The 118,150-nt window shown below is 37.4% G+C and overlaps 4 protein-coding genes and 1 long non-coding RNA gene across 8 annotated transcripts; 3 read left to right on the top strand and 2 right to left on the bottom strand.

Annotated features, from left to right (window-relative positions):
- Window positions 1-5,103: 5,103 nt before the first annotated feature.
- On the top strand, window positions 5,104-16,348 carry LOC119793710. The gene is made up of 4 exons (XR_005282127.1): window positions 5,104-5,182; window positions 12,364-12,555; window positions 12,629-12,810; window positions 14,463-16,348. It is a non-coding gene; the product is annotated as an uncharacterized LOC119793710 (long non-coding RNA).
- A 6,755-nt stretch (window positions 16,349-23,103) lies between these two features.
- On the top strand, window positions 23,104-32,935 carry lrrc4bb (leucine rich repeat containing 4Bb). Its single transcript, XM_038300938.1, has 3 exons — window positions 23,104-23,594; window positions 28,175-28,690; window positions 28,794-32,935. The coding sequence occupies exons 2-3, from the start codon at window positions 28,448-28,450 to the stop codon at window positions 30,768-30,770; spliced, it is 2,220 nt and encodes a 739-aa protein (XP_038156866.1). The 5' UTR covers window positions 23,104-23,594; window positions 28,175-28,447; the 3' UTR covers window positions 30,771-32,935.
- Window positions 32,936-55,072: 22,137 nt separating this feature from the next.
- On the bottom strand, window positions 55,073-56,989 carry LOC119793815 (the record flags this gene model as incomplete). Its single annotated transcript, XM_038301090.1, has 1 exon — window positions 55,073-56,989. A coding segment is annotated over exon 1 (1,917 nt), but the record flags the coding sequence as incomplete, so codon positions are not given.
- A 1,319-nt stretch (window positions 56,990-58,308) lies between these two features.
- On the top strand, window positions 58,309-72,764 carry LOC119793726 (testicular acid phosphatase homolog). Its single transcript, XM_038300960.1, has 11 exons — window positions 58,309-58,734; window positions 62,054-62,149; window positions 64,309-64,395; window positions 65,391-65,546; window positions 65,802-65,900; window positions 68,342-68,437; window positions 69,810-69,942; window positions 70,228-70,310; window positions 70,392-70,498; window positions 70,819-71,000; window positions 72,540-72,764. The coding sequence occupies exons 1-11, from the start codon at window positions 58,642-58,644 to the stop codon at window positions 72,647-72,649; spliced, it is 1,242 nt and encodes a 413-aa protein (XP_038156888.1). The 5' UTR covers window positions 58,309-58,641; the 3' UTR covers window positions 72,650-72,764.
- Window positions 72,765-72,955: 191 nt separating this feature from the next.
- On the bottom strand, window positions 72,956-111,192 carry mybpc2b (myosin binding protein Cb). 4 transcript variants are annotated; one of them, XM_038300959.1, is made up of 31 exons: window positions 110,917-111,192; window positions 104,217-104,231; window positions 101,966-101,986; window positions 101,230-101,250; window positions 96,124-96,147; window positions 93,001-93,069; window positions 92,746-92,894; window positions 84,107-84,224; window positions 83,946-83,994; window positions 83,690-83,749; window positions 83,435-83,601; window positions 83,163-83,295; window positions 81,635-81,759; window positions 81,433-81,538; window positions 81,101-81,270; window positions 80,021-80,186; window positions 79,822-79,928; window positions 79,698-79,727; window positions 79,448-79,590; window positions 78,523-78,682; window positions 78,309-78,413; window positions 78,032-78,220; window positions 77,771-77,905; window positions 77,497-77,664; window positions 76,505-76,593; window positions 75,952-76,147; window positions 75,691-75,830; window positions 75,405-75,564; window positions 75,122-75,258; window positions 74,002-74,188; window positions 72,956-72,995 (listed from the first exon to the last, which is right to left on the bottom strand). In XM_038300959.1, exons 1-31 carry the CDS (start codon window positions 110,936-110,938, stop codon window positions 72,970-72,972), a joined length of 3,387 nt encoding a protein of 1,128 aa, XP_038156887.1. In that variant the 5' UTR covers window positions 110,939-111,192; the 3' UTR covers window positions 72,956-72,969. The 4 variants fall into 4 exon arrangements, with proteins under 4 accessions (XP_038156887.1, XP_038156883.1, XP_038156885.1 ...); XM_038300955.1 differs by lacking the exon at window positions 101,230-101,250 and having other exon boundaries at window positions 110,917-111,130; XM_038300957.1 differs by lacking the exon at window positions 96,124-96,147 and having other exon boundaries at window positions 110,917-111,130.
- Between the last annotated feature and the right edge of the window lie 6,958 nt (window positions 111,193-118,150).

The following is a 118,150-nucleotide window of genomic DNA, read 5'->3' on the forward strand; positions in this document are numbered from 1 at the left end:
ATTGAACATTATAGTGGCCTTTAACTTAATTTAAATGGTTTAATGTCCCTTATCTTCCAGTAACAATACTTTCTTGGTGTTTAGGCGAGTTTGCTGGTCAGTCAAAACTAGTATTTACACTTTAATCAGCAGGTGTCACATACTACTGGAAAATAAGACCTTAGAGGATCAACAGCAGCAGGTGACATAACTAAGCAGAATAGAATATTATTCAACTTTATTGTCACTACAATGCCACAAGTAGAAAGCAACAAAATTCACTATCTGCATTTAACCCATCCCCTTGCCTTGGGCTGCCATTGTGCGGCGCCTGGGGAGCAGTGTGATGTTCAGGGTCTTGCTCAGGGACCCAGGCTGCAGGCTGTGGTTATCAAACCGGGTACTTGCAACCTTCTCAGAGCACAGGCGCACTGCTCTAACCACTAGGCCAACACTCCCCATTAGTGGAAACCTTAGGACTATGGAAGACTGGATTCTGTGGCTCTCCACTTTTTCTCCAGAAGTAAATACTGTACTCTCATATAAAACGGGAATTTGGACCAACTGTCATGAAACAGGCTAGATGGATCCAGTATTCAAACCGAGACCGTCAGTAGGAAAGTTCAAAGTGTTTATTAAAACAAAACAGCACTGAAACAGAACAGAAACGGGCTGCGGATCTGTGGATCTGCAGCAATGGTGGGGAAAGCGGGGCAGGGCACCGCCCAATCTCTGGAGGGAGAAACACAGGTAAGTGACCCAATCATCTGACAGGAGATGATTATAAAAGTGAGTTACTTACCTGGTTTAACAGTTCAGTCCATTCTCTGTGTGGAAAGCAGGCTCCATCTGATGGACTCCAAAAGGGGATCCAGCACAGAGCTGCCCAGGGTGTCCCCGATCAATGCAACAACCACAGAGAGCTGACAGGAGACCGATCAAGGTCAGAACCGGACAGTTCTGAGATCCAGGAGTCCTCAGCTCGATTAGAAGTTCTGATCCACACAGGAACAGACAGAAACGGAATCCACAGTGCGCTCAGGCTGGTTCAGAGTTCCAGAGAGTCCAGAAGCGTGCCCAGACTGACACTCACAGACGCATACAGGCAGGCTCTGGGGTTGAGGGAACAGAGACAAAACCTGGTACCAAGATTTTTGCAAGACTTCAAACTGGTCTCCTTCTAGGAACTCAACCTTCCTTCCATGCGTGCAGAAGGGCCAGAACAGGATCAGAAGAAGAGACAAACACAAAACCTCTCAACCCACTGGCACCCAGGAACAAAGACATGAACTTTAGAAATAAACCAAAAAACAAACAGAAAACAAACAATGATCTGGCGTCAATAGCTGGGCTGGACCAAATATAAAGGAACAGAAACGGGTGGATAAGATGAGTGATAATTAGAGACTGGGCAGAGTTAGACAGATGAGTGAAATTGACAATTAAGGCCAAATATCAGGGCAGATCAGTCTTAAGCCTCTGATGCTGTCTCTGTGTCAGGAGTGACGTAACCCAATTGTTTAAGATTGTAAACAGTTGTCCTGATTCTTGAAGCTCTGTGTTATATTCTTTGTTAAAAGATATATCAGAAGAAGAGAGAAAAGATAAAATATCAAAACACTTTATGATTCGGTTTTACTTTGGCAATGATTTTAGTTAGATTCTGTTTTTTATACTTATGTTTCCTCTTGGCTGTTTTTTGTTTCTGCCTTTAGTGGAGTTATTTTCCCCTGGTCCTGCTGGTGCTTTTCACAAGCCAAAAACATTACGGAAGACATCAGCCAAAGGGGCACATTAACTTATGACTTATATACAGAAGATATACATAGTGGGTTATCTGGGGGACAACTAAAAAAAATAAAAACTACATTATGTTAGCTCACACAACATCAGCTCATAGGCAGATTTTACCATACATAGTAGCACACAACATTCAGTAGAGTTAAGTTCTGTGAAGCTCCAAAACAGCCACATTAAAGGATTATGTGGTGAGAATTAATTCATCACACTAAATGTTTTGTTTTTGGGAGTTTTCCTTTTTTAAACTTCAGTTTATTACTCTTTGTAGCTAATTAAATTGGCAGCATTTGGTGCATACTTGCTAATTGGACTATTTTGGGCAGAACTGGCAAACCCTCTTGCAGATATAAAGCTGCTTATGACAGACAGCCTTTTATAGTCAAATTGCATGGCAGATTTAGGTGATGATTGTTTCACCTTTAATTCAACATTATCATTTCATAGATAACCATAAATGATCATCTGGAAAATTTGATAATTACAAACATGAAGATTTCATAATATTTGGACAAATATCCTACAGAAAATTGCAAGGAATGTCCTCACTTTGACATGAAAAATAACAATTTGGGATAATTCTTTTTAGATGTTGATTAGTAATGGTAAATTATACATTTTGTTAGATTTTCTGGTATGGTCCAGAATTGTTCAGCAGAACAATGTTATACTTAAACACATTTTTATGTCATTTTGTGTGCACAGAGTGTATACTAGAAAAAAATTCTGTTGCATACAACTTACAACAGTGTACTGAGTAGCTCACAACAGTAAAACAGTGAAATGAACATTCCCAGTTATAAAGTTCAGCAGAAATCAGAATGTAAACAGGAGTGTAGGAGAAAAGAAACCAGTCTAAAAATAATGGTGCAAAAAGGAATTAATGTGAAAAGGTTTAGTGCATTGCAAAGTACATATGGTGCAAAATGTATTAGAACACTGAGTTGTGTCCTATTTAAAAGGACTATAAAAGTTCAGCACATAGTAAAATAATGTTGCAACTGTGATGCAGAATCCCCTTTAGAGTTCAGCAGTCCTACAGTCTGATTGCATCAGGGAAAAAGCTGTTGCAGAACCTGTTGGACCTGATGAGAAGCCTCTTTCCAGAGGGCAGCAGGGAGAACAGTCCATGGTGGGGGTGTGAGGGGTCATTGATGATGTTATGGGATTGGGACACACAGCGCTGGGATTAAATGTCTTTAATGGAGGGAAGAGGAGCCCTGGTGATCCTCTCTGCTGTCCTCACTGCTCTTCTCTCTTTCTTTCAGTCTGAGGCGCTGCAGCCTCTACACCACACAATGAGACAGCTGGTCAGAATCCTCTCTATGATGCTTAAGAAAATCTGACAAAGATCAAGTTTCAACCATATCTGACGTTTTGATCAGGAGTTCAATATGTGAGGAGCTATCAATCTTCACTTAGTGCAAAATACCGAAAGAAACCCTCAGCACTTTGCTTGGTACGGTAATCTTTGGTTTGAAAGCGTTAATGACTTCTGAAAACATCTGTTATGCCAGACCTGGTACAGTGATCCTATCCCCTCACATAATAGCATCTCCAACAATACTTTCTGTTTCTTTTGCCAGATAATCTGATGTTTGTCTCATCATCATTCATCATCAAACTATTTTCTTCCCCACCAAGCGCAAATTGGATTTGCATATATTTTTCAAATGCAACTTATTTCTTTTACATAAAGTTAATGTGGATAGTGACACTTAACTTCCTTTCTTAACTTCCAGTCTAAGATAGACTTGGGTTAGAGGGAAGGTTCTGGTTGGATAGATAAAGGTGTTATACATTCCAAGAAAATGAAGACCCCAAACTGGTTTCAATATAATTTGCAATAAATTAAAGCTTTTGCACTAATTTGCTGTATTTCTAAAATCATTAAACATATATAATGTATCAGGATTGTTCAAATAAACTATTAATAGCTGAAAATCATTGTAAGACACACACATAAGGTGGCTGCACTTTTTTTTTAAACTGTAAAGTTTAACTCAGTAGTCATGAACAAATTACAATATATATATATATTTTTTTGTAGACCAACCCATCATTATCCAAATACATCCTGTTACAGTATAAGACCACAACTTTTAGACCCCCTTGAAATATTCTTATCCAGGAGAGTTTTTTATCTGAACTGATCTCTGCTGGCACAACTTGCCTTGTAGCAGAGAAAGTTGGAGGACTGGTGTGTGGTCATCTTTCTTAGTTTTTTTCTGATGACTGGTAGAAATCCAGACAAGGCCCAAGGTGGGGAAACAGTGAAGGGTAAAAACTCTCAGGACTGCAAAGACACATGGGGAGGAGTTGAGATGTCACAGTGGCGCTCCCGCTGGTGTCTGCGCCCAATCTCACAGGCCTCTGATTAAAGAATGATTTATAGAGGCTAGTCAGAGGGAGCTGCTTGGCAATCCGTCTAGTGAATGAGATTTTTCCTCAGGAAGAGGGCGGGTAAATCAAACCTCGAGGCGAGAAGCTTGCGAAGCTCAGCGATAGGGCCCTGTGATTAAATGTTATAATCGTACTTCTCTGCTGAGACCACAGCTTGGGTTTTCAGTGTTGCCACCAAAAATAATAAAATCAGTTTACCCTTTGTCTCATTCCCTGAGCATAAGTCTTATTTTAACTTATTACATAGAAGCATAACCTTTTCGACCTCGATAAACCATAACCCAACCGCAGTACGTAACTCTTAGTTTAGCACCATCAGCACAAAAACCCCCACAATAAACACAATGTATTACATTTGGAGTAAACACATTTAAAAGCTAATTTGTTCAAAGGTGATAAAGACACACTAGCTCCCAACATAGCTTGGAGAACCCAATATTTTTCACGATGCTGACTCTGTTTTGGGGCTCTCTAAATATAGGTTATTTACCCACCAATCCATCAGACACGCTGCCCATTTGTCAAAGTAGGAAGACACTGCCTGTCCTGGACCTGATCAGACACTGAGGGCAGATATGGATGATCCAGACAGCTTAACATTAAAGATGGATGAAGAATCACTCCTGTGGATTTAGTTCACAGCACTGATAGAAAGAAAGCATACATGTAAAAGTTAAATGCTTAGGGACAAAACATGGTAGCAGCTTCTATGTTATAAAGGAATTAGATTTTTTGACATTCATCCTTTCAAGATCAATAAAGGATTTTTGCATTGAAATAAAGAGAATTTTTGAAATATATCAAAAATGCTTTGAACATACATTAAGAAAATTAAGGTCTGGAAGTTACCTTATAGGAGTTATTTGAGTAATGAGAGAGAAAATAACGATGCAGCACCGCCACCTGCTGGTTGGTAGATGGTATCACACTCATTCTGTGTCTAAATGAAAGCGAAAGTTTTCAGTCTAAAGACGGAAAAGGACAACAGTCGGATAGTTAGACGGTGAGTTAACTTTATTTTCATGCGAAATATATATATTTTTAAAGACATATAAAAACTCTTTAATGAATGGGATATGTCAAGTTAAACAGCAGGTTTTAAAAATGGCAGGTAAACACGTTCTAGTTTTATTTTGTTAGGAACTTTTATAAAGCGATATCACCGCCTTTCTGAAGTGTATTTTGAGGATTGTTGAAACATTTTGACGTTTTTAATTACTGTTTTTGTGATAAGGTGAAGCAAAAAAAGTTATTTAAAGAAGCATCTTCTTTAATTAATCAATTAATCATTAGGTTAAAATCAAGGTCTTTCTGTACAGTGGTAAGATAAGTGGTAGAGATAACCTGGTAAACTCAAGAAACTATTGAAAAAAATACAGTTATTCATTCTTACAAACAAACAAACAAAAGTATTAAGTATTTCAATCAAAAATTGTAATTTAGAGTATTGAATTTTTTTATCCTAAGCTGTAAATTTCTAACTAATATGCATAATTTTTGACCGAGGTTGAATAATCTGGTGATTTAAACAATTTTTTCCCCTTATGCTAACTCAAACTTTAAACACTAATTCCATTTTCTGATGGGTATTTATTTTAGCAAATCATTGAGGTACAAAATTCTTCACTCTGGATTTTTAAGTTTGGAAAATTGACATATTATCCATTTTCCAGACCCAGGGAAGTACTGAAGAGAACCCCCCCCTCCCATTTGATTGATTCAAAGTTATCTATATAAGGAAAACCAGTTGTTTGCATCAGCTCATTGACCTTAAAGGAATAGTACACCCAAAACATGATTAGCCTTCATTTTCTACTCACCCCCATGCTGAACAACACTCTGGAGTACTTTTTTGATATCTCAAATGCATCTGGAGATCTGGGAGGCTTCTTGCTGTCTGCTGACATTCAAATAATAGAGGTGCCCAGCGCCCGAGACAGAAAGGTCCATAAAAGTCCACAAAAAACGTTTCAATATTCCTCCATACTGCTCGTCCAATGTATTCCAAGTGTCCTGAGTGGGTAGCATCCAGAATTTACTCGAAACGAAGTCATTTAGAATGTTTTTAGAGCATAAACAGTAGTGTATAGGATTTCCTGAAAGCGCGCACATGCGCGCTCCCGACGCTACGGAAGCCGGCAGACCAAACCAGCGCATTCAGATCGGCAAAGAACTCATGCTCTTCCTCAACACTGAAGTCCTCAGACATTTTTCTTTCGTTGTTTCTTTCTTTGCACAGGTAAACAGCACATTTCTTCTTCTACGCTTGCATATTTGGCAGAGCAGACGCTGAATGCGCACTTTCATCTGGCTTGGTCTGCCGGCTTCCGTAGCGTCATGAACGCGCCGGCGCGCGCTTTCAGGAAATCCTATACACTACTGTTTATGCTCTAAAAACATTCTAAATGACTTCGTTTCGAGTAAATTCTGGATGCTACCCACTCAGGACACTTGGAATACATTGGACGAGCAGTATGGAGGAATATTGACACGTTTTTTGTGGACTTTTATGGACCTTTCTGTCTCGGTCACCATAGACCTCCATTATTTGAATGTCAGCAGACAGCAAGAAGCCTCCCAGATCTCCAGATGCATTTGAGATATCAAAAAAGTACTCCAGAGTGTTGTTCAGCATGGGGGTGAGTAGAAAATGAAGGCTAATCATGTTTTGGGTGTACTATTCCTTTAATGCAATCCCTAAGCATGCTTGTAGCAACAGTAGAGAGGAAGAACTCCCTTTTAACAAGAAGAAACCTCCAGCAGAGCCAGGCTTAGCCTGAGCGGCCATCTGCTGAGGCCGACTGGGGTTCAAAGACAAAAGCAGAGATACAAATTCAACTGTAAAAGGAGGCCCTGTCCAGGAAACACACAGCCAGGCAGACGAGCTCTAAGCCAGCTCCCATGTCAGAGGATGAAAAGAGCACATCCAGCCAGTCACAGTCAGAGAAACAGGACTACACTGGAAAACAGGCCGATCTCCAACATCTATAAACACAGGTGTTGATGGCAGCAGCACAGCTGATAGGAACAGACAGGAACAGACGAGGCAAAGCTACTATGAGGAAAAAGCAGAGAGAGCATAACGTTAGAGACTGAACTAACAAATTTATACTTCAAACCTCATGCCTCAGCATGTCCTTTGTCAAGTGTCTTTCTGGCTTTTTCTGTAGGCCACCTACGTCCCTCTTCCCCTTTTCACTTTGTTTCTGATTTGTTTTACCTCCCACTTCTTCTTTTTTCTTTTTCATGTCCATTAATATATATACTTAAATCTTCCTTCCCTTTGTTCTTTCCTTTTCGTTTATCCATCTTTGCTTACCTCCCTTTTTCTTTGTCTGCATATTGTTCTGCATATTGTGCTTCTCAGTGTCTATCATTCTGTCTTTCCTTATCTCCTTCCTGCCTCTTTCTTTTTAATGTCTGCTTCCTGAAGAAAGCGATCTGACTTTAATTTCAACAGAGGTGAAATGTGCAAAAAGCTCTTAAATATAAGCCTGGTGGTGATAAATAGTTTGTAATGATATTTAACAAATGATACAGGTTCTGCATATTGTTTTCAATCCTTTACAAAAAGGGAGATGTAATACTGTAAGTAGGATGAAAGAAATCTAAAGGATTTCATTACTAAGGAAACATGGAGCCATTGAAGAGAAAAATTCTGTCTGTTTAAATATTCCTCATTCAAGATGTGCTTTTTTTGGGCACAGAAAATATAAACTAGCTTATCCTGATTTGGTTTAATGTGTCCATAGGATACATGATCAACAAGCTATGCGGGAGACCCAATCGTCCCTGTTGCTCAACAGAAAGTTCAGGAAAGGAAGGGCAAAGACCACTATTTGAGTCCATAAGTAGAATGTCACAGTTGTACTTATTTCTTAAAAGCTTTCCATAAAAAAAGAAAATTTAAAGAGACTATAACTCATTTTTAGAATGGAATAGAATAGAATTCAACTTTATTGTCATTACACTGTCATAAGTACAAGCAATGAAATGTGGTTTGCTTCTATTTAGAAGTGCAATACAGGATATAAATATTTATTTAATTGCTCACACAGACTATGTATGCATTGATTATACATGGTATACATAAGCAGAACATAATTGTGAAAGGCTATAAAATAAATAAATATGAAAACAATTTACAGATTTAAAAGGAAAGCTAGGATGTGGATTTTATATCACAAAGATACGTTTTTTAGAAACATTAAGCATAATTTAGTGAAGAGCGGTATAAGTTCTGTTTAAATTTTAAAGTGGTGGATTGTCTTTCCTTTGGAGCCCCGTCACAGTTTGTGGGGTACTAGGCATTTGCATACTCCAAATATATCTACGAGCGGCACTTGTTCCTTAGGGTTTCTAGGCTATTAATAGAAGTTAGTGAGAACTGCTCTCAGTGTAAGTTTGTCATGAAATAACTAGTCAGAAATGCATCAATCGGATTTTAATACCGGCATTGATCCTAAATTTGCAGGAATTTTAAAATTGGGTATTGGTGAAAATAGGAGCAGATGTATTATGAATATTTATTTAATACAAGAAAAGTAGAAATGTTAACACTTTATGCTCATCTAGATTTTATAAATACAGTCAATTTGAACCCTTATACCCAGGGTCCGAAATTAATTTTTTGACACACAGGCCAAGTGGACCGGAAGACAAAATTATTTACCGATTAAGCATTATTTTTACTGGCCAGAAAAAATATTTATAATTCTTCTAATCATATATTTGTAAGAAAGATATTACTTCTCTTAGGCATTATGTTAAATGCAAACAAAGTTACAGTAAAAGGGAATGTAGTTTAATTAAATGAAGTTGTAATTTAGAATTCCGTTAAATTTCATTGAGAAAAGTGCAAAATACTTTTATCTGATAGAGAGACCAAAATTAAAACCATTCAAAAAACAGCAAACTATTTTCCTTAAAGGTACACTATGCAACCGGTGTTGATTTTCCAGTGAGGCTCCCTCCAGAGGGCGAAAGTAAAAGTGCACTGTCGTAAATATGCACAGCTGTTCTCCTGGTTTCTCCGTCAAGCCAGGCGCGGTTGTTTTGAGCTTAGCAGCGAATGACTAACGCTGCGTTCACACTGGATGTAGCTGGCGCGACAGAAGCAGCGAGTTTAAATGCAAAGTCAATGGTTGACGCGCGTCAAGGCGCGTTTTGAGATGCAGGCGCAGCACGTCTGAGCGGCTGCAGCAGCGCGTCGGGTGCGTTTAACGCAGGGAGAGAGACACAGCGCTGATGATCACTCCTCTTAAACAGTTTATTGACGCCTAAATTAACTTAAAATGCAGAAATCTGCCGGCAGAATATGCAGTTTGGATTATTTAGATGAAAAACACCTACCAGCTGCCGCGGTGAACCGCTGCTGATGAAGGGATCCATACTGTCGGCGCATCCCTGGTATGTGGGGGTCTGAGCGGCTCCGACAGAAAAAATATTGAAGGCAGGATGGTAATCTGGATGAACTGACGGCACTGATTACGTTTTCAGGTGCATTTTCTCACTTAAAAACATATAAAAACTACTTTATTCCCACTGATCACAGCAAATATAGCTGCAAGGCAGAGAAAGGATAGTGAAGCTCCGCCCAACGCGCCTCAGACACACTTTTGCAGCCAGAGCAGCAAAGCTGCTTCAGCCGCGCGTCAGAACTAACTGGTACAAGCAGCAAAAGTGAAGCAGCAGACACGATTTTGCTGCTTTTGCTGCGTGAACGTAGCATAACTGCACAAAGATTGCCACTGTGCTAGCAACGAGAATGCTTTTTACTGGGGGCGTGTAGCAGTTCTTGCCGTAAAGCAAGACTGACTCTCACGAGACTTCTGAGCCTGTGGGTGCGGGTCGGTGCTCCTGCAATTGCAAGTGCAGTATTTCCCCCACAGACCACCAGGGCGGCCGAGAATACCTTTGTTCAACCTGAAATGACTCATTTAGTCATCCATAACGTTATGGAACACATTAATTAACTGAAAAATGTTGCATAGGGTCCCTTTAATTATATATTTTTATATAAAAAAGCGTAGCCTTTTTTCCTTTGGCATGAGCAGTGCATAACAATATTTTCATCTTTGTGTGTTTGTGCTGATATAGCCATCAGCGCACTCACAGTTGCTGTGGCATGGGTAGTTTTGATTAAGCCTGAGACATGAACATCCAATGAATGTGTTCACGGATTCTCTCCAGTTTCATTGACTGACTCTCCTCCTTATCGGCATGTTTTCTTTTAGAAGGCTTGGTTGCTCCGAGTATAAACCGCCTAGCGGTGGAGTTGTTGTTAAATGACGGAATGTTAGTTGTGTGCTCTCTGCGCGCATCTGTCTATTTGGGAGCAAAGGGACAGAGCGGAGACTTACCAAAATAAAAGAAGAAAGGACATGACTAAAGCAAAATTTGGTTGCCATGGCTTCCTTCTATGTTACTCTCCATTGTTTACTTTCCTGATTTCTGTTGCACTTGCGACATCCTCAATGCTAACTCAGCGTGATGGCGTCACACTGGAAAAACGATCTAGAAATAAGTTTAAATTTCTTAAATTAAGTGTATTTATCCTTAATTTGAGTAGGTAAATTAGATAGTTTGCCATTGGAATGAGTATTTTTACTCTTAAAATAAGATATTTAAATGAAATGCACTTGAAATAAGACAATGCAATTGTGTTTTCTTATTTTAAATGTAAATTGTCTTGCTTCATTGGCAAAATGTCTCTTTTACCTTCTCAATTCACAAATTAACTTCTTTTAAGAAAAAATGACTTATTTAGATGTAGATTTTTTTCCTAGTGCACCAGACACACAGAGGCAGGGGGACAGAGGCCATGCAGATTGCAAGCAGGAGATCAGACTTAGCTTTTTTTGTCAACGGGAAGGGAACCAAATGCCAGTTGTTAGCGGGCCGACCCATGTTTAAAAAACATGCGTTAACCTGCTAATTTCAGTGTCTAATATCCCGCAACAAGGAATCATGGACAAGCAAGCTTTCAAAGTGAGGAAAAAAACTGAAACTCTGGAGTGAACATCTACATGTTAGGAAAATTGGAAAAAAAATCGCAAATTTGGTTAGTAATAATAATTTTGATTTTTGACTAAATTATTCAGCCCTACAGTTTGCACAGTTTATACAGTTTGATAGCCTTCTTTTTTGACCTTTTACTAACCCTAAGTTGCCTTTTGGAAAAATTGTGTATACATGCATATGTACTGTATATACTCCCGTTTAGAAAGGATTTAATAACAGCCTCTTAAAAAAAATCTAAATTAATAATGATAACACGAACGCAAACAGAGCTCTGGTATGAAAAAAAGTTTTTGGATCTGCAGTTATTCAGATTGAAAGAGAACAAATGGTGATTGGTGCATACTAGAGATTTAAATTTTTTCGGGAATCCCACTGGTCACGAGATACCCGTGGGATGGGAGTCAGTATTAGTAACGATCACGTGATTGGGACGGTACAGGATTAAACATTAACGGGAGCAGACGTGAGCGGGAGCAAACCAATAGTAACTAAAAAAAACTAGGATCGATGCCAAAAAAATAAAATAAAATAGAAAGAAAAAAAAATCCAGTACTTGCGCCGCCATTTTGTAGTTTTTTTTCTTGAAGCCTACACTATAATGCGAGTCAAAAAAACTACATGACCCAAAAACCATTTATAATTATTATTCCTTTTACTTTAACTGACCTTTACTACAGTTAGAAACAGGAACTTACAGTAACTGACCCTTCATAGAAATTCAGATTCAATGTATTGGCAGAAATCTTATTGAGGACAACAAGAATGGGAGTGGTGCAGGAGCGGGAGTCATTCTGAATGGGAGCGGGATGGGAGTGGGAGTAATTTCACCAGGAGTGGGACGGGACAGGATTTAGATTTCTACTCTGGCCCGGGATCGGGACGGGACACAATTTTTTTCTGTGGGAGTGGGACGGGACAGGAGTGAAAATCCACTCCTGTGTCAGTCTCTAGTGCATACCTAGAAACAGCATCATTCAGCCTAAGGTTTTTTTTAAAAAAGGTTCCTGGTCCTAAACCGTGATTTGGCCTTCAAAATACATTTTCAAATGTTAAAATTTGGCAACAGATAAAAATATTTTTACTAAATGTTTCTTTGCAAAACTGCAATTTGCAAAGCTCGGATTGAGTAAAATCTATTTTATTGTTTTCTCTTTTTTTTAGGAAAAATGGTTAAGATTTTTTCACATGTTTCTGGGAACACCTTTGATTCTCATAACAAAATAATAAAAAGACTCAAGAAACGTGGCGCAAAAGAAGTATCTGACCCAGGAGAGAGTGATTACACAATTGTCTTCTGCCCTATCGTTAGTCGTTTCGAGACAGACATTCGGTCAGCCTTATCTGCTGTGCAAGGTAAATATACATCAGTATTATGTTTATACATGTATTTTTACTGCATGACTCACACTCTGGCTCTATGTCAAAGGCAATGGCAGTGTGATTCTGGTTGCAATGCATCATACCTACGACCCAGACTACATTTTACCAGACAAAAGGAACTTGGACAACGGAGCCATTCAACTCCTGGTAGAGTGTCTGTTTTTTGAGAACAAAGGACTTTTGAAATGTTCTCGAAATTCAAAGGCTAAGAAATCTATCTACAGAAAGGTAATCTATTTAAATCATTGTGCTATTGTATGGATAATAACTGTTATTGCAAATTGTAGTGACATCAGGCAACAGAAATAGCTCCTTTTTGGCCTGTCCATAGAGTCCAGGGTTCTGTAATGACAGTCCTGGAGGTGTCCTGCATCTTTGCTTCCACACCTGAATCTAATGGCTGAATGAATTCCTCAGTATTGTTACGGTTCTACCCTTTTGGGACAATTCGTTTTTAGTTAGTTTAGTTTCCTCGCGCAAAGGGAAATGCGTTTTGACAGGTTGAGACAAACCTTTTCTGTAAGCCTCCTCCTGATTGGGCTTTGCAGACACGATCACATGAGAAGTAGTGTCAAAAAGCCTTTGATTGACAGCTCATCATCCACAAATGAAGATGACGGATAGAGGCAGAACAGTGGTGGAGGCTTCTCCAATGTTTGCGGTACATGGGATAAGTGATAAGTGTCAGTCAAAGGCTTCCTGACACTACTTCCCGTGTGATCGTGTCTGCAAGACCCAAACAAGAGGAGGCTTACAGAAGAGGCTTGTGTCCACCCAACCAGACAAAATGCATTTTCGTTTGTGTGACGAGAAAATCAATCCGAGGACAGAGAGGCTTTCGAGAGCGCAGCCGTCCTCGAGTTTGGCAGATGTATAGAAAATTGTGCACACAATGAGATCCTGAGCATGATCCCGGGTGTGCGTGGCAGTAGCTAGCGTGCACAGATTGTCTCCTCTTGAAGCGGCAGTTTCTCACGCATGTGTAATTTTGTTGTGCGGTGGTAGATAAACCATGCACAGAAATAGTTTAACATACCGGCGAGTATGTTTATTTTGCTTGTGGGCGTTTTGAAATACATGTGACGCCATACTACCAGAGATGGTGACTGTGCGTCTATCACAGGTGTCATGTCACTGTAATTGCCATATTTGTGCCTGTCGTTTCGCTAGTAGTATATGAACAATTATTAGGAAGCATCCTGCTGCCTCTTCCTACTCCTTCCTTATTGCCAGCACTATTTGGACAGCACTTACTATGGCAACTTTTTATGAGCTTCCTCTTTGTCTTACATGTCCTAATATGCTTATTCCGATTGAGCCAATTTCTCCAGAATTCTGCTATTGACCTCTTATCAGACCCAGGACTCCAGACCTCGAGGAGTAGAGTTGAAGATCCCTAATCTAGATTGTTAATTATTGGTCGTCTTTTAAAGGAGCGCCCCTGCAGGCAGGAAAAAGTCTAAGCAACTTCTGATTGGAATGACAATAAGGAACAATGGTTTTTGGAAAACAAAAATCAGAGCGTTTATTTATCTGATCAGCCAGTGTTATCTGTTTCTTTCACAAAGATCAGCTGTGGTGCAGCCAACATAGACATATGTAACAAAACCACATTTTGCACATATTTTAGATTATTTGAATGTTTTTTTGTACCATTGAAGAAAAGGATTTTTTTCACAGAATAATTATTTTTTGTAATGTTTTGCTGTGTTTTTTTTGCATAAACTGTGGTTGACAGTTTTCGTTTACGTCTTAATCAAAGACTATTTCAGTTTGTGATATCTGAAACACTGGGGTGTAAATATTATGATCTAAATTATTCATAATAGATCTTTCATTGCTTTTTAAAAATATCTTGTTTCTGATTTTTTGTTTTTCAGCTGGGGCTTCCAACTAAGAAGATGATGCCAATGAAAATGTAGCACTATTCAAACAGGGATGCATGATTACTGGATTGCAAGTGTTTGGTGCACAGCAATAGCTTTTTTCTAGATATAAGGTACTTTAAAGGATACCTTTGTATTCTTTTGTGAAGGAAATTAAATAAGCTGGTTAACACATGTAAATATTTGGGATTTTGGTATTTTGAATTGATGATGCCCTCAATTTAAAAACCTATTTTGAAACTTTATTTGAAGCTGTGTTTTTCATTTTCTAAACAAGTTGTTTTTCTTTAAGCTGCTACAAAGTAGCTTGTTGGTGCAACTTGTTTGTCTATGTTGGAGTATTTTCTTTTATATATGAATGCCACTTCAAAATGTCTTAGGAGGCTTACCGTATTTTCTGGACTATAGAGTGCCGCTCACTATAAGCAGTGCCCACAAAATTCTTTTTAAAAACTGGAAATGTACATATATAATCCATACCTAGCTTTAAGCCTCTGATATCTACTGAACTGTCTCCCACCAAACCTATAGGGGGAGCTCTACATATAGCCTCTGGAGTCGGGAGAAAAAAGAATGCTAGCTCCTGTTAGCTCGCAGCTGTAAGAGCTTATATTGAAAGATGGGGCTTCGTCGGATCTTTATTTTAGCTCTGCAGGACTAGTGTCTCTTCATTGGTTTGGCAGCTTTAATGAGGCCAATAAATGTTAAAATTTCTGAATTTCAGTAGCCTGATAAACCACATTAAATGTGAGATTAAATGTGTAATTTAGTCTTGCCCCTATGAATGAGACATCGGAAGATTGTTGATGAGAACAACTGGTTGTCTTTTAAACCATGTCTGTGCCTATTGAACAATGAGCGCAACTGAGTGTGACGTAGTAAGTGCGACAGAAAGATGGTGGGGGAATGTAAACAAACAGCCTATCGATAAAACAGCAAATAAGTCCCTCTAAAAAATTAATGAATGTAGAGCCTCTTCCTGCTCACGTTTCAACAAAACCCCCAGATTTTTGTTGTAACGTGAGCCAAAACCTTGCCTCAAATGATCTAAAAACGTACTTTTATTGAACAACAGCAACAGAAAAGAGAACTTTTAACTTTCAATGGAGCGCTCCATTGAAAGCTGCTGCATGCTACTGTTCAATAGTTGTTGCCATCTTCCTTCTTGTTTTTTCTCCAGCGTCGTGCAGCTTTGTCGTCACGCCCTAAAAACCCCGCCCACATTGCATCCAGACATTCAGAACACATCTCTGCATTGTGATTGGCCTGCCAGTTCTAGGGCGTGGCGCATTGATCGAGGCTAGACCACTCGCAGGCAAAAATGATTTTGGCCGCTAGCATGTGGGGCTAGTTTACTAGGCTATGAATTTGGGACATTTTTTCTCTGTCTTGCCTGCTGCTAGCATATTCTGGTGCTAAATGAAAGTTAGCCCCTTATTCTTTCATTTCCAACTCTGACTTCCCCCTCTGGCAGTTAGGAAAAATCCACAGAAAAGGCCCACGTTCTTATAAGCCACATGGTTCAAAGCGTGGGAAAAAAGTAGCTGCTTATAGTCCAGAAAATATGGTAATTCTGTCAATGTCTCTTTTCTGAGGTTCATTACAAACGGCAAAATGCCAACTCAGCATTTATATTTATCGGTGCATGGTATGGTTTGGCTGCTCGAAAGCATTCCCATTGGTTAACCTTTATCTACAGGGCATTACTTGGACTGCTTCTGGCCTATGTATAATATGTAATCCTACTGAGAATGATCAATTTGTATACCTTTTGCTTGCACAATATGCTGCTTCTTTCTGTCCATTGTACATAATTGGACAAGAAAACTTTTGTTCACTCCGTGAAAAACTTTTGCATTAAACAAACCTTTTAAACTAAATCATTGAGTGCTTTTACTTTCCAACTAAAAGTTCTCGATTCTTTAACATATACCTGTTTTAACTTGTTTTGTTTTTTTTTACTTTCAACTTTATAAGTCTGTGCTTTATTTACTGCCGCTTCTTGGCTATAACACCCTTGAAAAAAAGTTTTTTTTTTAATCTCGATAATATTATCCTGGTTAAACAAAGGCTATGTTTAAAACAAAAGATGAACATTGGAAAAGCAGCACATATCCACTATTAAAGTAGTATAGGATCTGAAATGCTGAGGGTCCTTTATTGTTTTCAAGATACCTTCTTTAAGGCATGCCTTCATAAAGTGAACAAATTACCAGGAAATTATAAATTGAAATATAACAGAATGTGCCAGCAAACTGAAAGTGTTCTTGCTGGGTCTTTCAGCAGGATATTGATCCGGTAATGATCAATATTTTATTTTGCTGCCACACAGTGAGCCAGATGACAAAAGGTATGAAATTGCCCAAAGCACAATAATAGAAATCTGCAGCAATTTATTTTCTGTGTGAAAAGAAATTGCTGCTTTACAGGTTGAAACAATTTGAGATCCCTAGGAGACAAGTCCTGCTTATCCAATTATTAGTGATTATATGACTTATGGTAAACTGAAGCAAAAAAGCAGAGTAGATTACCATTTGTTTTTTCTATTAACAAAGAATACAAAACTGATTTTTTTTTTAACATTACACTGAATTGAACATAAGGTAATAAATATAATTTTGTTGCTAAAATATGCAGTAATATGACACCAAATTAGCTTTTTGCCATAAATGTTTGATTAACAAATGTTTTATTCATTAAATTTGTTTTGGTCTCAGAAGTAAAAACAGATTACCGGTACCTTTGTTTAATATTAGAAACAAAGACTTTATTACCTTTTAGTATGAGTGAAGTCAAACAGACATTTTTCTTTATTTTTTTTTTGCATTCACCCACATTTGTTGCATTTAAATACAATAATTACAATAGCAGTTTGACGAGTTTATAAAACTGAAAAAGTTTGTTGCAGTACACCTTGTTGCTTACAAGATGGCAGTCAAGGCTCCGTTTAGGGTCAAATTGACAGCCAGTGTGGTGCCCCAACTTGATAGGGAAAATTGACAATAAATGAATAAACTTTGTGGATTATTTGTTAAAAGGGCACCAATGCTACAAATATTGTAATAAATCATCTTTGTTTTCTTTTAAAAATACCTCAAAACAAAATAAAGGAAAAGCAATCAATCAAATACAAGTTAAGAATTTAATTCCTAAAACAGATTTTACAGAGCTTTGGGTTACAGTAAACTAAGCTACCACCTCAATCCACCTCACCCTACAACCTCATCACTACCATAAAAAATGGTGGTGGCTGTGTCATGGTTTGGATGGATTTTTTTTCTAGCTGAGACAAAAAGAACAGTCCTAAAATGCATCACACTAATATAGTGTAGTTTTAGCATTTATTCAAATGTGTGTCTCCTGAGGCAAAACTTAGAAGGGTGTCCGGTTAAAAAGAAAGGGAGGCATAGGTGCAGTTACCCTTGTTGCTCACAAGATGGTGGTTAGAGCTTGCCTTGAGTTGAAACACAGCAGCTTGAGTAATGGCTGACCTGAGCATAAACAAAAAACCCTAAGAAATGGTCAAACTCTTTAGACCATTTATCATGAGAGAGAAAATGCAAAACAATAATTAAAAAAAAAAACTCTTAATTCCTGGAAAATACATCCCAGACTTAGCAAATATGGGAACTTTTTTGTATACCTAACCCCACAAGTGTACTTTATCTTAAACTTCTTAGAGCTCTGGTTTTCCATCTCTGTACAAATAAGGCCACACATCTGCATATTTACTTGAAAACCCTGCCACACATACAAACACCCACACATCCAAGCATATACAACCATGTGCACAAACACAACGTGTGCAAACTAAAAGTGAGTTCTCGCAGACAGGAAATGATGTCAGTTCTTGTCTCCAAGGAGATGGAGGCAGTTGCTAAGATACTGTGACACTCGGATTTTTCACTCTATTTTCTCTCCTCTCTCTCTGTCACACACACATACACACACACACGGATGTCACCATGAATAAGTTGAATCTCTCTCTTGTATCTTTTTTATTCTCTTGGACATAAGTCAACCTAATGTTTTCAACTCTATAAATAGTCACAAAATAATAAAGAAAAAAATCACTTGGTTCATGATCCCAATTAGGGGGTTAGGGACATCAAATACAGCTTAAACTTTTTGCTTCTATGAGCATCTCTTACGAGAATTAGGCACAGATGTAGTCTTTGAAGTGCATGCAGTAATTTGGTCGCCCAGATTTAGATTGGGGGTGTAGCTGAGAGACTGATTGACTGATGGGTACCAGCTCCGTTCCAAAGCTTTTCCTCAGTGTGAGCAGCACCTCTCTGGTGCTATCAGCATGCCACATATGTCTTGTTTCTAGCATGTTGCTGCCAAATCCACATCAGCCTCCTCTTCTCCTCCCCTGTGGCTTCTTAACACAGCATTAAGAGTTTATAGGGTTTGGGTTGTAGTTGGAAAGCGTGCATCCATCCTATGGATTGTGGGATTAGCTACCTTCCCTATGTTTTCACTCCAAGACCCTTGCTGTACTGATGACACAGGCAATACAGCAATGAGTGTTTGTCCATTTAATGTGCACAAATGCATGCCCTTCTCCATTGCTCTTATCCACTGCTCCTATACACACACACACACACACAAGCATGCCATACATCCATAAGAGGGATATCAGATTCAATGTGCAATGACACAGAGAGGACACACAGTGGAAAGAGGGGAAGGAAGGGGAGCAGAGGCGCAGGGTGGGTTTGGCATGGAATCGTTTTAAATGGTGCGGAAGGCAAAAAGATATAGAGAAAAAGAAAACAAGTGACAGAAAAAGCGCTGATAGGCAGTTTGGACCAGAGGACTGGATGTAGGTGAAGATTTTTAACATGGCTGAGGGAAGAACGAGAAAAGAGGAGGGGGGGTAGGAGAAGAGGGAAAGGAGGAATATCCTCTGCACCACTGTGTGACTGGAAATTTAATAGAGGGGGAGAGATAGAGGGAGAACGAGAGAGAAAAGGAGTGAGAGGTAGATGGGAGAGAGAAAGAAGGAGCCAGCCAAGGGGGGAGGGGAGAGGAAGAGAGAGGCAAAAAGGCACAGAGACCTCATTGCTGTGCAGCTTTCAGCAAAAGCTAGTGGATGGAGGACAATGGTCGCTACCGCATTCACAGAGAGGGAGGGGGGGGGCATATAAAGGAGAGAGGGATGGAGAGGAGGAGAGAAAGTATATATCTGGGGGGTCTTTCTGAAGCATCAGTGGCCTTTTTGGTTCTTTGACCTTTAGTGCGTGCTAAGAAAGACCAAAAATGGGCACAAATTTATTTTTACTCACCAAGTTTTATGAAAAGCTATAAAAGGAAGCTTCTCTGCCTTTGAACTAAGACCTAAACCAAAGGCTGTCCACACATGTAGACACAAGCATGGCAAAGATCAACAGAGGGAGGCCACTAACTGTAGGAGTGGTATCTTGTTGATGGTCCTACTAATTAAAACATGCAGCGCACTGTTGGTGGCATCTGATAGATGCTCACAAAATGCTTACTATAGGAACATTTTCAAGACTGAACGTTGGGTTTTTTAGTCATGTACAAAGCTCAAAGCTGACCGACTTTTTCGCTTCTCAAGTCTGGATGCTGACAACAACTAAACGCATAGGCAGCTTTGTTTATTTACAGCATTAAATCTACTGTTGAAGCTTAGGGGCAAAAGTAGACATATGCAAAGTCTGCAGAAAACAGACAACATTAGTTAGCAAGATTTAATCTTAGCTGGCCATTACTAAATGCATGCCCTAGCACTGGGCATTCTTTATGAACATACACATATACACATACATACAACACAAACTTTTATATATTTTACTTTATTTTTTACTTTATTTTAGAGCAAGAGGAAGAAGTACAAAATCAACAAATGGTTTTAAAGTTAAAAAAATATGTTTTGAATACCTCAGTATTTAGCCTTTCTTAGCCAACACGTATATATTATCCTGTTGTGACAGCTGCAGTATTTCTCTGATAGCTTTGGGTATTTAAATAATTTAAATTTAAACCTTTGTTGCATAATAGTTTAAACTTATAATGGATGAATAGTTTGTTTGTGAACACATTGTTTTAAATTTTGCCACATATTCCCACTTCATTTTAGGTCCAATTGTAGTTGTGGCAATAATTTTGAGTGCTGGGGTCAAGATGGAGGATAAAGGGTTTGCTGTCTCCACTGTTTTGCAGCCTTAAACCCTAACCACCAGCTCTCTCTTTTCTGAAAAAAAGAATCCAAGTAACAAAGTACAAATACTTTGTTACCTTACTTAAGTAGAAATTCAGGCTATCTATACTTTACTGAAATAATTACTTTTTACACAACTTTTTACTTCTACTCCCTAAACTTTTTTGAAATAATCTCGTCTTTCTACTTCTTACATTTTAAAAAGTAGAGTCATTAGTCTTGTTTCATTTGATCTCCATTTTTGTGGCCTGTTTGTACTTAAAAAAAACAACAACAACAAAAAAACAAACAAAAATAATTTGTTTTATCTAGACAATTCATTTCTTTGTGGTTGGACCTGGTGAGGCACCAGCTTGCCGTTAGCCATGTACCAAAAAAAAAAAAAAAAAAAAAAAAAAAAGTTTTTAAGATGATGCAAAGTTAAATTTGATACTGTTGCCATTAGTACAAAGCTAAGAAAATTAAGCCTGAGGAAATTATTACCCAAAATTGTAGAAAATTATTCATTTACTTGAGTAAAAAGTTCATACTCTAATGTCTACAAATTTGTTTTTTAACAATAGGATTTCTACTTCTACTTGAGTAATAACCATTAATACTTTTGACAGCTCTGATTATATCCCTTTATTTATAAAGCACTCTTAAAATAACCAAGGTCATCAAATTGCTGTACATACAACTGAAAACAACAGCGAAATTGAAATATACAAGCGAAACACAGATAAGCTAAAACAGTAAAAAAAAAGTCAAATCAGTTAAAATGAAAAGTAATTGAAACAGAATATTTAAAAAAATATTCAGAAAGATGAATAGTTTTCCACCACACGCAGTAGCCCTAACCCTAACCCTAAGATATAAAACAGCAAGCAACGTAGTTAGAGACATGAATAAGTGATGATTTAACTGTTTTTCCTAGTTTTACGTCCATCCGCGGATCTGCTTTTTTTTTCTGTCTGCCAGCGCATGTTTTCCCTTTTTTGAGGAAAAACGTCCAAAGTGTACGAAATAGTGTGCATAACTTTTCGTACGATTTCATACGCACTGATAATGAGAATGTGTGGACGGTGGCTTAAAGTTTTGTTTTGGTCTTGGCTAATCAGAGCACTTTCTTCCATTTGTTTTCATTTCCTCTGAATGACTTGTGTCAAAATCTCAACATGAATCTTTGTGATTTTTTTGTCAACCACTAATTTCTTCATGCCATGTTTCCAAAAAGCTTGATTTCCACATGAAATCTGGCTTTTTGGAAGTTCTCTCTTTATAACTTAGAAAGAGACTGACCTGTCTGCTGTGTTCATTAGTTTTCATGATGCTACTTGTTCATTAATATTTCCTTAAGAACCCCTGAGGCCATCATAGAATAGCTAAATGTATACAGAGATTTAAAAAAATACATGTGATACCAGTAAACTCTGTACTGTCAGACTTTAAAAAGAAAATACAATTAAATTTCTCAAATTGCTAACAATTGAATCAAATTGATCTAACTTAATTAATTAAGTTTATAAGTTAAATCTTAAATGAATTGGACAAACTTAATCCAATTACTTGTTTCCAATCGAAGCATTAATTTAAGTTGCAGCAGCAATATCTTTCTAGAATGCAGAAGGAATTTATTTATTGTTTTTTTAAATTTTTTTATCAAGACTATCCGAGTAACGTTACTTCCTGGACTGCTGTCGTCCAATCAATTCTTTCTATTATTAACACCAAACAGCTTAAGCATTGCCACAGCATAATGCTGCCTCTCCCATGTTTCACTATTGTGATGGGAAGTTCAGGTTATATATTCTCATCACACATACATTCTGCATTATAGGCCTTCACAGAATTGCTTTATTTAGACTGAAATAAAGTACACAGTATTATGCAAACAATTTTTAGTCTCAAGTTAAGTTAGGTTGCACTGGATCTGTTATACAATGTTCGCAGTAAAGAGGAAGTAAAGAAATACGGGACTTTCAGGAAAAAAAATCCCAAACCAACAAGAAAAAACTTGTTTCCTTTCTTCTTTCCATCATAGTTTGAATAACATTGTGTAGATTTTTCACATTATTGAAATAAATACATTTTATTTTGTGGGGACAACTGGAACCAGAATCAAATTAAATCTGGTGATTTGCATATAATAAAAAAACTGAAAAAAAAAGAAAATCTTAAATTTAAATTTAATCTGCAGAAAAACACACTGACTCACATTGTCCAACTGATATTTCAGTGCTGCTGAGTCATATTGATAAATATGACTATACAGCTGCTCAGTATCCAGAGAGCTTATGTTGCAGCAGGGATGCGAGACAAAACCTGCATAGTTAAATAAAAATCTCATCATTCTAGCTGTATTACGCTTTGATTTATTCTCCAAGCTTCAGACGATCGCAGCTTCATTTCCCCACTCCAATTATGCCTTAGTGGGATTCACTCGGAAACATACGGAAAGTGCGTAAAGACCCGCGCGCTGGACGCAAACCGCTCTGCCCAGCGGCCAACGTCGCGTTCGCTGCGCTCCTCTCCAAGGATAAGACGCATCGATGCGCTCGTCCCCGACCTCGTTCCCCAAATGTGACAATTATAACATCATTTTCTTCATCGGCACGTAATCTGATCTTTTTTCCCTCTCTCTCTCTCCTTATTTTTTTTTATTTATTTATTTTTTTTACATCGCTCCCTCCCGCCTGTTCTACGCGTGTGTGTGGATTGTGTTCATCTTTAACCTGCCAGCACTGTAGCCCCCCTGCGTTGCGTTGGCGCTGCGGATCTGGCTTACAAGAACAAGAGCCAGCTCACAGCCGTGGAAACAAGCGAATCAATTTAGGGGAGAGACAAGGAGAGACAGATAGCGAGGTTGTGGAGGGGGGGAAAGGCACGATCGCAGAGGGGGCACGAAAGGGAGAGAGGGACGCAGACATTACGCCGCATGCAGACGCCGAATATTAAAGGTATGTACTGTTTTAAGATTTATTAATTTTTTTGGACACAGGTAGAAAAAAGACACTGATGCTCTGCGTAATTGTGCAGTTTTCTTGTTTATCTGTAACTATGCTTAAATTAGTCATCAGATTTGATAAATATCCGAAAGGTTAAAGATGCAATACATGTCTGGTAAATGATTAATAGCTTATGATTTTATCATATAATATAGCAACTCCATTTTAACATACCCTTATATAAGCCTAAAAACACGCGCACTGGGCCTGTTTTTCCTAAGAAAATAAAAGGAAAAACTAAACATACAAACAAACAAACAAAAAATAACAATGAATATGTATATAGTGGGTGCAGTCGTGTTGTCATTACGCGATGAGAGAATGGATGCAAGCCATTTTGTAATGCAGCATGTGCAGAATTAGGCCTATTCAGAATTTCAATTGCGTTCCCAGAGAAGGTGCGCCGTGTGGCGAGCGCAGCTGCATAGATGAATAAGGCCATTCTGTGCTATTGTAAGGAGATATCAAGCTGGCGGCTATAAGATGATGTGAAATTGCAGATTTGGATGGGAGCTGCAGGTAAAAACGGTTGAACTGATTCATTTTTGTTATTATTTTTGGTGATTATCTTTAAAATCTAAAAAAAAAAAACCCAACTTTCATAGTAGTCAGAAGACGACAGAAAAGGACATGTTGTTATTTAGATCTGGTTTTATAAGATGCTGGTGGAAATGCGCCCTTTCCTACCTCGATTCCCACGTCCTGAATCAATCTAGCGTTGTCATAGTTACAGTAGATGATGTTGGCCCTGCTGCACCTGTGCAGCTTTGTGCTCTTCCTCGTCATTAGTAAATACATGATGTATAAATACAGGTCTCAGGCTTTTTTGTTCTTGCCTTATAATGACAAAACATTTTCTTTCTTTGCAGACCCATAATGTGATTGGTTTTGTAGTAGTTGGTCAGCAGCTTGCAGCTAATTTGTCTTTCACGACCCTGTGCTTGTGCTCGGATCAAATCAAATAATCAATATTTACACGGTTGCAATCTGCTCTTGACGTTAAAAAACAGCTAAATCCAAGGAGGGGAATATATCTGGAGAAATAAGAAAGACGATTTCAATATGTCACAGTGAAGTAAGAGATTTAGAGAAGTTGGAGTGGTTTTCTAGATTGTTAAAAACAAATCAAACAAACAGCATCAATATATTGACTGTTCCTCTTAGGTTCTAAGAGGAAAATTTGAGGATGGTAGGTAAAATTAACAGGTATCCATATACAGTATCATTCTTTGTTGAAATATAATGTGTTCTTAAAAACACCCAAATGAATGGCCCTTTATAAGTATCAAGATTTTTTTTCTTATATATAAGAGGGTATAAAGCAGAGTTGGGTATTGTACCAGAATATTTAGTGGTGTACTTTAATAATTTTTTTACTCCAGTAAAAGTAGAAAGTAGTCATCCACCATCTTAGTGGGTAAAATGGCTACTAAAATACTGAGTAATTATTGGCTCTTAAAAAAGGATTTAATGTTTAAAATAATTTAATTAGACAGTATTATGTTCAAAATCAGGTATTTTAAAATTAATACAAATAGATAACACAATTACAAAGTTACAACTGCAGGCAGAATGAAAACGTTTCCAAACATAAACATCTAAAACTATTCTTAACACTAGGTATTCCATATATATAAGGAAAGCGTATAGAAGATAGGCTACAATATCTGCACTGTTTATTGTATTTTCACCTGATCTCAAATAAGTTAAGTTACTCTCATAAGAATATTCCTTAGATAAAAGTAAAAAGTATTGTAAAGTAGAAGTAGATTATTACAAAATTACATTATTTTCTAAAACTTAGTGTAAATGTTACCAGTTACTACACACTTTTGGTACAGAAAATGGATGAATGGATAGAATTACGCATAATTGCTTGGTTAGCCTCAAATTCCAAGTAAAACTAATCTATTTTCAGAATTACCTTTGTGTTCTCAGTTTCTATACAGTTTCTTAGAAACATTGCATCATTTCTAAAAATGTTGTCAATGACAATAACAATGCTAGGCCTGTAGGTAGCAATGTAACAAGGACACTATAAATACAACCAAAAGATGGGCTTAGATTTTGTGACTGAAGCTTGCACAATAGCTGACGGTTTAAGGATTTTAGTTGGTTGTGGGGTGAAGACAATAATTATTTACGAGAAAGTCAGACAGTTAAAACCCCTCACATGATATGCCATTTTTGGAAATGTGTAATATGCAGTTTCTACACCTTACCTATTAATAAAAAATAAATACATGCCCAAAACCTTATGGCTCAATAGCCAGCTACCTCCTTAATCTGTTTTTCAGCCCATTCACTGTTGGAAAAAGCACATTTTGTCTGCTGATAGAGCTGGTGTTCTGTTATTGGTTGAATGTAAAAAACACTTTATTATTTCACAATTCAATGTAATGCTACATCCATTCTCTGCATATGTTATTTGGTCAAAAAAGACGAGAATAACACTAAAATAAAAACAATTTAAGAGAGCTTTTTCCAATGATATTTTAAATGTAAATAGAAACGGAGGGGGTTACCAATGTGTTTGTCAAACAGAAGATGTGGGATGTGCTCACCATCTAAAAAAGGCCTATTTTTGTCACATTTTTTAGTGTTAGCTTTTAGAAAAACTGCTTTATCACTTCTTCGAATGATAATTTCAGTAATGACTCATCTTGACTTCAACCTCAGATTTCACAGAGATGCCAGATCTGCTTCCGCTTCTCTTATTGAAGGCCAAGGTTCAGACTGATCAGATTCAGAAGCACTCTTTGTCTTTATCCGTAGCTTTTGACCAGAATTGCTAGGAATCACAGATTAAAGCAGATATCTGGTCATTTAGACTAAACAGGTGCTGCTGGTTTGTTTTGCAAGCACACATCAAGCTTAGCTAAATGCAGTGGCGTCGAATAAGGCGACTGGACAGTAAAAACACAAGATGGTGAGTGAGCAGGTTGCCACAGCAACCATGTTCCTAGGGGTGAATGCATCGCTGCTGCACAGGAAAACAGATGCTGAGAACTGGCTATGTATGATACTGATGAAAGAACCCCAGTTTGATAAAGAAATTGGGAAAAAAAACTACACAAAGAGGTTGCTCTCAAACAGAATAGTGATGATCAAAATGAATGTCTGTTAAACACAGATGCCTTCTTGATTCTTTTTATTTTCCCCCGAGACGTTAAAGCCATGTGACCATTAAAGTTAAAGTGTCAAGCATGAGGTGTTTGAATAAACAATAAGCACTTTATCAATTCAATCATTGTGCCTCATGCAGCCCAGGGATGTCTAAACTTAGAGTTTATTGATTTCTGCATAAGTTTCTGTTTGAAAATATTTTTTTCATTCGTCTAACCACAAACGACAAGAGTACAAAGCACTTTTATAAACGCTTCTCTTTGAAATATTAAAAATTTTTTAAAGGTTGTTAACATAAATCTTTGTAGGACTTAAATATGGAATGCTGTACACAGCATGTGCATTGATATAAAATGGCAAGTATAAGTCATTATTACCCAATACCACTAATTAAAATCTGATACACAAACATGTGGTTTCTAGTTTTTCATACTATGCTAGGGCTCTATGATTGTCAGCCGCAGCACCCAGAAGAAGGAATAAAGGTGGTAACAACCACCATATTAATTTAGTGACCCACCTTGTATTGTATTCTATAAATTAAAATGACCATGTTTAATGAGTTATAGCTTTAATTTATAAGCTTTTTAAAAATAATACAAAATAACCTTTTCTTTCCTCTAATCATCAATCCTAAATTTTGCAACAGCTAAAAAAAACATTTTTAAACACAGGGGTCCCCATGTCCACTCCTTGAAATCGTGTAAGCTGCAACTTTGTGGTGCATCTTTTCTCCAACACATCTAAATAAATGGCTGAACTCTCGCATCATCGGCAGCAAATAACTGTGCATATTCCTGGTTGCAGGCCAGTCATCTGATTCAGGCGTGTTGGAAAAGTGATGCATCTAACAGTTGTAGGATAGTAGATCTCAAGGGCTGGAGATGTGCATCACTGTTCTGACATTACGAACCAACTGGTTTTTAGCAACATGGCAATAGGGCCTTGTTTACTTATTTGTTTTTGTTTGAGTAAGTCCAAAGGATCAAATAAAAATATATAAATATATTAGACCCAAATCTTTAGTTAGCCCTATCAATATGGTGAAATAAAACTTCTGAAATTCTCTGCCACACTTTTTTCCTTTGTTTAAGTATAACATATTTTTGGCAGAAGGATACAACATTTCAGGGTTTTGCTCATCTGTAGTTTATAATTACACCTGGTAATTCAATGACTAAACAATCACAAACCATGACCCCGGTGTTTGGCTCAACATCGAACAAGAACAAATCATTTGCCCTGTTAGCTACACTTGCATCAGGGACAATTCTTAATCAGACAAACCATATGACATAATCTGTATGGATTTAAGAAAAAAACTTGCATCTAGACAAATGTTAAATTGCTTGATCTGTGCATTCACTTCTTCTCTTTTTTGTCTGTGTGTTTCCTTCTTCCCACAGTGAAAAGCAAGAATTTCCACAGGGACGGGGCTTTCCCTTAGCTTTATAACTACTTTGGTAGCAAAATGCAGGACATATTTCAGTGAGACAATTAAAATACAAGTCTGATTCCTGAGAAAATATGAGCAAAGTGAACATCTCGAGTTTTTGAAGTGACTCCTCAACAGACAAACTCCGATAAGACCATGAATGTAAAGACAAGCACTTAATTGACACTTTTGGAGGTGACTAATCAATATTATAGTACTAGGGGTGGGTCATGACTCAGTTGCCATGCGTCTTGTCATGGTGACCAACCCCTGCACCCCTTCCCCCCTCCTCTGGTTGGTCCAGCTCCTGTTGTGGTTTCACCACCATGGACCCCAGCTGACAGAGGCTGCGCCACCATGTCCCAACCCCTGCTCGTGCTCCAATCAAGCGAGCCGGGTCATCTGTACAAGGAAGAGTTTGGACCAAATTCCAGACAACATTTCAGAAAACACAAGATACCTCAATCTACAAGAGAACTCAATTCAGGTAAAGATGGTTTGGGCTTCTAATGTTCTATTAAAAGGTGTTTTGATTATAATAATTCTGATGTTGCTACAATATGTCTTTTTTTCTTCTTTGTTTATACAAGGTGATCAAGTCTGACACATTCAAGCATCTGCGGCATCTGGAAATTCTCCAGCTTTCCAAGAACCACATTCGACAGATTGAGGTTGGAGCTTTCAATGGCCTCCCCAACCTGAACACATTGGAGCTTTTTGACAACCGTCTCACAGTGGTACCAACTCAAGCTTTTGAGTACCTTAGCAAACTAAGAGAACTATGGCTACGAAACAATCCCATTGAGACGCTGCCAGCCTTTGCTTTTAATAGAGTTCCCTCATTAAGGCGTCTGGATCTGGGGGAACTCAGGAAGTTGGATTTCATCTCAGAGGCTGCCTTCGAAGGTCTGGTTAATCTGCGCTTTTTGAATCTTGGCATGTGTGGCTTAAAGGACATCCCCAACCTTACCCCACTTGTACGTCTTGAGGAGTTGGAGCTATCAGGAAATCAGCTGGGAATTGTTCGTCCTGGGTCATTTCAGGGACTTGTGTCACTTCGAAAGCTTTGGTTAATGCACTCCAGATTATCTGTAATTGAACGCAATGCTTTTGACGACCTAAAGAACTTGGAGGAGCTCAACCTCTCCCACAATTCCCTGCATTCTTTGCCCCATGATCTCTTCACCCCTTTACACCAGTTGGAGAGAGTACATCTCAACCATAATCCTTGGGTTTGCAACTGTGATGTCCTGTGGCTCAGCTGGTGGCTAAAAGAAACAGTTCCAAGCAACACCACATGTTGTGCTCGTTGCCATGCCCCTCCAGGCTTGAAAGGAAAGTACATTGGAGAGCTGGATCAGACCCACTTTGTCTGCTATGCTCCAGTAATTGTGGAACCACCTACTGATCTGAATGTAACCGAGGGCATGGCTGCAGAGCTGAAATGTCGTACTGGAACCTCAATGACATCTGTGAACTGGTTCACCCCCAATGGTACTCTGATGACACATGGATCATATCGAGTTAGGATTTCAGTGCTTCATGATGGAACCTTAAACTTCACAAATGTGACCGTGCAGGACACTGGGCAGTACACCTGCATGGTAACCAACTCTGCTGGAAATACCACGGCAACTGCTGTACTCAATGTATCTGCTTCTGACCCTACTAATGGCTACAGTTATTTCACCACTGTCACAGTTGAATCAGTGGAGCCAAGAGAAGATGAGAACTCAGCAAGACAGTATGTAAACGAGACCTTTGTTGGCTCCCCTAAGCCTACTGGTCAACGAGGGGTAGACGGTCAGTCTGGCTTTACTATATCACCATCTCTGTCTTCACTGTCCTCACTGTCACCCAGATCTACTGAAAATGCGGTGACCGTGTCTCTAATGGATGTAACCAACATTCCAGGCCTGGATGATGTAATGAAAACAACCAAGATCATCATTGGTTGCTTTGTGGCCATTACTTTTATGGCAGCTGTAATGCTGGTGGTCTTCTACAAACTTCGCAAGCAGCACCAACTACACAAACATCATGGTCCAGCAAGAGCAATTGAGATTGTCAATGTAGAGGATGAAATTGGAGCTGGGCCTGGAAGTGGAATCTCTGGGGGTTCAACAATAAATTCTGGCACGAGTGCAGAAGGAACCTTAAGAATACATCACCCAGAAGTAGTCAACCTTCCAAATATTGGTCGCACAGATACCCTCAACCATTACTACAAAACACACCATTTCAACAACAACGTGATGGGTCTCAGTATCACAGACGGTATGGGACCAGGTGGAATCCTCAACAGTAAGAACCAGCATGGCCTAGACAACCCTATTTCCTGTACATCAGTCCCAATCTCTACATCAAATTTGCTCTCTACATCAGGCAATGGCACCAACACAATTCCCAGTTCTATGTCCCCACCACTGCCCATGTCTCTACCCATGCCGACTATGGGCTTACATGGATCAATCAAGGGTTTCATGGGCCAAAACCAGAATCCCCAAATGGAACCACTACTCTTCAAGGGGAGCTCCAAGGAAAATGTCCAAGAAACCCAGATCTAAAAAAAAAACAAGTGTGTGAAGAAAGGGTGAGCAAGCAGAACTCAAAAACAGGGAAGGAATTGATGTTGGGTTTACGTGTGGAATAATAAGACACTAGAGTGCATTGACCTTACACCAGGAGAAAGGATGGATTGACACGGCAATACACAAACACATAGACTTAACCCTAACAGTGTACTGAGCCAAGGATTACCACTATGGCCCAAGTGTGTTTGTAGAACCGATCATGGCCATGGAGATCAAGGAGTGACCATTGCTACAATGTAAATCTGTGCCAAAGCAAATGTTTTTTGCAGTTTCTACAAGCTGTATTCTCATAGGAAAAAAAAGAGACAAACTAGTCTGTCAGAGTAATTCGCTCCTCAAATTGTTGTTGGCCAGCAGAGATGAAAGTTACGCACAGCACTTACCACATCGCAGGATGGAGATGTTACAGAGTAAAATTCAAGAGACCTTTTCTTCCTCAAAAAAAAAAAGAAAAAGAAAATACATGAGCCACACTCTTAAGTGACTCAACAGACTCCCTAAAGATGAAAATTATGTAGGCATAATAGATGGACAAAAAGGTACAGTGCAGTACAAACTACTGTGAAAAATCCACAAATAATATAAATATATTTTCATCTAAATATGTATCATTGCAGACTCCAATGCACACATATTTTGGGATGGATGTATAAGCTGGTATAGTTTGTTTCTTCTTTGTGAATAATCAGGGGCGGTGACAGGTGGAGGTATGTTATGTTTTAAATTTGGCTACTTCTCAGAAACATAAGGGCTCAATTGCAACACTCATTGTGAATCTCTCAATTGGCTTTTGTGACCATTTAGGTTGTAGAACAGCAAATGCAGATCTCTGTTTGACAAACTTTCATATGTTGGTTCAGTAATAATCATCATTGCAAACCTTTTGTGTTTTGAGAGTGTATTATGTATTTTGTAAAAGCCGACTTCATGGTATTTAAAACGATACATTCTGATACGTAAATGCCAGTGTCAAATGTTGGCAAAATACTGTTTCACCAGTATAACAAATTTATCCAATGCAATTGCCTGTACTGGTAAAAATAAAGTATTGACATTGTGTTATTTGAATCTGATCATAGCTGGATAATTGCTTTCAGGCTGGAATTTAATACAACCTGTGTTCTCCTGCAGCAGAATGCTGCCAAAATGATGATTATACATCTTCAGCAGCATTTAAGAAAAGAGATTAAGCATTCATTTGAGGATGATTGGAGTGAGTGAAAATGTACAGTATATTAATAAATAATGTCTGGTTGTATGACTATTGTAAGATTCACATTTTTACAGTGTAACTTTCATATGTTAAATGGCATTTACCCTTCCTGCGTTTCAATAATGTATTCCTTTATTTTTGTTAGTTTGATATAATGTGTACAGTTGTCTAGCCATGTGTCATTAAGTGTGAAATAAATCAATCATATATTGGGTTGTGGCGGGTCAATATGGCAACCACGCGAGTAAGAAGCAGACATTATGCAGTCTCTCCTGTGCTAAACCTGGATTGAATGTATGGTTTTGTGGTTTAGCCATTAGTCACTCTGGTAATGATAGGGGCCATCTGTTTTGTAATGCTGTTCAAACAGGCTTTTACTCACTCTCCCATACATTGCTCACAGTCACCGCCGGTTCTGAAAAATACATGTTTTTATATAGGCAGTTAAGTCTGAAATTAGTCAGCTTGCTTCTCCCATGATTATTTTTTTTAGAGAAGTTGATCATTATGAATGAATGCAAGATTGAAGAAAAATATACTAATACAATAAATACTTACATTTTTAAACAGGAACTAAATGTCTGTTGCAATTGAGCTCAAACTGAACTGGTGACCATTCAATCCAGAGCTCCCTCATTAATTTTGTGGCTTTTTTGCACCCCTTTCTCAGATTTAGTGTTTTTAGCTAACAATGCCATTTCAGAAGCATAAGCTTACATTCTTTGTGTTATCTGGAAAAGAAACTTTACTAACTGTAACAGGAGTCGAAAGGTCACAGTAATGATGATGATGATTATGATGATGATATGCTAAAAATGGGACATTTGTATGTCTAGTATAAGTGATGGATTTCCTGCCATAGAAGTTATGGAAGCAACATCTTCAATGCCAATGTACTCTTTGCTCTAAAATATGTTTAAAATTCTGTGAATTCCCATGTGCTTCTGTGAAATAACTAATTGCTTATGTTAGACATTTATATTTTTGGCCTTACTTGTGGATATATAGGTGCAAAATCTGGACAAAAGCCTCTTTTTCCATACAGTTTAAAATGTTAAATTCATATGCGTTAAAAATAATATATTTAGTGTTTATTTCTGTTTCTTTTGATGATTATTACTAACAGTAAAATGAAAAAAAATTCTTAAAAAAGGTTAGAAATTGTTTATTAACAGTAACAAAGGATTTGGATGCTTAAACATTACATTCTGACAACCTTGTGACCTACAAATTCTTTGGAAAGACAACGTTTTTTTTTACACTTGTCCAGCAGATATTCACTGACAATTAGCATAAAGAGGGTATGCCAGACAAGATCATTGCTAAAGAAACCAGCTGCTTACACAGAACTGCATCCAAGGATATTAATGGAAAGTTGAGCGGAAGAGAAAAATAGAGCAGAATATGGTGTTCAAGCCTAATTAAAAACTGCAGCCTAGTCAGGATTGTGAAATAAGGTTTATTTAGGAGTTTGGAGTTTTGGCTTACAGTAAAGCATCATAGACACTTATCCAGGACATGGGTAACAGGGGTTGCATTTCTAGTGTTAAACATCCCTAAATCATTTTTTAAGAACATCTTAAGTAGATTTATCTGTTTTAATAACCGTGGTATTAGTAGCTATGTTTACATGGACAAAAATAATTGGATTGCCGGCCTGATGAGATCAGAAATGTTTCATTTTAACATGTTTGACTGATAATTGGAATCCAATTTGGTCTGTTTGAAAGAGAATTCATTTCGAAAGAGAGAAGGGGGTTTTTCCAGTCGCCATTCGATTGGCGTTGATGTACACACCTGTATGGATTTTTGGAGGAAAATAATCTCCACTGCGCATATCTGCAACATTAACGTTATGTTTTCTTTTTACTCCTAATCTTCACCACTGGCTCCTGGTCCTTGGTGGAGGAGATGGCACTAAATGTAATGAGGGGATGAACATGCCATCCTGCCCTCTAAACCTATAGCGAAGAGGTGTTAGGATAAGGTACCAATGAACCCCTAACTAAAATGACAACCAAAAACGAAAGAATGGAAAACAATAAGACAAAGGTCCATGATGGAAAAAAAACTACATAATCAGATATGACTGAAGAACCAAATAAACAAAGAGTTGCTAAAGTTGAGGATGAGCAGACAAGTGTAGGTTTGTTTACAAAACAGGCAGTCTCTATTTCTATTACTAAAGCATTTCTGGAAAAATTGGCCATTTCCCCAGAACCTTAAAAGGTCTAATTCGATCAAACGCTTCATGCATGTCATGATTTATTTATTTATTTACTGTCCATATAAACCAAGAGTTTCTGGTCAACCGACGATCATATTGGGAAAAGTTTATCCATTTAAACATAGCTATTTTGTTTGTTTGGGTGATAAACAAACACAATAGCTATCAATCCTATGAAGAATCTAGATTATTTTCTATATTGTCTAGATATAAGGATAGGAGACAATAGAGCCAATGGGCTGAAAGCCATTATTAAAGCAACCAGGGTCTCTTAAGACACTTTCCTACTGAAATGAGTGGGTTAACACTGGTTTTTCAAACACGGGTTGACCCATTAAACATTCCGCATATGGCCTCTTACTACTGGCAAACACTTACTTACTACTGGAAAGCAACATGCAAGGGAGCTATGGATTTGTTTTGCCTTATTTTGTTGGCTCTTTAGTCTATCCTAATTCACCTTTACAATGGTGTGAAATGTTTATCGAATGCAAGCAGAGTTTTTTTGTCTTGTTTTGTCAGACACGACTGGCGCGATGATGTGACATAAATTTGTTGCGCTCAATTTTATCACGTAAATTAGTGAGTTGCCCCAGGTCCGATGTTTGGGTCAGTGAGCTGTTCCCACCGCCACTAAAACCTGTTTGTTTGCAGGTTTAAACAGATTTTTCAGCCAGTGGTAAATAGATATTAGACACATGCTGATCTCAATGCCATGCTGCATTGATGCAGAAATGTATACCAAAGGAGCCCCAACAAAGTCCCTAAGTACAGATAGAGCAAATGTGTCGACATATTTTTTAACAGGCAGTTGAAATTTCTTTGTTTAACATCTAGTCTTCAACCTTATATCCCAATTTGTAAAAAGAAAAACACACACACACACACACACACAAAAAAAAACACTTTGTGGTTTTCACTAGCTCAAAGCTATAATACTAAACGTAACAGAGATAAATACTTAAAACATATCAAAATGAGTGCAACCCTGAATTTTACTTTAAAATCGATCACTGAAGTAAAGAAACTTTTCAGTGATATTCAAATTTATTGATAATCATCAATAATCGTGTAACTGTTATTAGGTGGGTAGAGTTCAAGTGTTCACCCAAAAAGACATAAAGATAATATAAAGGAAAGCCTGGACTCAACATATAGGGAGTCCATTTATGTGCTACATTTCATGATCCTATTGTTGGATTTAAGCGGGCATACCAAAGGCCTTCTTTTCGATTCTAATTTTTCTGGGTTACATTTTTCAATTAGATATTTAATTTAAATCCCTGAAACATCTGATAATAATATTGGTGAAGACTCTTAGTCATCTAGGTCATAGTTATTCCAAAAAAAGTAAAAAAAAAAAACAATCCAATGGACTTTGTTTCCTTTGTTTGTTTCCCATTGGTTCTAAAGAACCCAAAAACTGCCCATTCCCAAGGGGGAGAACCCGTTTGTCGGGTTAAATTTCTAGGCCAAAACAAGGCTTTGTTTTTCGAACTCAACACTTTTTATGACATAATGAATTGAAAAAGCTTCCTGGATGGGAAACTTTTTTCATCTGACAATAATGGTTCTCATTTTTCTTAACATTGGAAGAACTGCAGAACAACCTTCTTGTGCTGTATAAAGGAAGACCATTTATTCATATACTTGATATAGAGAAGAAGGGAGTTTGAACTATGTTAACAAAATACTGTATGACCCCATTCAATCAAGGACAAAGATCAAAAACCATGTAGACATGGATTTATTTTTTAGTTCTCCTGGATGTCCAAATGTCCTTAGGATAGACAAATATCTATTGAAGTATTAAGTACAAAAGGTATTATTGAAGTACAAAATGCCACTAGGTTTATATATATATATATATATATATATATATATATATATATATATATATATATATATATATATATATATATATATATATATATATATATATATATATATTTATTGCTATGTTATGGTACCCGTGATGATTGGGGCCCTCGGGGCAGTGACCCCCAAACTGGAGAAGTGGTTACAGCAGATGGAAATACAGACATCTCGGTCCAGAAGAGTGCAGTTCTAGGGACAGCAAAGATTCATTCCCTTGACTCAATGAATATATTCTACTTAAATATGACCAGGGATGTAAACTAATTCTAAATTCTGACCCCGATTGTCTGGTCATAGTTGATATATTGACACCATCATTGTCATCTATCTCCTATAATGGATGCTTTAGTTAGGATATTTTTTGGTCTGGTGAGAACAAAAACTTACTGAAATGGATTATTGTGCCTGAAACACCAAATTCCTGGAAAAGAAAATGCTCCAACCATTAGTGCATTTAAAGGTAAGCTGTTTTGTTTCATAAAATAATAAATTTATTGTGTTTTTTTATACATATCATAAAATGGGGCAGTGTTCTAACAAACACATGTAGAAACAGTTTCAGGTATTCAATTGCTTTGAAACTCTCAGCTGTTGCCTCTTCTCTTGTAGTAGCATCAGTTTGGGTCTTCATGGATTGTCATTAAATGTTTTCTGAAATCCCAGACTCATCCAGGTAAAAACATGTGTCTCACCTGTGTAAATCCTCCAGTCGGTCAAAATACAGAAATATTTTATCTATCACCTTGGCGACTGTCACACCTGCGACTGGCAGGCTAATTTTCTAGCTATTGCCTTGATTTTTTCTCCTAGCAAAATACGAAACCAGCTCACAAGGTCAAAAAGAAAATTAGTGTTCACATAAGTGACTGCTAAAATCGGTATAATGCAAAGTAATCATTTTAATGCCTTGTTTTATTTACATTTCATCACTGTATTACATTTTTGGAGAACCTATCCTTAGAAACACCCCTGCTCTATAAAGTAATGAGTATTAAAAACATGGTTAGAGAGAATTAAAAAAGCCACATGACATTATCAGGCTCTCAATCTGAAAATAAAACTCTAAAAGGGTGTCCTGATTATAAACATCTATATTAAAGTCATTTTATCAAATATCTTGAAAACATTGCTTTTTGGTTGGAATAGACATCATTCTATTAATCTTTGTTACCAGGACACAAATTAGCAGGGTGAGTCTTTAAGAGGGGTCAGAGTACACCCCTCCTCCTCATGTTGTTTTAACAAAATCAGAAAAAAACATCAATACATCCTGCACACAGTACGGTGTGACAGCTGCTTTAATGGATCAAATGGTCCGTCATGTTACATTAGCATAATTGCACAATAACCTGCACAGCTATTTTTATTAATCGTCTATGTTGTTATGTTGCAAATGTGCCAAATAGGTGATATACAGTGCAATCAGACAAACACACTCCCTCCTGCAGACACATATTTTCCATGGAAGACAGTGTAAAAGCAATCAAGCAATGGGACCGGCTTTCTCTGGCAAGCCATTACTTCTTCTTTTCTCTTAAAAGGTCGAAAGCTCATGTGATTTGCCTCACTGTGTCGCTCTCCTATATTCTATCATGCTCCATATTTTAACATATTTTAAAAAAACAGAAGGTGAGGACAAACTGCATGATCACTTTACAGGCTGCATTAAAAAACAACTTTAATGGATTTATGCAATAAGAATTGTATAGACCCTGGACCATACCCATGAATTTAATATGTTTGGTTAAAATATTCAGGGCCAACAGCTGGTAGATTGTTTTTTTCTTTTTCTTTTTAAATACCTGAGGGGAGTATGTGCAAAGACATTTTCTTAAATACAATAGTCTATGGCTTGTACTCTGGTCTCCGGACACCTGTAACAGTACCTATGAGATAGCTTGAGTATATTACGGTTACTTTGTCTTATACTGTACATGTAACCTAAAGGAAATAGATCCAATCGAAGGTATTTCAAAACTTATTTTTAAGGTCTCCTTAGCTTTTTTTAATAGAACAGGGCAAATAATTTAAGCTAAATATAATATAAGAAGATATTTTTTAAAGCAAGGTTCTGTGAATAGTTCCCTAGTAACAGTTCCCCAACTTCTTATACTATAGCTATTAGTGATATAACCTCCTCATACATTTCATATCACACCAGTGGCAGTTTTTTATTTAAATTTATGGATTTATACATTATTTATACACTCAATAAAAGCATTAAGACAATCTTAGATTGAAACAAGCATTGTAAATAAGAAAATGTAGTGAGGTCATTGATTGATTTTTTTTTTTTTTTTATAAAGTGCAAGACTAGCATAAAAGAATGCTTTTTTATTTGTATAATTCTGATAAGCTCCATAATAATCTTACCTTTTTTTGCATAATAGGTAGGTCAGCACTGCTGCAGTGTAGGAGGAGTTACCACTCAGCATCTGCTGATACTATGACCCTGTTTTGGCTAAAGTACACTCACAGTCAGCACCCAGCTGATAGGGAGTGTACTGGGATAAGTTCTTAATATTTTAGAGATGTGTTAAATTTTAAAAACAAATTATTACATATACCGTACACAGATGAAAGGAACAGACCAGTCTGACCAGTTACAGCTGATCAGGCAGGTCAAGACTGGAATAACCTATATCGTATACACAGTGCATCAGTCTGGAAAACAACTGGAAGAGCCCAGCTTTATATGCGGAATCAGGGTGGGACTGGTAGAGTCAGCAGAAACAGGTTGGAACAATCATATAAGTATGGATATGATGCAAAAGTATCTTTTGGTTCTTAGTTAAGTTTTTATTGGCTCTTACAGCAGCCAGTTGTTGACATTTTAAAGCTATGTCCAACTCATTTCAGACATAATAACATAATTAAAACATCCCTCTGTTTTAGCTGTAATCTTGGCTGTTATGGTTACAGTAATGTGCTATTGCATTATGGTTCATTTTGGCATAAATGTAAACTCCAACCTAGCGAGGTATGATGTACCTGATCTGTTTTAGACTTGAGAGTTTAAGTCTTACCGGACTGACTTACAGCCCATGTAAGTATTTAGTGGAGGCAGAACCAGCTCAACGTTGCAGGAGCCCCTAAGCAGAATTACCACCTTTATTAAAGCTACTGTGTATAGATATCTCTACTGTACATACTGGATTAAGTGACTACACTGAAGTCAGACATTCTCTGACTTATGGACTGAGACGATGGATTTTCCAACTATTTGATAGGAAATATAGAAAAATAATTCATAAACATGCCTATGCAAAGCCTCAGTCATCCCGGTCATGCCAACCACAAATCACAGGCAACCTGATTTTTGCTTAGTTTTTCAGAAAAACAAAAAACACTTATCTAAAGGTCTTCTTCAATTCTGGTGTATTCCATTAAAGCAACCTGATATTGGGGCAGTGATGTTTTAAGGTCCTGGAAGACTTCTCCAAAGCACATTTAAAGTCCAATGCAAATCCATGACCCACCCATCTTCTCCTGGGTTTTTGCAGTTAAATGTTTTATATGAGTTTTATGTTGAGTCATTTGAATCATGAGACCACTTCTGACCTTTCTTTGGAAAGAGTTCCAAAAGAAACTTGTTCATGCTTGGGAGATTAAACCACTATTTTCCTCCTCTGTTTAATGATGGCTTAAAAAAAACAAAAACAAAGATTACTTCCTCCACACCCTATGAAAACTTCTGTCCTCTTTGTACATCTTTGCACATTTTGGTCATCAAACTTGCCCAGAGCTGCTGGTTTTCTGCGTTCATGTAGTTGTTGATTGGTTTATCCAAAAAAAACATAACTACATAAACACGTCTCCTCTTGGTGATTAAGAGCACCGCAGCTACAAATGCGGGTTGCTCTAGTGCAGGGATGCCCATAGTCGGTCCTGCAGGCCCAGTGTCCTGCACAGCTGACATTCATTGATAGCTGATTAAGGGAGACCTCTAAAAGCTGCAGGACAGCGGCCCTTGAGGACCGACTCTGGGCCTGCCTGCTCTAGTGTGAGCCTAGATAAAGAGATAGTTGTTGAAATGTTTTCAGGAAAACTGAACAAAAGTCTTAGATTTAAATCTGTTTTGGGGTTGAATACTCTTTAAATTTTGATTCTTGTCAGATGTTCCCAAGTAGCTCAGATTCCAGTATTCAATAAGACTGCTGTACATGGGAAGGCACTGAAAGCTCCAGGTATATATTATTTATTCGTCTTTCTGAGTTTGTAGCTCATAGCGCAAATAGTTTCTGTAAACATTTTGGTTTGCATTTCAAATGCAGTCTTATTGGCTTACATTGCTTAAAGCAGTTAATAACAATAATAAACAAAACCCTCTGCTTCTCCAGCTTGCAATGAAATGAGCTTAACCCACAAAAATATCATTTCCAGATCCAAAATGAAATTTTTACAAACATAAAATGATTTATAGCGAATAAGTAGACTGTAATCTTCCTCCTTGAAGGAAGAGCCAAGTTTTGGTGTTCAAATGCGATTTTTGAAAATATAAAACGTTGATATTACCTGATGATAGTAGCCTATTGTTTTAGCTAAATCCCCTAAAACCAAAATCAAAGTTCTTGTTAGCCTATTGCTCAGTTTTCTGCAACCTACTGAGGTAGAATATTTTTCTTTTATGGGGGAAGGGAAAAAAACAAAACCCTTCAAATTTATGCTTTTCTAACTAAGTATGAAAAGGCTGTTGAAATATAAAGTCCTGGTGAGTAAGTAAACAATGTGTGTGCAGCAATTTGTGTGCAGCAGAATGAGATATAAAAGCTAAAAGCAAATATATTGAATGTATACACGTTATTTACTTGAAGCAAATTCGAAGCAGTCGGTTGATTTTAAAGCAGAGAGGGAATACTAAAAATCCAGTTTCCTTCCTTGCAGCAGGGCACACATTTAATCCACTGGAGGTGGATATATTGACAAAAACCTCCCCAAGGTGTGTCAAAACCCTCTGTTACATAGAAGACAGGAGAAGAGCTTGATCTGTATTCTTCGAATTTAGCATCCTCCCTGAAGATCCTCAGCTCCCTTCGTTCGGCGGTACAGTCATTCTCCACAGCTTCACGGCGCCTGAACAATCGTCTCCTCTTTCCAGCGCTGTCTTTTCCTTCAGATTCAATAAACCTCCCAGCTGTGTGTTTCTCCGGGGAATCCCACAGCTTCTCTGGCCCAAGACAGACTGCAGAGTCTGTTGGCAACCTGACACAACATAAACTCTGCTGTGAAGCAGAGGTACGTCTCACTGTCTGGGGGTCGTATTAAGGAACCGGGAATAATACGAAAGCTTTTTTGTTTTTTCCACACTGTAAAGGTTACTTTGATAAACACCAACAAGAGAATTTGGTGTTTAATGCTGCTGCAAAGACTGAAATAAAGGGAGAAAACAAATCAAAGATGCTGTGGCATTGTTGATATGATGAGAGACAAAATGAAAGCTAAACTCCCAGAAGTCAATCACTAGCATTAAGATTTCAGAAAAATACAGCAGAATTCCCTGGATTTTGTTTCTGGAAGACAATATGCATAAAATCCTTTTAAGACGTTCTTACTATGTTGGTAAGTTTTTTATATTTTGTAGACTCTGTGCCTTCCATTGAAAAGATTTCATGAAATTTTAAACATTTTCTTTCATTAAAGTCATAAAAATCAGAATTATTTATTTGGATGCTTTGTGAAAGACCAACACTAAACAGCATAGTTGGGCATTTGAAAGGAACCCAGATGGCTAAGAGTGCAAGCCCACTTTTTACCTGGTGAGAAAGTAGGTTAATCATGATTCTTTTTTCCCCATAATCACTTGAAGGAAGAAGCTTTATTCTTCTCTTTTAATATAAAGTCCTTTAATTGTTTCTTTTTTTATTATTATTATTATTGGTTGTACGTCCCTTTAAACACAGAAGATGGGGAAAAAAACAGAAAACAAAAAGAAAACGCAGAAGATGCAATTTAAGGGTCTATAAAACATGCTGGACTCTTTAAAAAAAATGCTTCATTGCACACGTATTTATTGTTACTCTTTCCCTCATGGCTCGTATCCTTGGAAACAAGAGTCATACTCTCCTGTCTTTTGCAGCCTCTAACTTTATTTCTTCCAGGACTGTCCTATTTATCTTTGCAATAAATCAGAATCCCTGTTCCCAACAGCCAGCAGAAATTTCAAAACATGATGCTGCCACCATCATGTTCTAGCATCATCATGTTGTGTTCTGGATAAAGGGCAATGACACCAAACCCTAGCATTTTAGACATAAATTAAAAGATTAATAATTAGTCTAATCTGACCAGATCATTTTCTTACATGTTTGCTTTGTTCCCTACATGTCTTAAGGCAGAACACCAATAGGACTTCCTCAGAGTTTCTCTTGTTATTGGCAACTGTATAAAATATATGTTTAAGCCCCATAATGATCTTGGCTGACGGTGGTTAGAGAGCTTCATTATCTACAGTCAAGCAAGTCCTGTGCAAACATTGGCTGAAAGGCCACTCTTGGAGGAAGAATCCATCTCTTCAAAAGCATTATAATTAGACAAAAATCCAGTTTGAAAATTCACTCAGACATAAACTGGTGAAGTTGTAGAGGTATTTCCTGATGAAACAAAATTTAAAGTGTTTGTATTACCTGTCTTCCATTGACTCATGGAAGCCTGGGAAGACAATCCCAAATGAGAGGTATTTTGGGATCCTTTTACTGCAAAAGGCTTTAGTGCACACCACCAAGTAATTGGTTTCAGTGATAAAAATAGTACATTATGTGGAAATGTTGAAGCCCTACCTCCTTATATACTTCAGAAAGGTAAAGACAGTATTTGTCCCAGTAACATAAATAAATAAGCAAAGTTTAAATAATCAAACCCGGTCCAATGGTTTTGAAGGATTACTTTTTTCGTTGTTATCAGCAAAAAAATAATTGTATTCTTGCTCATCAGAAATAACAAAAATGGTGTTTTGCCATGAGCATGTCCCAATTCATCTGTTCTCCATAACACTGACAGCCCAGAGTATAGACCCGGAAGCAGTCATCATTCAACACACCTCTCACACACTTCAGCTTCTCCGCGGTTCCCCACCCATTACCCCATCCAGACACTGTTCTGCCCACGGCCCAAACCAAATAAATGAATGACAAAAAAAATCCTAAAGGAGTAAGTCAAAATACTCTAGTTTAAGTTAAATTAGTCTAATTTATAAAAAAAAAAAGTCAAAACTAATTATTGTGGTTTATTTATCATAAGATACAATACAAAGATTTATTACAGCTGCTACGATATGATTATTTTAGCATAAATGAGACCACTGCCTCAAGCTAACCTGGATCTGGGATCTTGCCTGGTAGGGTAGTTCTGGACCTTTATTGCTCTAGTGCTCATGGTCTGCTCCTGTGCTGCCATGATTCTGTGCTATCCTTCAGCCTGGGTCATCTCTAGCCATTGGTAGGATTTTGTCGTGTCAGCCACTTCAGCTATTTGTCGGTGACACATTCCATGCAGTGGTTTTTTCTGCCATGATGGGTTCTCCAGTTCCTTCATTTCCACCTTCAACTGTGTGAGGCATTCACTAAGTGCTTTATTCCTTGGGGCCATCTTCCTGATGTATTTTTGGAGCTTGGATGTTTCATCTTCTATGGTGGCTCTGATGCTCGCTAAGTCTCTGTTTTTCTCTTTGCGTTTAGTGTATCATCTGTTGATACTGGATTTGAGGTTGAATCCACCATGCATGGTTGGTAGCTTCCTTGTTTTAACATCAGTGGCCTGAATTTACTTTGGCCAATTTATTATCCCAGCAGACTATCTGATTACTCGCGTAGGCATAGCTGTTGATTCTCTGGACCTTTTTCTTACCACTGAGCTGACTTTTTAGAACCGGCCTTACTTGTTGCAGGTATTTGGCTTTTGCTGCTTTCCTTGTGGCCTCTTCATGGTTTTCATTTTCCTGTGGTATTCCAAGGTACTTGTAACTCTTTTCTTCATCTGCTATTCTGACTTCTGGGAGTGTGATCCCCTTTGTCTGGATTACCTTCTTCCTCCTTGTCACCATCTGGCCAAATATCTCCTGCCCAAATGACATTCCAATGTCCCTGCTATAGATCCTGGTGGTGTGGATCAGTAAAACAATGTCCCCATTACTCTTAGCATACTGTTGGAATTATGATTTCTGTTGTTTTTATCATTTTATTCATCATTTTATATGTTTCATATTGCTCTAAATCATTTATATGTTCTATATGTTACTCTCATCATTGGAAATAGTGTATGAAGGTCATGAGACGGTCAAATGTTTTGCAAGAATGCTTTCCTGTTTTTCATTTGACAAGCAGAGAAGTGAAAAGTCATAACCCCGACACCTTGTGTAAGGCGTATACTGAAACCAGGCAAGTTCCCTATCTTAAAAGTTCATGCTAAGTCTAAGAGACTGCGTAATCGAAACTAACGCCTGCTGTTTTAATGTGTTGAGTGCTCAATAAAAAGCCTGGCAAGTGTTGAGCCAAGTGGAGATGCAGAGATTGATAGTTTAACTCTGTCTCCCCTTTGCAAAGCATTTCAGGAAAACTCTTACACTGTCTTTGTTTCATTTTTTATAGGTTCAAGTTGGGGAAACTTAACAACCCTAACACATACAGCTTGCCCCATTTCTGAGTTGGTATCCATAGCCAGTCTTGTTGATTATTTGGCTAAGGGGGTTCAGGGCTATGCAGAACAGAAGAAGGGGGCAGAGCATTGTATATTCCTCATTTGATGGAATTTTGCAAGTGGCTTGAAGTTGGCCTCAAGTGTGGTTTTCCACAGCTCCAAGTAGTTGGTGATGAAGGCTCTTAGTGTGCTGTTGATCTTGTACAGCTCCAGGCATTCCAGGATCCATGTTTTGACAGTGAGTCCTAGGCTTTCTTGTCATCATCCCAGGCTGTGCACTGGACTTTGTTAAAGGTCTACCATTTAGTTCACTCTTAAAGAAAAAGTCAGGTCATATTCAGCATTCAAACTTCTGAAAGTACTTTAATATGATTATTACATACTATTAAATAAACGATAAGTGTTTTTAATTATTAGTTATTTAATTTGAATGTGCTTTACTGGAGAAATCCCTGTTTGTCAAAGTACACTACTGCCACCTATGGGTTTGTGACGTCACTGCACGGTATTGGCTGTTGATCAAGTCCCAATGCTTCATCTGGTGTTTCTCACAACGCCCTATAATCCAAGTCATCTTGAAAACATTCTTCTTCGAAATGTTGGCTACATATTATGTGTTTTTTCTCTGGCCAGAAGTTCGATGGCAAATCCACCCTCTTCAAGTTGGCAATCTAACGATGAACCCGTCCATGGTGGATTATGAATCGGAAAGGTGAATTAACATTTTTTTTCAATTTTACCCGATGTGTTGCAACATCCGGCTGACATGCATATGTGCATTGTCATTTTAACTACAGCTCTGGTGGATTTCAATAATGAAGTCCTCTCGAAATTTAAACAATTGTTGTTGATTGCAGATGTGTCTCGTAATTCCCATTGATTTTGCTTGTAAAGCGGGGAGAATGGCGCTGGGCTTACAGCACCGTGACGTCACTGCCGGAAGATGTCAGGATTGAGGTGTAACTATATATGGGCAAAATGGCCGTTCCCAGATTCAGCGATTGTGACAAAAATTATTGTTTTTAGTTTTTTACTGATTAATGCTAAATTCATTAAATCACCATGAACATATTAGTTTTAGGTATAGATAATGATCCATTGATCATTCCTTGCTGAACTGACTTTTCCTTTAAGGCTAGTCTAGGCTTAAAACTGTCATTTTGATAAAACTTTTAGTGAGAGTGGCTAAAGATATCCAGAGCTATATCTACATTTATGCTGATTTTGGCTTAGGCTGCGAAAGGACAAAGGGTTCTGCTTCCTTCTATTTCTATTCTTTCATTCTGCAGTATTTACTACTTAAACTCCTAACTATATTCTCTCTACTTTTTCTCATTATAGTAGCTTAATCTGGTCTGTCCCTGTTTGGCTGTGACACCATCCTGGAGAGAAGTATAAACGGGGCTATTGCCATCAAGAAAAAAAAAAAATGAATTCAAAGCAAGGAAGCCATTGTTAGCTGCTTTAGATTCCTCACAAACACTCATGATCCAAAGTTTGCTCATGGTCTCTTTACCCTGTACCAGTTATTTTTGGTTTGCTGCTTGTTATCTATATGTTTCTGGACGATTTACAAAGACAATGGCAAACAGAATGTTAAATTCATTTTGAAATAATTTGGGGGCTTATGTGGTTTGTGGAATCTGTGAATATTTTCTGAGGTTATCTAATGAATTTGCTTTCAGTATCAACATGAAAGCCTTACCTTGAAAGCAAGATGAGGCTTCACAAGACTTGAAAATTCCCAAACTCCCTAAAATTCATCTTGCCAGGAGCCATCAGATGCCTTTGTCTCCATCAGAAATGTTTCGGACCAATGAAATGCAGAGAAGTGTATGATGGCAACATGTCAACTAAAGGTGGAAGGTGGAAGACAAAGGCAGAATAACCATTGCTGTGCAGGTTGAAGCTGGAATACCCTCCATGTATTTTTGAAAACTAGCAAAAGGACAATATTTTTACCTTTGGGAATGGGAATATACTTTTTTGTCCTTACCAAGCGGATTTGGTAAGATTTTGATTCATCCAGTAACTCTGTGAAACAAATCAAGAATGTGATATATTTCAGCTACTACCGCTGCTGTGATTGTCTAAAAATTCAACGACAGGTCACTAATGAACTCGAGAAATTTTAATTAATTTCTCTCCCTTTTGCAAACACTTTCTACAGGAGAATTTCCAGATTGATAAAGTGTAAAATTCAGAATGCATTACAACTCTCTCTGGTGCTTGTCTAGTTAAAGAAAGACTCCAGTTACCGTACTCTAAAAGTTTAAACACTATAAAGAGGTGACTTATTTTAACAAAAGTGACCTGACTATCTTCTTATAAAAGGAATAAAAACACCTTCCTTGATACTGAATTCAAATGAAAACCTTAAATAGCCTGTCTGAGAAAAAAAGAAAAAAACGATAAGTGGGAGTGGCTATATAGTTTAAGAATATGCGTACCACAAGAAGTATGGCTCACAGATATGAAAAAGTATGTGTTTGGCCTAAAGTACCCAATCTTATTTAGGGTAATTACTTTCCTATTAATATTTCCTCTCCAGCCTACATTACAAAGACACTTCCCATGTATTTACTGGAAGGAGGTATGCAGCAAATTGTTCCCGAGTGCATACCCTCCTACACACGATGCACTCTTCAGGTTCTGTGCTCATGTTTTTTATTAGATTATTACACTTACTTGAGTATCGATCTAACATAACTGCAAAATGGGAGGTAATGTTTTTACCTTTGCCTGGTAAATGTTGTGTCACTTTTTGCTTTTAATGGCACCATGAATTATGCAGAGACTTTTACCCCACTTATATTCTCAATGCTTCACTGGCAATCATAGTTTCAGCTCAGGCACGAGTCATTACAGGGGGGAAATATGAAGCTGCACTTTGTTTGACGACTTGCTCCAAAAAGAAAAATTTATATTTGGGGTGTGCAGAGGTGAAAAAAATCTGAAAACATGGGTCTCAAACATCAGAAAGGAATAGTTTATAATTATTTGAATTAATATCAACATAAGGATATAAAAACAAGTCTGTAATCTCTGCCTGTTTTAGTTTAGTGGCGCTTTCCTGGGGAATTACTAATCAGGTCTGAAGAAATTACATTTTACATTGAGTTTACATGGCCTTTTTACCTTTGAATGTTATTACTATTTAAACTAACAAACTGGTTAATTGAACACACTTTGTTTTTTTCTCATTTTGATTTTAAAGAGATAAACAATAGATTTGTTTTCCTTTGTAAATCCATCATTCTGCATGTTCATAATCTAATCAACAGGACAAAAAAGAATCATAATAGAAAAAGATTGCTTCGATTTTGTGGGATCCACCTGGTTTAACCCTTTTGGAGCTGCGCAACTGAGATAACGTATAGTAGCATATCATGATTTTACAACTCAAAGTCTGATTCTAAATGGAGTACTGTAAAAACGTTTTGCCTCTGAACAGATTAATTTTGTTTTTACTTTATTTGTTAAACTGTCAAATGTTTTAATGCAATCTAAATAAATATAATATGCAGTTTTCAAACTAGTTCTTTTTTTCAACGATTCAGCCAAGATTCTCAGCCAAGTGTGAAAATAAACTCATTCTAGTCCATGGTTCTCAGCCAGAAAAAGGTGCCTTGTTCCCTTCAGGTTCAAGGCGAGTTTCTGCCCCATTTGGAGAACTTCAAGCATCCTATGGTCCTGTTCACTAGTGAGGGGAGAATGGAATGGGATATTGATAGACGGATCAGTGCGGCGGCTGGCAAACTCCAGCAGCTGAGTGAAAATACAAAGCTCTCAATTTATAGGTCGGTCCACATTTCTACCCTCACCTATGGTTATGAAATCTGGATCATGACAAAAGGTAAAAATTCCAGATACAAATGGCTAAAATGAGTTTTATCTGCAGGGTTGCTGTGGTCTCCCTTAGACATAGGATGAAGAGCTTGGACATCCGGGTGAGGCAGTCGCTTCTTCTTTACATTGAGAAAAGCCAGCTGAGGTGGCTCGGAAATCTTTGTTTGAGGTTCACTGGACCACGTCCCCCAAACCCAGTCTCAGATGATGAGTATGAGAAGCATTATCAATAAAATGATTCATTTATACCACAGGTCAGGCATAGATCTTATGTTTGAGAACCAAAGTTAATATTGATGAATTTGGAATCAGGCCAAGTTAGCTTTTAAACTAATTTAAAGCAATTGAAATGTGTTAAAACCTTTTCACAATTCAAATCCTACAGACAAAAAAAAATTATTTGGTTAAAAAAGTATTTCATTATGTGATTTGTCTTAATCAGAAATCAATAACAGTTTAGGTAATTGATTCTTGGTAATCTGGGAGTATGTCCGGAGAAAGTATTCTATGGTGAGGACCATTTAGCTTCTTTAGTTACACTGCATTTCTGTTGTGTTTACACAACAGCAAACACATTAAATAATCACAATTAATCAAAAACCCAAACCGTATAGCTGGAGTGCTTTTCCTTGCTTTGCCAGATCAATAACCTCTGATAATCTCCATTTTTGAAACCTGAGGCATCTCCAAAGGTCAGGAAAGCTTAGCCTAGACTGTGTTCTTAGTGGGTCTTTGTTTAGATGGCTTAGCCGGGAGGCTAGGTTTGTCCTTTGTTGGTCTCTGGTTCATCATTATGGGACCTCTGGCTCCAATTATTCCTGTAACTCAGTGAAGAAATTGCAGACAGTCTGTTTTGCAGAAATCTGGTTTCGTGTGTGGCATCAGAACTACATAACTTGAGAAGAGGTTGAGAAATGAAGTCCATTTAACCTGTTGTCTCTGTTTTCCCCAATGTAGTCCCTCTCCTGGATCCTTATGCAAAAAGGAAGAAGGTAGCAGTGTCAAGGCCTTTATACAAGCACAGCAGGAGGATCACATGTCTCTGTAATGTGACTCTGTCAGTGTTTTGCATAGAGGATGCAATTTGTATTGAAGAGCAGAGAAAAGCAACAAAAATTTTCAAATTGAATTTTATTACACAAAACTGAAACAGGTGGGTCAAGAATTTATTAGTAACATCTTTTGTTTGTATTTACATTATTTTTGTCCAAAATTAAACATCTTGAAGGCGTAAAAAACAAACAGGACTAATCTGTCAGAAGGAACACTGTCATGATCTTGGCGCTGGTGGCTGACTTAATTGCACATTCTATTCATATGTCTAATTCTGTCCAGTTGCTCATTACCGTCATCTGATCCACCTGTTTCCTGCTCCTATTTGTGCTGCCATCGACGCCAGATTATTAGAGCCTTGTGTGACAAATATCTGGCGTATCCTGTATTATTGTTTGACTAACTGATCCTGACCCGTTTTTGCCCCTAGATTCCAGAGTCTTGCTCTGCCCCTGTTTCGGTCTGTTTCTGCTTGACTACTGTTTGTTCTCTGCCTGCTAACAACCTTGGATGTGTCCCCTGACCCCGGCTTGGAGTATCCCATGGGTACCTCTGCATCTCTCTGATCTTCTCGTCTGGACCCCAGCTTGTCCCCTGCTCTGGATTCTGCCTCTTGACCCATCTGCTCTTCAGCGTCTGCTGGCTTCCTCTATACAGGCTGCTCTGCTCCTGGAACTCTCTGGGCGGCTCCTGCCTCATGTTGTGGAAAAATCACCCGACTGGCTTCCACTCCTTCCTCTGGACACGGACTGAACTTATAACCAGGTTAGTGATTCACATGCTCGTTATAGTTCTCCATCTGAGCCTAGTGATCACTAACCAGAGTGCCTGTCTCTACAGAGAATCCAGCATAATGGTCCCAGCTGACCCCTGTTTCCCTTTAAACTATCCTGTTCTTTCTGCCTGAATTCTGGGTCGAATTGTATGAGCCTTGACAAACCCACGTTTTCACTTTACTATACATACTTTCTAAGGGTTTATAGGTGCACTTCAGTCATTTACTTAAGCCAAGAAGGGAGCTTTTGGTTTTCATCATGCATAAAACTTTTTTCATAAAGGATGATATTTTAATAAAGAGGGCATTTTGCCAATTGGCATGCAGGAGAATGCCCCCCTTGTAGAATTTAAAGAGGGTAAAACTTGTCTTCTTCATCTGCAATATGATGATAAAACATTTCATTTTAGTGTATGCCCAAATCAATCAGAATTTTGCACAGCTTGTTAAGCACAACAATGTGTGGAAACTAGGAAAGAATAGGACATAGGGGGCTTCTTGCAGAGCACATGAGTTTTATGGCCTGCTTTACATCTTTCTATGTTGCGGGAAACAGCTTTATTCTAATAGGTTATGATGTATATGAGGGGATAATGAGATTGTGTTCAGTCCTGACAGAAGGGGATGATGACATCAATATGAAATAGCTTTGGTCTTTGGAATGATCTTTTGTGCATTCTGCACTGATTTATCTTCATCCTGTTGGCCATTGGACTCATTGCACTGGCTAAGGTTTATTGAATTACTGCAAAAATAAGAAGGTCCCCATTCAGCTAGGGACTGCCCATCTTTATAGAGATGCACAAGGAAGGAGGAGTTCTGTCTGTGTCCTTTTCACTTACAGATGACGTTCAGGAAATGACTGAAATTGTCTGTTCTGTAGAGAGGGAACAAATACATTCTACACTGGCAAGTTTTGCAAGAAGGACATGTGTTACATGTGAGTTTGCACTCAATTTGATGCAACAGGAAAGGAGGGGAATTCAGCAACACTTGGCTGCTGCTCCCGCTGCTACCATTAGCCTTAGCATTGTTCACACATCTCGCAGCTTAGGCTGCCTCGAAACCCTCAACCCCCCCTTTCTCTGTCCCCACCTTCCCACCCCAACCTCCACCACGTCTCCATCCTCCCCCTCCTCCTTGCCTTGCTGCGTCCTCTCTTTCCTGTTCTTGCTGCAGTGTTGCTATAGCAGCGGAGAAATGTGGGAATACCTCTGTCCTTCAGAGCCCTGGAGAGAGGGAGATAGCAGCAGTGAGGAAGAATGGTAGACAAACAGAGGTGAAGGTGGATAGATGGAGAAAGCGAAAAAATGAAGGGAGGAAAGACGGATAATAACCGTTTGAATGAGTGCCATTTCTTCTTGTTGTCTTCTTGCTCTGCCCCCACATAAAGAGCGCCCTTGCATTGATATTCTGTCCCTGTTATGAAGAAGATGCCACAGTTGTCATGCTTTGAGAGCCATTCATATGTTTGTGTGTGTGGGTGTGTGTGTGTGTGTGTGTGTGTGTATGAAGGGGGTTCGACTGATTGCACATTGTCGCATGGCCATGGTGTAGCTCCACGGCAAGCCTTACGCACATTATTTGTTCCGCGATCCACGCGTTTCTGGATGTCTCCATTTGTAGTGAGGCTGCAGTTTCCATGACAACACCCAGACTAAAATAGCCCCCCCCTCCCAGCTCCAACCTCCTCTGCGCTCATAAATGTTCATGTCTGATCCTGGGCTGCATTCTTTTTGGCCCGTTACCAATTGTTTTTCATTCATCACATGTGGACACAGGCACAAGTTTTTGCCCTAACGGTCATACATAAGCACACAGACACAAACTTATCACATCTCTGCCCACGTCTTATCCCCTGCTTTCAGTCTCTCCGTCAGCATGCATCAACCTCTGAGTCTCCATGACAACTGTCCTGAAGTGACTACAATTATTTTATCCTTGATCAAAAAACAAACATAAATACAACAGCCACTTGAGGGACTGAAAGGAAAATGAAAGATGGGATTTTTTGGTTGTTTTAGTGTCAACTGTGAACTTCAAATAATGAAAAAGAGTATAAGATGCATGCACCCATATCTTATGCATTTTTATTAGGAAAAGGTTATGTTTCTTTAAGTAACACAGGAGGAAACCCAGTCCGGGCTACATGGCTGTGTGTAAATGCATATGTTGCCTCGCAGATGAGTACAGGTGGGCTCACTGACCCAGTGACACCTGTGTATGGCTTTGCAGGGCTAACCAGTGTCACCTTCTACGTTTTGTATGTGTACTTGCCAGCAAGGGGATTACTATGCACTGCTGTGAAAGAGAGAAAAATAGTCAAACAGATGGACATAGGGAGATCTCGACAGTAGTGGGAAGCACATTTTCAGGTTAAAAGGAACGCCTTGGCTATGTCCTGTTTGGACCAACTTTTTTCAGATCTGCCTGAATTCATTGTGACAAAGACTTAAACTAAGTGTCAGGTTTCCTATGAAATTTATGTCTATAACAACATCATAGCCTCACAGACATCACAGACGATGCAAATCCCTTGCTCCAACTGTCCCCATGGTGTTTTGCTGAATTTGGCGACTGAATTAACATGAGCTAATTTTCCAAGAAACCGTTAGAGGCTACTGAAACTGTTTTTGTGCATTGCTTTTACCGTAAGTACGTATCAAAAGACAAACAATATTAGGTAGAAAAGGTGCATGGAGTTTATGAGAGCTTCTAATTTTGGTGCAGAACGATAATAGGTCTGCATTTTCACTCATATCACCCAATTGAACACAAACCTTCTGTTATCAGAACTCTGAGTTACCGGGCTGACATTGTTCTCTCAGTTGCAGAGGGAAAATGAATGGAACAAAAACATGTCAGGATACCACTTGAAACATGTGATTATCCAAACAAGACATTTTTTTAGTCGACCAAAGAAACTAGCAGGAAGGATAACACTGCATATAACACAGAGGAGAAATTGCAGAGATGCAAAAACATTATAATTCAAAATGTCTCCGGTGTTTGAAAGAAACTCAGAAGATTTTTTTTCTGTATCTAACAGATCAGTAGCTACATTTACATGCACAAAATTTCCCAAGGCTGATCTAAACCTTGGTTGATTGAAAATTCAACATCTCTGTTTACATGGACATTAAATATAATTCTCTGACCTTGAAATGTCTATACATGTACCAAGTGCTCGATCAGATTAAATCCTTTAAGCATGCACATAAATGTCTGATTTCCAGAAACGCTTTAGTAGTAGAAGATGAAACTACCTGTTTTGTGAAAAACCTGTACATGTCCGCCCATCCTTAACTTTAGCTACCTGACCCTCAAAGAGCAAAAAATACATCATGGCTTTGAATTTGACTTGAACCATCTTTATGTCCAGAATTATGTGGACTGGAAAGAATTGAACTGTTAAAGTGACAATCCTGTTGCTTTTGCTCTTTTGCTTTAAACCAACACAGTATTTTAGAAAACAAAACATTGGCAGTCAAAGATGGAGCTGGTAGAATGGTTGAAATCTGACTGAGATGCTGTGGCATTACCTTAATCATTTGTTCATACCAAAGTTTGTTGGCTGTGCAACAACAATTCTGCAAGAAAAGTTGGCCAAATTTCCTCACAAAGGATATTTAAAACTGTCAGCTTTCACAAATGCTTAATGGTAGTTGCTTCTATCAATACAGAAATGGCCAGTAATTTGATTTAGGAAACAAATTATCTCTCCAATGCATACATGTAGCCATGGGCTCAGTTTTACTCTAACTAAATGTGTGAGCTCTTTTCCTGCTTTTTGACATGAAAACTGGCCCAGAGTCCATCTGCTTAACTTTATTTCCTAGATAGTTTCACCTATTAAGATAGTTTACCATTACCTTTTCTAACATACATTTTTTTTTTTATGGATCAGTGCTTCTACATTTTCTTTTGTGTGTCTGCTTTTGTCTTCTTGAACCCCCAGTTGGCCTTGTCAGAAGGCTGCTCAAACTGAGCCTGGTTCTGCTGGAGGTTTCTACTGTTAAAAGGGAGATTTTTTTTTTCTCTGTTGCTGCATGCAATGCTCAGTGTGAGGAATTGCTGCAGAGTTCTCCGGGAGGAGAGAATTCCTTCAAATCAATGACTCGATGCAGTCAGCTGGGTTTCTTGAGATACAAAACTTCTAACCAATCTGTTTGTATGATTTGATTAAACTGTCTCTTTAAAGTTCCGTAAAAATTCAAAAAATATCCACTGGACTGGTTTTCAAGATTTGAAGACGTTTCGCCACCTCTCCAGGAAGCTTTCTCAATTCAAATGTCTGGATCCGCAGTGAGTTTGAGTCTTATATAGACAACGCCTTGTATCGCTTGGAAACATGCAAATCTAACCGATGAATGGGTCGTTAGTTCCATCGTTAGCCTGTAATATCTGAACCTGTCTATGATTCTAGGGGTCGGTCGTTAAAGGGGGGATTGCCATTAAGGGGGGGATTGTCTCCTGTAATACCTGAAACCTGTCTATGATTGTTAAGGGTTGGTCGTTAAGGAGGTATTGTTCACCGGCTGGGGCGGGTAGGTCCCTCGTTCCTCTGTGATGGGGTGGGGGGTTTGGTGATATCTGGAAGGGATCATGTCTATTATTGAATTGTATGTTTTTGGAAGCTGGAATCTGAGTCCACCACCTCTGTTTAAAGTTGGTTTTTCTCTCTTAACATAGATGGCTTCCTTCACGCCCCTCTCAAACCACCTATTTTCTTTATCCAGAATATGGACATTCTGGTCCTCAAAAGAATGTCCTTTGTCCATAAGGTGTAGGTGTACTGCGGAGTCTTGTCCAGAGGCGGCCGCTCTTCTGTGTTGGGCCATGCGTCTGTGGAGAGGTTGTTTTGTTTCGCCAATATAAAGATCAGAGCATTCCTCGCTGCACTGAACAGCATATACCACTCCGCTCATATTCGGTCTGGAGGTTTTATCTTTAGGGTGCACTAGCCTCTGTTTAAGGGTTTGGTTTGGCTTGAAATGTACTGGGATCTTGTGTTTGGAGAAAATCCTCTTGAGCTTTTCAGACACTCCAGCAACATAAGGGATTGTGATGTTTTTGCGTTTAATTTTCCCATCGCTGTCTTCTGCTGCGTGTCTTTTGGATTTCCTTGCTGATTTGATAAAAGCCCAGTTTGGATATCCACAGTTTTGGAGAGCATCTTTGATGTGTTTCTGTTCTTTTTGCTTCCCATCTGTTTTAGTAGGGACATGTTCTGCCCGGTGTTGTAAGGTTCTGATGACTGAGAGTTTGTGTTCCAGTGGGTGGTGTGAGTCAAAAAGAAGATACTGGTCTGTGTGAGTAGGTTTCCTATACACTTCAATGTTTAGGCTTCCATCTCCTTCCATGCTCACCAGGCAGTCCAGAAAGGGTAGTTTGTTGTCCTTGGCATCCTCTCTGGTGAATTTGATGTTACGGTCAACAGAGTTGATGTGTTTGGTGAAAGCTTCCACTTCCTCTAGTTGGATTTTGACGAAGGTGTCATCCACGTATCTAAACCAGTGGCTTGGTGGTATTCCATTGAAAGTGTCTAAAGCTCTCTTTTCCATTTCTTCCATGTAAAGATTGGCTACAATTGGTGATACTGGAGATCCCATTGCGCAGCCATGCTTCTGTCTGTAAAAATTACCTCTGAATTTGAAATAGGTTGTGGAAAGACAAAGGCCCAGTAGTGTGCAGATCTGGTCCGGAGTGAAATTAGTCCTGTTGTTTAAATCACTATCTTGTTCAAGACGTGTCCTGACTGTTTCCACTGCCTCTGTTATAGGTATGCATGTGAAAAGTGAAGTAACATCAAACGATACCAAGGTTTCTCCTGGAGCCATCCTTAAATGTTTGGCTTTGTTGGCAAAGTCTTTGGAGTTTTCTATGTGATGTGGTGTGTTCCCCACCAAGGGAGCTAAGATATTAGTAAGCTGTTTAGCAATGTTGTATGTTACTGAGTTAATGCTGCTGACGATGGGCCTGAGTGGTGCCCCTTCTTTGTGAATTTTTGGAAGTCCATATAAGCATGGAATTTCCTCCCCTGGATATAATCTGAAATAGGCTGTGCTGTTAATTACCTTGTCTTTTTCAAGTTGTTTGAGATAGTCTATTATTTTCTTTTTGTAGCCGCTGGTTGGATCTCTTTTCAAGGATTCATACGTATTAGTGTCCTTCAGTAGAGTGATAATTTTGTCTTGGTAGTCTGAGGTGTTGAGGACTACGGTGCATCTTCCTTTGTCTGCTGGTAATATGGTGATGCTTTGGTCCTGGCTCAGGGATGTTATGGCTTTCATTTCCTGGGGTGTGAGGTTGGAAGGAGGTGGTTTGGCGCTGGACAGGGTGGCTGTTACCTTCATTCTGAGTTGCTCTGCCTCCGTTTCAGCCAAGTTGTTGTTCCTGATGGCCGATTCAGTGGCCGTGATTAGTTCCACAATGGGTACTTCTTGTGGAGCAATGGCAAAATTCAGGCCTTTACTCAGTACATCCATCTCTGGTTTTGTCAGTGGTCTGCTAGATAGGTTTTTAACCCACTTGTCTTCAACCTTGATGTTATCCTCCTGAGTCATGTCTCTTTAAAGCACATTGAGATGATAACATAATGTGAATTGGTACTACCGGTATATAAATAAACATATATATATATATATATATATATATATATATATATATATATATATATATATATATATATATATATATATATATATATATATATATATATATATATATATGTATATATATATATATATATATATATATATATATATATATATATATATATATATATATATATATATATATCATACTTGATATCTTCCTTTTCTGTTTTCTCAAGTTTTCTTAATCAGATTTTGAAATCAGATTGATTATCTGAGTTATTTATCTGTGACTAAGATCTCGCAGGGGGAAATGACTTTTTTCTAGCACTGAATGATCTGCTAAAAAAAGACCTAGAAAAATAATGTGTGGTATAATTAATCTTATTCTTTTACCTGAAGGAAAATAAACTAGAATTAAAGAAAATACTAATTTAAAACGTAAACTAGGATCTGTGACCTGCTGTCAAAACAGACATTAATAACAACAAGACAATTTAGCTCAAAACAGTCATGTTATATCCTAAGAGCCTTACAAAGTTATGACCTCATGTTTTCTTCTAGAACTCTGTTGGTCTAAATTTGCAGAAGTAATTTTTTTTAACAAAGCTCTGAGTACAATCCTACTCTCTTTTGCTTGTGATAGATTTCAGAAGTTACTTCTTATTTATAAAATTTCCTATCCTTTTCAGGGGATTTTAAAGTAAAACCTTACTTGATTTTGCCTGTTTTACACATATAAAACATGACGTTGTTGCTGTTGGGTTTTAAACCTTCACACTCAGTAATCCCATTGTATATCTCAGAAAGCTTCTGAGATACCAACACATACTTAAACGTATGCTAAGTAAGGGAAAACACGCCAGGCCCTGTAATTTTGGGCAAACCCACAGCAGATGGCACAAAACATTTTAATGAGTGTTTGTGCCAAGAGTACACATGCGTTCAAAGTCCACAGAACACAATTGGTGAAGTCAGGTGCAGACGTCAACATTTTCCTTGTTTCTTTGTCATTTTGGTAGGTTGCCATAAAGGACATGTGACTTTGCTTTTAGGGTGCAACCAGTTTTATCCTCTGGGGCAAAACTTGTTCCCGTAAAATCTAACTCTGATTAAATATGTTATTTCTTTTACTTTTAGGACAATTACACAAAGGACACAACAGAAAACTGGAAGGCTCAGTGATCTAAACAAGATTTATACCATGCAGGAGAACAGATGCAGAAAGATCTGATGAAGGAGGGACAACAAGATGAGGTCAGGTGGGAGGACTATAAAAGCGCTGCTTAGCTTCAACTTAACAAGGCCTAAATTACTGTCTCTAGGCCTAATATAGACAATGAGGGATTCACAGCAACTGCTCCATGAGGTATCTGACTAAAAAGCCAGATTTGTACCTGGGAGTCATAAAGTATTTAGATTTATATTTTGATATATTTGTTTTTCTGGATTCTAAAATCCTGTATAACTATAGCTTTTTCATAAAGGCATGTTTTTGCAGTTTTTGGTCAAGTACATAGAAGGACTTGGATTTTTTTCTTCCTTGATACCCTTATAATAGATATTTTTATATTACAAAAACTGTGGAATTTCTTAAAGGAAGCAGCTTTTCACAAGTCAACATGATGCTGAAGTTGCAGATCAGTTTGGCATGCTTATACCTGCTCTGCTGGCTCTGCTTGACTGAGTCCCGGCAGCTGAAGTTTGTTGTTGCTGTAAGTAAAACCCTTTTTCCTTGCATTTAAATCCACAGCCATCACATATGTTTCTGCTTTCCTTTTTTTTTTTATTCTTGTGTAATACAACAAACATAAGATGTTTGCATGATGCTACTGATAGCATTTGTTTGTTGTATGCCACGAATTGAACATAATCTGACAGCCTGCTTTGATTTGCATTGTTGCTGATTAAGCTGCCATTTTCTGCCCAGTGAGTATTATTTTATTTACACTTTTATCACAAAGGATTACTTTGAGCCTAGCCTCAGACAGCGGCGAGCATATCTCTCCCAGACACAGCAGCTTTGTTCATAAACCTCTTTATGTAACACTTCAGCACATAGTTGAATCACTTAAGGAGATACAACAAACAGAAACATACTTGTATCCTTTTTGAGCAGTAAAGATGGAAAAAAAGGCAAAATACGCCTTAAATGTTCTTTTAAAAATGATTTGTGAGCTTTAATATTCAGCCCACATGTTGCCCTTCTTAGTTTAAGAATCCCCAATAAAAAAAACAAAACAAGAAAAAAGCTGTTATTACTCCATGTGAACTTGTAGGACGGACAATATGCACAATAACTGATTATAAAATAAAGGCTGTTTTACTTAAACATTTAAGTAGAGAGTTTAATTTTTGGGCATTTTATTCGTTCCATCTCAAATAAACATAACCATAAATACATTGCCTGGAATAAATACAAAATAAAACCATATTAAAAATCTGTATTTTTAAAACAGGACCTCCCTTATAATCACATTTTAACTTGATGATTTTGGATCAAAATACAGGACAAAATTTATAGTGAGACTACCTTAATTAGTTTGTTTGTTTTTATCAAAGCACCTGAGCTGCTTTGATGATCTCTGATAGCTCAGCTGATCCCAATCTTTTCTCTACATCCAGCCTGTTCCCTTGTATTATTTAGTTGAACTCAAACATATAAGAAAAACATACTTTTTAGTTGATAAAAGCTTTTTTAATTTTTCAATTGGGTCCTCAGAAAGCAAAACAGATCCCAGTCCTATTTAATTTTACAACCAAATAAATGAAATATTTTCCTGTACCCTTTGCAATGCATTCTCGGACCACTAGGGTTACGTGTACCCCTGGTTTGAAATTACTGTACTGCTGTAGAATATAACTTACCATCATTTGTTAGCAGGGTTTCTAGTTTTTTGTATTGAAAGAAACAATTGCATCTCATAGGAAAACTAAATGTCTTTCATTTCGATCGCATGATTGTAGAGATTTCTTTTCAAAGAGCTTAATTTATACTGAGGCAGAAAAACACACAGGGAGATCCACTTTATAAGATATGTGACCTTAATGATGTAGGAGTAATTTATTTGAAGAAGGGCAACACTTTTCATATATTATTTCTTAAACTTTCTACTACTAGTGCTTTCCTTTCAGTTGAAAGCTATGATCTAATTTTTGTTGGTCAGTTACTGTGTATAAAATCTAAATAAGATAAATCAAGTTATTAACCTAATATGACAATAATAGTTGAAGAGATTTCAACACATTCATAAGAAACTGTAAATGTGTTCTACACAAAAGCACTTGTTTACTCCTAATCCTTATTTACCACCATAAAAAAGTATAGAATATAATCTATTTATAGAAAACAATAACTAAGGTCTTTTTCCAGGTAAAATGTCTTTGAAATTATCTCACCTAAATGTCATAAAAGAAAAAATAGATAATCTTCAAAATATGATTTATTGAGTGTTGAAATGCTATCTAATTTTCATCATCTAGAGAATAATATGAATTGTTATTTTGGTTTAATACTGAATATGTATAATAAAAAGTTTGGTCTTTCTTAGATCCTTACAAAAGCCATAAGGTGACGTCTAAACAGTCCAGAGTTCATTTCCTAAATTACAGACCAGGGTGTAGCTTTCACCTGTAGTGATTAGATCTTTCTGAACATTTTAGCACAAAATATGAACCATGAAACTGTTGGAATGTTGGTTGAATCATATTATCAAAAGATTTAAAATATGCTAATACTGGCCTGTGATTTAGACATTTAACCTCTTTAATTTAAGTTTTTGTAGGCCAAAAAAATGCAGAATGTTTGCTAATTTTGGTACCTTTATAGCAAAAAAAGAAAAGAAAAACAACTGAGTTTTTTTATTTTAACCGGAAGTTAGAGTTGTCTAAAGAGCAAATATTTTTTAGATGGCTTTTTTTTTTATTTCTATATGGCTGAATGTCTATTCATGTAATAGGTTCTAAAACTAATGGTAAAATGTTGAAGCAAAGTTCTGAGTTGGGAATTTAAAAACAAACCTGCCATTCAAATATATAACAAATCTATTTATCAGACTATTGTGACATTTTGACTTTTTTGAAAATGAAAGAGTTTTCATAAATAAGTAAAGCAAAGTTAAAACGTAAAATATATCCTAAAACAAAAATATCAAAAAGCATTATTCAAGAGGCAGTCACTGCACAGAAATGTAATCTGAGGGATCAGTGTTGCTGACTCTAAGTGAGGTTGTGTTGTGTTGCGCTGCAAGAAACCAACTGAGAAACAAGCACATAGATATGAAAAGCATGTCCGGTAAATAAAATACCTACATCCCACTTCGCCGGTAAAAGCAAAGTCATGTAGGACATCCTTGCAAGTACAAGAAGGTAAGCTGAGAGAAGCAAAAGGGCGGCAGGTGATAGCAGCCTGCAGAAATCCACTGTGAGAGATAGAGGACAATATGGAGGCAAAGCTTTAAATATTAATGAAAAGTTTCATATCAAATCATGCGTTAACTTATAGATTATACTCTTGAATCTTTGGGATTATGATATTGTCATTGCATATAATTACTGTCTTTAGTATGGAGTGTTGGATATTACTTGTTACATTCAGTCAGAAGGTTGAAAATACATTTTCTGCTCTTAAATGTGTGAATTTATGTTAATCCTGCAGGTGCGAATCAGTTACTTTCTTGTCAGTCTTTATAGTTGGGGTTTGCTGTCACCTTCTTTTCAAATCAAGCATATGTGTGTTGTGAACAGTAGTGCATCAGATGTTTTCACAATCCACTAAAATGTAAGTGTGTGGGTCAAGTCCCTCCTCAGAAAGATGAGTCTAAAGGTTAATAACACTAATGGAGTAGCTCTTGATCATACATCATCAAAATGACTTATCTATGTGCACCTTAAATCGAGACTGATCTGTTTACAGTTACGAGTTTCTATTTATGACTCTTGTCTCAGGGAGAATTGCTCCCTAAGAAGAGGTCAAATTGAGCACAGGGGCAGCCTGTCTGAATTCATGCAATATAATCTGTTCTGACTTTTCAGGTGTTTCGACATGGCGATCGATCGCCTATTGAGTCATACCCCAGGGATCCACATGGGGAGGAAGTGTGGGCTCAGGGCTTTGGCCAGCTTACTGAGGTACATGCTGTTTCTTTGAGTCTCTGTGTCACTATTCTATCAAGCATTTTTCAAAGAAAAAGAAAGTTTTAAGAACATGAGGGATAAGAATGCTAACATGAAAAAGATAAACAAAAAAAGACCCACCACAACAAACTACAGAACAGGTGTGGCCCTGTAGGCCATACTGACAGGATAATAACCTTAAGTAAGTTTAAATATTGTGGCGAAGATATTCTATTCTATTCTATTCTATTCTATTCTATTCTATTCTATTCTATTCTATTCTATTCTATTCTATTCTATTCTAATCTATTCCAGATCTCCTTAAGTAGAAAGATTGCTCACTGTAGTTTTAAATAGTGTTGCGCCGATGCCATTTTTTTGGCCCCGATACCACTAGTTTGAAATAGAGGTGTGTGTATATATGTAGAACTACATGCTACTTGGTTGTAAAATAATTGCCATCATGGCTTTGTTAAGCTGCTGCCTACCTTTGTGAAGCAGCACCTTGCCTACCTGGAATGGGTGACAATAGTTAATTAAACTTTTGGCTCTCAAAATGGTATCAGTGCCCTATTTGTTGGTACTCATCCATACCGATACCAACATTTTGTTGCTGGATCGGGACCCCGTCCGATACTGGTATCGGTATCAGTGCAACACTAGTTTTAAATACCACTACCTTGTTAATACTGTTTGGTACTCCTTTAATTTTTATTATTAACACTTTTTTTTAAAGGTTTTTCCTAACAGGACATAATTACAAGCAGATAAATTTGTCTTTTTTTTTTTTTTTTTTACAGTGTCCTGTCTAACGATGTGGCAATAAGAATAATTGACTTGATGTCAAAAAGAGCCCAGCAGATTTTACTTTTACAAGTGTAGCAGTACAGCTATTGCCATAGTGTTCTGCTTGTTTTATGCATATAAATTGCTTTATTATAATTATGCAGGGAGTTTTACAGATTATATGGACACTGCAATGTAGGTAGAACAGGAAAGGAAAAACAGAAAAAAAGGGAGAAAAGATGAAAGAAAGAGGAGATAAAAGGGAGATAATGATAAAACATTTTCAGTCTGCTTCATCACCTGCAAAGAGATGCTAAAAGAACAGCACAACCAATGGACATGGTAGGAGACATACAATAAAGTAACACCTAGAAACTATTGCTGAAGTATAAGTAGTATTATTTAATCTGAAATGTATTTCTGACATGAATTTGTCTTTTTTGTGAGTGGAAAAAAAAAACCTGACATGGCAGTGTGCAGCAACAGCTATGAGAAGGTCGGAATTGCTGTACTTGATGATTCCTACAGTTGTAGAAAAACCAAAACACTTTATACTACCGAAATGATTTTTTGGTAGGCAAGGCAAGGAATGTTTATCTGTAAAGCACAATTCAGTACAAGAACAATTCAAGGTGTTTATCATGAATTAAACGATAATATAGAAGAAAAATCAAAACAGAATAAATGCAAATAAATATAAAAAGATGAGCACATAGTAAAATTTGTTAAACAATTGGACCACTATCTTAAACTAGTAATACCTCAGTCAACAGTTTAACTTCAACACTCAAAGGCATAATGTGTGACAATGGGTCAGATTTTGTTTTACCACTTTTTCAAACTGTAAATTTTAAAACCATTTTAATTCAAGAATTTGGCTCACACCTAAGGTTATGTAAATGCAATTCATTGGATAACTAGGATGGACTTTACAACCAACAAGAGGAGGCAACTTCAAAATAATCAAATACAAATCTATTTTAAATGTTAATTTTAAGTAACAGAAACCTGTGACATCATTTGGACATTTTATTTCCCCTTTTAGAATTGCTCATGTTATACCTTTTAGCGATGGTTCAATTTATAATTAGTTAATAAAGTTAAACTGAGCAGTTCTGTACAAATAGACAAATGATTGAACATATGCAGGTCAAACCACTTGTATGTATTTTAAGATTTTTTTCTATTTTTAAACAGTTTGTATAATGTTTCATATCTTAATGTGACAAAGTAGCAAAAAGGTTAAAGAACTTAAAGAACGCTTCTCTTTAAAGCAACTTAAAATAAAATGTAAAATACCTAGTAGAATAACAGAGAGTGAAAATTTTTTTCACCAAACCCTAATGTTATTCAAGAAAATAATCTGTGTTGTTTATTACTACTTTCAGCTGGGCATGAAACAGCAGTTTGAACTGGGGAGATATCTACGCAGGCGCTATGGAAACCTTCTCGGTGAGGACTACAACAACAAAGAGGTGTGTGTGATTCTTCAGATGCATTTCAAGCCTGCTTGGTCCATTTCGTCTGCCTTACTGTATCATCTGAATTCCCTCGTATCTCTAAATCCATGTTGTCATGTGAACTCTTGCTGCCACATGCGACAAGTTTTACGTGTCATCACCATCCACAACGGCTGCAGTAATTTAATGAGGGCGACACATTGTGGTCATATCACTGCCGTGGCTTTGTCATATGCTGAAAGCTGGCATGTAGGGCAGCCTCTGGGCTCTTTAGTTTATACAGTATACATTTGGATGCCTGCGGAGTTCATCACTGTAGGCTCAGAAAACTGTCTTCATGAGGACATGGTTTTCTGGATTCTCTGCCACCTCCTCCCCTTGTTTTATTTTATCTCTCTTATTGTTTTCTAACCCTTTCCTTTCTCCCATGTTTCTTCTCCTTCTTCAGAATATAATGTAATTAATCTGAAAATAACACTTCTCACTGTCTGTCTTGGTAATATGCCTCATAGTCTTTGTCAGCTTGTACCCATACCCCCCCCCCCCCCCCCCCCCCGTTCAGCCACGTCTGCTTTAATTTCACAAAATGGAGGGAAAAAAAGGATTCTATGTGTCACAGGAGCATCCGGGCTTATCTGTGGGATTTACTGTGTACAAAAACCTGACAAAGAGTGACAGAGGGATAGAGATGAGCAAAGGCTTGTGTCAGAGGAGATCACAGTGAGCCTGATCTCCCACCTTTTTCCTTCTCACAGTTATTTGAATCACATTTCCCTCTCTTTATGTCTGCTTAGCTGACCTGCATAAATCAGGGCAAAAATGGTACATTCATTTTGATTTTCATATGGGAAATTATGGAAAGACATTGACAAACTACTATTTTTATTTTAAATATCTAGTTGTAGTTTATCAATAAAAAAACAAAAAACAATTTTTTTTTGACTATTTTCAACCAGAGAGTTTCAGGTACCAGCATATTTAATGCCATGTTTCCTCAATATTTGCACCAGTTGTACGTCCGGAGCACTGACTACGACCGCACTCTGATGAGCGCCCAGGCCTGCCTTGCTGGGATGTTCCCCCCCACCAGACGCCCGCCTCCCATCATGCCCCAGTTACTGTGGCGGCCAATTCCAGTGCACACCGTTCCCAGGGCGCAGGATAAGGTGGGCTGCTGAGCCAAATAAATATTTCCTTTTTATCCAGAAGGCTTGCACAGCTGTACACAGATTCTGCATACATTTTGTTGGGTCCCTGGCTTTACCCCGCTGTCAGTGTTTCACCTCATCTGTGAACCTCACACACTTAAATGCCTTGTTGTAATAAAAATGTAAAGCAAGGAAGTAGTTCGGCCTCTGAGACTTACAAAGCTTATGCACTGGTTTTCCTCTGACTTTTTATGCCTGCATTCTTTATTGAAGCTGTTGAAGTCTCCAGGCAAAGACTGCCCTCGGTTCAGAGCTTTGATGACGGAGACCTTTGAGAGCGCTCCCTATCAGAGGTTCCTCCGTACTCACCAGGTAGGCTAGACCGGATGTATTAGAAAACATTCTACTTCAAATGAATATCCATCCATCTGTCTGTCTAATGATGGATTATATATAGATAAGGAGGTTGCCCTTATTTCTTCAATTTCTTGTCACAAAATAATATTACCTGAGGTATTCAATGAACAACAGCAAAATCTGTCTGTCTGTCTGTCTGTCTGTCTGTCTACATCTTTTGAATTTTGGCCTTTAAAAAAGAAATGTAGGTATTTACCTCATTGGCATCAGGGACAGATACATACTGTATATAGAAAGTATCTACTGTCACCCTCTAATGTACCAGCTTTTGCTCTTGTGTTTATTACCACTTATATTGAGCCATTTTGGTGTGAACTTGGGAAACTTTGCTGCTTATGTATTCCATAACAAATTTGCATAATCCTATTGTATTTACTGTTAAATGCCATTCTTCTAAATTTGGCTGCTTCAGTACTATATGATGTGAAAACTAGCAAACACAGCGCAACCTGCATTCTGGTGAAATACATAGTTCACAGTAGCTTCTGCCAACACAATCAGCACTTCCAGTGGATGTGTTAGTTATGCACCAGACATCATGTCCTCTCACTGATTTTCTCAGGCACGGTGACTCCAGTGCCTCCAAAAAGCTGCACAGTGCAATTTCTCTCACATTCTTGGAGACACTAATTAACGGTTGGATTAAATTAGATAAGGAATTACAATAAAACAGTTTTAATTAAACAGAGTCCCATGCGCTGCTTACTAAGGAGGTGTTGGAGATCGGGCCAGAGCCGCTCATGTTAAATTTCAACACCCTCTGCTGTACCTGCAAGGTATATGCACAAAGTGGTTGGAGACAAGTTCTAAAGGGAAAAGCTTTTACAATAACTTTTCATAAGATGATTCAGTGCGAAAATATAGGTCATCTAAACGTTAATGGAAACATATAGTTAAAATGAAGTTTACACAAGATGAAAAAATTAGATACCCTTTTCATAGGGTAAATCTCATATATTATGTGAATGAATATATTTTTTAATACTTCATTCATCAATATTATAAAAATGAAAACTTAATCCATACTTATTTCCTTACGCACATTGAAAGTTGATTTTCTATGATTTGCTCATTAACAACCACTAAAATGCAGAGATGGCAAAAGTACTCACTTTTCGTACTTGAGTAAAAGTACAGATACTTGTGTTAAAAAATACTCTGGTAAAAGTGGAAGTACTGATTAAATTTCTTTACTCAAGTAAAAGTAACAAAGTACAGGCTTGTAAATTTACTTAAAGTACAAAAGTGAAACTAGAAACCACTTTTTTCATGCCGTTGCCTACATTGTAAATGGATGTCTGCCAATAGGACTAGATCTCCGTTGTGTTCATTTTCAATCATCTCGTCGTCCATACTACTATGCTAACGCCACCGCCACCAAGCTGCAATGATTTGCCGCGAATGAATACCGCCGAATCTGTCGATTCATCTTGTAGTGGTGCGTCAAATGCAACGTAGATTCCCATCCAATTAGATTGAATTTGGTATTTATGACGTGAAAAATAATAACGGTAACTCCATTGAAATGATTCAAAACTAAAGTAACGAGCCAATTTTTAAAAATGTAAGGAGTAGAAAGTACAGATATTTGTGTAAAAATGTAAGGAGTAGAAGTAAAAAGTCGCCATAAAAATAAGTAGTAAAGTAAAGTAAAAATATCAGAAAAATCTACTTGAGTACAGTAACGGAGTATTTGTACTTCGTTACTTCCCATCTCTGCTAAAATGTAGACAAGTGTCTCTCAGCAAGTTAGCAACCATCAACAAGCTCTAGTGGGATTCTGGCTTGATATCTGTCACTGTTTCTCCTTTCAATTTCCTGGTACAAGCCCAACTTTTTATCTTTATCTCTTCAAAGGGGCCGTCAGTTTAATCTGAGATAAGTTCAAGATAATTTCAAGAACTTGGCTGTAGATTGGAGAAGTTTAGGTACTAACAGTTTTGGGAGTTTGTATACTTTTTGTAGTTTAGACCTTTAAAACCTCAGTCATAAAAAAAATTGTCTCTGTTGTATTACAGCTTCATCTTCTACCTTTTGATCATCATATTTTTCTACAAAAGATATTAGGCTTACTCAGGTTTTTAGCTGCAATTTTCCATGGTGATTAAAGGGGTCCATTTTAAAGCAAGCACTTCTTTTTTAATTCCCTGAGGATTTAAACACCAGTGTAGCAGCGCTTTTCCTGGGTGAATCTTAGAAAATTTTTACCATTTTTCTTTATCTAAGTGAGACCATTAGAAGACACAACTAGCTTTTCTTACTGTACCAGGTAGATGGTACAAATGGTCAATTTGTAAAGAATAGTTGGGTTTGCTTTCTTAGGGTCAGATTTCACAAGAAAAAAAAAAGAAGACAATAGCAGCTGTTAGTCTGACTCTTTCGTTTTTGTTTTACAGAACTTTGTGGAACGGCTTTCCAACCACACTGGCTACCCCGTACCCAGACTGGTTGGGAAAAAAATCTGGAGGGTTTACGACACCCTCACCTGTCAGGTTTGTTTCCCAGCAAACTGTACAAAACTGTTTATCATTGTAACTTTAAATTCCACTGAAACTATTTTTAAGCTACAACACATTTTGTCCCACACAAACTAACAGTAGGTATATTTTATGGGAATTTTATGCAAGTTGTATATAGAAGTCATGAGGGAGTTTCTAAATTTTATTTAACCAGTCAGGAGATCTTTAAGAGGAATTTAAGTCCTTTTTTTTTTAGAAATAGAAAGCCTGTGGCGACATTAATGGTTAATTAAAACATTTTTCATAGCAACTTCATCAGGTGTTCCTGTTTGGCTGTGACACCATCCTGGAGAGAAATATCAGCTGTGCTGCTGCCATCAACACCTTTGTTTAAAGATGTTGGAAATCAGCCTGTTTTTCAGTGTAGTCCATTTTCTCTGACTGTGACTGACTAGATGCACTCTCTCATCCTCTGACATGGGAGCTGGCTCAGAGCTGGTCTGCCTGGATGTGTGTTTCTTGGACGGGGCCGCCTGTGAAGCTGGTTAACAGTTGCCTTTTGTATCTCTGCTTATTTTTCTCTTTCTGCTTCTGTCCATCTCCTTGAACCCCAGTCGGCCTCGGCAGATGGCTGCTCCCACTGAGTCTGGTTCTGCTGACTCTGGTTCTCCCTGTTAAAAGGGAGTTTTTCCTCTCCACTGTCACTACAAGCATGCTTAGCGTGAGGGATTGCCTTGGAGCCAATGAGTCGATAAAATCATCTGTTTTTCCTTTGAAAACTTTGAATCAGTTTGACTGTATGATCTTGTTGAATTGAGATGACATGTGTTGTGAATTGGCTCTATATAAATAAACTGATATATAAATAGATTGAATTAAAAATCATATAGTTGTAGTAAAACAGTCAAGCTGTGGGAAGATGGAAACAGCTGAAAATATAAAAAATAGTTACAAGCCTTGTGTCCTTTTCAGCTTACCACAAAATGATCTGTCAGTGTGAAGAGAATCTTCAATAACACATTGAAGGTTGTGCTAGCATCATGAAAAGATTGATCTAAAGTAATTCAGTTTGTATTACTAGCTATACCAGTGATAGATAAAAGTCAAGAATAACCTCCTAGCTGTAAATCGAAGAGAGAGAGTGGTAAAAATTTGGTTCATACTTACAGTCAGACTCAGGAAACGAAATAGAAAAATATTAATTAAATTATTGTGACATGGGTGCTTTCAGAGCCAGATTAATAATCACACTTTCAAAACAAGCATCTGTTATCTCCCTACTCTAATCTAAAAATAGATGGGATAACAGAAATAATATCATGCACAAATCACTTTCTCTTTTCTTTGTCTGTGTGTTAGTGTAATGTAATTAAAACAAGGTAATGACTAAATTCTTCATACACAGAGGATCCATAACTTGACTCTCCCTCGTTGGGCCACCAATGACGTCCTGGATACCCTGAAGAGGATAGCATCCTTTGAGGTCACGTACAGCATTCTCAGTCACAGGCGGAAAGAGAAGGCCAGGCTCTCAGGAGGTGGGAATTCACATTAACAGATATTTATTTGCAGCACTGCTAGGAGGAAAATATGATAGGGGAAAGATTGTCGCTGCGTATCTTATGTGGCTGCTGGCCGAGGCTTTGTTTTTGCCTCCAACTATGTGAAGTGCAGCTTTGGATCTCCTTGAGGAATATTTGCACGCATGAGCTAATGGGACAAAGATGACAATGCCAAGAGAAGCTGCTCAATAGGGTCAAAAGAATTGTGTTTGCGTCTGCAGAAAATTAATCTGCGCTGTTAACTCTGTATTCATCTACCAGGGGTGTTGCTAAACGCCATCCTGAGGAATTTCTCCAGTGCTTTGGAGCAAGGCAACAAGCTCAAATTCATCATGTACTCAGCTGTAAGTTCATTGTCTTACTTGAACTCACTATCTGTGTAACAAACGGCTGTTTCACATCCTTATTGCTTGTACTTATCCTAGCATGACTCCACACTCATCACCCTCCAGGCAGCTCTGGACATCTACAACGGGCTCCTTCCTCCCTACGCTGCCTGTCAACTCTTTGAGTTCTACCAGGAGTATGATGGGTAATGACTTCCTTCCAGTCTGTATTTCATGCACTCTTCCATTTGCATATTCAAGTATGCTATCTGGGTCAGATGTACACACATAGAGAGACCCAACACACACAGACACACACCCACACTCTCACATAATTTGAGTTATGGCAGTCGTCTTTTCAGCTAAATGGACTTAAATATATATAAATATGTTTCTCTTCTATCCAATGGAGGCTGGGCGTCTGTCCAGCACCGCTTTGGCCAAATTAGCACAGAACGCAAAGCCCATTTCCAAAACACTTCCCATAAGTGTGTGTCATTTCATGTTCATGATAATAATTACCCAGATCCTATTCAGTGGAGCTACATTACCGTAATGAATCCTCATCCGACCCCTACCCCAACCCCGTGCCGGGATGCAATGGATTGAACCCCTGCCCTTTGTCCACCTTCACCGAACTGGTGCGGGACGTGATGCCGGACGAATGGGAGGTCGAATGTGGCATGAGGAGAAGGTGGTCAAGCACAGGTGGGGAGAGGTTTCTTCCATGAGAATAATTTGCTTTCACTGGGAAAGCCAGCTTAAGTCAATATTTTACACATCAGATTTTGTCACATTAAAACCACATATTGCATAAAGGTACAGTGGAGGATGTTGATTTTCTGGGGGGATCATCAAAATAAGTGGTCCTTCTAATTGTCAATCATTCTGGTGATTTGTCTACATAATTCCGTCCTGCATGTCCAACCCCATTTTTACTTACCGGTGGTGAGTCTCACATAGTGGAAAAAATGCAAATCTTCTTTTGGAAAGTAAGCCTGTAGGAGCAATGCAAATAGCAACTTCTAAACAGAGCGTGCACGAGGAGAAATGAGCTTGTGCATGCTCTCACATGCAGGAGCTGGTACAGGGTTGTGCATGTGCATTTTATTTTATAGTGGGGAGGGCGGGTCTTGTAAAAAATTTGCAAAAATCCTCCATTATACCTTTAAACTTTTAATTCCGAGTGGAATTAGAGCATTCACTGCTCCTCCTTCACCCAATGCTACTATGAGACATTTGCTCCAAGATAAACATTTAATCATGAATGCTTATTATGTATTTAATCCCACGTAGTCCTTTTTTATAGTGGGATAATACATTTAGAGCCTGTGTTGCCATACAAGGCTTCTATAAGACTTTTATATTTTTGCTGCTACAGACAGATTTGTTTTTTGTTTTGTTTTTTGTCCAATATGGCTCTTTGAGCAGTTTTGGTTGTCAACCCCTGCTTTAAAGAAATACAAACAAGTGTATATGTGTGAAGTGGACTGTAATCATCTATCATTTTGTCCTAAGAAGTCACCTGATCAATAGATGGAGACAACTTGTGAGTGTGATTTAATCCTAGTACAAATGGAAATGTTTTTTGTCTCATTGATTTGTCAAAGGACATCACCAAACATAGTAGTAGCAACTTCATGTTGAGGAGAAGTAAAAGGGAAACTGATTTAATATAAAAACTGAGCTGAATTGGGGACAATTTTTGAATTTAAAAATCCACTCAGTGGCTGAAACATATGAGGAGACTAGGGCACGGTTTTATCTTCCAGCTATACAAGCAACATACATACAGCCAGCGCTACACTACAATGATTTAAGCAATAATACATCAGAATGACCCACTCAAAATTTTGGATATAAAGCCAAATAAAAATATATGGCATGACTAAATGTGATTAACGCCATCAAATCTGTGCTTCAGTTGTTTTGTAAAGGAGAGATAAATCTTTCTTTCTGTAAGGAAGGCTGTTAAAGACATGACCCCATATATTATCAGTTGTAATTATAGTGAAACATGGTTCATGGACCACTTTATTTTCACTTTCAATTATGCTTTTTTTCTTTTGGTATATGTTATACAATCCCCAGGAAAATGCACTGAAATTGCTGTTTAATGTGACAAAACTCTGGATTTTTAATAGTGTGGCAAAAACTGTAGTTCTATATAGTTTTTTTTCTTCTTCTTTTACAAAGTAGTATTTAAAGAAATATCCAGCAGCTAATATAAACTTTTGTCTCTTGTAGGCATCATTACATCTCTTGCAGTAGCAGTGGGTCTCCTGGCCGTGGCGCTGTTGTTCACTATAGGGGTGGCAGTCCACAGGCGGAGACCATCCTACTCCAGGGATGTGTAGGAAACAGAACCACCAAATATATGGCCAAAATAAAAGAATGCTCTCAAACTGTGATTTCTGCTCTGATAACTTTGAATTTGTCAAACTGCAATTTTAAGACCTTGTTTTTCTCTCATTCTCTCAATCTTGTTTCTGAATCTAAGTGTGACTGCACAATATATCAGAGAAATTTTAACAGAAATAAAATGTGATGGTAGATGAAACACCTGTGCTGCAGATCATCGAAAAACTTTATTTTAATCTCTCGGGATAACTTGTATCATCCACTCTTCGTTTGCAGTTTGGTTGACATCATTTGACGTTCTCTGTTCTTTGGCTCTTCATTTTTTGTCTGGATCTATGGCAACTGTGGAGCGGAAAGAGAGATTAGAATCAAATGTAAATGTTATAATGTACAGTAAATTATCTAGGCAAGACTCATAAAAATGTTTTACCTTATGTTGGAAAAATATCTTTTTTATGTTAATTAGAACTAAATTAAACTATATTTATTTATTTGTTTTTATTCATTTATGTTTTATATTAGAAGTGTGACATAACATTTAATTGACACTTCTGTATGTAGCTTGGATTTTTAGGTCATGTTTCTCTGTGAACACAGTAAAACAATTATGCAAACGCCAGGTAAATTATGCAATAGTTTTGTGTCAACTATTAATTTGATTTCAAAATAAAAGACATAACAGAACTGAAAAACTTCTACTAATGTCAAAATTATATAATCTTGGAACAATTTGAAAACAGTAAGGAGGAATCACTTAAAAACCCAGAGTCATTTATGTGTGAAATTGTGCTTGGTTGTGTTTTAACTATGGTTTGTTAAATTATCAAAAGTAGCTAAGAATGTAGAGTAAACCTTTAAAAAGCTTGCAATAAATGTATTATTATAAGACCTTTGAGTTTGCAATTGGTTTCTCTTTCACTGAAAGCCTGGTTACATTGGTGGCTAAAAATACAATGGCATGTTATCTACCATTTGTCATGCCATATTTTTCATCTGTTTGGTAAAGGCTGCTTTAGATGCCATGATGCTGATATTATGTTTTATAAAAGCAATGAAAGCATGTCATTTTTAAATTAAAAGTGGTGATCGGTTGTGACTGATGTATTTTTCTTCTGACAGAAACTACTTTTGTGTGGCATCAATAGAGAGACAGTTCTGTACTAATACTTGTATTCTAACATCTGCAATCATGTAAAATAAGATTTAAATTATATTTTTAAGCTCTTTCTGTGAAGATTTCTTTGAAGTGTATCTAGGATAATAAAGCCCAACCCTTGCCTGACAATAAAAAATATTTCCATCTTCCGATGAAAAGGCCCACTTTCTTTTTTTTTTTTTTTGCTCTTACCTCTGACATCCAACTTGCACTCCACTTCATCCTGACCCAGGTCATTGACCGCCATGCAGGAGTATTTGCCTGCGTCGAAAGTGCCTGGCTTGCGGATGTTGAGTGTCAGCACTCCTTGGTTGTTTTGCATCAGAAACTTGGGATCCTCCCCAATGATCATTCTGTTCTTCATCCACACAATCTTAGGCTAAGAGGAACAAAAGTGAATTCAATTTGAAGATGCAGTAAATTCAAAGATGCAATGCATTGGGTTATGACATGTAAAGCGTTATTTACATTGCAACCACAAACATCAACGTATTTCATTAGGACTGTATTTGATTATGAAATGCACTGTAGTGACTAATTGTTAGGTCAATAGAGGGAATGGATTGTAACTTTTGAATTTTTTCAAATTCATAATCTGGAAAATGTGAAGTGCACTTGTATTTAGTTGCCCACGTAAATAGACAAAAGCTGTCTATTGAAAGTACAGATGAAGCTTTATTAAAGATTGCTAGCTTTGCACACCTGAGAGTGATATGTTTCTTGAGTCATCCTTTTAGAATGCCTGAAGCTCAGTGAAACTGAATCAGAAGGATAGTGTGAACTTTCATATGAAGCTCTTGCCAGTTACCATGGGGTCTGGGCTTTGACTGGGCCTTTTAACACATTACTATTCCTTTTGATTCCTTTACCTGCTTAGAAAACCATCATGATGCTTTCACCATGTTGTATCATTATAACTCTGACATCTTCTCAGAACAGCTGTGATTTTTTATGATTAATCATTGTTATTTACAAATAGGCTTGGTATACTCTGAAATTATGCATACTTTTTCTTCCCATACTGAAATACTATAATGTACATATTCTAATGTTTTGTTCAGTCTACCTAAGATTCTCCTACAGTGCTCTACCAAGATTAAATCACAGTAATCAATTGCTAATTATTAATTAGAAGTCATTTGATGGCTATTATGGTGGCTATTTGTTTTTACCAAAGAGTATTTTCACTATGAGACTTCTCAATTATACATTATGAAAAAAAAAAAAAAGTTGTTTGTAGTTTTAATGTGACAATATGCAGAAAGATTTTCACAAGAGAAATCACAGACAGAGACCGTTTAAATAGGTTTACCTTGGGAAAGCCTCTCACAGCACAGCTGATTGCAGTGCTGTATCCCGCTACAACAGATCTGTCCACTAGGGGCTGGGTAAATTTCGGTGCACAAGCCATGTCTTTCTCCTTATAGGAAGGTTGTTTGAGCTCAAGGCCTGTGTTGAAAAAATTAATTTTTATTCTTGTGGTTCTTTACAGAACCATATTTTATGGATCAGAAAGACTAAAATTGTAAGCATTCAGCTCACACATCATCTGGGCAGTCTAATATTGTATAATCTACACAAAGATGCAGTCCCACCTGTCTTAGGAATGACAGCCGTGTTCTTGCTAAACCGCGGCTCCTCGCTCAGGCCGCAGAGGTTTTCACTGTAGACTCGGAACATGTACTCATTACCCATAATCAGATCGGAGACTGTGCAGTTTGTCCGTCTGTTATGTTCATAAACGGTGAACCATTCCTATTAGGGGAAGAATATAACATGTTAGCAAGGAAGAAAAAGAATGCTGATATTTGTTTAATTTGATATTTAATTTTTTTTTTTTTTGACATAGTGTAAAAGTAGGTTAATATTTTTCTTTCCTACCTTAGTCTTCATGTCGGCTTTCTGGATGGTGTATCCAGTGATCTCAGTGTTGCCATCATCTTTGGGGGGCTCCCACTCCAGTGCAGCATTGAACCCCCAGACATCTGTTACCCTCACATTCAATGGAGGCCCAGGCTTTTCTGTATAAATTAAGCATCTTTCAATGTTATTAAATCCCATTTGCATAATCACAAGCATAAAAACATACATTTCATATGTTATTCTTTCTAGACTTCATCTCCAGAATAATGCCAACTATACCAATAATCCTGATGTTGATGGAGGCTCTGTCCTCCATATTCTCAATCTTCAGAACCAGCTCGTATGTTCCAGAGTGCTCTCTTTCTGCCGAGCGTATGAAGAGGATGCTGTCTACATTCGTGTTACGAACGTTGACCATCTTGGGATCAACTGGCTGGCCATCCTTGAACCAAGCTGCCACAGGATGGGGTTTACCCTGTGACCAAATAAAATTTTTTTAAAAACTCATATAATTTGTTTATGTTTTTTTTACGGGGGAAAAGTATCTTAAATTATGTCAGAAATCTTTTCTATTTATATCGACTTTATATATAAATTAAAGCAAGTAGAAATGTGGTTAACAATGTTGGTTGAAAAGCCAAGTTCACCCTGCAACCACAAAAGTTGACAAGGATTGTAAGGCACTGACAACAATGTCCAACAAAATTTCCATAATAACCATTTATTTAAAGCCATTTTTTCACATGCTTTTTAGAGGAGTTTCAATAATTGCTCATTTGTTGTATTGAGAGGAGATAAACACAGAATAGTTTGATTAGAGTCTCATTCTGACCTGGAATGGGATGGTCAGGTTGATCTTTTCACCAACTTTTCGGATGTATTTTGTCCTCAGCTCACGCGGAAGGCGGATCTTTGGATGTTCTGAGGCAGAAACAGGCATCTGGTTAAACTACGATAGAGCTCATTCACCGTTAGTTTTGGAAATTTTGTTACAGCAGGATTCTAAAAAGGAATATCAAGATGCGTACCTTCCTTTATAATTTAAATGAGTGTAAGTCCATTCGTTTGATATACTGTGTATCAAAAAAAAAAACTGGGTTTGTTAATCTTTTGAGCATTTGATTTTCCTTTAAAAAATATATTTAAAATTAAAAAGCAAAAAAGTAAAATAAGTGGTTATATTCAAAATTTTAACAGGTTGATTTCTGAACATCAACCTAAATGTATGCATAGACTATACATTTTCATCAGGGTTCAGGTCATGACCATTCTAGAAAGTTTATATCATTATATTTAAGCTATTTCCAACTATTTGTATTGTATATCTGGGTCGATTGTGTTTTAGGAACACCTGTGTTCAGGTTATGACATTTTTTTTTTTCATTTAAGGTGGGGAAACTTATGGAGACCTCCATTGTGATCCTTCAACCACCATATCAGACTATTAGAATATTCTTAAATTTAAAGGCCATGATCAAAGACCCCTCCTATCTCACCTCTTGTCATCAATCAGTCTCAGCTGACCATCAGACTTTTCTCCTTGTGAATTTTAAAACCTACCAAGGTGTCCTTGCCAAATCTGACAGGTAAGGACAACCAGTATTCGGATCACTCTTGATTTTCAGCCCACGGAGGCCCATCCTCTTAGGCCCACTCCACATTAGATGCAAATAAACAACCTTGACAATCGTGATGAGTGTATGCACACCACGCACCATTGATACTATGCTTTAAAATGTTCTGAATTGAAACCCCTGACATGCATTATTATGTTTATCCATGCCTTTTGTTTTATCTGTTAGCATCTAAAACAGTTTCACTCACCAACAACCTCACGGATGGTAACAGGTTGTGACAGTGTAGCAGGCGGACTGCGACCAGCAATGTTTACTGCCACCACCCTAAAATTGATCTTCTCTCCCACTGGAAGGCCACGCACCACAAATCCCTGCTTCTCACACAGATCTGTGTTTGCAGCTACCCATTCAGTGGCTAACAGAAAAAAAACAAGAGCATCACATAGTAAATCATTTTAATTTCTTTCTGTTTGCTTTTGCTTTCAGTGCTACCAACATGACAAAATGTAGGTCTATCATACCTCCCTCTTTGCAATACTCAATAACATAACCATCCAGACCACCAGCTCCAATCTTTTCTGGGGCGAGCCACCTCAAGCTGCATGTACTGTCTGTCACATCATGGACCGTCAAACGTGTCGGCTCGCTGGTTGGGGCTAAAGGTGAAAAAATGAAAGACCCAAGAGGGTAAGTGGCTGGAATAGCTAAAAGAAGGCTGAGACCCAAAGGGAGTGACAAGTATAAGCTGAGAAAAATTAAGTGAACACAGTTGAGAAACTTGCCAATGGGCATGAAGGGTTTGGAGTTGAGACTTGGCTGAGACAAGCCAATGCTGTTGACAGCAAACACTCTCATTTCATACAGGACTCCTTCAATCATCCTTTTGGCCTCGTATGTAGTAGATTCGTAGACGTCGAAGTTGAGCTTTGTCCATCTGGAGGAGCCTTTCTTCTTTCTTTCCATGAGATAACCTGTTGGAATAAAAGCATCTAGCTTAAAATATGTCTCTTTAACAAATACAAACTTACGTACTGTAGAGTTTATAAACCTGCTTATTACCTTTGATTGGTACACCACCGTCAAATTTAGGAGGCTCCCAAACAATGGTGGCACAGTCCTCACCGACTGCGGTGCATTTTACATTCTCTGGGGGATCAGGGACATCTGAAGGAACATACAGGTTAGTTTTCTTATGACAAAACAATTCATTGTTTAGCAGTAGTTGGTTTTTTCATGGAACACCAGAAAGTCCTGCATGACAATGTTCCCTTACCCACAATTTTAACAAATATCATTGCCTTGTCTTCCCCTGCAGGGTTTGTTACACAGATGTTGTAGTTGCCCTCATCAGCTCTCTCAGCACCCTCAATGACAAAGCAACTGAGGTCTTTCCTGGACTCCACCCTTACCCGTCCTTCAGTTGCTGTGATTGCCTAAAATACACAAATTAATGGAAACCAGTAACATCAACTGCCTATTAATTCAGTTTAACAGGTCTAAATTCTTATTTACCTCAATAAAATATATAAAGATGGTTTATACATGACTGCTGCACCCTAAATGCACCAGGGAGCATTATCACAGAACCTTCCTCCCAGCAGCTGTAGGATTTTATAACCATCACTGTTCCCAACAACCTCAATAAGTTGTTACATTCATGCTTATTTTCTCTGTCTTGGTCACTTATATAACATGCTGATGTCTTTTTGCACATCTCTGGTGTTGCTGCTATATTCACATATTCATTACTGTAAAAATGTCCACAGCTGTATATTGATTATTTATTCTCCAGATGCACAGTATTTATTTTGTAACAAACTGTACAGAACAGTATTTTTTTTTTAACTCAGTCACCTATTCTATTTTTTAATACACTTTTTAAGGTCTACATTAGTGTGACTACTTTTGCTGTAAGGCCTTTGCTGCTGTAACACCACAATTTTCCCATTGTAGGACAAAAAAGGGATTTTATATTCTATTTCTATTCTATTCTAAAGCTAGGATAAGATGACTTGACTTTAACCTCTTTTTTTATCAAGAATTTGCACAGCAATTACATCCCTTTTAATTAACTTGCTGTTAATGCTTCTTTACTAAAGCAATGCTTGGAGTCACATGTCGGTGTTAATTTGGGATTGGATGCTACAAAAATTGGGAACTACTGGCTTACTGTACAGTGACTATTGTGAGATCTTTACCTCCTCTCCTTTGGACCAAACCACAGTGGGTGCGGGCTCTCCTGTGATCTCCACATCCAGGCGAAGCTTGTTGCCTGCCACCACAATAATGGTATTCTGAGACACCATGTTTCCTGTTGTGTCCAGGTGGATCTTAGGTGGATCTGTTTAAAAACAAAACAAACAAAAACACAAGATGCACTGATATAATAAAGCGACTGAGCAAAACAACTGAGATTATGTTCTGTTTGGGTGAAATCAAGACTCCTACCTTGCCTTGGTACATAGTCAATCTTAATTTCTGTTTTGAAAGAGAAAAAAGAAGTTGAAGAGTTTTATATTTGTAATATGATAGACAAACTTAATAGCTTTGAAAAGATTTTCATCCTCCTCACCCAGAAAGTTTAGTTTAGCAGACAGTGATAGAGCGTATCCATCAGGAACAAATGTGTAGTCTCCTGCGTCCTCTGGCTTCACATCTTCAATAATCAGCCGGTGAAACCTAAAACAAGGATTATGCAACAAGAAGTTAGACAAAGCAGCAACTTTTAACAACAATCCAATAATGCTTTGTGCACACGCTGTTTTTCTCACCTTCCGACGTGAGTCATCTTTATGCGCTCACTTGGCAACACCTCCACTCCATCTTTGAACCACTTCCCTGTGACCTTGTCATCGGACACTTCACACTTGAACATGGCCTGGTCTGTAGCTCTGACTGTCAGGTCAGCAATGTCCTGCAGGACCTCAAGCTCCTTTTCTGAATAGGCAAGGGAAAAACTCCTGAAAAAACAGCCATGCTGAAAACTGACTCATTTAGTTTTTGGAAGATTGAGTAAGGCTTTGGTGATAGTCCATACAGTTCCTTGCAATTACTCAGTACCTCAATAGCTTTTTAAAATTGATCATGTTTTAACAGCAATTTTCAGTTTAAGTTATCATGTGGAGTAAGTTCAAAGATCATTAAAAGAAGCACAAATGTGACAACTGAAAATAAATTGTTCAAACCTAAAAAGTGTTTGCATTTGCATTCATATCATTTTACATTGATCACCCTAACTAAAATCCCCCTAAACCCAGCACAAAAACTTAGACACCCTTTTCTGCCATTGCAGACGAATATCAGTTAGGCAAATATCTAGCAGCTTTGGGCATTTACAAACTTATTTTGTTACAGGACAGGTTGAAAAAGATAATCAATTTGTGGAAGAAAAGCATCCCTGCAATATGATGCTACCACCACCTCCACCACAAATATCAATCATTCATGTAGACCATAAGTTTAAACCTTGCTCTGATCTAATGTGTCACTTTTTGTTGTAATACAAAAAATGTAGAAAAGTTAGAGGGGCATAACTACTTTTGCAGACTCATAACATCAGTTAGTTTAGTCCAATGGTTCCGTTAAGCTTCATCTACTGAACTAAATGGTATAACCTATTTAAAGTCATATGTAATAAATTAGAATATACATTCCTGTGAAGTTAATCAGTCTGTCAAAAGTAACTTCTGAACACATTTAAGTAGCTTTAAAACAGTTAATTAAGCTCAAAATATTATATGAAAATGTTTTTTTTTATTGGTTAAACATTATTTCTATCCTTAATGAAATGTTTTCATTAACTTTAAGCAGAAATAAAGGCGGGTGAGTGAAATATAAGATTTTTCCTGTACCTTCCACTTCCAGCTCTCCTTTGGTGTGCCCTCCGTTTGTCCAGGCATGGTACATTCCAGCATCATCCAGAGTGGCCTCCTGGATGATAAGTGTGTGCTTTTTCCCATCCTTCTTGAATCGATATTTTGTTGACTCTTTGTCTTTAATAAGCTCCTGGTCCTCAAAGAACCTTTAAGTTTATAAAACAAAGTTAAAATAATGGATGTTGATGATTATATATTTTTATTTAACTTTGTGAAATCTTGTTTCTTATATGTTAATCAGCCATTAGCAAGTGAGAAGCTTTGTCATTGGATTTTGCATTAAAATGAAAATAGTGATGTTTACTGACCACATGACATGAGCTCCCTCCTCAGACACTTCAATCTCAAACTCCACTCTTTCTCCCACAACTACGTGATAGTCATCCATAAGCTTGGTGATGGTGATGGGGGGCTCTAGATATACCATTATGGAATCAGGTTTATGATTTTCCTTAGGTATCATTTAATCAATAATGATTAAATATGTTAAAACAAAAGTAGATTATGCACCTTTGACATACACCTCAGTGGAACACTTGTCGTCTCCAACCACACACTCATATGCAGCATCATCAGACAGATTTGACTTATTGATGGTGAGAGTTCGGACGTTACCAACGGCCTCCATGACATACCTGGTGAGATGAGAGATGAGGTGTTGAAACAGACTGTTCTTAAAAAAGCTTCTTTCCATCAGATGCATAAGAATTTATTTTTCTGTCTTAATTTTTTTTGGCTTGAAAGCATTAAAATGGAAATGCCTTGTAAAGATTCATATCCTTTTACCTTTTAAATTGTTAAAAATTTAACCACAAGAATCAAGAGATCTGAAAGTCCAACACAGTTGGGCATAATTCCGAAGTGGAGGGAAACTATAACACAGTTTTTAAATTTAGTACCAAAAAGAAAAAAAAGCATGGTGTGCATTTCCAAGATAAAATCCAGGGAAGCCATTTGGTTCCAGAAGTAACTAGTTTAGTTTCTAGAATTAAATTTAACATAAGCTGATGGCGGCAAACCTACCAGGACTGGGCAGAGCAGCTTCTTAGATTTAGTAGCTGCAGATGATCTCCAGAGAGATCCAGCTTAGGTGAAAGAATCTGACAGGACATTATTACACCATTAGCTGTGAAGTCTACATATTGTGCTTCTACTGCAGAATAGCAAGAAGTAAAAGGCCATTGGTATGATATTCTGCAAACCAAGGAGGAGACCGCAAATACAGTATGCAGTACAGACACTGCTTTGGTCACCAAAAAATATTTTTGCTACTCTATCAGTGCATTTAAAGCACACTCCCCACTGTAGGAATGTTCATCTATACAGTCTATCAGAGTTGACGTAATAAAGAATAGGGGTGTAGACAACAACCCTGAATTTACAGCCAGGGCCACAGACTGATTTGAATTTGTGCTAAGACTTGGACATTATGCTCAGAATGGTTGTCATCCTATTTAGCTAAGCTGCAGATGTTTTGCAAACAACTCTCAATTTGCAAAGTTGGTAGATGGTATTCACTTATGCAGTGAAAAGTAGCACTGGCTCAAGAGGCTAAATACAAATGCACACTATACTTTTTATCTTTTCATTTGAGGAATAAAAGTGATTAGTTTTGCCCTTCATAAGTTAGTTTTCTGTGTTGGTCCTTCAAATTAAATCCTAAACAATACCATAAAATGTGTTGACCAATGAAGCTGAATACTTTGGAAAGGATTTGTAGTAATGGTTTTTTGTTTACATGCATGAGTGAATTGGTTTTCTTGGGGGACATATGATCTCCTTTCTACTGACTAAAAATAAAACCTAGTGACGAAGGAAGCATCTCCAAATGCAAAGTTGTTGCAAGGTAATATGAGCTTGATATTTTTAAAGCACTCCCCATTAAGTCCATTTCAAAAGGATTATTTTGACTCCATGGTGCAAGGAGCAACAGAGAAGGAAAAGTTTCAGTTAAAGATTTAAAATGTATTTTTAACATAGAGAACAGATCAAAATGAACTTGTGTGATCTACAGTATGTAATGCTTTGCAATATGTACTTGGCTGATGGCTTGATCTCCTGGCCATTCTTCAACCATTTGACCTGGACATTAGGATCAAGAACCTCACACGACATGACGATTTTCTTGCCCTTTTCCACGGAGTAACAAGACTCAAGCCTCTTCAGGAAAGCTGGGAAATCACATAAAAAGAGAACTTATAAGTTTAGAAGAATGTTAGTTTCCACTGTAGCCCCTTATTTCATTTTAGCTGTACACCACCTCTGCAGGTCTTTCCCTCTCAGCCCCTCCTCCAGCCTTGCCTCACTTACCCTCACTAGGCTTCTGCACTTCTTTCATCTTTTTTAGACGCTTCAGCATGCCTCTCAAGTCAGTGATGCCATACTGAAAGGCGATTTTCTCGTATTCGCTTGGATGGGCACTTTTAAGCAACTCCCACACATCAATCTCCGGCTCCGTTTTCTCAGCCCTCTTCTTCCTGTTAGTAATGGAAAATAATATTTTACTTAAAAACTAATTGCATTTATTAGAGAAGACTGCAAATTTAATTAAGCTTTTTGTTTTACTTTTTAGCAGCTTTCAGTAGGGCACTGAAATCCAGGTCTCCCTCATCCTCTCCAGCATCACTGCGTTTGTAGAAACAAACTGCATATAAAACTAAGTTCACAAAGTTAACATTAATCAAATAACACTCAGAGCTAGTCAAAAAAGCTCAATTCCATGCTCACTCAAGTTAAAAACATTATAAATAGAATACAAGTCCACATATTCCCACACTGTGACTGCAAACACAGACTAAATTAAAATCCCTGAAGCACTCACGCTCTTTTGAACGCAGACAAAATATCTGCTTGGTCCTCCTGATGTGCAGCTGTAACAAGAGAAGTTGCAGACAAGGCACATTATTGTCGGACGGGATCAAAACTGTAATGCATGTACAATCCGCAGCAGCTCAAAGCAGGCCAGGGTCCATTTTCACTCACCCTCCACAGTGATCTCAAAGGTGGAGCTGTCACACTTGTCTTTAGATGTCACCTCACACCTATAGCCTCCAGCATCTCCAGCCACCACTTTGACAATCTTCATTTCATATGTGTAGATCTTGAGAGGAAAGAAGACAGTCCGTTAGATACAGGGATTGTCAAAAGCTATTCATGTCCGTTGAAATTTTTACATTTTATCTCATTAAATCGTAAAGTTTCATTGACTTCCAGTTGGATTTTATGTTACATATCAAGACAAGAACTATTTACAGTTTAATTTTTGGATTTTAGAAACATAATTCTGAAAAGTGTTTTGTACATTCAGTGCCTATTACTCTGATACTACCTAAATAAGATGGTTTGTCTGCATTAAACATGACTTTGGAAGTTATCTTATTAGGTTAAATTGGTCAACAATCAAGATCAAGAGCAGAGATTACAGATTGTTTAGAATTTTTTAGCAAGATTGGATTCAAAAGCCTTATATTAAGCTATGATTAACTTACTCAGCTCTGTTAGTCCATCTCCGTAACATAAAGAGAGGATGGCCCAACTACAAACCTGCCAAGAGAGAGACCTCCGCTGTCTTGGTAGGTTTGTTTTGATTTATAAGAGAAGTTGCAGTGGTCAAGCAACTTTGGGGGACTTGAAAATGTTAATAGCTGAGGTGGTAGAAGAAGTAGATACTATTAGTTGTACTCTCCAGAAATATTTTCAGAAAAAAGGCAAGGAGAAGAAAGGGTTTCAAGAAAGCAATGAGAATCAGGACTGCACAAGCCATGTGGGTCCATATGTGGAAGCTATTCCCCTGGTCAGATGAGACTAAATGTGAAAGTTCTCTCAATGGTTTGTGTTGGGATAATCATGCCTGAATATCACTAAAATTAAACATGGTGATGGCTACATCAAGCTGTGGGATTTTTTTCCTTCAGTAGGTGCATAAAGCTTGTTCAAGCAGGGGGGTGATACACAGATCTTAATCTAAGGTAATTTGAAAACTCCTTAGAGACTGCAGAAGTCCTGAGATTCATTGGAATATCATTGTTGCGGCTACTCTTGCATCAAAAAGTTTCCAAAAAAATCAAAAATTGCCAGAGTAGTCTTAGGAGGAGGTTTTTCGACTCACAAAACAAAAAGCACTCGTGGAGAATTTTCTTGTTTCAAAATAAGGGTGTTTTCTTTACTAATAAAAAATAACAGAAATATTCTCAGAGTTGACTTACAAAAATTCAAATATAAAGTTAAGTGATGTGTGTGAAAAAAACTGTTGCACTCCTCACTCCTTCAAACAAACAATCAGCTCCACCTCATCAGCTGCTTCTACTTGTTAATCTCAGCAGGAGGCGGACTGACAAGGAGGAGGGTCAAAGCAAAACAAATACATAAACAAATAAACAATAACTCTACCATTCACATAACCTTAGCTCTTTAACATTAATAATTTTGCAAAAGATAAATGAATCTAATTCTTAATAGGCTCCAACATCCCGGCCCCTAATTGTTAGCCTTAGCAAAATAACAATTACAAAAATAATATTCACAGGAGCCTAACATCTAGCAAAAACATTACATAAACTTCATTCTTTTGTCCATAAATGTTACCTAGAGCTTCTCAACATTTCTAATGCTTAAAGCAGTCCATAGAAAGTCTTATTTCATCCAGCTGCCTCCATTAAAAGACAGAGCTTATCTATTGGTCGCTGGATGACTTTGGCTTTGGTTTTAACCAAAACGCTTCTAACAAAACCTTTGGCATCTGGAAAAATCCTTATCACACGACCCATTGTCCATGCGCTCCTTGGTGCTGAGTTATCCACAATAACAACCAGATCTCCAGGGCTGAAGTTCCTCCTTTTGCTGTTCCACTTGCTTCGTTCTTGCATAAGTGGAAGATACTCCCTTGTCCAACGTCTCCAGAAAAGATCTGCAAGATACTGTGATTGTCTCCATCTTCTTCTTGAATATTGATCTGTTTTCTCAAAGACTCCTGGTGGTAAGGTTGCTTTTCCTTTCAGCTGGAGTAAATGGTTTGGTGTTAGTGGTTCTAAATCATTAGGGTCATTCGACACTGAAGTTATTGGCCTGTCATTTAGGATGGCTTCCACTTCACATAGTGCTGTTGACAGGGTTTCATCATCCAGTGTTTGTTCCCTAAGGACAGATGTGAGGGTCTTCTTGATTAGACGTATTAGTCTTTCCCAGACTCCACCATGGTGAGCCCCAAAAGGTGGGTTAAAAATCCATTTTATTCCCTCTACTAAAAGGGTCTTTTGGATTTTCTGATGATTTAGCTCTTTTAATGCTTCTTGTAATTCCTTTTGTACTCCCACAAAGTTTGTCCCACAGTCTGTTCTGATGCTCATCACTGATCCTCTTCTGCAGATGAATCTGCGTATAGCATTTATGCATGAATCTGTTGTTAAGAAGTTTGCCATCTCTAGGTGGACAGCTCGACTCACCAGACAGGTGAATATGACGCCCCATCGTTTCACCTGAGCTCGTCCCCTTTTTACTTCAATAGGACCAAAGTAGTCAATGCCAACATGACTGAAAGGAGGTAGGTCTGGAAATAAACGGTCCTCAGGAAGGTCTGACATCTTCTGTTCACCAGGTTTTGCCTGCATGCGTCTACAGAATACACAGCTCTTGATGATTTTTCTGGCTAAGGAGTTTGCATGAGGGAGCCAGAATTTCTGCCTTAGCTTGGAGAGCATGTGGCTCCTTCCTGAATGTCCAACTTGGTGATGAATTTGTTGTAGGATGAGGTTAGATAAATGTGAACCTTTAGGTAGAATGATCGGGTTTTTCTGGTGGAATGGCATTGCGCTTTTGTTTATCCTACCACCAACTCTCAAGATGCCACCATCGAGCATCGGATCCAGTTTGAGGATGGTACTTCTTGAACTGAGAGGTTTGCCTTGTTCCAAGCAAGTAAATTCACAGTGAAAGTGGCGTTCTTGTTCAAAACAAATGATTGCTTTCTCTGCATTCTGCATGTCCTCCACTGATAAGTATTGCGTCTCGTGTTGATTTTCCAACTTTTTCATCACTTCTGAAGACAGGTGAGTTTGACTTTTTCTTTGCTGGCTTAGCAGTAGAAGATGTCTTTTAACCTTTAATACCCAGGCTACAGACTTCTGAAGTCGGTTCCATGATGAATGATACTTTATCATCTTGCATATTGGATGTTGATCCTCCATTATCACACTGTTAACTGTGATCTCCTTTCTCACTTCTGGATCGTTCGCTGGTATTTCTTTCAGACCTTCTGTGTGTTTCGGCCATGTTCCTTTTTCTCTGCTGAGATATTCAGGACCAGTCAGCCATTTTGATCTTAAGAAAGATTCTACATATAGCCCTCTTGATGCGTCGTCGGCTGGGTTGACTTTTGAACTTATGTATCTCCACTGGCTGGTGTGGGAGAGGTCATGGATTACAGCAATCCTGTTGGATACAAAAGTGTGAAATCTTTTAGTTTGATTGTGAATATATTTCAAGACAGAGGTACTATCTGTCCAGAAAGTTGAATCAGAAAGTGGTAAATGCAGCTCCTTCTTTAGCATTCGATCCACCTTAACAGCCAATGTTGCTGCTGTTAGTTCCAGTCTGGGTATGGTCATCTGCTTTAGAGGTGCCACTCTAGCTTTTCCAAATATAAAGCAGATATGGATTTGACCTTGGTGATTTGTTAATCTGAGGTAGCTTACTGTACCATAGCCTGACTCACTTGCATCACAAAAGTGATGCAGTTCAGCAGTTTCCACGGGATCAAAGTTTTCAGGCTTCATGCATCTTGCAACTTGAAAGTCATGTAGCAGATTTAACTCCTTGAGCCATCTTTGCCAAGGCTTTGCAAATTCCTGGGGAATGACATTATCCCATCCATACTTGGATTTGCAGAGTTCCTGAAGTAACTGTTTGGCTTTCAAGATGAAAGGAGAAAGGAATCCTAATGGGTCGTATACTGAACTCACTGTGGAGAGTATACCTCTTCTGGTAGCAGGTCGACTCCTGATGGTGACTTTAAAGCTGAAGGTATCACTGAGAGTATCCCAGTGGAGTCCAAGTGCAGACTCAACTGTTATTTGTTCTTTCAGCTTTTCTTTATCCAGATCTAGTTCCTTGAATGCTCCAGCTCTGTGATGTTCAGGGATGCTTGCCAGCACTTCATTGCTGTTGCTGACCCATTTTGTTAATGTAAAACCTCCCTCACTGCAAATTTTGGTGAGATCTGTGACAAGCTTCATTGCCTGGTTCACTGTTGCCACTGATCGGAGGCAATCATCTACATAAAAGTTACTTTTAATGGTTTTGATAATTTCATCAGAATAATGTTTCTGGTTGTCAGCAGCAGTTTGACGCAGAGCAAAATTAGCAATGCTTGGGGATGATACAGAGCCAAAGAGGTGAACTTTCATCCTGTAAACCTCAAGAGGTTTGTTAATGTAACCTTCTGGCCACCACAGAAACCTCAGCAAATCTCTGTCATTTTCATCAACAAAGACTTGATAAAACATTGCTTCAATGTCTGCCATTACTGCAATGGGTTCTTGGCGAAACCTTAACAATACCCCAATAAGGGTGTTTGTTAAATCAGGGCCTTGGAGGAGCTCCTTGTTCAGAGAGGTTCCTTGAAATGAGGATGTACAGTCAAACACCACCCTCAGTTTGTGCTTTCGCTTATGGTAAACACCATGATGTGGAATGTACCAGACATGTCCATCCTTCCTGCAAAGTTGCTCAAATGGAACCTTTTCTGCATAGCCCTTTTTCAAAATGTCCTCCATGAAGGATGTGTATTCTTCTGTGTACAACTTATCCTTCTTAAATTTTTTCATAAGGTGCAGTGTGCGTTCCTTAACCATTTTATAGTTATCAGGCATAACTTTATCTTTGTTTCTAAAAGGAAGTGGTAGGTGGTAGTGTCCATCTTTCATATACAATGAGCCAGAAGCAATCTCCATAAAACGCTTATCCTCAACAGACATCTCATTTTTCTCTTCATACAGGTTCTCAGAGAAATCCTGGTTATATTGTCTGATGAGCATATCCTTCAATTCAGTAACAGAAATTCTGTTACTGGACACTGCAATAGGCCCATCATATTCTGTGGTACTATCAACACCAAGTGGTCCAGTTACCACCCATCCAAGTACCGTTTCCACTGCATACGGTCCATTATCATGACTGTTTATTATTTTCCATGGCTCTAATGCTCGAGGAACATCAGTTCCAATGAGGAGTTCAATGTCTGCCTCGATTTTCTTTAAAGGGACACTCCTGAGATGAGGCCACATCTCCAGGTCAGCTTGTGTGATGATGTTTTCTGTTGAGACAGGTATATTATCCTGTGTGTAAACTTTCGGCAGGTCCAAGTATGTGCAGCCATCAATATCTCCCACCTCTAGTCCTCTAACCTCGTAGATTCCTGCAGGCTTTTCCTGTCCCATTGTTCGCAGAAGTATCTCTGTTTTGCGTCCTTTCAAATTTAGCCGGTTCATCAATCTTTCAGTACAAAACGTTGCCGTGCTGCCTGGGTCAAGGAAAGCATAGGTTTGAATATATTTGTCCCCTTTTGCCACCTTAACACGGACAGGCACAATGGCTAGTGCACAATCTTTCCCGGCCCCGTTTACATCACCTGCTGAAACAAGAGCACTACTTATGGGAGTTTCTTCAATCTCCGTTTGACTGTCCTGCTTTGAAACGTTTACACTTTTAATATGGAGTACTGTTGGATGTTTCATTCGACAAACTTGGCATGTTAGTCTCCTCTTACAATTTTTGCTTAAATGACCTTTAAGTAGGCAACCAAAGCAATATCCGTGACTTCTCAAAAATTCAACTTTACAATCATGCGACTCTGCTTTAAAACGCAGACAGTCAGCTAAGTTGTGTTTTCCCTGGCAGAATCCACAGTGAGAGATATTGGCAATGGGTGGGGATTCTGGAGGTGGTGGAGACAAAACGGATTGCTTTATAGCACATCCTGTTTTCTCTGTAACTATTGATGTTGCAAAGCTACTGTTCTTACCTCTAATTGATTTTAGTTCACCTTTGCCTCTTGGGCATGTTTTTTTGGTTGTTGTTTGGTCTTGAAGGTCTCCAAACAAAGGATCCAAAAGCATGTTAGCATGGTTTTCCACAAACTTGACAAGATCTTTAAATCTGACTCTCCTGCCAGTTTTCTGTTGTATTTCATAAGCTGTGGTTCGCCATCTTTCTCGCAGTTTGTAAGGTAGTTTGGATGCTAACAGCCTTAAGTTTGATGGGATTTCAAGTTCCTCTAAGTACTGTAAATCTTGCATTGCATTACAACATCCTCTCAAATACATTGCATATGCATACAGCATCTTTCCATCCTCAGCTTTAATTGCTGGCCAGTTCAAGGCTTTATCCAAATAAGCTCCAGAAACTTTCATCTCATTTCCAAAATGTTCCTTTAATAGTTGTTTAGCTTCCCTGTAGCCTTTACTTCCTTCCATATGTAAGCAACTGCGAACTAAATCTCTTGGCAAACCAGATGTAAATTGTTCTAGATAATACAGTCTGTCTTTATTATTTTTAGTCTTGTCTTCGATTAATTGTTCAAATGCATGAATAAAAGACTGGTATTCTAATGGGTTACCATCAAACACAGAAATATTTCTTGGAGGTAACAAAGACAGATTTTGCTGGCTGACAATGAGTTCTGCTATGTCATTTTGTCTTTGAATAACAACATTCAAATTTTCATTATCAGCAGTAACAGCCACCTCTGGGTAATCTTGTGCAGTTTCAGATGCGTTATGATCATAAATTGCAGCTTCAGTTTCACTTTCAGTGGGATTCCTATTTTGGGGTTTATTCTCTGCTGTCCTTAATCTACTGGGAGACGATTTACATCTCTCCAAAATGGTCCGTTGAAGTGGAGTCTTTGGTATAGCACCTAAATGCATAAATTCCACATTGCCCTCTATCGAATGTGGTTCTTGATGAGAGCTATAATATTCATTCATGCCGTCACCTAAAGACGGTTCCTGGTCCACCTCAACACTTTGCAAGGTCTTTATTTTAGCATTTGATGCTGCAAGATCAGCTTCTAGCTCAATTTGCTCCATCTTTAACTTTAATTTTGCTTCCTCCATTTGTAAAGCATGTTTTTCTTTCAAGGCAGCAACTCGTGCCAGTGCAGCAGCCTGTTCTGCTTTGGCCTTTTTTAACTCTGAAGAGACTGAGGAAGATCTGGATGTGGAAGAAGATGACTTTGATTTCTTTGATACATTAGATATGCTGTCTGATGGTTTGATTGTTGATTGTACAATGTCTTTTTTCCATGTTTCGACATCTTTCAAAAAATAGTTTAAGTTAGTTATTCGAGGCTCAAACCAGTCATTATAATCATTTTCCTTTTCGTCCTCTGATAAGAGCTCTTGAACCAACCTATGAGCATTTTTAAACTCATCCACGGCTTCCTTAAATGCTTGTACTAAATCATTGACTTCATGAATATTTCCTGCATCCGTCATCAAAGCCTTTATTTCATTAATCTTTCTAGTGCAGGCTCCCAATCTGCCTCTGCGCGAAAGGACGCGCTCTTTTAACATGTTCTCAGACGCAGGCGTGGATTTAGGGTCCAACATTGTTAATGACCACACCGATCTTTTCACTTTCAAGTAAGTTCATCAATAAGCATCCTTCTTTGAAATCAACAGCTTTGCTTTCTGTAGTTATCGATCATTCTTTGTAGCGCAGCGGCGCCTTCATTCATAAACTCAGTCAGCTGATTGTACTCACGGCCCGCTGGCTGCTTTCTTTGCGCATCAGAGCGTGATCGGCTGGCAGCTCCCGACTTTAGGCTCTTCTTCAAGTCATCAGTGAAGTTTTTTCACTTGTTGCGGCTACTCTTGCATCAAAAAAGTTTCCAAAAAAATCAAAAATTGCCAGAGTAGTCTTAGGAGGAGGTTTTTCGACTCACAAAACAAAAAGCACTCGTGGAGAATTTTCTTGTTTCAAAATAAGGGTGTTTTCTTTACTAATAAAAAATAACAGAAATATTCTCAGAGTTGACTTACAAAAATTCAAATATAAAGTTAAGTGATGTGTGTGAAAAAAACTGTTGCACTCCTCACTCCTTCAAACAAACAATCAGCTCCACCTCATCAGCTGCTTCTACTTGTTAATCTCAGCAGGAGGCGGACTGACAAGGAGGAGGGTCAAAGCAAAACAAATACATAAACAAATAAACAATAACTCTACCATTCACATAACCTTAGCTCTTTAACATTAATAATTTTGCAAAAGATAAATGAATCTAATTCTTAATAGGCTCCAACAATCATATTCATCACATTTACAATGGTTTAGCTAAAACCCTGGTCATGTGGTAGAATGGCTCAATAAAAGTCCAGAGCTAAATATAAAATTACATTTTTGTTAAGGCTTAAAAATCTGTGATCTTCATCTGAATCCGAGATAAAGCTATTTTACTAAAAACAATGTATAGTGTTGTTGTAGAAATGTATATTGTTTCCCCCTGTTAACAAAATGACACTAAAATCAAATCCCAATAAATTATATCTAAGTTTGTTTTTGTGATGCAATGAAATTTTAAACATTCAACATTCATTATGGGCTTACATACAGAGACACACACGTACCTTGGTGTTTCTGTCATATGTCTCTTTGAATTGCAAGTGTTTGCCAGCCTTGCTGCCAAGGTCCAACCACTTTCCCTTCAGCCATTTCATAGTGGGTTTTCTCATCAGGGAACTTGAGTCCACCTTGGCTACGAAGGTCACATCCGATCCTGCCGGTTCACAAGTCAAAAATCATTACAATAAATCCTGACACTTTACACATCAGGGTTTTCCAGAGTCCAGTCTGAGTGAGCAGGAAACATCAGTGTATCTGACCTGCAACAGCAACCACATTCTCTGCCGGCTTCTCCACAAAAAGCCCAGTGAGTGTAGTTGATTGATTCTCTGAAAATAAAAACAGTAAAATCTTAATCAATTAAGCTTTGAACTGCTATTTCAAAATCTAATCGAGCAGCAGGAGTGCAGCAAAAGCATAGACAAGCCAATGGCATTGACACAGATTTCACTCGACAACATTCCCAAAATGGCTTAGAGCTGCTTCAATGACAATCTTTAATCCACAGGATTTTCTGCTGTTGTAGGAGACATCAAACTGGCATTACAGACATGTATCACAAGCTTGCACAGGTCCTATCGTTCTAACAATGTATCATGTTGTTCTTCTAGGTTTTTTGAATGCTCATTTTAAGCAAAAGTTTCCGATTGCTTGTCAGTAAAGCGACAACACTGAGAGCCTCTCTACCTAACGGCACATGGAGCAAATTACACTTCCAGGCAGGCAAAAATTCCAGAAACATAAAAACTTTACAGTGGTGTAAAAATTACAAAGTCTGTAATTATATAACGAATACTGACTGTAATAACATTAAGACTTGTACAAAGAATAAGCAGCTGTTGACCTTTACACTTTCACACTCTTTATGCCAGTTCTACATTTAGCATTCAGTTAAAGGTCTAAAAGAACTGGCTTTTAAACCCTATCTTAAATTAACATTCTGCTACAAGTTGTCCTGACAGGTTCATACTAAGTGTCTAAATGCATTAAAGTCAATGATTAATAAAATAAAATAAATTATTAATTATTATATTACAGTGTCTGTTTAAAGGTGTTGCTCCTGTGATGGACTAGTGACTTCTTCATGGTGTACCCCATAGATCTTAAGCCATGCATCTCTATAACCCTACACAAGTAAGCGGATTTAAACCATATATCTATGTACGTATGAATGAATATGTAAATGATGATTAAATGAAATTAAAACACACATTCAATTGACAAATGTGTCTAAAACCATTGAATATATGCCAGTTCAATAATTCTTGATATTAGGTCAAATTTGAACTCCATTTAGTTGTTAATCCATTGTGATAATGGTGTTTTGTTGTCGGAAATATATCTTTTTGATCAAAAGTGATGTCAAGCATGTTTAAGTTAAATGGGTCCGACCTCACAAAAAATCAAAGCGTTATATTTAAGATGGATTTTGTGGATACTCAGAAGCGACAGGTATCCAGCTCAACTAGGACACCAATGGCATCTCCATATAAGGTGAAGAAAATGGGAAAAAGCCTTGTTAAATATGAACATGAACTACGAGAACAAACAGAAGAGTGCTGCAGCTCTGTGTTTTGGCCACAGGTTGCAGAATAATATTCACATTTACTATGGTTTTTAGAAATTTAGTGTTAATACTCCTTTCATTTTAATTTATCTCTGAATCCTACCAATCAAATTGCGTGGAATTTATACTTCATAATTTAATAGACAGTTAATTATTTTTCCAGAAAAATTAGAGACTTTTATGATGAGGACTGTCTAGAATGCTCTCTAAATGAGAAATTTAACTCATGAACTTGTTGGGATCTGGAGATTCTCCACCTTCTCCAGCAGAGTGCGCTGTGGATCCTCCTGGGCTGGAGCCCTCCAGCACAGCTGACGCTCATCAGCTCATCAGGAGACCGGCCTTTATAAGCAGCTGCCAGACCTTGCTTCGACGCCGCAGTGTTAGCCAAGTTTGGTTAGCGAACCTGAGCCTCTGAATTTACTAATAGCTATCTTCCTAGAGAAACCTTATTCTAATTGCCTCTGTCTTCTCGCTCCTAGGAAACCAGTCTCTCGAGAGAAGCTCTGGATGAGCTTAACCTGAATCTGCCTGCCTGCCCTAGAGAGCCAAACCTGAAGACTACTTTCTGGAATCCACCTGCTGCTCTTGGGAAAGAGCTAATCACTTCAACCAAGGTCTGTTCACTGGAAGTCAGAAGTAAGACGCTGCTGCTGCCTAAGCACTCTGCTGAACCAACAGTCTCTGGACCCAACCGGTTCCCTCTCTCGGAACAAACCTGGACCTCTTCAAGGTATCCACTGAAATATCTGAAAACCCATTTAACTTATCTGCATACCCAGCTAACCAACTATCCGTCTCTGCAGACGCCAGAGAATCCTGCCCGGACCAGAACCTGAATCTTGTCTTGTGTGAAACTTTAATAAACTCTGTTAAACCTTTTACCAAGTCTCAGTGGTGTTTTGCATGTGGGTTTATCTCTAAACCGATCATGACAGAACTCAGTTAATCATTCATTATTTCTTTCCTAGAATAGCTGGATAATCCTATGTTGGCTATTGTTGGTATATAATTGCTTGGAACGGGTAAAGTAGCCTCATTAGGGACCTGCAAAGAGTCCCCAGAGATGATCCAGGTGTTTCTTTCATGAAAAACTTTTCTTATTTGATAGTCTCAGATTTCAGGCCTTGGAGGTCTGATGCGCCTGCTCCAACAAACTTGGGCAAAACATCTGTCATTCGCAGATCTCTGCTACTTGATGGGATCAGAGTCAAGTTTATTCCAGTGATTCCCACACAGAGGTCATTGCCCCATTTTGGGTCCCACATCAACAAGCAGGGTTCCTGAGATCATTCACAGACATCAAACTGATCGATAAATATGATAATGGTCAAGCATATGTATGTGTATAAATAATTGGAAGCTAAAAATGTATTTTTAATGGTGTTTTTATCACTATAGTATACCTATAGTTAATAGGTTTTTTTTTATTGTTTGTAATCCAACCAACAGTTTGGGTAATGACTCCATTCTGGTGTTATTTCTGTGGGTCAGAAGCCTTAAAGTTCAGAAACATCTGATTTATTTGACCATTTGAATCAACTGTATTAAGTATGTCAGTAACTGGCCTAAACTTGGCCTGGTATCAACATGCATTCTCAGTTTATTTAAATAAATCTTTACCAGTATTCTCCAGCTACTGTATAAATGTGCTCATTGTGTTATAGTAACAGCCTGGACTGGACACAGCAATGAAAGAGTTGCCTAAACCCAACATATAGATAAAGCACAACATTTGACAAACATTTAGGATTCAATCATCTCAGTCATGCAAATCAACAGTGTTTCACTGTGATGTCACTCATCACGCTCTTACCCTGCCCCGCAGCGTTTTTCTCAGCTGGGAAGAACAAACATCACTTTTTAAGACATGGAAGTATAACAACCTAAAGTTATACTTTACCATAGGTCAATAGGGAATAAACAAGACAAGAAAATGAGCTTGATGTCAGACAGAGGAGGGTGTTCCTTACATGTTATCTGCTCTAGAATCAAGCAATTTTTTAAAAGTGAATAAATTATTATCATATTTACACAGCACTCCATCCATTTCAAACAGTATCGTTCATGATGGTAAGATCATGACCTTCCTAGACTATTGTAAAGTAATCAAATATATTGATTACTTCAAGTTTAATCATCAAATCCAAGAATAATTATCCGTTATTACTTTGATTGCTTTCTTTGGACTGATATCATGAAGTTGTGAGAAATATAAAAAACACTTTTTTAAAGGAAATCGGAGTCATAGTTTTGATCCAAGAAAAAAAATAAAAAGCTAAATCAGAGTAGGTTAACTTAAAGAGAAGGTTTCCCTATAAGTAATAATTTTCTGCTACAGCTAAGTAATAATTTAGATGAGCCAAACCACATGGCCGCTGTTCAAGTGGAGATAATCCCCTAAACTCTATACCCCAGTTTATTTGGCTGGAAACAGCCTTGCTATGATCAGCACTTCACTCATGGAAATTCTTCCTGTCATAAATACGGCAAAGGAAAACTCTTTGTAGTTCAATACCCACATTGGAATCACAACAGGTGTTGAAACATATAAATATCAAAAATAGAAGGTAAAAATGATGGGTAGCCCGTCAGGAAAACCTATCCTCCATTTCATTGGAATTTGTTGTCGTGTTGGCTTTGAAATTATTTCCAATGATCCCCCCCCACCACTGCATTCAATAGGGCTTGGTTATTAAGAGTTAAATAATATGATAATGTATTTTAGAACATTAAAATAACAGGTTTTGCAAGAGGTTCTCTTAAAACCCATGGGCAGACATTGACAGTTATAAAAAAAATATATATATGTATATATATATATATTTATTTATTTATTTATTTATTTATTTTTTGCAGGCCACTTCATAGTCCTTATAGCTTAAATTTGAATTCTTATACTATCAAACAGTCACAATGTAAGATTTACTTAAGTTGAAGAAGATTGTACACAGATAGCATTTGCTCCTCTGTTTTTTACGACTATGTTTTTCTCCATGCTGCACGGTTGCATAGGTTGTTCTGCTTTACAGAAGAAGATTATGGGTTCAATTTGTGGCCTAGGATCTTTCTGTATGGAGCTTGCGTGTTCTTCCAGTGCATCGTTGGGATATCTCCAGGTACTCCAACTTCCTTCCTCAGTCCAAAAACATGACTGTTAGGTTATTTGATGTCTCTACATTGTCCTTAGGTGTGAGTGTGTGGGTGTTCATGGTTGTGCATTGGAAGGAAGGAAGGAAGGAAGGAAGGAAGGAAGGAAGGAAGGAAGGAAGGAAGGAAGGAAGGAAGGAAGGAAGGAAGGAAGGAAGGAAGGAAGGAAGGAAGGAAGGAAGGAAGGAAGGAAGGAAGGAAGGAAGGAAGGGTTGATCAGTCTGACATAATTTCTCCCATTTTTACTCAAAATATCCCTTTTTGAACTCAAAGCTGAACCAAAACAGCTCCTTTTTGAGGACAACTATTTATACTCAAACATATTTATTTCCCAATGTAGTGTACAGTAGTGTTTATGTAACCATCAGTGTGGTCGTTTTCGGTACAGACTTTGTAACGACTGGTTTTAAGCTTGAGGGACCCTGACCTGTGATCAACAGTTTAGAATCCTAAATATTGATTAATTTTCTCATCAATGAAATTACCAAATCTTTGCACTAAGTTTTCTCTATCATTCAACAACAATTATTGTTGTTTCATTTAAATTTGACTATTTTTAGCAATAGGAAAGTGTATAGAAATTAAACCTCTGGAATAAAATGTCATGAGTAACATCTATTTAAAGATATTAAAACACCCCCCCCCCCTTTTTTTTGTTATTTAAGACCCAAACAGTTTTAAATGTTAAACTTTTCGTCTTTAGAAAAGTAAAACAAGTTTCACAGATACTTCTCTTTCACATTGTCAGACATAAATGTGAGCTCAAGATTTTAGACTTATTGCAGAAACAGTATGACTTGATAAATGAAAATAAATTTACTAAGAAAAAAAGCATTTGCTCTATCTCTAGAATGAGTAAAACTGACTCCCAAATATAATTTGTTTCAATTAAAATTGAGCAAAAACAGCTAATATCAGGAAAATATAAAGTCTACGGAGCCATTATTCTCTCTCTGGGAGCCCAGTGCACACTAACCTAATATTAGCATTTCATTTGTTCCTGTAGAGAACATGGATAGTTTGTTTCAAATGCAAAATAAGATTACTTTTTTTTTGTGGCAGAAACAGTGGAAAAAGACTATTACACAAAGTTTTGCACCCTAGGCAACCTGTCTCAGACCCTGCAAAATCTGACATGAAATGTTTCTAAAGTGTTGATGCTGTTATATCTTTCCATTTTATCTCCTCCTATCTAATAAAAACTGGGGGGAAAAGGTCTACTCATATAAAATTAAGAGACAAGCACAGCTGATATGATTTACAGCTTCTGGGTTTCATTTACAAAACCCGAGCTAATGTCTAACACCATACTTCATTAGTCGTTATATTTAATGATCTGTCTTAAAGGCTGCTGTTTCCAGTTAAAGGTATTATCTGAAGGCTTCTGAGCATGACTCCCAGAGCCAGTGAATGAGGATTGCCTCAAGGACTTCACTGGTTGACTTCCAAATCTAAGTGTGGTTCAAACTTAACCCACGAACTGAGCATAAATGTGTAATGAAATCAGATGACGCTGGCATGTTAACAGTAACAGCTGCTGGTGTTGTACTTCAACACAGCTGTGTTTCTGCTCTCATTGTTCGCACTGCCTAAGGGATAGGAGCAGAAGAGAGTGCAGTATCATAAGTCACAGATGGTAGGAGCAGGCCTCTGCTCATGGAGAAAAGAATTGTAAAGGTCAGAAAGCACACACATGTCTATGAGAAGTGTCTGGTACACAGAATCATGTCCATAAGTAAATGTATAGACACAGAAGTCAAGAGGTCCTTTTAGAGCAAGGATTTGTTGAGAGTTTTTGTCAGGCGGTTTTATACAACATCTTAGAAAAATACTAGGAGGCTTTTTTTTGTCACAATAGTATTAAAAACCTAGTTTTCAAATTAAGAAATCAAACTCTGGCTATTTTCTTCCTACTAAAGTCTAATCCCATTAGAACTCTATAGATGTGTGACCATTTAAATAGTGGTTGAACAGCAGCATTTGTTTCCTAGAAAAGGCAGAGAGACTCCCAATTCAAACCCCAGTCTCTCTGGAGCCCTTAGCAAGACCCTTAAGACCCTCACATTGCTCCCTAAGAGCTGCAAACTGCTCACTGCTCTGTAGGGTTGGGTTGAATGAGAGGACATTTTTTTTTATATACAATTGCAGTGATAGACAAATTTGTTTGATTGTTAATATACATTCTTTGTGTTATTATGTACTGCGCTGGACTGAAGCTGGTCAGAGGAAAAATGTAATGCAATAAAACTGAGATCACATCAGATGTATAAGCACCAAATAGAATACTTTAAAACTTAGCCACATTAAAACATTTGCAAAGTTAACACCTAGTAATTGCACTGACTTCTTTCATGTAGGTGCTGCTGTCGGAAAAAAAACTGCAGCTACTGAAAAGGAAGCATGGCTGAAGGTGCCTTACTTCAGTGCTGCTTGTTTTGGAGTGTTTTGATGTTTTTTATAGGATAAAGACTGTATGTCAGTTTCCAACATTTTATTGCACTGTGTTCTTGGAAAGAAGTGAGATAATTTTCATCTTCCGTGCCTCACTTCATCCCACATCAGCTTGAATGCCGCAGTGGGTTAAAATCTAAAACTAATGTTATGATCAGGGTTAACATTTCAGGTTTTTGTCCAGAGATGGACAAATTAGTGTAGTTGTTCATTTTAAGTTCCCCATTTAAGGCTATACTTACATTTTTTAACATGATTTTTTTTTAAGTCAGTCATAAAAATTGCTTCCTTTCAGATACAAGTTGTCATTATTATTCAGATTATATTGTTTTATGCTATCTTGTTTAGAACTTGACACAGCCATTAATGTGGTTTATGATTTATAACTCTAAACCAATATTTGGCCTATTTTCTACAGCCCTTTGTTGAGGGTAATTTAACATCATAAATCAAGAGTTTATACCTTAATGCAGGATAATAATTTGTTGTTGTTATACTAACATATTTCACTATTCTTAGACTTAGACAACTTTTATTGTCATTTTGTATACAGAGAGGTAATATAAAAGGAAATTTTGTTTTGTACTAAGTGCAGCAGCTTTTCTTGGCTTTATATTTCTATCTGCAACAGTCTTGCTTGGTTGCAATGTGTCTTTCAGGCCTCAGATTTGATGCTACTTGTATGAATATCCTGGGCTCCTCATTCAGTCAGAAAAAGGTATAATAATACAGCAACTAGATTGTATGTCTTAAGATAAATATCAGTTTAAAGAGATGGAATATTATTAGAGGTTTTATGTGTGACTGACAAGAATTTACTGTATGTCCCTGGAATCCTACAGCTAACAAAAAGGGATAGAAAGATACACCTTTTGATAATTTGTTCAAATCTTAACCTGTTTAATCTTTATCCGTTGAGAGTAAAGTACCTGCATACAGCAGATGATCACCTGTGATCCGTAGAGGCTCAGAGAGCCTCCTTCATTAAACTTACTCATCAGGAGAACAAAGGTTTTCAACTTCGTCAGGCAGCTGCACACTTTACAATTCTGTGATGGGTGTAATCTGTCACTTTTTAACAACAGCCTCTGATTGGTACATCTAATTGTAAAAAGTTTCAAAAGCAAAGCAAAGAGTTGTAAAGTTAAAGAGGATTAAATTAGATTTTACATCAGTCCACAGTGAAGCAGTCAAAATAATACAGAATAATTGGAAAAATTAATTGGAATACAATAGATCAAAAAGTAAAACTACAACCTAAGGTTATATGAACTCAACGTCAACATACACTGTCTACAGACATATTTCCTTTATTTCTTACCATCATCATCAGCTTCTGAACCTGCCGCAAACAAGGAAGCAAAACCACTGAAAAAAGCTGCTTTGAAGCAACAGCTATTGTATAAAAATATGCTTTACTTGCCAAAGTTGCCAAAATAGAGATATCATGCACAGTCACCAAGAAAAATAACCTGAAGCCAAACCACATCTTACAGATAAGCTTATAAGTCTTTTATTCAGTTTTCCTGCATGCATACAAAGCTCTGCATAAGTTTGCACATAACTAGAACATGCTAAAGCTTACATATGTGAAAACAAATACAGCAATTTAAAAATAGAGAAGATACTAAAAGTTAAGAGAACAGCCCTCTGAAGCTCAAAAGCATTTTTTTTTTATCTCACATGCACAGTATACAAATATGTTAATCAAGTGGGATAAAAGCAAAACATAGGCCACTGAGTCCAAAATGAATAATGCATTAGAGCAGCACAGCGGTTAGTGACCACTATCATGTTAATTCGATTTTATATGCTCATAAAATTCATTTTGCATATTTATGAAGAAAGACACTGATAATTTATGAGGGTCATCAGAAAAAAATAACTTTGCAAATGAAACACGAAGCTCATACAGCTGCTGCCACTGTCAAACAGACGGGCACATGTATGCATTTTTTACTTGCATACATAAAACAGATTATGTATGTGCATATGATACATAAGAAATCTGTATGTCCAGTCAGACCTTCATGTGAAGCATGGAGTATTTTTCTTACCTCCATCTGCTGGGGGTGCGTCTAAGGGAAGAGAAAAAGAAAATAACGCATTTTAACAATATGTAATGACAAATGAAGAAGTTAGAATCATGAAAACTGAGTAACATTCCTCAAGACTAAAAAAATCCAACCATTCAATGTCAGTTTTTGTTGTTTGAATATAAAAATCATGTCAACAGCTTGAAAAAATACACTTAATTCAGAAACGTTGCTGAGAAACAAGAGAAAATTTTGAAGGTTGACTCAGAGCATATGAACAAAGAACACTTGGAGACATTTTTTTACACGCTATCCATGCCTGGAGTGAAATGTAGTCCAAAGGTCGGTAAAAGATACACAGCTCAGAGATGCGGCAAATGCAGCCATTTTCACTCTGTCAGTATACATCAAAGTCTACCTGAGTGGACTATCGTTTCTGTCTCAACTGAGGTCCAGGTTTAAACCTTTGATTTAACAAATTAACCTTAAAAACAAATTCACTTAAAAAAAGAAAAGAGAGTACAGATAATATATATACATATACATACATATACATACATACATATATATATATATATATATATATATATATATATATTTATATATATAGATAGATAGATAGATAGATATATACATATATATATATATATATATATATATATATATATATATATATATATATATATATATATATATATATATATATATATGTATATATGTATCTATCTATCTATATATATATATATATATATATATATATATATATATATAGATAGATAGATACATATATACATATATATATATATATATATATATATATATATATATATATATATATATATATATATATATATATATATATATATATATATATATATATATATATATATATATATATATATATATATATATATATATATATATATATATATAACGGGGCTATTTTTGTGACATACAAACAAGAATTATAACATTATCGTACAAAAAAAAAATAAAAAATAATCAATTTTGTCTGTCTCAACCAGATTTTTATTCATAGTTTTAACTAGAATTACATTAGATATTAGACTAGGCCAATCTAAAGTAATATGCAAACAATAGGAACAAAAACCTTTCCACAGTCGTTTCATATGTGCTTTGCTTTGGTAGGACTGTCCTGTATTTAGCTCTATCTATATGTCCTTGAAGTCTGACCAGGTTCCCTCTCAGTACTGAAGTGATCCCACAGCATAATGCTATCAACCCCGCATTTCCCAATGGGCTTAATGTGTCCATGGTTATGTGTAGTGGTAACTTTTTGCCACACATAATGTTTTCCAGCTGACGTCTCATCTATTGTCTCAATCTCTCCTTGTAAGGCCTGTCAGTTTAGGTGGAGCGAGATTCATAGCTACATTTTCAAATGTCCAAATCTCTGGATATTTGTCTAAAACTTAACTCTGCTTTAATCTTCCCTATGACTTTCTCCTTGACCTGTCTGCTCTGATCATTGGTCTTCATGGACCCTTTATTTGTTAAAATCCAGTTCACAATTGTTTACAAAAAAATGTTGGTTAGTAGCATAAAAAGAATAAGAATATTTAACAATTAACGCTACATCAACACAAAATATAATCATATTGTTGCAGCGTGCTAGAAAAATGTGACTGAATGATTAATGGTTGAGGTTTTATTTAAGCAACTTTTACCTTTAACATCGATACAATTACTCTACTCAATCCCACTCAAGTAAACACAAACTAAAAGGGTAAATAATCATCTCAATTCACAGATAATAATAAAGGATATAGCCTTATACTCTCTCAGCTGCTGATGCATGTTTGTTTAATACAGCTTGACAAGTGATTTTACCATAGAAATAAAATATTATGGAAACTAACAACAGACAAATTTTTATCATCTGTCTCATATCTAATTAAAGTTTTTTACCCCTCAAGATTGTGTTAATACATTTACAAATGACCTATTAATGTGGCATAAAAAGAGCAGCTTTTCAACTGAAAGATATAAATATCCCTAATCTACAGTATACAGTTGTAACACAGCGCTATTTATAATTTAAAAGGAGATGCTCTCCTGACAGAACGGCCATGAATAAATAAAAACATTGTGAATGCTGATTAAACAGTGTTTGAAGTCTGCTAGAAACCAACGGTTGACATGATATGTGAGTAGAACGCACAAAAAAACCATACGAGCTGTAAATGTGTCACTATATGATAATGGGACGTCTGAAAAAATCAATGGAACAAAAGCAGAAATGCTGACTTACCCTCGGCTGGCTTAGCTGTGAAACAGACAAAGAAAAGTGTTACTTGCACACATCATTTTGTCTTTGTACACACATTCATCAACATCCCTGATGAAGATGTATGAAAAGTCTGTGAATCTATTTGATTTCTGTCTGAATAGTCATATTATCACACTAAGAATCGAAGAAGAAAAGATACTTTATAGATACAGTCTAAACTTGACAAATCATTTACATGCAGATTACGAGGAAATGATGCAGATGTGTCACTGAATAAGTTGTATTTCTTTATGTACATAGCTGTAAAATATTATCTACTGTATGTGTGAAAGAAGCAGTTGTTTTCCAAGATATAGAATAAGGATTAAAAAAAAATTATTACAATTATTTTAAAGGGATTTTGGAGTACTAATAATTAAATAATCATGATTCAAGTCAGCTAACAGCTTTTTTTTTTTTTTAGGATCTGCTGACCTTTATTTTTATTATTTTTAAAGTAGACAGACAGGAAAAGGAATTAGAGAGAGGATGACGACATGCGGAACAGGTCAACATGACAGGATTCAAACTAGTAACGGCTGCATCGAGGACCAAGCCTATGAACATGGGTTGCAAGTTTAACCCCTACACTATCGCCAAATTTTTTTATATTATTTACCCAACTACTGGCTTGATTGAAACTAAAGGAGTTGACCATGGTGTTCATCAAGTGACTTAAGAAAACTGTTGATAAAGCTTTCCTATTTTTGTTTCATTTGATTTGTATAGATTTTGATAGACATTAAAACTCTGTAAAATCTTTTAATTAAATCTTGTTGACAATATTTAAATAGATGTTTACCTGGAAATGATAGCTTAGCTAAAGTGACTACTTCAGGAATGTTTCATCGTATAGGTGATGTCATAAATTTAAAAGAAACGGGAAGGTCCTCTTAGAAATTTCAAGTGCTGCATTTGGCACAGATCCTTGTAATGGATATCCCGATCTAGTGACATGATTCAAAGGGTAAACCAGAAGGAGGTGGGGGCAGGGGGAGGGGGCTGTTTTAATGAGAGCTGCTATGGGTGTCATTGTTGGCGCCTAATTCGGGTAAAAGAAAATTCTCAACTAAAATAGAGGCATATAATATACCCCAAGCTCCCCAAGTGTCTCTGTGGGGGTCACTTCGATGGTTCTTAAAGGCCATGGACGGTGTCTTGTGACCTCCCTAAAGCGAAGCCACGTTCTCTCAAGCTGAACTCACTTTCCTTGAATAGTAAGCCAAGTTGACCCTAAGGGCTTCACCTTAAAGACTGGTCTAAAATTCAGCTGCAGAAATAAAAAAAACTATCATCAACACCAGTCCGTATACTTCGTCAGTGAGTTACTTTCACTAAAGATGAGAGTATTTCCTGATAGATTTAGAAACAAAATGCTTCTCAACAGAGCTTTTCAGAAACGTCTTTGAGTCTGTTGAAAAATATAACACCAGCATGGAGGCAAATCTGCATCAGCATCTGCTTATGTTCATCATAATCCACTGAGGGAGGGGGTTCTCACTTATCTTCAACAAGTTTTGGATAAGGCAGAGTAATCAACTTCTGCACAGCTGTTTTCACAGCTTAGATGTTCCCCTCTGTGGTATCATGTGAAGAACTTCTCATGACTAATAATTAATCTGATGTTATTTAGGTCAATTCAGCAAAATACGTACATTTCAGTGGGAAAACGTATTTTTATTTCTCTTACAGGAGAATTTTCAGTTTTAACTTTTTTTACCGTTCAAACTTGGGCCCTTTGTTCTTGATCATTTTCCTGTTTGTATTCCAGCTGGGTTTCACTCTATGCTTGCTTATTACTAAGGCAAAGATGAATAAAATCAGCAGGCATAAGACTCCCTTTGTGTTTAACATCATCTCTGTATGAATACAGCTGACCGCAGACCTTAAAGCCCTATTAGCATTATGATGACCAAAATCTCAGGCTTGAATCTTCGCACCAGTTTTTATATAAGCGTATCAGATTAGGGAGTCCCACTTTATGAAAGATTGTTTTTTTCTATGCCAGTGACCTTGTATCCTTTTACAAAAACATTCCACAATTGCCCTGTCAAAAAAGGTTTTCATGGTAATGACAGTGTACCAAGGTGCATGAATACTCTAACACTTTACATTGAGGTCAGATCAGGTGTTCACCTTGCGGTTTGTTTACATTTCTACATCCGACTTTGACGGTATGGTTTACAGTGTGTTTAATGACAGACATAAAGACACATAGAGTTTATGGCTTTGTCTATTTATAGGGTGACTTCCCTCTGTCAAATGCTGTCTTGGCCCCAAGCAAGGGAGTTGAACCTAAGTCGCTTACGAATCTGAGCATTGGTCTATCAATGATTTGTGCTTGTAAGTGTGACTGGGTTTCTCCAATGTAAAGCACTTTGGACAGTATGGATAGAAAAGCTCTGTATCATTTACCTTCATCACCATTTCAATAAGCCACAAATCATAACACTTTTTTTTTTCCATTTATCACCTCATTCTAAACTTACTCAAACTTCCTCAAGTACATTTTGTGGATAATAGAGGTCAAATTATTTAGCATAAACCTTTTTTTTAATGTGCACATATCATTTAGGTTGAAGAAGTTGAGCTGACTTTTGATTTGCTACCTATTTATAGTTTACCATCACCAGAAATCTGCATAACCACTTAGTTTCTATGAGCTCTAAAATAGCCTTAGTTTAAAAGAGTAGTGTCGCTCGATACTGCAGGTCAAGGGATTTATTTCTGTTGGTGTAAAATGGTGTAGGCATATCAAGCTGAAGAAGCAAACTATGATCACAAATATGTTTTGGTCCAACTGCGTGATACTGTGTTCTTTAATATCTTACCAAATAAAAGCATTTAGTATAAACATTATGATACCTAGATACAAAATATATAACTTAGTATACTTCATAAAATCACAGTTTCACATCTTTTTCGTGTTTTATAGTATAGGTATTGCATTGTGATGTCTAATCCAAGCAATTTTTAAATGATGAGCCTGTCACCCAATTCTTCATCCGCCATTTTTAAAGAAATTAATGAAAAAGCTGTAACTCAGGTTTGGAGATTCTTTTTTAGTTTTAGTTTCATTGTGGGTCGCATCCACATTGATTTTGCAACAACAGATTGTGTTTGTTAGACTTTTTTTTCCATTAGTCATTCATAAACAGAGAATGAATCATGTCATCGTTTCAAGTCAAGGTTCTTGTAGCCTGACAAAAATAAATGGTGCTTGGGGACTGGTAAAACTTCACACAGCAGTTATGGTTCAATTTACTCTCACAGTGTTTCATCAGCACACAGTGATGAAGGGAATTATGATCATGAATCACAGCATCGCCTCCAACCATTGACTAGAAAACTGTCCTCTGTTTGATGGACTGCCTTGGAGCGGAGCCAAAATCAGAACGGCGCATCGGGCCTGCTGACCGAGAAGAAACTTTCTGGTTAAAATTGGCAGATTACGCCATGATTTATCTCCACTGGGACAGCAAAGTGGAAAGGCAGAACCTGATACAGTGGGCTGGGGTGCAACTTGTTGAACTTACATGGAAAAAAGTGTGCAAGGTCACTGCCTATTGCAGAGTATTTTTAGCAGTTAACCGACTGGTGGGATCTAACTGCTACTGAATGAAGCAGTTCAGACTTCTTTTCAGTTTTTCTCGTGGGTAAAAAAAGAAATAAAAGAAAGTCAAATGTTTGAGAAAAAAGTTGGATCAAATTTTTATTTAACTAAGCTGACTAGAAAATTGACTTTGATTTCTTCCTAACTCTCAAGTGATCTAAATTTACACAGCATTCATGCATCAGTAAGGCATTAAAGTTGCAAGACTGTGAGTTTCTGAATACTGTTAATAGTGATCTATTTTTAGCAACTGCTATCGAGTGTGAAGTTAGCTTCAAGAGGATGATTGAATGTTTCTTATTTTTCCCATTTGGATCTGCCTTTTACAGATTGAAACTTTTGGTAAACTATTATCACTTCACTTTAAATTCTATTCTGGTTATTTACTCAACAAGCAAAGGTCACATCTGTTACTATGATTATTTGCATTACTTAATACTTAGGCGTTAAAGCCTATTTACCCAACTTAACAAGCAAAAGTTGTGATAGAAAAATGTGTAATATCATAATAAAGATGTGTGCAAAATCCTGGCTAACTAAATATTTAGGAAGGAAACTTATAATAGAGCTTTTTGGTCTTCTAGAAACAAAGAGATCCTTTTCTCTGATTGTTTCTGAATTTGAGCAGGTCGGAAGGTGTTCCTAATTCTGCTGTCAACTAAAACTCAGATTGCTTTTGAGAAAAATGTTTAAATCCTCACTCATTGAGCAATATGCTGAAGTCTCTCTCAGTTTGCTTTAATCTATATACTTTGCATTTGGGTAGCTTGCTGACTCACCACATGCTCATATTAGCCAATTTCTTGCCTCAAACAAGCACCTGTTCTAACTATGTGATACTGCCAGGCAGTTTTTTTTTGTTTTGTTTTTAAAGTAGAATATGAAAATGAGCTACTTCAAATGATGGTGTGACACTTTTTTTAACATTTCAAATCAAATCCAACTTGGTGGTGCTCTTTAGGAAGGTCAAGCTAGAAAAAGTTGATCTAGCACAGCATTTAGAGAGCTTACATTTCCAAAATCTTTAAAGAAACTTAAACTAGCCGAGTCTTCGTTAAATGCAACTCAGTAAAATGTTTAAGAAATTTTAATTATCTAAGTATTTTAGCTAACTCGAGTAGCTAACTCTACTTATTATGTGCAAGAACTTGGAAACTCAACAAGGTAAGAACAAGGAAAAAAAAAATTTCTGCCATGGACATTACAATATCTGAAAAGAATTGAAGTCAGAAACGCTTGAAAGTTATTTTTAAGAAAGGAGATGTAATTTATTTCACACACTGTGGCAAGAATAAGAACAATGTTTTCCCTGGTCATGTCTTTTCATACCTTCTCAAAACTCAGGTACAAACCTCGTTGGAGACTTTACACACCCTTCTCACTTTTGAGCATTCATATGTACAGTAGTATTTGTGGGAAACCATGCAAAACAAGCATTTTGCCCACAAGATGCATCAGCAACATGTAGCTGAAACCTCTCTTTAACTGTGTGTGCAAGGGCAGAGTAAAATAATTTTTTTTAACTCATCATTTACTTATCATTTTAAAATCATTCTCGGGTAAAATATGTAAGCTTTAGGTCAATGCCAGCAGAAAATAATGAACTTTTGGACATTTCTGGCTTTCCACACTAGCCGTACCCACCTTAAATGTCTGACCAATCACAGTGGGTTGTTGACCATGACACCAGCTAGAGGTTCCGCCCACATTACATGTCTAAAATAACTTGCAAGAACTCCCAAACCAGGAAACGAATTAATCTCACGGTTTTGGGAGAGCAATTTAATTAGTACCTGCTTAGTATCTACAGGTTTTTTGCATTTTGGAAACTCAAGCTAGCTAAATCTTTGTGAATCTCAAGTTTTTACAAACTAAGAGTTCATCACCTTTGTTGGTTGTTATATATCCTATAAAGCAGTACATTTCTTAATGGGCTGAATTTCATTGCTGGGGGACTTTTTATTTGAATTGGGTTGAGTTGCACAAAAAAAGAAAAACGCTAAGTGGATGCGAATTACCCTCCATCTCTGGTGTGTCAGGTCAGAAAAGGGGATCTTCTGTTTTGTTTTAAAAAAGGACCAAATAGTATAAAGAATGTAACCACACCACTACACCATGAATAATAGGAGTTTAGTTTGAGATGTCAGTGTCATCAACGGTTGGACTTATTTCAGTTTCTGAAACATGAAATAGCAACAGAACACATTTTAAGAAGAAGTATTCTTAAATAAAGAATCTAAAATATTTGAATGTAACAAACACCATGTAAGAAACACAGCTTATGTTGCAATACTTTATGGGTTTTAAAATAGCCATAGAATGTGTTTTGCTTCACCATATATTGACTTGGAAACTGAAATTCAAGCCAAAGTTCCTAATAGCTCACAAAATATAAACTGCAGTATGGATTACACTGCAGCAACCTAACTAGACAGAATTGTTAATGGTGTAGATCGAAGATAACACTGATGTGATTTTCAAAAAGATGATTATAATTAAATAACAGTTTAACAAATCAAGGTTTATGGCCCGGAAAACAATATTTACAAACTGAGACTGATATCTAAAAGAACCTTCTTTCATTAATGGGGGGATTTTGTTTTTAATTCCCTCATCTAATCTTAAAAACACTGCATGTTTTCTGACAAGAGAGAAATTTAGATACTTTAGAAGCTCTACAGACATGGTTAGGTTTTTTTGGAGTTTATCTCGGGGAATTAAATACTCTAAAGGTTAGTTATTTGCTATACAGTTTGAGTGTAATGAAAACAAACAAACCACTTGTTTTTAATTACAAATCTGTCCCCAATGGTATCATAACAAAAAATACAGATGACTATTGGCTCTTCTTGAGCTTATATGTTGTTTCCATAAATGGGCATTTTAAACCTGTTCTTGTCATTTAAATATCTGCAATGATTTCTTACATTTTGAATATACTTTAGTATAAATCCGAGTTATTTATTTGAAACATTAAAGAGTATTTAAATTCAAGCATCAACAGTGTGACTTATCCAAGTCTTATCTTTTAGTTAGGATATTATGCTGTTATAACAAGTATCTGCATACCTTCAGGGACTGGCTCAGGCATGGTTATTCCTGCGTCTTCTCTTCCCTGCTGGATGACTGAGAGCTTGTTGGACTTATTCCTTTTATTTCTCCCCTCTTTGTTATTCAAAGCTTCTCTGGAACTCAAGTACCCCACACCCTTCTGTGAGCAACGAGGTCTGCAGAGACTGATGACGCCCTTGTAGAGTTCAAGACGAGAAGCACTCAGAGTGGGAGCATGAGACAATGTGGAGAGGTAGTTGTGAAAAGGATGTCGCAGACTGACAGAACCACAAATCTAATAGGCTGGCTAAATCTTTCAGGCTTTAAATTCTTTCAGAAGAATGCAGGATCTGCCAAAGTGAGATTCAACTTATCAGATTTGTTGACACTTCTGCAGCCTTGTAATGCCAGACTAAACTTTCAGTTATATCCGCTTACATTCACATTAAAAGTTGCATCAACAAGTCTTTGCAAAACAAATTTAATACTCTGAAGGATGTGTTGCTTTGGTTAAAAAAAAAAAAAGTAAATACAGAAATAGACAGAGAGACAGAAAAATCTATCTAGCCATTGCAGAATAAACCTGACAGAAACCCTCACTATTTTCTTATCTAAGAAATGTAGAAGCTGAGATTTTCAGTTTCATCATACATACATACTGTTCTTGCAACAATGAGTAAATAACATACTGCATCATATGCAGTATGTTTACATACTTCAGATAAAGTGAAAAGTAAAATCCATCAGACAGTGCTAACATTTTTCATATGCAAGCTTTTTGGAAACATTGAAAAGAAAGTATCAAGGGGTTACAGTTAATGCTTTTAATTTATCTTTTATTATTCAGCTTTTGCTTCATTTTTCAGATAATTAGTTTTGTTTTTTGATGTTAGATTCAAATCATTCTGAAACCTGGTAAAGGTCTGATCATTTATATATCAAACCCTAAAAGTGCATTTTAGTGCAAAGTGCAGTTTCTAAAATCTGGTTCTTCAAATAATGACATGTACTAAATACAAAACTTATTAATCTAACTGTGAAACATATTGATTGGGATTTGGTAGAAAGTAAATTATTTTTAGCATGACATTCATTAGCTCGGGTTGTGTAGTTGTTAGAACTATATCCCCCTCTACTGGTGACTGAAATAAAAAGCACTTTGCACATTTGGATCCTTAGAAAAATGTTCTCAATTATAGCTTTGTTACTGCCATATTTGCACTGGGATTGTTGAAATATGCAAAAGTAAAAAGCAAGAAAGGAAAAAATTACCAGGTCTTAGCTTTGGGCTTTTATTAGTTAGACTCAGATAAAACGCTTCCAGGCCATAACCAATTTTCCCTTTTTTTTTTCTTCCAGTGGCTACAAATGCATCTTTTACAGAGATATTGCATAACTCATAAAAATGGACTATGCATCTGACTTAAAAAAAAGAATCTGATAAAGACAAGATAAAACATAACCACTGTAACTTTCATTATACAAAGCCGCTGGTTTTTAGAGTGAGGTCATTTATGGGCTAGAGAGGTTTAGAAAGGTCAGATAACATGAAACACATTTCATCCATAATATTTTAAATAGGCTTTGAAGCTTTATATTGGACTTAATATTTACGTTTTTTAAAGGGAAAATATCAAAAAAAGGAAAGAAAACACAGAAATCAACATTTGTAAACAAGCCATGTTTCGATCCCAGGTTATTAGGACATTTCCGCACATTTGTTTTGGGGTTTTTTGTCACATGTTAGTGTATTTGATAACCAGATCTTGCAAACATAACCTGAGTAACAATCATTTACTCATAAGGGGACGCTGAAGGGAGCAGTTTGTATCACTGTTTAGGTTCTTTTCTCTCAAGGGACATTGGCGTCCTTCCCTCTAACATGACTGTTAACTAGATTTGCCTTAGATTGCATTTGCATGATTTTGTGTCTGTCTATTGCACTGTGATGAACAGATGGCCTGTCCAGAGTGAATAAGCTGTGGTAGTTTGATGACAAAAATATATGTACTTATATCTACCAACTTTGCCTTGACTTGAATTAAATTATTTAGTTTCAATAGCCATAGACAGACCTCATTATTATTATTATCTTCTGAATCAATAAATATTTTAAAAAGAACCTTAAACAGTCGTTTTAAGTAATGTATCAACTAAAGTGGGTTAACATCTTGAAAAGTAACATCTTATGCTTCACATCTGAAGAAAGTCATGAACAGATAAGAAACAAAGACACTCTCATCTTTCAGTCTGAAAAGGATAACAAAGTAATTTCTGTGGTCTTTAGGAACCCCCAGTGAGAACTGTTTCTACATCGAGAAAGTCTCAAAAGAACCAGAAACATAATAAGCAGGTTGTTTTAATGACTTAACAATGTTGTAGAGACTGAGCAACGGTAGGAAATGTAGAGCTCTGAGACCGTAAGCCACTGGTGACAAAAAACATTATTTTGAGAACAAAACAAATAAATAAACAAAAATCAGTGCATGGAAAACACAACTAAAGCATTTTGAGCTGCATTTTGATCTAGTATAAACTGACACTTTTCCTAAAACTAACATAGTACTGATAGATAAACATAGTTTGATTTGTGTGATATTCAGGATATGTGAAGCCCTGAAGACTTTTTTTGTCACATAGATTTTGTAGTCTGTTTTGTTTAAATATTTGTTAGTTGTCATAATCTTGGAACTGATGACTGGCTTAATTGCTAATTTCATTCACCTGTCCAATTCTGCCCAGTTCACCATTACTTCTCATCTAATCCACTTGCTCCTGCCTCTGTTTAAGCTACTTGCATCCAGTCATCAGGGACAGTTTATTTTTGTTCTCTCTCGCCAGTGGGGAGAGTGTTTTTGGAGTTCCTTGGTGTTTCTGATTTTCTGACCCTGACCTGTTCTGCCTCTCAACAGCTGAGCCTGCCTGTTCCCATCTGATCCCAGTGGTGAGGGTGTTTTTAAGCATTCCTTAGTGTTTTTGATTAACTGATCCTGACCTACCTTTCAGTTACTGAGCCTGCCTGTTCCCTTCTGAATGGTTTGCCTCAACTGTCCTTGGACTCCTGGATCTCTGAGCCTGCCTGTTCCTGTTCTGATCTGTTTGCCTGACCTGGCTTCAGACTCCTGCTTGTTCTCCGGGGCTGCAGCATCTTAGACAATCTAGCCGGCACCTGCCACATCTTCTTGGCAGCCAGACGGCTGGATTCAACCTCGTTCTCTGGACATGGACTGTTCTCTAAACCAGAGTTTCCTGTCTACTGCAGACCCGCCACCTGATGTTTGATTTTAATAAATGCCTTTTCAATCCAATCCAATCCACTTTATTCATATAGCACGATTTCAATAAACACAAGGTTTACAAAGTGCTGCACAAAAAGATAAAAATAAATAAAAGTAAATAAAATAAAACACTGCCCGCACAGGATAAAGATATGCATGTGTATACATAAAATCAACACTCTACATGATGTCAAAAGCCAAAGAAAAGAGGTGGGTTTTAAGAAGAGTTTTAAAATTAGACAGAGAGGTGGCCTGTCTAATGTGCACTGGTCATTCCAAAGTTTTGGAGCTGCAACAGAAAATGCTGGATCCCCTCTGAGCTTAAGCCACTGTCAGGAGCAGCTGGTCAGCTGACCTGAGAGATCGGCTGGGAGTGTAGGGGTGCAGCAGCTCAGAGAGGTAGAGTGGGGCAAGGCCATTCAAGGCTTTAAAAGTAAATAAAAGAATTTTAAAATGAATCCTAAGATGGATGGGCAGCCAGTGGAGTGAAGCTAAAATAGGTAAAATGTGCTTGTACTTTTTTGAACCAGTTGAAGACGAGCAATTGAGGACCCACTAATCCCCATATAAAGTGCATTACAGTAATCCAGCCGAGTGGTCACAAAGGCGTGGATTACAGTCTCAAAGTGCTGTCTCTGAAGGACTAGTTTGATCTTTGCCAGCTGCCTTAGCTGGAAAAAAGCTAGATTTCACTACAGCTTTCATCTGGCTGTCAAATTTAAGGTCTGAGTCTACTTTTTCCCCGAGATTCTTTACAATTGGTTTGCACTATTGTGCTAGAGAACCCAGATCAACTGTGTTACTGCGTTACAGACGTGCCACCAAAGACCATGACTTCTGTCTTTTCTTCATTAAAATTCAGAAAATTTAAAGAAATCCAAGCTTTAAGGTTTAGCAGTGGGTCAACAGAGTAGGAATCAACCTTTTTGAGGGGGACATACATCTGGCTGTCAACAGCATAACAGTGAAAGGAAATGCTATGTTTCCTGAGAAAATAAAAGAGGGTCAAGCACCGAGCCCTGTGGGACCCCACATGAGAGAGGAGCAGTGGAGGACACAGTCATCAAGGCTGATACAGAAAGTCCGATGTGACAGGTAGGACATGAATCATTCCAGTGCTGAGCCACTGATGCCCATCCACTGTTCCAAATGAGCAATCAGGATTTCATGGTCCACTGTATCAAATGCTGCAGTCAAATGTAAAAGTACAAGGAGAACACAGTGTCCAGAGTCAGTAGCTAAAAAGATGTCTATAACTCTGATTCTGTGCTGTGCAATGTTTTAAAACCAGATTGGAAAATCTGGTTCTCAAACCTTTTGAGTAATCCCACTGTCTGTCTTGCCTGAATACTGGGTCCTGACATTAGAATTGGTACACTCAACATTGCACATGATTGGCATCAATGTCAAATATTACAAAAGTAATACTCGTATGCAATAAAGGTTTTCCCAGGCCAAAGCAAAGAGTTAAATTAGTGAGGGTTTAGGTCGAAAAACAACAACCCTCCTGTAAAGGTGTTGTAGCTCACTCCTTACATTCTGAAAGTAGCTTTTGTGAGTCTGATAAGTGTGGGTTCCACACAAGTTTCCATGACGTTTGCAGAATAAAGCTGAACAATAATCATTGATCTACAGCCCTTTCTGTCTATGCGTGGTATGTTTATGTTCTTTACTTACATTGCTCTATGATAAAACATAAAGTTTGCATTCAAGCTACATTTAAACATAACAGACGTATTGTTTTAATCTCAAATCATGCTGAAGAGTCTTGTCCATGTTTGCAGCTTGCAAAGAAAACAAATATCATCATGAGCAGCCTGTGGGAATCAAAGAAACTTTGGTAAAGTGATAACGTACTAAATATTTCTTGATCACTTTTCAATTGCAAAGAGATTTTTGGGGCTCCATAAGACAAAAAGTGATCCAAATGCACACCTTGCAGATGACTTGGCATGAAGAGTCAGAGACCCAGTGCTCGTAACTCTACACCCCATAGTATCACCGTATGCAGAAGTATCCATCTCCTGTTCCACTGACCTTCCCATTGGAGTTTAAGTTCCCTTAGTGGGTCCGTCTTAATTAGGCTTCTGGCACTGGCAGGCATGTGCCCAACCGTTTACCAGTAATGTGTATGCATGAGCTGGAGCCACTCTGGAGACGGGGGTCAAAGTGTGAATATGAGCACTGTGTAGGAATGTCAGTGTACACAGACCACCAGAATGCTGCATTTATAACTCCACTGGTCAAAAAACTAAAAGGTAGTGAAGGAAGGAAAATGGTTTGTTTAATGGGAGGTCTTTTCAGTACCACTGAGCTGTATATTATGTAATCAGATCATTTACAGCTGCTTGTGCTGAGAAAACAGCTTCCTTCTCTTTTTTATGTTTAGTCTGTGAGCAGAACTGATATTGATCATTCACTGCAGGGTTCTCTCAATAAAGCATGGTTGAGTGCGCTGTTTGCACAGTGAGGTGGTAACCAGTGAAGCACATTCATGATGTATAGAGCTACTTTTTAAAGATAAGCTTGGTGAAAAAATATCTTAACCATGAAGATGCTTGGAAATAAAGTATGATTGTAGAGAGAAAGCTACAGACGCAAAGGAAGGTCTGCATGTAGAAAATAGTTAAATTAAATAGTCTTTATGCAGCACATCACCTTTTAAAAGAAGAATTCATTGAAATTCACTAGCAGCATAAAAAATAACTGCTGCAGTCAGCATCCAGTAGATCTAATGCAATTAGTCTGAGATTAGGCAAGAAATTGCGCAAGTGCTAATTTAACTTGAATTTTACTAAAAATTTGCATTGCATAGCAAAGATTCCAGCTGATGCAGTGTTTTAAAAAAAAAAGTGCTGCACAGCTGTGAACCCAACAAAACAGAGCTAGTGCCTATAACGAGCATTCTGCAGCAGAAGCTGGGAAATACACACATACAAATGCTTTTCATTATTACCATGAGGTTCCCTGATGTTTCTGCCAGGCTCTCCCCTCTTCACTTTATGTAAGCAAGCTGCAAAAAATGACTTGTTATTTAAATAGTTCATTTTCCCCAGTCCTTGAGAAAGCATTCAGAAACCTGGAAGTTTTTTATTTTTATTTTATAAAATTAAAAATAACCTAAATGCATTTTTGATTCTCAAATGTCACAGTTCATTAAGAATAATATATAAAACTTAAGTGGAATAAAAATTATGCAGGTTTGGGTTTTAAAAATTTAATTTTAACCTGCTCTCTTGCCAGTTGTTACCATTACTTCATGCCTGCAGGTCTGCAGACCATTCTTTCATATTCAAGTCTGACTAAATGAATATCTAAATTCTGCTTAGCAGTCTGATGAGGGGGAAAAAGCTGAAATACACTCCTAGATAATATCAATTAGCCTTTTATCAACTGTCTTTAACAGACTTGATTGCATTTCTTGGTGCTTTGCTGCTGTTTAAGACAGGAATGGGGAATCCTTACATGCCCCTGTCTAACCAACAGACAAGTGACTGACATCTGATATCTAAAACATGCTTTCTGATAAGATGATACTATTTAGCTGCTCTTTTCACTCAAATGAATTTTAGAGTAAATGTTATGCTGTTCTTTTGTAAAGAGATTTACGCCAAACAGTTTGGTGTGTTACACAACTGATCAATGAGGGGGACTACGCAGGAATAGCCAGCTTGTGGTCAATATTTGATTTGTTTGTCTCTGTTACAACTTTTTTCTTACACTATCCATTGCTTTGGTATTTGGATGCAATAGAACTTTTCTTTTAGTCAAATATATATATATATAGAATCAGTCAATAACTTGCTCTTTAACTTGCCAACTGTTTCTTTCTGTGATTGAATGACTCAATGGCTCCATCTTGTGGCAATTTTGGCCCATTAAGTTTATTGAAGTCTTTTCCTTTAACATTTAATTTACTGATTCAAATTATAAAAAATTTTAATAAATATAAAAGGTACATATATTCGTACAAA

This window comes from Cyprinodon tularosa, unplaced genomic scaffold, assembly GCF_016077235.1.
Source record: "Cyprinodon tularosa strain WSP-4 unplaced genomic scaffold, ASM1607723v1 ctg46, whole genome shotgun sequence".
Taxonomy (NCBI): domain Eukaryota; kingdom Metazoa; phylum Chordata; class Actinopteri; order Cyprinodontiformes; family Cyprinodontidae; genus Cyprinodon; species Cyprinodon tularosa.

Excerpts from the sequence above, each read along its gene's own strand:
- lrrc4bb (XM_038300938.1), top strand. The coding sequence starts at position 28,448 with ATGCGTCTTGTCATGGTGACCAACCCCTGCACCCCTTCCCCCCTCCTC. Across the intron at positions 28,691-28,793 it reads TACAAGAGAACTCAATTCAG|GTGATCAAGTCTGACACATT; the intron begins GTAAAGATGGTT and ends TGTTTATACAAG.
- LOC119793726 (XM_038300960.1), top strand. The coding sequence starts at position 58,642 with ATGATGCTGAAGTTGCAGATCAGTTTGGCATGCTTATACCTGCTCTGC. Across the intron at positions 65,547-65,801 it reads TTCCCAGGGCGCAGGATAAG|CTGTTGAAGTCTCCAGGCAA; the intron begins GTGGGCTGCTGA and ends TCTTTATTGAAG. Across the intron at positions 70,499-70,818 it reads TTCTACCAGGAGTATGATGG|ATCCTATTCAGTGGAGCTAC; the intron begins GTAATGACTTCC and ends ATAATTACCCAG.
- mybpc2b (XM_038300959.1), bottom strand. The coding sequence starts at position 110,938 with ATGCCTGAGCCAGTCCCTGAAG. Across the intron at positions 79,728-79,821 it reads TGCTAAACTAAACTTTCTGG|AAATTAAGATTGACTATGTA; the intron begins GTGAGGAGGATG and ends CTTTCAAAACAG. Across the intron at positions 76,594-77,496 it reads TACCATCCGTGAGGTTGTTG|AACATCCAAAGATCCGCCTT; the intron begins GTGAGTGAAACT and ends TTTCTGCCTCAG.